The sequence below is a fragment of the Miscanthus floridulus genome, chromosome 19 (genome assembly GCF_019320115.1).
Source record: "Miscanthus floridulus cultivar M001 chromosome 19, ASM1932011v1, whole genome shotgun sequence".
Classification (NCBI taxonomy): Eukaryota; Viridiplantae; Streptophyta; class Magnoliopsida; order Poales; family Poaceae; genus Miscanthus; species Miscanthus floridulus.
In genome coordinates, this window is record NC_089598.1 from 80,732,606 (window position 1) to 80,856,937 (window position 124,332).

Below are 124,332 nucleotides of genomic sequence, written 5' to 3' on the forward strand. Positions count from 1 at the left end.
ATTCATGGGCCGCCGTGATTCTCCGGGCTGGCCCAGTAGCGGTTAGGTTTTCATTTTTGTTTTGCTTTATTATTTCATAGATTTGTGTTGATATTCAAAAATATGTATTTCCTAGTATATAGATCCAAATGTTATGGTTCTAATTTTGTTGAGTTCCTAGTATTGTCTAGTATTTAATAAAAATATTATATGAGCATATGCTTTAGAAATTCTAGATAAATTAAATAGGACTTTGAAATGTGTTTTTGGATACATGCAAACTTGTTTGAATTTTATCTTGAGTTTCTATGGTCCAAAAATTATGAAATTTTGTGGGTAATCTATTATTGCTTAGTAGAATCTCTGGTTAAAATTTCAGAGCTAGTGCATGTATAGTTTTTGAGTTATAGAATTTCTTTTTATCAATGGATGGATCTTGTGTGAATTTTCATAATTTTTCTATAGATCCAGTATAGGTAAAATTTGGTGAGTAAGGTTCTTATGCTAGAATGATGCTAGGAAAAATGAGAAATCTATTGCTTGACACTATTCATTAGGGTTTCCTAATTATGCTAAAAATGGGCATGCCACTTGTTATTTTGGATACAGCAAGTTCTGCTTGCTCAATGGCTTTGAAATTTTTATGGTAGTCTATGTGAAGCATGAGATAGCTACTGTAATTTTTGTAGATTTTTATGAATAGTTTTGCTATATATTGCTTTAATCACTTAATTAACTAAATAAATTTGAAAAGAATATTAAATAATTTATTTAGAAGTTGGCACTATACTTTCTAGTGTTTCTCTGGTATGTGCAACAAGTTGGTTAACTTGGCTTAGTCAAATTATGCTTTTGCATCATCATTAAATAATTAAGTTAGTAACCCTGTCATTTCTGGACAGATTCTATGTTTACTGGAAATTGATTTGGTTAACATAAGAATCATGCTTTGCTGTTTACCATTGATTTGTAGAAAATTTCATAAGCTTTCCAGAATGTCCTCATGCAAGTCATTTGGAATTGTAGAACTTTAGTTGTGATTGAATTAAGGGACTACTGGTATGCATATGAAACTTTAAATGTTAAATTATGTATCCCTTTACTATTCTAAGTTTGTGGTAATGTTCTTAGGTGTTAGGCCTTTAACTGAAGATGAGCATCTTTATCTTAGGTTATGCAAGTTAGGTAAGTTGATCTTGTTCTTTAAGTTAAGTTAGATACATGCTTAAAGTGATTTGAATAGAGCTAATTACTCGGTAAACGAGTGTCCAGTGATGCTTTCGTAAACACTCACTGTGATTCATTCATCATTGAGCATCATGTCATTCCTTATGCATTCATGATATTTATCTTGTGCATCAGCATGCAATAGGTGTACCAGAAGGAGTGACCCTGCTGGAATTCGAGGAACCGTGCGAGCAGCAACAGCCGACACCGGAGATTCAGGAGGAGCAGCCTTTAGGAGAAGTGCCAGACGAGGTCGCCGTTGAGTGCCCGGATCACCGTCCTTGCAACTTTGTGAAAGGCAAGCCCCAGAGCATATTAAGCCTCCTAATTTCTGAAATGCAGTTACAGTATTATTGTTACATATATATATTGTTGCATTAAGTTTAGGTGTTGGATGCAAACAGTTGCTGCATTGGTTATCCAATCCTTGTCCAGATATTGTTACCCTGAATCCTATGTAGCTCAGGCTCGTGTAGTGCTTAGCCCTGCTTTAACACGGTAGAAGTCGGGTGATTTCCTGTCACCTGCGAGATATAGGAATATACATGTGGCACGGTTGGCTATATTTGCTATCGTGGAAAAGAACCAGTCTTAATTTGAAATGAAGACCGGACGGAGGCTTGCCGGTTTGCAGTGACTCCGTCCGTGTCGCTTAAGGACTGATTCTTGGAGCCTTTCCTGTTCATGTTGAACGCATGCCTCTCTCTTAGTTGGCCGGGTCTAGAGACTGACCACGAAGCCGAGTAGCTCACCTCAGGCCGGGAGTCGATAAGTATAAAGTGTGCCTCGGAAGGGAGCCGTAGGCGTGAGTCCAAGGGTAGGTGATTTAAAACTCCTGATCATCCTGGCAGAAGGGTAATCCCTGAGAGTGCTGGCGCTGATCGAACCCACGAATTTGGTTCTTGAGTTGTCCCAAAGATGACCCACGGCTACCCTTGCTAAGTATGCCAGGGTGAGAGTTAGGAATACCCCCTCAGCTGAGTTGTAATTCGATTCGAGTCGCCGTCTCTCCCGGTTAGTGAGAACTTGACGGGCTTATCTCCAAAGTAGATACACTTAATAACCTAATGGTTCAGAAATGATGATATGATGATGACAGCCTTATGATACCTGCTATGGTTAATATTGTTTGCTCCTAATAAGTGAGTGCTCTAGTACAGGTGCTAATCTAGTGGACAGGTAAATAATGATAAGCTTGATGCTAAGTTTAAATGGGTTACTCTATTCATAAGCTCTTTTATGCAACTATGTCAAGCTGCCCACCTGAAAAGCCTTGCATGATCCTTGGGGTCTTTCATTTCTGGTTTGACGGGTAAGTCTAGCTGAGTACCTTCTCGTACTCAGGGTTTATCTCCCACCTGTTGTAGATGACCAGTTCTACTTTGGTTGCTACAAGTACTGCCTTCTCCCAGCTGGGGATGAAGACTAGACCATTGGGCATGGTCTCTACTAGTTCTCGTACCTGATAATGCTTTTGTGGGACATGACTCAGACTTGGCAATGTATTTGAAAACTATGATGTTTTGTACTAAACTATGTTGTTTCCGAACACTCAAACTTGGTTTGTAATATTCTATTTCAACTCTGATGGATGTAATTCGAATGCTACTTATGAAATGTTGTAACGGATGATGTGTTGTGTTGAATCACTACGATCTTGGTTTGTATGTCGAGAGTTGGTTGAAATCCTTCGTGATTTCCGGACTACCGGGATTATGGGAGCTTAAGTACAGGAATTTGATCGCTTCGGTGATTGTTTTTGTACTTACGTTCTTATGATTTGGTCGGTTCTATTACAGCTGGCATCAGAGCAAGATTCAACACGAAACATGTCATTTGTGTATTTAAAACAAAAGTATTTGTGATAATCCTAAATTAAACACTAAGTATTGCCAGTTGTCATATCCCTTATGCCCAAATAAGGACTCTTAGGTGGCTTATTAAAGTACTAACTTGGGGGTTCCTGCTTGTTTCTGTTTTGTCGTCCATACGGCGTGCTATTGTATGGATGCCATCCACTTGGGTGGTAATGTATGGATCAAAATACATCTATGCTCTGGTAAGTGGGAGTTGTGAGAGCATGATCGTCCAACCATCGGTCTAGGGGAGAGTAGTTGTGGTTGCTCGCATACTTACATGTTCAATCATGTATCTATGAGAGTACTTAAATGTGGGTATCTCTGACGGGTAGCTATGATACTAGAATATATACATCGGGGGATGTATGTATGAAAGTATTTAGTTTACTGCTTACTTTTTATGCATTTTGGGAAATTATTGGGCTGAAATGAAATTTTCTGCAGGTACACTAACAACGTATCGTTGTAGATCGACTAGCTACCATATACGAGAGAACGTATGTATGCCACTGTATATTTCGCTAGCCTTTAAATTTTTCTAGGTTTGTGAGGATGTACGGATCGTGCATGCATCATGTTCAAGCATACATGGCATTTCTTGCATTATTCCCTCCTTTAAAATTGATGGTCCCGACTAATTAAATTTCGTATCCCTTAAATGATTCTCCCCTTACGTTGTAACTTTTTACTATAGATGGCGTGCACAAAACACACTGCTCGCAAGTCCGCTGGAGGCAGGGCACCTCATCACCGTTTAGCTCCTCGTGAGCCCCGTCCTGAGCCTACTGAGGTGGAAAGGCTGAGGACAGAGTTGGCCCAGGTGACTGCTGAGAGGAATGCGGCTCAGCACCGTTTGGAGCAAGTAACACAGGAAAGGGACCAAGAGACCCTTGAGGTTCAGAGGTTGACAGTTGCTCACCGCAACTGTGAACGCATGTTGATTCACGTGATGAACCAATGGAATGAAGCCTGGCACGAAGAGAATGTGTTGAGAGCGCGATAGATGGAGCTAGAGCAGCAAGTGGCAGTTGCTGAGGAGTACAATGACAATCTCCATGAGGAGGTTCACCTGTTACACAATCAGCTTCACCCTCTCCTGCCCCCTGATGTTGAGAATGACAATGAGGATGAGATGGGCTCTGGTGTCATCATGGCTGAAGGTGATGATGACATGGAGGTCAATGGACCTGAGGACGTTCCACCTGATGAGGAGGAAGATGAGGAGTTAGAGCCTGCTAGTGATGAAGATGGAGGAGAGATCTTCGACACTGACTCCGAGGACGATGCGTAGTTTAGCTTACTACTTAGCTAATGCGCTAGATCTAGTCTTTTGTTGATCCTCGTGCATGAACGAGTAGCTTTGTAGCAAGTTAATCGTTGGGATATAATATCGAACCCTATGTTACCCTTGATGTAAGTTTGGAACCACTATGGCTTGGATGTAACCTATCGAACGTGTTGTGCTCCACATATGTGAGCTTTTGCTGAATTTCGTCTTTGCGGTCTATGGATCTCGTTGTTGGTTAAGTTCATCGCATTATGTGTCAATTGATGCGCTTGATGAGTTGTGTGATTGTGATGAATGATTGTGCCTCTGTTGATTATAGAAATGCATTCTCTCCAATGGAATCAGTTTGGCATAATTATATAATTCATCTACAAAAATTTCCACATCGTCAGTGCTCATTGGCTATACCTTTTGCAGATGGCTTATAACCTTCGTCGTGGTCGTAACATTGGAGATGAGGAACAACCACCTCCTCCACCGCCCACACCAGCTGAGCTAATGCAGACGGTCGTGGAAAGTCAGCGCATGCTAGCTGAGGCTATGCGCCAGATGGCTAACCATGAGGATCGGCATGTCCGCCAGGGACCCGAGCCGAACCAGTACAGCAGCTTTAAGGACTTCATGGACACAAAGCCTCCTATCTTTCATGAGGCAGAAGAACCCTTACAAGCGGATGAATGGTTGAGCATGATAGAGCAAAGGTTTGGATTGCTCCATTTGACTGAAGGAATGAAGGCTTCGTATGCAGGACACCAGCTCCAAGGCCATGCAGGCATCTGGTGGACCCATCACAGGACCACCTTCCCTGCTAACATTGAGATCATTTGGAACCAGTTCTAGGTAGCCTTCAGGGGACACTTTATCCCTCTTGGTCTCATGGCCATTAAGCATACTAAGTTTATGAAGCTCACCCAAGGCAACAAGAGTCTCAATGAGTACCTCCAGGCATTCAACAACCTGGCGAGGTATGCTCCCGAGTTCGTCGATACTGACGCCAAGAGAATAGCTAGCTTCAAGAGGGGACTTTCCCCAAAACTGATGAAGTCAATGTGCAACTGCAAGTGTGTCACCTTCAATGAGTTTATCAGTGACACTCTGACTCAGGAGAATAATGACAAGATTTATGCTGCTTCCAAGAACCGTAAAAGAAACTTTGAGGCTGGTGCTTCTCAGTCTAAGGCTCCAATGGTATCTAAGACCCCGTATCGTCCACCCAATGCTAATGTCCAGTACCGCCCACCTCAGAAGAAGAACCAAGCTAAAACCGGTTTCCGCAAGGGGTATACAATTTCCTTGCCAAAGAATACCTCTGGGCAGGGCAGCTCTAATGTTCCACCAGCAAATAGGCCGTGCTGGAACTATAACCAGCCTGGTCATTGGGCAAATAGATGTCCCCATCCTCCCAAGAATGCTCAAGGAAACGTCCGTTAGGGGCGTGTTCACTACACTACAGTGGAGGAAATTCCTACTTGTGAAGTGGTCACCGCTGGTAAGTTCCTTGTTAATGATCACCCTGCAGTTGTGCTCTTTGATGTGGGTGCTTCGCACTCCTTTATGAGTTCTACTTTTGCATCTGAGCATAATATGAATGTGATTACAATTGTCAAGGGTGGTTATTGTATTAGTGCTGCTGGAAATAATATCCTGACTAACCAAGTAGTTAAAGATGTAAAGATTGAGATTGGGGATTGAGAGTTCCTTACGGATCTTGTAGTTCTACCGGGGGTAGGAATTGATGTAATCCTAGGAATGAAGTGGATGAGCGGGAATGGAGTGCTGATCGATACATCAACCCGTGTGGTAATGTTGAGGGATCCTGTGGATAAGAAGGGTTTTCTAGTACAGTTACCTCGTGATATCTCTATCCACAATACAGCCAATGCTACCCTAGCCAAAGCCATTGAGGATCTACCGGTTGTCTGTGAGTTTCCAAATGTCTTCCCTAATGACTTGCCTGGATTACCTCCGGACCGTGATGTAGAATTCAAGATAGAACTCATTCCGGGTACGGCTCCTATTTCTCGAAGGCCCTATAGAATGCCGCCCAATGAGTTGGCTGAGCTAAAGAGTCAGTTGAATGAGCTATTGAAGAAAGGTTTGATTCAGCCTAGTTCTTCTCCTTGGGGTTGTCTGGCTATATTTGTGAAGAAGAAGGACGAATCTCTACGCATGTGCGTGGATTATAGCCCCCTTAATGCTGTTACTATCAAGAACAAATACCCTCTTCCTCGCATCGATATTCTGTTTGATCAGCTCTCCAAAGCTAAGGTATTCTCCAAGATCGATTTGAGGTCTGGCTACCATCAGATCAAAATTCGTCCTGAAGATATCCCAAAGATAGCTTTCTCTACTCGTTATGGCTTTCGAATACCTCATCATGTCATTCGGGTTGACAAATGCTCCAGCACACTTTATGTACCTAATGAATTCTGTGTTCATGCCGGAATTGGACAAATTTGTCGTCGTGTTCATTGATGATATCCTGGTATATTCTCAGAATGAAGAAGAGCATGCTGAACATCTGAGAATTGTTTTAACTCGGTTGCGTGACAACCAGCTTTATGCTAAGTTCAGCAAGTGCGAATTCTGGTTGAACAAGATACCTTTTCTAGGTCATGTATTATCTGGTGATGGAATTTCGGTTGACCCTACTAAGGTGCAAGAAGTCCTTGAGTGGAAGGCACCTACTATGGTCATAGAAGTCCGAAGTTTCCTGGGATTGGTGGGCTATTATCGTCGCTTTATCCTGGATTTCTCAAAAATCACCAAGCCCATGACTCGACTACTGCAAAAGGATGAGAAGTTTATGTGGACTCCGAAGTGTGAAGAGGCTTTCCACACTTTGCAGACCTTACTAACCTCTGCTCCTGTATTGGCACAACCTGACATCGAGAAGCATTTTGATGTCTACTATGATGCATGTGGCACCGGTTTGGGGTGTGTTCTGATGCAGGAGGGCCGAGTAATTGCTTATGCTTCGCGCCAGCTTCGAAAGCATGAAGTCAACTATCCTACCCATGACTTAGAGCTAGCCGCGGTTGTTCATGCCCTGAAGATTTGGAGACATTACTTGCTGGGTAATGTGTTCAACATCTATACTGACCATAAAAGCCTCAAGTATATCTTTACTCAACCCGAGTTGAACATGCGTCAACGCCGATGGTTAGAATTAATCAAAGACTACAACCTTCAAGTGCACTACCACCCTAGTAAGGCAAATGTGGTTGCTGATGCCTTAAGCAGAAAGGCCCATTGCAATTCCTTGGTTAGTGAAGACTTTCATCTGGCACACCTCCTTCATCCTGTGGTACTCCACAATATCACTGTGGATTGCTCTCTTAGAAGTCGAATTATCGAACTCCAGAAGACTGATGTGGGTATGTTTCACATCAAGCGGAAGATGAAAGAGAAAGAAACCAAGCACTTTAGGGTCGATGACAAGGGAATTCTCTGGTTTAATGATAGGCTTGTGGTACCTAAAGACAAAGAACTTAGAAATTAAATTATGGCTGAAGCCCATTCTTCTAAATTGTCCATCCATCCTGGTAGCAGTAAAATGTATCAAGATCTCAAGCTGTATTATTGGTGGACCAAGATGAAGAAAGAAATCACAGCTTACGTGGCAAAGTGTGATAACTGTTGCAGAGTCAAGGCTATTCACATAAGGCCCGGATTATTGCAGCCACTCTCTATTCCTGGCTAGAAGTGGGAAGAAATTAGCATGGATTTCATTGTTGGATTACCCACTACCAAAAAGGGTTGTGATTCCATCTGGGTTATCGTAGATCGTCTAACTAAATCTGCTCACTTTATTCCGGTCAAGTCTACCTATCACCCGCACAATTATGCTGAGATTTATTTTCAACAAGTGGTACGTCTCCATGGTGTACCCAAATCCATTGTTTCAGATAGAGGACCGCAATTCATGGCTCGCTTTTGGGAGTGCTTACATCAGAATCTTGGCACTCATTTAATCCGTAGTTCTGCCTATCATCCACAAACATCAGGACAGACTGAGCGTGTTAATCAAATTCTTGAAGACATGCTTAGAGCTTGTCTTATCTCTTGCAAAGGCTCTTGGGAAGACTGGTTACCTCTCGCTGAATTCTCTTATAACAATAGTTATCAAGAGAGTATCAAAATGGCTCCTTTTGAAGCTCTTTATGGCCGCAAGTGTAGAACTCCTTTGAACTGGGTAGAACCCGGAGAAAGAAGATTCTATGGTATTGATTTTGTAAAAGAAGCCGAAGAGCAAGTCCGAACTATACAGTAGAATATGACTGCCGCTCAGGCTCGACAAAAGAGCTATGCTGACAAGAGAAGAAAACCTATTGAGTTTGAAGTAGGTGATCATGTTTATTTGAAGGTATCCCCTATGAAAGGAGTCAAGCGTTTTGGAATTAAAAGGAAGCTTGAGCCTCGATATGTTGGACCCTACCGCATTATCGAGAAAAGTGGAAGAGTAGCATATAAGCTTGATCTACCACGTGAGATGGGAGCTATATTCCTGGTATTCCATGTGTCCCAGCTGAAGAAATATCTTCGTATTCTCGAGGAAAGAATAGCAACAAGGAAAGTCAACTTGAAATCTGATCTTTCTTATGAAGAAAAGCCCGTGCAAGTTCTGGATACTCAAGAAAGAGTGACTCGTACGCGAGTAGTTAAGTTATACTGTAACACCTCGGGTGTTAGCCTTGCATAACTTGACTTGCATAACACGAGCATGAGCATCAAGCATTCATAAACCATCAATTTCAACTGAAACATTTGATCGAAACATATGAAACATTACTTGTTATCTCGTGTTTCTTAGAACATATGCATATGATCATGTGCAAATGAATGCAAGTGAGTAGTGCTAGTCACTAAAACACCTTAGCTACACTTAGGTTAACAAAAGGAACCTTGTTCATGAAGGTCACATTTCATGATCAAGCACTTAAGTGATATTTCATGTGTTGACCTGAATAGCTATATGAGTGACTACTACATGAAATGCTTAAATGACCTTGCAAATTGTTTTAACATGCTTAGAGTATCATCATGAACAACTTTGGTATTTAGTGCTAGGGCTAGTTTGGTCATTTAGCCATGGTTTGTATATGTAGCATGTTTTCAAAGTGACATGTTTGACTGAAGTTGAACTAAGTGTTAGGGACCTTGCATGTAGGAGTTCACTAAAGCAATGTTGTAGTGTTTGACATAAGGAACAACTTTGATTTTTGGGCCCTTGACTGATTCAGCTCCTAACATGTGTGAATTTGGGTTTCAAAAATCAGAGAAATCACAAATTCTACACTTAGCAAATTTTTGCTAAGTCGTGAACACCGACAGCCTGACAAGCCAACTTTGAGCACGATTTTCCTCCTTAACCGTTGCGAATTAGGTCTTGATCATTTTATATGAATTACAGATGGTACTTAGAGCTACAACTTTGGTGTAGATTGTGTGCACTAATACGTCACGGATTAGAAGATCAAGCTCCACGAAAGTACGTCGTCAGGCTCGGCCATCGCGTTTCTGTCTAACTGAATCGCGACGTCAATGGCCGACCGGCTTCAGACATCGCGCGCCGTGTGTCCCCGGCGACAGCCGCGCGTCGCCAGCGCTCTGTCCGCGCAGGCCACGCCACGCCTGAGCGCGGCCTTAACGTCGCCAGCGCCCGCCCGAGCCATCCCGCGCTCCCATTTCGCTCCCGACGCCTTTTCTTCCTCGCAGCAGCAGCCGCCGAGCTCTCGGAGCCCCGCCGTCGCCATAGCCGCGCGCAGCCCGCGCCTAGCCACTCCAGCACCACCACCATAGCTCCTCCGTCTCCCCAGCGACCCACTGCTCCCTCCCGTGCTCGCTGACCAAGCTTGGTAAGCCATCGCCGCGCGTTTAAGCTCGCCGGAGCTCCACCGCAAGCCCCGTCACCGTGGCCGGAGCGCCACAGTCCACCTCTCCATGCGTTAGCTAGTGCGTCGAGTGCGTCTTAGGTAGTTTATGCTCGTCCGAGCCTTAGATCGGGCCACCGAGGTCGTCACCGGCATTTTGCCGTGGTCCAGCTCCGCCGTTCCGCCATGGCCGCCGCCGTCGTCGCGGGTGGCGACGATAGGGCCGGCCAAGTATACCAATCAACGCGCTAGGTCATGTAGGTCATATGGTGATGATGTCACCACCGGCGAACTCACCACCGGCGAACTCACCGCCGTCGAGTTCTCGCCGCGTCAGCCGAGCAGCGCCGCCAGCTCTGTTTTGGTCTCGCTGACCGGTGGGTCCATCTGACGAGTGGGTCCCTGCTGTCAGCGACTCTAGGTTTTAGGGATAGTTCAAAAATTCCAGATTCAAGTATGTTTTGTTATTTTTGTATCTTTAGTTTGATAGCTCCTAAAATTGTGAAATAAATATGATTGTGTTCCTTAGGAAGTGTAGTATTTAGTAAAAATATGTTCTTGGCTTCAACAGTAGAAATTTCTAGAGATTTAAATAGGGATTTCAAATGTGCTTTTGAATGCATTCAAATTTGTTTATTTTATATCTAGAGTTCCTGTGCTCCAAAAATTATGAAATTTTTGTGGTAGGCTATTCTTGTTATACATGAGCTTGGATAAAAATTTGAGGACCAGTGCATGTGTAGATCTATAGTTATAGATTTTTCTTTTATAAATAGTTAATCCTTGCATGAATTTTTATAAATTAATTATGAGTCCAAAATTCATGAAATTTGTTGGAGATGATACTAGTACCATATGGATGTAAGGAAAAATATGAAATCTGTTGCTTGACACTTTTCAATAGGATTTTCCATTTATGCTATTTCAAGCCTTGCTTCCTTATCATTTTTGTATAGAATGTTCTACTTAGTAAAATGACATGAAATTTTTATAGTAGTCCTTTGATAGCATTAGTAAGGCTCTGTAAATTTTTGAGAATTTATTAGGCACATCTGATATATATTTATTATTTAACCTAGATATCTAAATAAAATAATAAAGGCAATTTAATAAATAGTTTGGGCTGCACTATTATATCATCTTAACTGTATTTGGTATGCTTACACTGTTGGTAGGTTCTAGTTCGTCAAATTTTGAATGATTACATAACGTAGAAGTATTCTTACTTTATATTGCATGTTAAATAGTTTCCGGACTGATTCTAGAATGTGATGAGTTACATGTTGAAACTGATGTAGACTGTAAAAATGGTTAATAACAAGTTGTAGAGAATTTGATAAGCTTTCCAGAAAGTCCAGGATCACTGCTTTTGGATTTGTAGAACTCCAGTTATGAGTGAAACAAGTAACTACTGTATGGCGTAGTCGATGCATTGTAGAAATAGTTAAGTAGTAATCGAGAAGAGATATGCACCTACTCAAACAACGCGATGCACTTGTTAACATTATGCATTCGTAATACTCATACCATACTCATGCATCTAGGATCGGAGGAAGAGATCACGTTGCTGGAATTCGAAGAAGCAGAGGAAGGGAAACCGCAGGAGGATCTGCAAGCCGCAGCTCCTGAAGGCGTGGAGCAGAACCCTGAAGAGCTTCCGGAGTGCCCTGACCATCGCCCTACTTCCTTTCTGCGAGGCAAGCCCCGGAGCATTATAAGTCTCCCAGTAATTTACAAATGTTTACTTATGTATTTATGATTGATGCATTAGGTTATAAGAGTTGAATGAAACCACTTGATGCATGTACATTCCTTGTCCAGATATTACACCTTTAACCGATATAGATCCAGGATCGAATATATATGCTTAGCCATGCTTAGACCGGTAGAAGTCGGGTGATGTCCTGTCACCTGCGAGATATAGGTGGATACCGGAGCACGGTTGGCTATATCTGCTATCGTGGAACAGAACCATGAGGTAAAAGTAAATTGAGACCGGACGGGAGGTCGATAGGGAAGCAACAAGGCATGGAGGTCTTGGGTGTGGACTTATCCCCATCCGTGTCGATTAAGGACCGTACCGTTGTTGGCGCTTCTGACAAGATTGAACGCATGCCTCTCACTTAGCTGGCCAGATAAATCGTTCCGACCGCGAAGCCGAGTAATTCAACTCAGGCCGGGAACCGTTCTGTTGTGCGCTCCTTCCGGGGAACGATCAGACTGAGCCCAAGGGCAGGCTTGGCCTGAGCATCCTGGCATCTGGTGTTCCAGATTGTGCGGTGCGGTACGGACCCGCGAAATGTGTACCTAAGTTGTACCAAAGGTCACCTAAGACTATCATGGCTGGTAGATCTGGGTTTGTGTTAGGAATAAATTCCCAGCTGGTTGAAATCGATTCGAATCGCCGTCTCTCCCGGATAGTGAGAAACTTGGCTAGTCCCAACATCGTAGCAGCTATATTATGAAACATGATGGTTCGGCTAAATATGGAATTACAATACCTGCTATGGTTACTATTGGATGCTTCTAAATGATATACCACATGTTTGGCACAGGATAGTTGCTAATCTAGAAATGGTTAGTTATAATTAACTTGATAAAGGGATCATAATTGTAAAATGGGTGAATTGCCTTTTTCGCAAAATGCTATCAAGTTACGTCCACCTATACAGCCTTGCATGATCCTTGAAGTCATTTTATTTCTGGTTCATGACGGGTAAGTCTAGCTGAGTACCTTCTCGTACTCAGGGTTTATTTTCCCATTGTTGCAGATGGCACTGTGTATCATGGTTATTGCAAGAGTTGCTTCTATCCCGCTGTGGATGAGGAGTAAGCCTTGGGCAGGCTTCCTTAGTAATTCCTATCTTTGCTTTTGTGGACCGTGATCTGGCTTGGCACTGTATCAAACTACGTTGGAAACTTATCTTCGAACTTATTTGCTTCCGCTTTAATTATCAAACTCGGTTTGTAATAACTTTCTATTCGTACTCTGATGATGAAAAGTATCTGTGAACTTTATGTAATATGTGGCATGTATGTTGAATCCTGTACGATCTTGGTTGTTGTAATTCGTTTATCGAGACCCGTCGCGGTACTCGACGGACTACCGGGTTTATATGGGTTCAAGTATGACAGTGCGACCGCTTGCGGATTGCCATTGTACTTGTATTCTTATAAATTGGTTGGTTCTGCGACAGCTGGTATCAGAGCAAGATTCAACGTTAATTGTCACAAGTGTATTTAAAAAAAAAGTTTTTGTTTTCCAAAAACCCTTCTCTAGCAACTATTAGTTATATAATAGGTATTTGAAATCTAAAGTGTGCCAATGATCACTTTCCTTATGCCCAAATTAAGGACTATTAGGTGGCTATTTAAGTACTAACATGGGGGTTTTTACTTCGTCGTCCATACGGCGTGCTATAGTATGGATGCCATTCACTTGAGTGGTAATGTATGGATCAAACGCCTCTACGCCAAGGTAAGATGAGTGTATGACCGCAAGATGTGAGCGTGCGGTCGGGAAGAGTTAGCTTTGGTACGGCTATGTATGCATGTTTGCATGTGTATATGGTACGTATTTACTTGTGGGTTTAAATTCTTGTCGGGTAGATTGATATGGAAGTATATGTATGGGTATACATATATGGAAGTATTTACAATTACATTCTGCATATTCTTTATGGGTTTAGGGCTGAAATGAAATTTTATGCAGGTACACTAACAACGAAACGTGTAGCTCGACTAGTTACGCTATTTATGAGAGAACGTATGTATGCCACCGTGTCTACCGCTAGAAACAAATTTTTCCTAAGTTTGTGAGGACGTACGGCACGAGCATGCATCATGTTAAAACACCATTCACATAATCACATTTGTTCCTCCCCTTATAAAGGTTCTTACTCGGTTATGTAACTCTTATCCATTATGGCATTGTCTCACCATGGGTACATGTTAATGGTGCAGATGGCACGCACCAAGCAGACTGCTCGCAAGTCCACCGGAGGCAGAGCTCCTAGCCGTCAGCTGGCTCCATGTACCTGTCAACGTCACACGTTCCTTGGAGAGTTTGGGATGCCTACACTCTTGTGGAGAGTGCTCAGCTATGTAGGTTATCCTGATGGAATGGAACCCCGCTACTTCTGGGCGAATGAGCGGTTGGGAGAAGGTCTCTTAGTTACTGTGGAGGCCGTTGTTCGTCCCCGAGGTGACGATTCTGAGTGGACCGGCTGGTGTTATGAGTCAACTGGTAGGACTGCTGAAGAAGCAGCTGGCAGGGCAGCCTTTGGGATCCTGAGGGATATCATAGATCGTTTTCCTCAGGAGCTGGCAGCCGCTTTGGTTGGAGTTTTCCCGAGGGGCGATCCCTTCACTGACTCATGGCAGCAGGCAAGAGGAAGACCCTTAGAAATTGGTGCAGCAGAACGGCAGAACAGTGATAACCCTTCCATGAGCGCCATGTTCGCAGTGATGAGAGTGTTAGATGGAGTTGAAGGTAGCCTCAGACGTGTGTCTGGTGCTCTTGGTCATGCCCGCGAGGACCGACATCAGCTTCAGAGAGAGCACGACGTCGAGATTGAGAGGCTCACTGAAGAGATGACTCGGTTAACTCACCAACGGAATGCAGCCTGATCCAGGGAAGATGTCCTGAGAGCTCGATAGTTTGAGCTGGAACAGCAGCTGGCCAATGCGGAAGAATACAACGATAATCTGCATGAAGAGGTTCATCTACTGCACAATCAGCTCCACCCTTATGTACCACCTGGAGCCGCAGAAATGGATCTAGAAGGGTACGAGGAAGAGGAAGAAGTGGCACCTGAAGAAGAAGTAGAACCTGGGGAAGGAGATGATTCTGCGTCTGACCTCGATAGTGATCATGATGAGGATTAGATCGCTTAGCGCGTAGTGGGAAGACTAATGTATCACCTTTATTTATGTAATGGACCTGTAGCTCCAAGTTGGCATTAGTAACCAGACTATCATGTAATGTTAATCGCATGTTGGACGAACGTCAATGCAATTCCAGTTCTTTGTCGGTAATCACGCTTTAAAATTGCTTGCGTTATGAGCACGATAAGTGGTCAAATTGGTGATGTCATGTTGCAAGAATGAATTATTATGCCTCTGTTTTTATTGTGCTTTTGAGAATTTTCTCCAGTAATTTCAGTTTGGCATGAGTACCTAATTCATCTGCAATCTCTTGGCATCGACCAATAATCGCTTATTGTTGCAACTTCGCAGATGACGCGCACCCGTGCTGGAGCTGGTGGCAGCCAGGATGGCAACCAGGACAACTTGCCACCCCCACCGCCACCGTCTGCTCAGGAATTCTTTACCTAGTTCCTAGGGAGCCAAAGGACAATGGAGGAAGCTTTGCGCCTCATCGCGCAAAACACTGCTCGTGGCCACCCACATCAACCAGGGGCCGAGCCAAATCAGCACAGTTCATTCAAGGAGTTTCTGGACACAAAGCCTCCGATCTTCAAGGTGGCTGAGGAACCACTGCAGGCCGATGAGTGGCTGAATACCATCGAGCAGAAATTTCGTCTGCTAAGGGTCACAGAGCACCTGAAAGCAGAATATGCTTCTCATCAATTGCAAGGACCAGCAGGAATCTGGTGGACGCACTTTCTGTCGTCTCTGCCTGCTAATGCGAGAGTGACCTAGGATCAATTCAAGCTGGCTTTTAGGGGACACCATATTCCCCCGGGCCTGATGCGCATGAAAGCAGCAGAATTTATGAGGCTCACTCAGGGAACAAAGTCACTCACAGAATATATGCACGCATTCAACAACTTGTCAAGATATGCTCCCAGTTTCGTGGATACAGAAGACAAAAAGATTGAGAGTTTCAAGCGATGGTTGGGTACCAAACTAATGAAGACTATGGCAAATTCTCGATGTGCCACGTACAATGAGTTTATTAGTGATGCCTTGACCCAAGAAAACCACAACAACATGCATGCAGTTGCTAAAGGTCGCAAGAGGGCCTATGAGGCCGGTGCATCCGGATCTTTCCAGTCAAAAGCGCCTATCACAGCTAGGCCACAATTCCATCCACCTGCACCCAAATTCAGGCCTCCACCACCGAAAGCTCAGAATAACAGGCCATAGAAACCATTTCGTAAGGCGTTCACTATTGCCTTACCAAAAGGGAATGGTAATCAGGACAGCTCCGCCGGATTCAGAAGTAATCAACCTTGATTCAACTGCAACCAACTGGGTCATTGGTCCAAGGAGTGCCCCCACCCCAAGAGGAATGGCAACCCAAATCAGAACAATCAGAGGCAGGTGAATGCCAGGGCACGTCAGGGACAAGTGCATTATACTGCTGTGGAGGAAGTGCCCGCCGGAGAAGTTGTCACGGCTGGTATGTTTCTTGTCAACAAACACCCCGCTGTTGTTTTATTTGATTCGGGAGCTTCTCATTCATTTATGAGTCAAGCATTTGCATCTAGACATGATCAAGAAATAATAGAAGTAAGTAAAGGGGGTTTTAACATAAGTTCAGCAGGGGGTACTGTTACTACCAAAAAGATAGTCAAAAATGTACTCATCTTGATACAAGGGAGGGAGTACACAACAGATTTGATAATATTGCCGGGATTGTCGATAAGTGTAATCTTAGGCATGAATTGGATGAAGGATCATGGTGTTCTTATTGACACTAGCACCCGTACCATTATGTTGAGAGAACCCACGGGAGGGAATGCTTTTCTAGTTCCACTCTCCCACGATTTCGAACCCCAATATTTAGCCTGTGCTATCCAAGCCACCACCATATGTGATATTCCAGTGGTTTGTGAGTTTCCAGATGTATTTCCAGAGGAGTTACCAGGTCTACCACCGGATAGGGACGTGGAATTTAAGATCGAATTAGTGCCAGGTACCGCACCCATATCCAGAAGGCCCTATAGAATGCCACCCAATGAGTTAGCAGAACTCAAGGTTCAATTGCAAGATCTATTGGACAAAGGTCTTATCCAACCTAGCTCATCTCCATGGGGATGTCCAGCACTGTTTGTGAAAAAGAAGGATAAGTCACTAAGGATGTGTGTAGATTACAGACCACTCAATGCTGTGACCATCAAGAACAAATACCTGTTACCCCGCATCGACATCTTGTTCGATCAGCTAGCGAAGGCAAAGGTATTCTCCAAAATTGACTTAAGATCAGGTTACCATCAGATAAAGATCAGACCGGAGGATATACCCAAAACTGCTTTCTCTACTAGGTACGGCTTATACGAGTATTTGGTTATGTCTTTCGGACTAACAAATGCTCCAGCCTATTTCATGTACCTAATGAACTCGGTATTCATGCCCGAACTTGATAAGTTCGTGGTTGTGTTTATCGATGACATATTGATTTATTCAGAAAATGAGTCAGATCATGAAGAGCATCTGAGGATTGTCCTATCCAGACTGAGGGAACATAAGCTATATGCCAAGTTTAGCAAATGTGAATTTTGGATGAGCAAAGTACCTTTCTTAGGTCACATATTATCAAGAGATGGAATCTTAGTAGACCCATCCAAAGTACAAGAGGTCATGGATTGGAAAGCCCCAACTTCGGTGCATGAAGTTCGGAGTTTTCTCGGGTTAGCAGGATACTATCGCCGGTTTATTCCAGACTTCTCAAAGATAGCTAAGCCTATGACCAGACTACTTCAAAAGGATGAGAAATACAAGTGGACACCAGAATGTGAAACAGCTTTTCACACCCTCAGAACTTTGTTGACTACAGCGCCAGTGCTAGCACAACCAGACATTGAAAAGCCTTTTGATGTATTTTGTGATGCATCAGGAATAGGTTTGGGATGTGTACTTATGCAAGAAGGGAGAGTAATTGCATACGCCTCTCAGCAACTGAGAAAACATGAAGTCAACTACCCTACACATGATTTGGAACTTGCAGCCATTGTCCATGCATTAAAGATATGGAGACATTACTTGTTGGGCAATGTATGTCATATCTATACTGACCACAAAAGCCTCAAGTATATCTTTACCCAGCCAGAACTGAATATGAGACAACGTAGATGGTTGGAATTGATTAAGGACTATAATTTGGAAGTGCATTACCATCCGGGCAAAGCTAATGTAGTAGCCGATGCACTTAGTCGAAAGTCCCATTGCAACACTGTGGAAGCACTATTGGAAGATGGATTCAACTTGCTACATCCTGCTGTACTACACAATATCACAATCAGTTGTTCGCTTGAGGGCAAAATCATAGAGCTACAGCATACAGATGTTGGAATAAGTCACATCAAGAGAAAAATGCAAGAGCAAGAAACCAAACATTTTAGATTGGATGAAAGAGGTGTATTATGGTTTGAGGACCGACTAGTGGTGCCAAAAGACCATGCGCTAAGGAATCAAATCTTAGAAGAAGCTCACTCGTCCAAATTGTCTATCCACCCGGGTAGTAGTAAGATGTATCAAGATTTGAAAACCCGTTTTTGGTGGACTAAGATGAAGAAAGAGATCGCAGCCTATGTTGCAAGGTGTGATAACTGCAGTAGAGTGAAAGCCGTCCATATGAAAACCGCTGGATTACTTCAGCCACTGCCTATTCCAGGATGGAAATGGGAAGAGATCAGTATGGACTTTATTACAGGCCTTCCAACAACACCACAAGGTCACGATTCAATCTAGGTCATTGTTGATCGTCTTACCAAGTCAGCACACTTTATACCCGTGAACACGCGGTATATAGTTGGGAAATACGCTGAGATATATGTTGCCCAGATCGTGAGATTGCATGGAGTACCCAGGACCATAATCTCGGATAGAGGACCACAGTTCATAGCTCGTTTCTGGGAGCACTTACACCAAGCTTTGGGAACCAAGCTAATCAGAAGCTCAGCTTATCATCCGCAAACTTCAGGACAGACAGAGCGAGTGAACCAAATCCTAGAAGATTTACTTAGGGCTTGTGTTATATCTTCAAAAGGTTCATGGGAGAAATGGTTACCTTTAGCTGAATTCTCCTATAACAATAGTTATCAAGCGAGTATCAAGATGGCTCCATTTGAAGCCTTGTATGGCAGAAAGTGTAGAACTCCATTGAATTGGATTGAGCCCGGTGAAAGGAGATATTTTGGTATTGATTTTGTCAATGAAGCCGAAGAACAAGTACGTATCATCCAACAACACATGAAGGCAGCTCAATCAAGATAGAAGAGTTATGCCGATAGAAGAAGAAGACCACTAACTTTTGAAGTAGGTGACTATGTGTACTTAAGAGTATCACCCATGAAAGGTGTGAAGAGATTTGGGATGAAAAAGAAGCTTTCACCAAGATATGTAGGGCCATACAAAATTTTGGAACGAAAAGGAAATGTGGCATATAAGCTACAACTACCACCAGAGATGAGTGCAATCTTTGATGTGTTCCATGTTTCTCAGCTAAAGAAATGTCTTCGAGTACCGGAAGAAGCTATTGCACCCACCAACGTGCAACTTCAATCGGATTTGACCTATGAAGAAAAGCCAATTCGAGTATTAGAGAAAATGGAAAGAGTGACAAGGAGTAAGATCATTAAGTTTTATAAGGTGGTGTGGAACAATCATAGTGAACAAGATGCTACATGGGAAAGAGAAGATTATCTGCAAGAAGTTTATCCTGCCTTTTTCCAAGAATGGTAAGTCTTGCAAATCTTGGGACGAGATTTTTATAAGGGGGAGGGGCTGTAACACCTCGGGTGTTAGCCTTGCATAACTTGACTTGCATAACACGAGCATGAGCATCAAGCATTCATAAACCATCAATTTCAACTGAAACATTTGATCAAAACATATGAAACATTACTTGTTATCTCGTGTTTCTTAGAACATATGCATATGATCATGTGCAAATGAATGCAAGTGAGTAGTGCTAGTCACTAAAACACCTTAGCTACACTTAGGTTAACAAAAGGAACCTTGTTCATGAAGGTCACATTTCATGATCAAGCACTTAAGTGATATTTCATGTGTTGACCTGAATAGCTATATGAGTGACTACTACATGAAATGCTTAAATGACCTTGCAAATTGTTTTAACATGCTTAGAGTATCATCATGAACAACTTTGGTATTTAGTGCTAGGGCTAGTTTGGTCATTTAGCCATGGTTTGTATATGTAGCATGTTTTCAAAGTGACATGTTTGACTGAAGTTGAACTAAGTGTTAGGGACCTTGCATGGAGGAGTTCACTAAAGCAATGTTGTAGTGTTTGACATAAGGAACAACTTTGATTTTTGGGACCTTGACTGATTCAGCTCCTAACATGTGTAAATTTGGGTTTCAAAAATCAGAGAAAACACAAATTCTACACTTAGCAAATTTTTGCTAAGTCGTGAACACCGACAGCCTGACAAGCCAACTTTGAGCACGATTTTCCTCCTTAACCGTTGCGAATTAGGTCTTGATCGTTTTATATGAATTACAGATGGTACTTAGAGCTACAACTTTGGTGTAGATTGTGTGCACTAATACGTCACGGATTAGAAGATCAAGCTCCACGAAAGTACGTCATCAGGCTCGGCCATCGCGTTTCTGTCTAACTGAATCGCGACGTCAATGGCCGACCGGCTTCAGACATCGTGCGCCGCGTGTCCCCGGCGACGGCCGCGCGTCGCCAGCGCTCTGTCCGCGCAGGCCACGCCGCGCCCGAGCGCGGCCTTAACATCGCCAGCGCCCGCCCGAGCCATCCCGCGCTCCCATTTCGCTCCCGGCGCCTTTTCTTCCTCGCAGCAGCAGCCGTCGAGCTCTCGGAGCCCCGCCGTCGCCATAGCCGCGCGCAGCCCGCGCCTAGCCACTCCAGCACCACCACCATAGCTCCTCCGTCTCCCCAGCGACCCACTGCTCCCTCCCGTGCTCGCTGACCAAGCTTGGTAAGCCATCGCCGCGCGTTTAAGCTCGCCGTTGCTCCGCCGCAAGCCCCATCACTGTGGCCGGAGCGCCACAGTCCACCTCTCCATGCGTTAGCTAGTGCGTCGAGTGCGTCTTAGGTAGTTTATGCTCGTCCGAGCCTTAGATCGGGCCACCGAGGTCGTCACCGGCGTTTTGCCATGGTCCAGCTCCGCCGTTCCGCCATGGCCGCCGCCGTCGTCGCGGGTGGCGACGATAGGGCCGGCCAAGTATACCAATCAACGCGCTAGGTCATGTAGGTCGTATGGTGATGATGTCACCGCCGGCGAACTCACCGCCATCGAGTTCTCGCCGCGTCAGCCGCGCAGCACCGCCAGCTCTGTTTTGGTCTCGCTGACCGGTGGGTCCATCTAACGAGTGGGTCCCTGCTGTCAGCGACTCTAGGTTTTAGGGATAGTTCAAAAATTCCAGATTCAAGTATGTTTTGTTATTTTTGTATCTTTAGTTTGATAGCTCCTAAAATTGTGAAATAAATATGATTGTGTTCCTTAGGAAGTGTAGTATTTAGTAAAAATATGTTCTTGGCTTCAACAGTAGAAATTTCTGGAGATTTAAATAGGGATTTCAAATGTGCTTTTGAATGCATTCAAATTTGTTTATTTTATATCTAGAGTTCCTGTGCTCCAAAAATTATGAAATTTTTGTGGTAGGCTATTCTTGTTATACATGAGCTTAGATAAAAATTTGAGGACCAGTACCAGTGTAGATCTATAGTTATAGATTTTTCTTTTATAAATAGTTAATTCTTGCATGAATTTTTATAAATTAATTATGAGTCCAAAATTCATGAAATTTGTTGGAGGTGATACTAGTACCATATGGATGTAAGGAAAAATATGAAATCTGTTGCTTGACACTTTTCAATAGGATTTTCCATTTATGCTATTTCAAGCCTTGCTTCCTTATCATTTTTGTATAGAATGTTCTACTTAGTAAAATGACATGAAATTTTTATAGTAGTCCTTTGATAGCATTAGTAAGGCTCTGTAAATTTTTGAGAATTTATTAAGCACATCTGATATATATTTATTATTTAACCTAGATATCTAAATAAAATAATAAAGGCAATTTAATAAATAGTTTGGGCTGCACCATTATATCATCTTAACTGTATTTGGTATGCTTACACTGTTGGTAGGTTCTAGTTCATCAAATTTTGAATGATTACATAACGTAGAAGTATTCTTACTTTATATTGCATGTTAAATAGTTTCTGGACTGATTCTAGAATGTGATGAGTTACATGTTGAAACTGATGTAGACTGCAAAAATGGTTAATAACAAGTTGTAGAGAATTTGATAAGCTTTCCAGAAAGTCCAGGATCACTGCTTTTGGATTTGTAGAACTCCAGTTATGAGTGAAACAAGTAACTACTGTATGGCGTAGTCGATGCATTGTAGAAATAGTTAAGTAGTAATCGAGAAGAGATATGCACCTACTCAAACAACGCGATGCACTTGTTAACATTATGCATTCGTAATACTCATACCATACTCATGCATCTAGGATCGGAGGAAGAGATCACGTTGCTGGAATTTGAAGAAGCAGAGGAAGGGAAACCGCAGGAGGATCCGCAAGCCGCAGCTCCCGAAGGCGTGGAGCAGAACCCTGAAGAGCTTCCGGAGTGCCCTGACCATCGCCCTACTTCCTTTCTGCGAGGCAAGCCCTGGAGCATTATAAGTCTCCCAGTAATTTACAAATGTTTACTTACGTATTTATGATTGATGCATTAGGTTATAAGAGTTGAATGAAACCACTTGATGCATGTACATTCCTTGTCCAGATATTACACCTTTAACCGATATAGATCTAGGATCGAATATATATGCTTAGCCATGCTTAGACCGGTAGAAGTCGGGTGATGTCCTGTCACCTGCGAGATATAGGTGGATACCGGAGCACGGTTGGCTATATCTGCTATCGTGGAACAGAACCATGAGGTAAAAGTAAATTGAGACCGGACGGGAGGTCGATAGGGAAGCAACAAGGCATGGAGGTCTTGGGTGTGGACTTATCCCCATCCGTGTCGATTAAGGACCGTACCGTTGTTGGCGCTTCTGACAAGATTGAACGCATGCCTCTCACTTAGCTGGCCGGATAACTCATTCCGACCGCGAAGCCGAGTAATTCAACTCAGGCCGGGAACCGTTCTGTTGTGCGCTCCTTCCGGGGAATGATCAGACTGAGCCCAAGGGCAGGCTTGGCCTGAGCATCCTGGCATCTGGTGTTCCAGATTGTGCGGCGTGGTACGGACCCGCGAAATGTGTACCTGAGTTGTACCAAAGGTGACCTAAGACTATCGTGGCTGGTAGATCTGGGTTTGTGTTAGGAATAAATTCCCAGCTGGTTGAAATCGATTCGAATCACCGTCTCTCCCGGATAGTGAGAAACTTGGCTAGTCCCAACATCGTAGCAGCTATATTATGAAACATGATGGTTCGGCTGAATATGGAATTACAATACCTGCTATGGTTACTATTGGATGCTTCTAAATGATATACCACATGTTTGGCACAGGATAGTTGCTAATCTAGAAATGGTTAGTTATAATTAACTTGATAAAGGGATCATAATTGTAAAATGGGTGAATTGCCTTTTTCGCAAAATGCTGTCAAGTTACGTCCACCTATACAGCCTTGCATGATCCTTGGAGTCATTTTATTTCTGGTTCATGACGGGTAAGTCTAGCTGAGTACCTTCTCGTACTCAGGGTTTATTTTCCCATTGTTGCAGATGGCACTGTGTATCATGGTTATTGCAAGAGTTGCTTCTATCCCGCTGTGGATGAGGAGTAAGCCTTGGGTAGGCTTCCTTAGTAATTCCTATCTTTGCTTTTGTGGACCGTGATCTGGCTTGGCACTGTATCAAACTACGTTGGAAACTTATCTTCGAACTTATTTGCTTCCGCTTTAATTATCAAACTCGGTTTGTAATAACTTTCTATTCGTACTCTGATGATGAAAAGTATCTGTGAACTTTATGTAATATGTGGCATGTATGTTGAATCCTATACGATCTTGGTTGTTGTAATTCGTTTATCGAGACCCGTCGCGGTACTCGACGGACTACCGGGTTTATATGGGTTCAAGTATGACAGTGCGACCGCTTGCGGATTGCCATTGTACTTGTATTCTTATAAATTGGTTGGTTCTGCGACATATACAAGGTAGTTTGGAGTAATCATAGCGAACGGGATGCAACTTGGGAGCGGGAAGATTATTTAAAAGAAAATCATCCAACTTTCTATATTAAATGGTACGCTTTCCAAATCTCAGGACGAGATTTTTCTAAGGGGGGAGGGCTGTAACACCTGAGGTGTTTGGCTTCTACTAATTGCATTTCATTTCTTAAACATGTGCATCATCTATCTCATCATGCCTTTGTTACTGAAACATGCATATGCAACATTTTCCAATTGTGTATGTTTCATACTTGAGTGTTGTGAATAGTAATGGTGTAACATGTGAATGCAACCTTAGTTTCTCATACCTTGAAACATGGCAACATGGTAGTAATATGACAAGTCGAAAGTAACCACAAGGTCATGAAACATGTGAAACACGGAATTGAAACATATGAATGAATTGCTTGTTTTAGTTGCTTTATCACATGTGATCATCAGAAGGGGTATAACAATTTTGTAAAGTGGTTGATCATGGTCTATTACACCTTAACTACACTTAGGTTACTTGTTGGAACATTGTTCATGTAGATCAAAATTACCAAAATGCCCTCAAGTGAAGGTTTGACTAGAATTGACCCTTGGAGTGTCATGGTTTGACTGATTCAAAAGACCAACTTAGAAACCTTGCATGGCTTTACACTCTTTACAAAAGTTGTAGCCAATTTATCAAGGAACAAAAGTTGTTTTATGACCAACTCATGAAAATGTGTGGAACATGGTCAAACATGGCCCACAAGTCAGTATTTTAGGCTGATTTCACTGAAAAATTTGTCTAAGTCTTAAACTACATTTTCAGTTGGATCAGGCCAACTTGGGCTTCATATAACTTTTGATCTAGGGCGAATGAGTTGTTGATTTCTAAATCAAAGATGTAGCCCTACCATACCTCTACAAGTTTCATGTACACTATTTTTGCAATGGGACAACGAGTTAGCCATTTTATCGCATCGAAGTTGCTCGGTCAGGCTTAATAGGATCACTGAATCAGAGTTCAGACTAGCTACAGTGACTGATCGAGTTCAGAAAACGCCCAACGCGTGTTGCCACCTCCACCTCTCAGCCGGGTCGTTTGTGCCTTGGTAAGGACGAATTCGTCGTTTCCTTCCACCGCCGCCGTGGCTGTTCTTGCTGGAGATGGCGCTCCACGTGGCCAGCTTTCCTCGCGCCATTGCCATCCCTCCTCTGGCTCGTGCTAGGTCATAGGAGCACCACCTAAGCTCGTAGAGTCAACCGTTAGGGCAGTAGCGCCGTAGCCTCGCTAGAGCCGGACATGCCGCGGCCGTGCTCTGCCGTGCTCGTCGCCAACCCCTGTAGCCGTGCCAATAGCTTCCATTTAGGGTACCACTAGATGCGCACGAGTGAGACGAACATAGTAGCGCCGTTGGTCTCGCCGGAGAAGCCACCGACGGCGAGTCCCGCCGTCGTCTTCCTCCGTTCCCCTGTTTCTCTCACTAGCACGTGGGTCCACCCTGTCAGCCGCCGAGGCTCAGGCGAGAGCAAGCCTGGGCTGCGCCGTGTCTTGGGCCGCGCCAGCACGTATTCATGGGCCGCCGTGATTCTCCGGGCTGGCCCAGTAGCGGTTAGGTTTTCATTTTTGTTTTGCTTTATTATTTCACAGATTTGTGTTGATATTCAAAAATATGTATTTCCTAGTATATAGATCCAAATGTTATGGTTCTAATTTTGTTGAGTTCCTAGTATTGTCTAGTATTTAATAAAAATATTATATGAGCACATGCTTTAGAAATTCTGGATAAATTAAATAGGACTTTGAAATGTGTTTTTGGATACATGCAAACTTGTTTGAATTTTATCTTGAGTTTCTGTGGTCCAAAAATTATGAAATTTTGTGGGTAATCTATTATTGCTTAGTAGAATCTCTGGTTAAAATTTCAGAGCTAGTGCATGTATAGTTTTTGAGTTATAGAATTTCTTTTTATCAATGGATGGATCTTGTGTGAATTTTCATAATTTTTCTATAGATCCAGTATAGGTAAAATTTGGTGAGTAAGGTTCTTATGCTAGAATGATGCTAGGAAAAATGAGAAATCTATTGCTTGACACTTTTCATTAGGGTTTCCTAATTATGCTAAAAATGGACATGCCACTTGTTATTTTGGATACAGCAAGTTCTGCTAGCTCAATGGCTTTGAAATTTTTATGGTAGTCTATGTGAAGCATGAGATAGCTACTGTAATTTTTGTAGATTTTTATGAATAGTTTTGCTATATATTGCTTTAATCACTTAATTAACTAAATAAATTTGAATAGAATATTAAATAATTTATTTAGAAGTTGGCACTATACTTTCTAGTGTTTCTCTGGTATGTGCAACAAGTTGGTTAACTTGGCTTGGTCAAATTATGCTTTTGCATCATCATTAAATAATTAAGTTAGTAACCCTGTCATTTCTGGACAGATTCTAGGTTTACTGGAAATTGATTTGGTTAACATAAGAATCATGCTTTGCTGTTTACCATTGATTTGTAGAAAATTTCATAAGCTTTCTAGAATGTCCTCATGCAAGTCATTTGGAATTGTAGAACTTTAGTTGTGATTGAATTAAGGGACTACTGGTATGCATATGAAACTTTAAATGTTAAATTATGTATCCCTTTACTATTCTAAGTTTGTGGTAATGTTCTTAGGTGTTAGGCCTTTAACTGAAGATGAGCATCTTTATCTTAGGTTATGCAAGTTAGGTAAGTTGATCTTGTTCTTTAAGTTAAGTTAGATACATGCTTAAAGTGATTTGAATAGAGCTAATTACTCGGTAAACGAGTGTCCAGTGATGCATTCGTAAACACTCACTGTGATTCATTCATCATTGAGCATCATGTCATTCCTTATGCATTCATGATATTTATCTTGTGCATCGGCATGCAATAGGTGTACCGGAAGGAGTGACCCTGCTGGAATTCGAGGAACCGAGCGAGCAGCAACAGCCGACACCGGAGATTCACTAGGAGGAGCCTTCAGGAGAAGTGCTAGACGAGGTCACCATTGAGTGCCCGGATCACCGTCCTTGCAACTTTGTGAAAGGCAAGCCCCGGAGCATATTAAGCCTCCTAATTTCTGAAATGCAGTTACAGTATTATTGTTACATATATATATTGTTGCATTAAGTTTAGGTGTTAGATGCAAACAGTTGCTGCATTGGTTATCCAATCCTTGTCCAGATATTGTTACCCTGAATCCTATGTAGCTCAGGCTCGTGTAGTGCTTAGCCCTGCTTTAACACGGCAGAAGTCAGGTGATTTCCTGTCACCTGCGAGATATAGGAATATACATGTGGCACAGTTGGCTATATTTGCTATCGTGGAAAAGAACCAGTCTTAATTTGAAATGAAGACCGGACGGAGGCTTGCCGGTTTGCAGTGACTCCGTCCGTGTCGCTTAAGGACTGATTCTTGGAGCCTTTCCTGTTCATGTTGAACGCATGCCTCTCTCTTAGTTGGCCGGGTCTGGAGACCGACCACGAAGCCGAGTAGCTCACCTCAGGCCAGGAGTCGATAAGTATAAAGTGCGCCTCGGAAGGGAGCCATAGGCGTGAGTCCAAGGGCAGGTGATTTAAAAGTCCTGATCGTCCTGGCAGAAGGGTAATCCCTGAGAGTGCTGGCGCTGATCGAACCCGCAAATTTGGTTCCTGAGTTGTCCCAAAGGTGACCCATGGCTACCCTTGCTAAGTATGCCAGGGTGAGAGTTAGGAATACCCCCTCAGCTGAGTTGTAATTCGATTCGAGTCGCCGTCTCTCCCGGTTAGTGAGAACTTGATGGGCTTATCTCCAAAGTAGATACACTTAATAACCTAATGGTTCGGAAATGATGATATGATGATGACAGCCTTATGATACCTGCTATGGTTAATATTGTTTGCTCCTAATAAGTGAGTGCTCTAGTACAGGTGCTAATCTAGTGGACAGGTAAATAATGATAAGCTTGATGCTAAGTTTAAATGGGTTACTCTATTCATAAGCTCTTTTATGCAACTGTGTCAAGCTAGCCCACCTGAAAAGCCTTGCATGATCCTTGGGGTCTTTCATTTCTGGTTTGACGGGTAAGTCTAGCTGAGTACCTTCTCGTACTCAGGGTTTATCTCCCACCTGTTGCAGATGACCAGTTCTACTTTGGTTGATGCAAGTACTGCCTTCTCCCAGCTGGGGATGAAGACTAGACCATTGGGCACGGTCTCTACTAGTTCTCGTACCTGATAATGCTTTTGTGGGACATGACTCAGACTTGGCAATGTATTTGAAAACTATGATGTTTTGTACTAAACTATGTTGTTTCTGCACACTCAAACTTGGTTTGTAATATTCTATTTCAACTCTGATGGATGTAATTCGAATGCTACTTATGAAATGTTGTAACGGATGATGTGTTGTGTTGAATCACTATGATCTTGGTTTGTATGTCGAGAGTTGGTTGAAATCCTTCGTGATTTCTGGACTACCGGGATTATGGGAGCTTAAGTACAGGAATTTGATCGCTTCGGTGATTATTTTTGTACTTACGTTCTTATGATTTGGTCGGTTCTATTACATTGCCCATCCGGTATGGTCTGCAATTTTGGCCAATCTCTTGGGACCAGCACTCAAATACTCATAAGGTTGTACCGATCCAGTAATCCTAAGGCCGGTCAGCATGTATATGTCGGCCAGAGTGATGGTCATTGGGACATGACCAAAAATGAAAGCATTTAGAGCATTAGACCAGAAATAAGAAGCAGAGATCAAAAGTGAATCTTTCCTCTCCATTTCGGACAACGGAAGTGTTAAGCATTGATTCAGATCATAAAGCTCTCAGTCTCTGCCTTTTTTCGTAGATACCCTATAGAACCAATCTCTCCATCCCTTAGGTGCGTTAGACCAGTTTTTGAAGGAAGTTTTGTTCCAGGAGGATGAATCCACTACAGACTATTTAAAAGGGATCTAGTTGGTTTCTTGGCGGATAAAATCGGATGGATCAGAATCACCCATAGGCCCGAGAAAGTAAGCATTAGGGACGGCAGCTGATGGAATCAAGATCTCGTTCCTCATTTCCTAGAAATCGGATAAAATGAATTCAAGAAGAAAGAAGATATGGGGTGGCGGCCGATACTCAGAAACTAGAGAACTAGGGGACATACCTTAGGGATGTGGTCGATGGTCGCCATCGCGATCGAAAACTGGTTTGGATCTAGTGAAGATCGCTTGGATGGCGGCTCGTTGGAACAGCTGATTTGCTAGGGTTTGAGGCCTCGGCGATGATGGCGTCGGCTATTGAAGTTGGCTTAAGAAGAAGGAAGAAGGCGAGCAGGCTAAGTAAGTTACAAAATATATTGTTGGGATGTTATATAGAACTCGGGCCAGGGAGTCAGGAGTCGTGCATATATTTCGGATGGTGCAGTTGCAGCGTGGTAAACCAGTGAACCGGAATTTTTGGGATAAAATCATTTTATCCCAAAATTGGGGGGCATGTGTTTACACCAAAATTTGGGAGAAGAGTGCGGGAACTCGTAGGCTTCTAGAATTATGCCAATCAAGGAATCGATAGAGTAAAGATTGATATCTGCTGGATCGAATGCAACACGGGATCCATTCTCTTCGAATGATGTCAGCAGATAACGAAGACAGGATATGATTGGCGCCAAATAGATACATATCGGACTCTACAAAAGGGGAAAGATTAGAGTCTAGGTTATCTTAAGATAGGAATATTTCCTTCATGCCAAAGAATTGTATTAAGTCGTACTCGAGTAGGATTCATTTTTAGGCTCTGGATATAAATACCAAACCCCAGCTATTGTAAGATAACAATCAATCAAATACAAAGTCAATTACTTTTTTCGGCTTCGGCCACCCCTTAGGAGTAGGAGTAGAGTAGATCTCGGTGAGTTCTTCAGCGAGTACGTCTGCATCGATCTGGTCGACCTCCACTGCTTGTCTATAAGTACCGTCATGGTTTATACCTCTGTTTGTATGGCTGCATCGATCCGGTCGACCCCCACTGCGACTCTGGAATATGCTAGTTATCGATTCTTGTATAATTCAAGTATGGCCTGTGTGATTCTGCCTCACACCCCACTGCTTGAATTAGATCAAGGTCAAGTTATTGGCTCTACCTTAGTATGGCAGTCTTTGGTAGATTCATTAAGTTACCGATATTGCTTATTGCTTTCATTATTTATCTAATTATAGCAATATCACTCTGCCCGATTGAGATTGATCTGGATCGGCCTTATATCTTGTTTAACTCATCGTTTGCTAATCTAAAACTGATCTAATCTACATCTTAAGCGATGAGTTATGTTTTTTATCAGCTGTTTTGCGTCAATCTTAATCGTGCATAGCGTGCGGTTAAGGCATGTCCGATCTTGAGTAGATCTATTAGTTAATGAAAACCGTTCCATGACCTGTCATCACGGCCTATGGGATTCTGCCTCTCACCCCACTATTGGCACCGTGGAGTGGGGATCGTTAGTTAGTAGACCTGTTCCTGGGAAGGCATGACCTTAATTGTGCGCTATGCCTGAATCAGCTGTTTAGCCAATATCGAATGCTTTCACGAACAGTTCACATTACGAGATCATTGAAGTAGAGATAAGTTGAAAGATGTGTTAGCCCCATGATCTTGTTATGGTATTACAGCTTGCATGATTCTGCCTCATGCCCCACTAATATTAGTAATGAGTTAGGGTCGTCGAGTCTATTGTTGTTTCTATGACCTACATGATTCTATCTCATGCCCCACTGGTCATGGCGATAGATGAGATCTAACATGTTCATTAGATTTACCTTTATTAAATGGTTAAGAGGTGTTGAGTTGTTTCTTTAAATAAAAGGAGTTCGATTATTTGTAATCATTGGCTCAGTATAAACCAATCATCATTGATATCTTATTGCCATTGATTAATATTTGCTTAAATAATATTTGTCCTGAATGATAACCGATCCTTCTTATACAACCTCACGAGCTTTAATCGATTCATTCTTGTGAACATGCTGGGATCGGCTATTTAGTCGGTTTCCTCTCATATCGGCTCTCAGAGCCACACATTCGGAACTGTCTAGCAACACCAGCACGTTCCGTCCTTAATTACTAATAAGCTTTCTCTCCTTGTCAATTGCAGGGTCAAATTGACTGGCATGTCTCAAGAGGATTGAGCAAGATCGACCACCCTTACGCTGAAGCCAGGTGGATCTACTCCATCGAGCGGACCCTTCTGGCTTGCTGCGTGTGTCCTCGGCACAGAGGCAAAAATTCTATGTCGATAGCCTCCCAGTTGGTTGCCATGAAGGCCATCCCCATGAATCGCTATAGGTCCGCATCAAGGGTGGACCGGCTCTAGTCCCCGCTTCCTCTAGTGGTTCAGTGGAGTCAGGGCCGATGGCGCACCCCGGGTTGTTGTCGGCGGAGGCGGCGCCGACGTCTAGTCGTGAGAGATCGGCATTCCTACCACACTACCGTAGGCCGTCTCCTAGGCTGCCATTGCTCTCCCCGTCGCCCTCGGTGATGATGCTAACACCACCGGCACTGGTGGTTCGGTCGCCACCGCTGGCCTCGGTGCAGTCCCACTCGCCGTCGTCGGATCTGCTCCTAGTGGGAGTGGGTCTCCTCCACCATCGCAATCCCCCTCGCCGTTCGCTGAGGCCATGGGCGAGTTTGAGGGCTCTTCGAGAAACATCACAACGAACTCCGATGATGATCGTCTGTATGGCTACCCAATGCCTATCCCCATAGGCCCGAATCTGTTCATCACGCCAGCCCATTTGGTGGTCTGGTGTGCCCCGTCTGCCCCAACCGTATGCCCGTGGTTGGAACGAGGCCAACACCAGGGCACATCTCCTAGCAAAGGCACGTAGCCTCCAAGATGGCTACTACAACAAGGACAAGAACATTGCCCGCCATCGCGCCCTAGCAAGGAACCAGCGCTAGATGGACTTAGGGAATCGTCCGACCGCGCTGGTTTGCCATGGCGGAGAGGTCTAGTATGCTGCCTTAAGTGAAGTCATGTTAATCATCTGTAGTTAGAACTAGTATGTCTAGGTAATGGTTGGATGCCTTTGACTAGTGGGATGGTACTGCTCTCCTCTTATGGTCAAATGGCATTGTGCATTTGTGCAAACATTTTGGTTCACAAAGTAACGTTTACCATTATCTTCGTGCGCACTTGATGGTCCAAGCATTATCCATCTAACTGGGCCAAACACTTCTCACTCTTGCCAACCGCGCAAGGATACCTTTGTGTCTTGGTTTGGTGAACAAAAAACATATCAGTAGTGGTAGTAGTCATGAGTGGCTTTGATCTGTGGTGAACCCAACTCATGTCTTCAATAAAATTTGTTGAATTTGTAAGAACCATGCAGTGAGGAGTTCATCTAAACAAGTGTCACCTCGATCTAATGCACAATGGAGGAGGCATAGCTGTTGCATTTTTTACTACACACGCCAGAAAGTCCGCCACTGTCCATTTGATCTCTCATCGGATAATAAAAAGTGTAGCCATCTCTAGCTAGCTGTTGCATGCCTCTGCAAAACCAACCAAGAGAAATTTCTTATGAAAGCAACTCCTCTTCACTCTTTAGTCTGCCCCTCAACTGTTGTGACTGCATTTTTGAGTGAAATAACTATAGAGGCTTTCCTCCTGCATCCAATTCACAATTGGCAACCACGCAAGGGTTGCTTTGTGCCTCGGTTTGCTAAACCAGACACGTATCAGTATACAAACTTGGCATGTTTGTCGAACTGATTAATGATCTCACCATAGTGGTTGAAGCATGCTGTGTGAAAGGAATGCTTTATGTCAATGGCTTATGCAGTGTATACGAACCTATAACAAGTACAAGTTGTAGTTGAATGGAACAGTCATGTACACAATAGACAGTCCACATAGTGTAGTACTGACCCCGGCGGACAAAGCCTATGTGTTCACTGAAGCACAAGTTTATAACAACTGAGCATACCGAACATGTTTAGAATACAAAGCCAGAAATCCAAAGCAAAGTGCAGTTTTAGAATACATGTTCTCCCAAAGATTATACATGAAATCTCCTACAAGTCATCGTCATCTCCAGACATGTGATCTCTGCCGCCACAGTTACTGTCGTCACTGCAATACTAGTTTCCAGTATCATCTTCATCCTCACTGCCTTCAAGTATACCAACTGCTTCCCTCTTATCTCTTAGAAGGTCTTCTAAATTGGCTTGAATGACAGTGCCTTCTCCACCATGACTAGCTTCATGCATAACCTGATCACCATCACCCAGCAGGACTTCATGCTCGTTGTCAGAACGGTGATCATCTTGGTGCACTATAGGCTCTATTTCATTCACATCATACATATCCCTATGTTTGAACTTCTGCATGACTCATCAATCTTTGCCCAAGGAGGTGTCCTACAAATAAAAAATCTTCCTTGCCTGTGTCGCGAGAATGAAAAGGTCATCCTTGTACCAGAATGATTTAATGTTGACAGATCTGTAATGTCCATCATCGTCAATGCCTGTAGACTTCGTAGTGCCATCTAGATTATACCAGTCACAACACAGAACAACCACCGTCCTATGATTTTGTACACTAGAGTTATACATCAACTAAATAATTTCTCTAAGGACACCATAAAATTCGACTGATTGGCCTTCATTTGTGACGGCAGTCATGACACCATTGTTCTATGTATGTAGAGATTTCTCGCGATCAACAGTGCTATACCTGACTCCATTAATACTGAAAGCTGCATAGACCTAGACTCGGGTATCAGGACCACATGACAGTGCATACAAACCTTCACTGACCTCTGTTGGTTTTTCTCTATGCGGCTCCTCGATCTGCACAAAAACATGAAACCACCATCACCACTGAGTTGTCATATAATTCTGCCAATGATCGGCCTAACAAAACTAAAATATGCTAATCACGTACATGAGACTTAAACCACGCTGAAAACTCTGCTGCTAGCCTACTATCAACATCATCACTTGCCTCTTGTTCCTCTAAAATTTGTCTATATATTCTATAGCATATATAAGCATTATTATTGGTAACATTTCGTACGTAATATAGGAAACAGCAAATCAGCATATAAAAAATCATACTTACTGCACATATGGTCCAACCTCATCATAGTTATTAAGCACATACCAATCTAGCTTATTGATTTCGGCTTTATCCTTGATGTCCTTTACCGTAATCTGGCCAATGGGCTTGACACCATGCATGAAAATAGAGGTCTCACCAGGTGCTGGCCCATCATGTGTCATATTGTCATTCCAGTTATATCTTGTTTTAACATCGTCCATGAACCTCTCCCAAAATGCCAACGTCTCACTTTCTAAGTAATCCTCCACAATTGATCCTTCAGGCCTGGCCCTGTTCCTTAATAAATTCTTCAACGTGCCCAGTCACCGTTCTATTGGGTACATCCATCTGTATACATCTTTGGGAACAAAACCTCTTAAGCCTGCAGGTATGATCCTCTGGAAAAGGACATGGCAAGTATGCATTTTCAGCTTGACAACTACCTTGGTACCATCTGCACTTATGGATTTTGCTAGGTTGGTTGCATAACCATCTAGAAACTTGACACCTTTAAGGAACTTGTAAAATTTTGCTCTGTGTTTTTCTGTCATGACATAGTGAGCTTCTGAGAATTTAAGCGAGGTGGCTTACTGCACGCCATGATATTGAGGCCTTATGTTCATATCATGCAAATCTAGCCTAGCATTCGTTGTGTCCTTTGTCTTGCCCTCCACTTTCAGCAATGTCCAAAGAATGTTTTCACATATGTTCTTCTCAATGTGCATGACATCAAGATTGTGTGGCAGCAACAGGTCCTTCCAAAATGGCAGCCCCCACCAAGTAGATTTTCGATTATAAGTCACTGGCTCTTCTCCACGCTTTCATTTTCTTTTTCCACCGTGCTTACCTGGGCAGACATCTTTCACCTTCTTGAGTTCCTCAAGGACCTCCCATAAGGTGAACTTTTCTAGCGCATCTCGGTCCTTAGTTCCTCCATCAAAATCCAAGCTCTTTCTCCAAGGGTGATCCCTAGGAAGGTAAAGATGGTGTCCAAGGTAGCCTAACTTGTTTCTTAGACTCCTTGATAATGGATTTTTGTCGCAATAAATACATGCATAATAACCTTTTGTAGTTTGGCCTGACAAGGTGCTCAATGCTAGAAAATCATGTATGCACCAAAGCACGGCAGCGAGCAGAGTGAAGCATTTCTTATTATCATGATGTAGTACATCAAAAGTGTCGATACCTTCCATAGTTCTTTCAGTTGTTCTATAAGAGGCTCCAAGAATACATCAAAATCCTTTCCTAGAGAGGTTGGGCCCAGGATTAGTAGAGACACAAAGCAATTCGATGGTTTCACACATTCCCATGGTGGCAGGTTCAGAGGCGTTACAAGAATAGGCCACAAACTATATGTTGAGCTAAAGTTGCCAAATGGATTGAAACCATCTATGGCGATGACAAGCCTCAAGTTTCTTGGATCATCTACAAAATTTTTGTGCTTTCTATCAAAGTCTTGCCATGCCTCCTAGTCTACTGGATGGCTCATTTCATCGGTATTCTTCTCTCGCTTAGTCTCATGTCATTTGGCGTCCGCTGCTATTCCTCGTGCAGCAAAGATCCTCTGCAACCTCGATATTAGAGGAAAATGCATCAAAACCTTATGAGGAACCTGCCTGCTACCATCTGCATTCTCCCATCTAGACTCTTTGCATTTTGGGCACGCTTGCAATTTCTCACGATCACCGCAAAACAACACACAGTTGTTCTTGCACACATGGATACTTTCATGACCTTGTCCCAATTCTTGAATATATCTGCATGCCTCCTCACATGATTTTGGTACGTTGCTACTAGGGAATGCATCTGACAGCAACGCCAATAGTGCATCAAAATAGCTATTGCTAACTTGATAGTGGGACTTGATATAGAGCAACCTGACAAGGAAGGAGAATCTTGAGAAGGTAGATCCAGAAGAAACTAATTGCTTCAACTCATCCAACAATCTTTCAAACTTTGGGACTCTTCCAGTCTGCTCTTTAGATGTCAATAGGTTTTGAACTAAATCATCAAAATCTGGTAATATGTTATCATCCCCGTCCTCCTGCTCCTCCTCCTCCACAATCCAACCATCATGATGAGATCCATGCACATCTGATGGCTCTATAATGTTAGTACCTCCTCCCTCTTCCCCATGATGAAACCATGTGGTGTATGTGGGTGACATTCTGTGTATAAGTAAGTCGTCCTTCACCTCCTACCAAGTTTTAACCACCTGGTTAAGACAATGTGTACACGGGCAAGGGATGTTTTGCTCTAGGTATTTTTGTTTAACCATATCCATGAACTCTTCAACTCCTGCGATGAACATCGATGAGAATGGTCTCCCATTAGGAATCCAGGATCTGTCCATCTGTTGCAGCAAAAGTATGTAAAGTCCGTTAGAGTTTTGACCATTGGGTGGACAATGGCAAAACTAGCATTAGAACAAAGCATACAGTGTTCGAGAGCACTAATATGTGCATTTGTTCATATCATACTATGGGACAGTCTGATTTTCTGTTTTTGTGTGACAAAAGCATTGATTTCAATTGAAATTCATACAGAATAGCCTTTCTTTATGTGTTCTTTACTTTATCGTGTACAGAAAATGGAGTCCTATAATCACAGAAGAAGGTACTCATACATTTGTTCTACGAACTGGTATGGCTCGGTTGCAAGCTGCCTCTATCGTGGCACACACCTGATCATGCGGACACCAATGCCGCCACGCTCCACCAGGAGAGCCCCGCCACGCCACCAAAAGGATGCCTGAGCCACCATAGTAGACTAGCGTCCTCCGCCTCCTCAGTCGTTGCCGCCACAAGTCTAGCGGGCATAGATTTATTTCCACTTGTAGGGGATATATCTAATTTAGGTCAACCTATAGGGCATCCACATAGCAAATAGGATACCATAGCAACTCTAAAGAGATGTCAACACAGCCAGGCGTCTAGCGCAATGGTAAAGACACTCCAATCCTTAGTTCAGATCCCGTGTTCGACTCCTAGGTATCAGACCTTTTTTGAGAAATTAAACCCTGACGGCCCACATGGTACAAGTGACACGCAAACCGTCGAGTCCCATAGGTCGGATGGAGATGGAGAAAGGTCCCATAGGTACACATGACACGTAAGCCTTGAGTCCCACAGGTCGGATGTAGAAGGAACGAGCGGAGACTTTTATGACAAATTGCAAGCGTCAAGTGACACGCAAGCCATCGGGTCCCATAGGTCGGATGGAGATGGAGAACGGTCCCACCAGGACATGTGACACGTAAGCCGTCGGGTCCCACAAGTCAGATGTTGAAAGGTCCTGCAGGTACACGTCGGACGGAGAAAGGACCGAGCGGAGACTTTTATGACGAATTGCAAGCGTCACGGATGAGTAACTACAGGTCCCACAGGTACATGTCGGATGGAGAAGGGTCCCACAAGTACACATCGCGTGGAGATATGATCGAGCGAAGACTTTTACGACGAATTGCAAGCATCATGGATGAGTAACTACAGGTCCCACAGGTGCACATCGGATGGAGAAAGTACCATGTGGAGATCTATGACGAAGCCATTCGTTACAGATCGAATATTGTTCGTCACAGATGTGTAATTAGTTCAATGACGAAGCCCTGTTCGTCATAGTTTTAAAGGAGATCGTCACAGATGAGCCGCGCGAGTGATCTATGACGAAACCCTACGCTCTTCTATGATGTTTTTTTTATGATGCCTGATTTCATCATAGAAAATGAGGGTTGTAGGATCGTCACCACTAATCTATGATGAAACGAAAATATTCGTCATAAAAAACGTTCTTCTATAACGATTTCGGATTTGTCATTAAGATTTTCGTCATAGAAGTGGATATTTCTAGTAGTGATCCCCCGAGACCTCGTTGATTAGGAGAATCAATTAGAGGGGTTAATCATACTACATGGTGCTAATCTGTGGGCTTAGATAACCCCTTAGATAGGAACCCTCGATCCCCTTGTGGCCTCCCAAGCCATATCTAGGATGGCGACAAGGGGATCTTATCTTTTCTCAACCATTCGCCCGAGAAAGGTAGGCCCCCATATTGCGTTCGGTTGTTCGTCTAAGGACCTTAGGAGCGCCGTCATAACTTATGGGATGCATAATGTCCTCGATAAGTTCAACCTGGTCATACATGAGCGGAGACCCGGTCTATCCCTCGAAGGCTTTGAGCGTGCATGAGGCGCCCACTTACCTAGCTTGTAGTGGGTCAAACGTCTCGGCTTGGTGCCGTCACGTCGCTTGATGTCCCACCCCCTGTCAAAGGGGTTCGGTAGCAGGCGCCATTGGCTTAAGCTACACGTTGCGATGGCTAGAGCGTTCCGCATGGCCAGGCTAAAACCACTAGTGGGTCTGTCACGCCATACCCATCGCTCTCTCATTCCCTTGGTCTAGAGGCGGCCATGCGTCGTCAGCCGACTAGCCTTCGAACCTCTAGTGTCGTGGGCCAGAGGAGCCCCCGGGCCCATCACGGGCCCTTTGTTAGAGGGGTAATTTTGGAAAAAAAAATAAAAAAATGTTCAGTTTGTATGAACCTGAGTGGATCATCAGTTTCGTAAAAACCAGTTGGTTCAACCAATTTTTAGCAATCCAATTGCATGAACAATCTTTTAAATGAACCAACTGTTATTGTATTTGGTTCAGTCTTTTATCGGTAATGACCACCGGTCTAGTTGGACCCTATTGAAGCCCCTAAAGTAGGAAGACCTCAAATTACCCCCTCCGACTCTTATTCTTATGGGTTCTCCCTCGCCACAAGTGCCCCTCCCCACCGAGCCTATCCACATCGAGTGGCTCCCTGCCATGGGCACCCCTCCTTGCCAAGCTTGTCCTCGCCGAGTCTCTCCTTTTCGAGCCTATCCTCGTACAATGATGGTAGATGGGAGAAAATACAAAAAGAATACACAATCTGTGACATAACGATCCAGTTGTCATAAAAGGGTATGGGCTTTAAAATTGAGTCTATTGCTGTGCTGGAGCTAGAGCAGAAATTTGATAGTTGAAAAAAAAAGGCCTTTAAATTCTATGGCTATATTTGGTTTAACTTCTCGAAAGTGCTTCTGCTATCAAAAAGCAAATGCCAACCAACAGGTAAAACTAGAAGCTGTTTTTATAGAAACAACTATTTTCATGTTTCGCAACTCTTGGCTTTTAGTCTTTTCAAATGAGTAAGATAAAGACACATTTTACAAGTGTTTTAAGACTGACAAAGGGAGGATAAATTTTGCAGTTGTTTTAGGATCTGTTTGCATCCACTAGTTGAGATGCATGTGCGGCACACAGTGTCTACAAAAATCTTTCATAATAGAAGAATAATAATCAAAATTATAAATCCAATTATTTGCTGGATTGTGCTTGTACTGCTTGGTTCGATGAAGGTCCTGTAGCTGCTTCTTGTTCTACCTTGGGTGATGAAGCTACTGCTGTTGTCATTCCTAGTTCTAGTTCTTATATTGGTGCCACCTTGTGAGAACCTATTAGCTCTCAGTGGGCTATGGTTCACGCCCTTGTCGCATGGTGAAGGTGATGAGGTTGAATTCTTTCTTGCCTCAACTTCACTGGGAAATAAGAGCTGAATAGTGTTCTGGTACAGTGATGGTGCACGTTCTTCAGTTGCTGCAGAGTGGCAATCATTTAGTCAAAGCCTTTAGAGTTTATTGATCAAACACATGTTTTGTCGAGGTTGCACAGCTTTGAAGCGAGACTTACCTGATTAGTTGCTTGCATTTTGGACACCGTTTTCCGCACTTGGCTGCATGTCTTAGGCATTTATGCAGAAGCTGTTTAAAAGAGTAGCAGTAATATGAGTTTCAGAAAAGTTTGCAGAGCAATGATGAAACTGATTTAAAATATTCAGTAACATAATTACATCAAAGAATGTTCAATTCAAAAAAGTTACATGTAACACCAGTATAATAAGCAAAACTTTAGGTTGGTGGACAAATTAAATTAAATTGTTTTGCACATTAATATTCACTTATGATCAAATAAGCAAACTAACCAATCATGAAATAATCTGTTTTTCATTCCTTAATTCACTAATTCATAATAAAACAAGATGACTCAACATTCTGTGAAGGGGATGCGCTTTCACCTCACACTGTAATAGCGGCCTCGGTTCAGAATGTAGGGAAGGCATATACTGAACATCTACAGCACATTCAATTTTTAGTGATCAGCCAGACAAATAACATTGCATACAAATAAAATCACATTATGCAGATCTAATAGTCTGAGAAAAGAACTGTCCATGGTGTAGTCAATCTGGAAATATAATCACATTCGATAAGCACAGAGTGGTTACATACATCAAACATGTATGAGAAGAAGTTTCAGATGGCTATGTGTGGGAACTGAGAACATACCCACAGAAGGCGAAATATAAGCAAATCGCTTGCAGGTAACCGCAGAGAAAAACAAATGCAGTTCCTTATTGCCGATGTCTAAATCTATAAGCACATTTAAACTGGTTGCCCCTTTCAGCAAAAGGAAAATTACAAGAAGAAAACATCAGCTAGGTGACATATTGCCGCAATTACAAATTGTAGCTGAACTACTTCAGAAGTCCTCATTGGACCACAAAAATAAATAAATAAATAAATATTATGAGCATACTGTTTGGTTAAATTAAATGAGTATATTCAGTGCATACTGGAAGGACGAGGGAAACGGAAACAGAAACCTAATGAATGGTTGTTAGTTTTATCCCATCCCCTGCGTGCTGTGCTGTCACCATCATGCTAGAAAACCAAACAAAAAAGAGAGGGCAGGGGTGTGTGGAAGGGAAGCTACTCCATGTAGTTCCCCTTTTGAGCATTGCCCTGTATATGGTCTATCTCCTGCACCCCCAGGGGCAAAATAATTCAAATTTATCAGCACACACCCAGCTCAGACTTTGTTAAAAAAAATGCATGCCCATGTCCATCTACCTTTTTTCCTTGCAAAGGGGGAAGAATGAAGTTTGATCATGACGAACCAATCAACATTTTTACTCAAACATTAAGATCCTTATTGGAAGTGAGAAACCATATGTATTAAAATAAAACGCACTCTAGAGAAGTTTTCTCGAACAGGCATCTTGCCAGTATTTCATTAAGCAGAGGTGAAACAGAGTTTTACAGATAGTGAGCGAACTCCTGCTAGCGAGACACAAGCAGGAATAGTCGCACACTAATCACGCCCAACATACTATAAAGTACTATACAGCCAGATTATTTTGCAACCGCTGTACAAGCAAAACAGCTAAGTTAGCGTAGCCCGCTAGCAGACACTCGTCAAGCTCCTCAAGAATCAAGCTGCTAATCTGAGCCGGTGTCAGAAACTGCAAGACAAACTATGGATAAAGAATCACCTGATGACCTGGAGGTGCTTCTCCATTGATGTGACCACATGCTCAACCAAGTGCACGGAAAATCATTGCTAGAATGCACATGCACAGATGAGCATGAAAAGTGCTAATTTAATTTCAGTTAGAAATATATGTTGGCATCAATACTCATCTGTTTCCCATTGCCGGTCGGCTTGTCTCGTCCCTTTCTAAACATAAAGATATAGAGTAGTGAGTGACCACAGAGCTGTTCAGAATGATGGGTGTCTGAACTTGAGATTAAAGACCCATCCAAATTGCAATGTTAATTAGTTACGAACATGGCAGAAGTTTATTTAGGAACTGCCTCTGGCAACTACGAGAGCCATCGGAGAAACGCACATGGGTACTTGCAACTGAAGTCACATCAAATAAAAGTGTAGCAAAAGTATCCATACAGTACAAAGCCTCATCCAACATACAAGTCCAACAAAAGCGGTAGCTAATAGTGAGATATTACATGTTCAGTGTCATACATCACATTCATGCATCTATTCCCAACAGTGCACCCAACCTCCCTCCTCTTCCTCTTCCTCTTCCTCTTCCTCTTCCTCTTCCTTCTGTTCCAGCCCCTTCTGCTCCTTCTGTTCCAGGTCCTACACTTGCACTTCCTCTTCCTCTTCCTCTTCCCCTTCTCCTTCCCCTTCCCCTTCCCCTTCCCCTTGCACTTGCACTTGCACTTGCACTTGCACTTCACATGAATGGAGAAAAATGGTTCAGTAAACAAGTTGACTAAATAAGCATTTTTTTCAAACAATAATAACTTTGTAATAGAAATTCTCTACTATGAAACTTTGTAAAACACTGAAACATCAAAACAAGCACAAGTTACAAATGACACATAAACAACCTAAAGATATGACAAGGTAAACCATCAACACTTAGAGCACTGAATGATCACTTCAAAACAATCATAGGCACTGAAGGTAGCTCGGTGTGGCAATTTGACTGTCAGGCCTTGTATCAAGGCAGTCCAGCGGCAACTGAGGACCAGGGCCAGACGGGTTTGGCCCAAGCTTCTATCTTGCAGCCTGGGAAACGGTCAAGAATAGCATCATGTGCTTCATGGATGCCTTTCACAGAGAAGAAGTGCAACTGGAAAGGGTGAACAGATCATACATGGTATTGTTGCCAAAAAAGCCTGGATTGCTAGCCCTGATCATACCTGACTACAAGGCTGCAGTCACAAATCAAGAAGCTTGTTGATCTAGACCAGACTGGATTCATCCAAGGTCGATCCACACTGCTCGATCAGTTTGCAAACGCCACTGGACAGCAAATCAACTATAACAAGAGTACAGCTGTGCCCATTCACATGGATGAAGAGACTGCTGGCTCTACTGCTATGCAAACAAGGCCGACTAACCATCAACATTTAAGCTGGGCTGGTTTTAGTTGGTACTTCTATTATTGATTTAAATTCAAGAAATACTTGCAATTGAATAAAAATCTACAGCTGTAATGATCTTTTGAGTAGTCATTTAAATATGACAGGCAACAGACACTAACGAAATCCTCTTTTGAAATACAAATGAGCATGACTCACATTGTTTGTGAAGATGGTTCATTTTGAGAAGATGAGCGATTTCTCTTTTGACTAGCAGTTGGACCTCCTTGGCAATGCTTCGCTATATGGCCTAGTTCATTACATTCAGAACATGGTCTCCTTTTCTTACTGGTGGTGGCCTCATCATAGGACTTGATCCTAGAATTTCTTGGTCTTCCTGGTTTCCTTCTCAGTTTAGGCTTCTTGATTTTATAGGCCAAATCAACATGTGGCCAATTATCCTTGGATGTCATTGGATTGAAAGAACATGCATATGCCTTTTTTAACCGATCAACAGAGAAGTATTCATGCACAAAGTCATCCATTCGTACCTCTCTACTAATCTTAGAAATGAAAGCTAAAGCATGGGTGCAGGGCTGTCCAGTTACTTGCCAAGCCCTACAACTACATGTTTTTTGTCCTAAGTTGATTGCGTACCTGAATCTGTTCACAGTTACTTCAGCTGTTCCAGCCCCACATATCAATACCTCATGGCCCTTGATACTCTTGGCTTTAGCATTTAGAGCATTGGTCACAGCTGGAATGATTGTGCCTGACATTTTACTAGCAAGCTTGGCTCTCAAAACAAATTTCTCAATGATCATTTGTCTTATCTTGTCATGCATATCCACAATTTGAAAATTCTTGGTTTTGGATACCCAATTGTTAAAGCTTTCAGAGAGGTTGTTGTTGATGTAATCTACCTTGCATTCTTCCCCAAATTTGCTTCTACTCCACACAAATGGATGGTTGTCATCCAACCAGGATAGTGCACTAGGATCCTTCTCCTCTATGTTTCGCATGAAGTACTTGAACTTGTCATTTGTGAAGCTCTTGGCAGCTGCCCACATATTCTTACCATAAAGCTCACCACTGTACCCATTCTTCTTCATGTTCTTCCACAAGTGCCTCATGCATTCTCTATGTTCCACTCCTGGGTACACATCATGTACAGCCACCTCAAGTCCTTTGCCCGCATCTGTACTAATGACCAAGCCTGTAGGAGTACCAATAGCCTTCTTTAAGTTTGTCACAAACCAAGTCCAACTTTCTTTAGACTCGGTCTCAATCACACCATAAGCCACTGGAAATAAGCAGTTTTGACCATCCACTGCAACAGCTGCTGCTAACTGACCCCTTCCCCTTCCAGTCAAGTGTGTGGCATCCATGGCAATGTAAGGCCTACATCCTTGCAAGAACCCATCAATGCATGGTTTAAGAGCAACAAAGAACCTACTGAAACACAAATCACCATTGTCATCTTCTTCAGTGTCTATGTCAACTATGCTGCCAGGTACTACTTTTAGAAGCTCAGCTTGATAAGTTGGTAGCAAGTTATAGCTATCATTCCACTTCCCATATATGATGTCCATTGCCCTTAGCTTGCCTCTGAAAACTCTATCGTATGGAACTTCTATCGAGTACTTCTTCTTGAGCCTATCTTGCAACTCCTTTGGTGTCATTTCAGGGTCTTCCCGCAGTAAATCGACAACTCTTTCAGCTACCCATTTATTGGAGGCCATTGTTTCACCACAATTGTTGAATGAACCACAAGTATGCTTTGGACCACTAGTCTTAACCTGCAACAAAAAACAGCAAGAAAAGAACCATTTTATTAGTAAATTGCTACACACTAATACTTCTTACTTGATGCTGAATGTTACAAAATTTTTGAAATCACCTTGCACCCAATGTACTTTTTACTTGTAGATGCAAAAAACTTCCAGTTGCAACCCTGATTTGCTCTCTTGCATATGGCTCTAAATCTGCTCTTGTCCTTTTTCACAATATCAAAAGCATGATCATTCAAGATGGCATGATGTGTAACTGCAGATTTGCACTGATCCACGTCTGGAAACACCACATTTACATCAATACATGGATTATCAACATCGTATGAGAAGGGTGGAGGGTCATATTCATCATCATCATCAACAACTGGTTCATCGGGATTAAACTCAGGGTCAGAGCAATCATCACAAGAATCAGAGGATGCAGCCAAGTCACTATCATAGCTGCTATCACTTGCTGCCACAAGTGAATCAGTGTCAGAATATATGCCCTCCTCATCAACTCCTACACCCTCATCATGATGTGCACCTTTTGCTTTGGATTTGGTGGCTCTCTCTTTTTTGGTGGCTCTCTCTTTTTTGTTTGTGGATGTGGCTCTCTCAACAGTGTTTGTCTCATTGGTGGGCACTCTATTCCTTACAGAAGGGTGGCACCTACGTTTTGTTGGTGAAAATTGCAATGGACCCTCAAAATCATTAATTTGGGCATTAATGTACACCTTTCCCTTCTCTTTATTGAGTTCAAACCACTCAAGCAACTGCTCATCAGTTTTAATCTCAATAGAAGGTCCTCTAGAAATTTCATCCAATGCACGCCACAAACTTATGTACTGTTTTGAACCCCACATGTAGTGCTCAGCTATGAAATTAACTAGCTGCAGTAGGTCAAAGCTATGCATGTCAACAACTTGAGTAGGCAAGGTTCTACCCTGTTGCCATGATTTTGGTCCCTCATCAGGCAAACTGAAAAATGACAGAACTCTAACAACAAGACTCATATCCATGCGATTTGGCCTACAAATCACATCACCGAATACACAGTTAGCTAAATCGCTCTACAGACGGAAACTTATTCTTCCTACAGATTGATACTAATTTTCCTAAAAACCAAATCACATGAGCTCTAAATCTTACCTAGTCTCTTCACCAACGTCGCATAAATCCATTTCGCCGGGCTCGCTGCTCCTGTCCTCGCGTGGCGTATATCACTAGCTAAGCAAGCAATCAAAGCACTACTACTGCCTGTCGCAAGTAAAGAGCTATCGGAGACGACCAGCACAGTGAACTAGCAGCTGCCTACATGCACCAGCTCGTCTTCTTGATCCTCTCCCTCTTCCTCCCCGATGCAACCTTCTCCGCACCCGCCGGGTCATGCAACCGGCAACGCAGCAGCACCACGGTGCCGTACCCTCCAGATCCGAATATGAATACTAATGTTAGGGCTTGGGCGCACGGTTTCGCACAGCAGGAAGAGAAGACCAAGGGGAGGGCGTACCTGGTGATGCTCATCGCCGGCGAAGGGGCCGAAGTAGCAGCGACGGCCGGCCCAGTCGTCTGTGGATGGGGGGTTGCGCGCTCGCCGCCGCCTGCCGCCTGGCCCCCATGCCGCGTACTCGCCAAACGGCGCCCCGTGCCGCCCGCCCGCACGCGCGCTCGCGCACCCACGCGCCAGGTGCCCTGCTGCTGGCCGACGAGAGGGAGAGGGAGAGAGATGCGACGGGAGCTGAAGGCTGCTGGCCGACGGGAGGGAGAGATGGGAATGGGACGGCAGGAAGAGAAGAGTGAATAGCGAGAGAGAGAACGAAGAGATAGGGGCAATTTAGTCTTTTGCCTTTGTGTTTAGATATTTTGATTTTTTTAATTTATTTTTTTCCAAGTGCATTTAACGGTCATCCAAAACAGGGGTAAACGGAGCTTTCATTTCATCAAAGTGAGGGCAAAATCACAATGTTACAAAAAACAGGGGTAAAATTACAATTAGACTCCTGAACAAGGGTAAGAACACAATTTCCCCTTTTTTGTTATAGTAACAGTAGCTTTTTGGTAACTCATATTGGAACCAAACAGACTCAGGAAACCTTACTAATGCTCAGGCCTGTTCGCTTGAACTTATCAGTCGGCTTTATCAGCTAGAATCTACAGTATTTTTCTCTCACAACAAAACAGCTTCAGCCGGCTTATCAGCCGGCTTTAATACCAGCCGAACAGGCCCAGAGAAGCTCGGCAACAACAGAACCATTGAGGTGGCGTTTGGATGCAGGTAGGGATAGGAATAGGGAAATTGAGTAGGATATGGGGTGGGTTATGGATTTGGAAATACAAATTAAATGCTAATCCAACGTTTGGATGTAACAAGGTTTGGATTTGGTTATACTAGGCCCACATGTTTTTTGTTTAAGAAAAAATAAAAGGAGCGCCGGTCATCTCCTACCCACATCACACAGGCACCAAGCACACACGCAGTGCCGGCCCTGCAAGGGTGCACGGGGTGCCATGGCCTAGGGCCCACGGTAGGGGGGGGGCAGCCCAGGACCCACGTATATAGGCCCTCAGTACCGCAGGCGTTTTAGTCTTTAGGTATACTATGCGTAACACGTCTACGCGAACGCTCGCCCGACGCCTAGGACCCTACGCGAACGGCCGAACGCCCGTGCCGCCGAAGGGTGAATGCGAATCGCCGTCCGTGATCCGTCTCGGCGACACCGCGCGTGCGGCACAGGCACTGCGGCTCCCGTCCGGCTGTCCCATGGTTGTCCGGTACAACACCGCTAGGTAGGCCGTAGGCGGGTACGGGACGCAGACGACGGCAAGGCGACAATCTAGGTATTTTTTCCTTGATCGTTTTTTAATCTAAATTAATTACTTCGGACTTCTAGTACTCGGTACTCATATAGTCGTGTTTTTCTTCTAATTTAGGTGTTAGAAACTTAGAATGTTACCTAAGAAACATTAGTCGGGGTCTCAGAAAAGAAAACGGAGAAGAGTAGAAGATCAATTTATTGAATCTCAAAAAGGTGCTATACATAAGTTTTTTTCAGCTTCAAGCAGTGTTGTGCCTGATGATAATCCTGTAGATGCACTTAATATTGAAGAACAAGGACAGCAATAGCAACAAGTTAATGATAATTTAAGTATACAAGTTGATGACATTGATGATGCTACAGAGAATAAAATTTACAGCCTTCCTCTCAACCTGAAAATTCAATTGATGATGTGTAAGAAGCTTCTATTCATGATGTCTACACAAGAAGCTTCTATTTTTTTATGAGAAGCAATGGATATTATGGAGTTCTATTCTTCCTTAAGGTAATCATATTAGTTTTAGTCTACATTATTCATCGATGATTATCAAACATGTTAAATTTAAAATATATCACTAGATTTGTTTTCGCTTTGCAAAAAAAAAATTAGCGCTTATATATATTATAAGATTTATATATAGTCTAGAGGGGCCGTCGCGACGAGTTTGCCAGAGGGCCTCAAAATCTTAGGACCGACACTGCACACACGAGAGCACCGCCAGACGCCAGCGAGTAACAAGCATCGCCCCCTCACGGCCAGCGAGTAGCAGCAGAGAGATGGGCATCAGGCGCCTGACGACGAGCTTCAGGCTGCACGAGCAAGCCTCCGTCGCAACCGGTGGGGACCACCTTCATATGCGTGCACGGACAGGTTCCATGGATGACCATGGGAGGACGGAGGCGAACCAACGAGGCGGGAGCTTGCCTACTCACGGCCGTCGATTTCAATGAAGATGGCCAACTTGAGCCCGGATCGAGCTGTAAGTCGCCGGATCGATCTCCACCCCGTCGTAATCGAGCTGCTCGTCTGTGGGTCTGGGCTCCCATCGCTGCTCCAATCTAGATGCTACAGTGATATCCCTTTCGTAACCCACCCTCCCCACTGGATAGATTTGGTGGGACGAGAGGCCATCACGTCCAAAACCAAATCCCAATCCGATGAACAGTTGTACAGCTATCGGGTTATGGAATCCCTGTCCCACCCCTGTATTTATCATTTGGCCTTTAGCAACTTGACAGGCGACACGCGCAGACCAGAGCCCCTTAAACCCCTCTCGCTGCACACTGCCACGCAGCGCTCCGCTCCCATCCCATCCCCTCTCTTCCCCGATGGACGCGCCGATGAAGCGGTGGAACCAGCCCGGCGGCGCGCACCCGACACACCGTAAGGTCGTGGAGGAGCCCTTCCACCCCGCACTCCCTACACCTGCCGCGCCATCATTGAGAAGGGCTTCTCTACCGCCGCGTCTTCCTCCGCGCCCCGCCCCTCCATCCTCCCCTTCCCCGTCACCCGCCACCGCTTCCACGGCCCCGTAAGCCACCACCGCCCTCCCAAACCCTAGGCCCCTAACCTCGATGTGCTTCGTTGCTTTTAGATTGTATACTCCCCGCTGACCAACTACTACTTCCCCGTTTCGCAGCACTGGGGTCCCGTGGCAAAGAACGCCCCCAAGGACGGGGCTGTAGACGACGAAGACGAGATGGACATGGACGAGACAGACTACCATCATGTGGCTGCTGATGCAATTGGTCCTGTGAGAAGGAAGGAGAAGAAGGGCATGGATTTTAGCCGGTGGTGTGAGTTTGTTGGCGATATGTCACGATGCCGCCGGTGTCGGAAACTGAAGGAGGCACTGACGATGGGGAAGCAGCTGCTGGTGGAGAAATGACCCAGGAGGCAATACAACCGACAAGGCCCAAGAGGAAGGTCCAGCCCAATAGAAGGTACTTCGGCCCAAGTTGGACGAAGTCATAGGGAGAGACGTTATATGTGAAAAGGGGGAGTAGAGGAGAGGGGGGAGGAGGAACACGGAACGAACTGGCTGGCTGCGTTCGAATCGATGGCGAGCACCGCTCTATGTATCCCTAAACAATGTTCAAAAGGCGCTACTAGGCGCTCGCCTAGGCGCGCTTACGCGCTAGGCGGAGGGGTGCCGCCTCGCCTAAGGGGGTAGGCGGAAGAAAGGCGGCCTGACCGCAGATCCAGAGTGGCAGAGGTGGCGAGCGCAGCTTGGAGGAGGCTAACGGTGGGTATGGCCGGGAGGCAGGACCTTTAGTTCATGGCAGAGGAGTCGGGGACGTTGCGCAGTAGTGGTAGCCGTGGCAGAGGAGGTGGAGAAGCAGGGACAGGGGCGGCGGCGGGTGCGAGTGGCACGGAGGAGGCAGGGACGGGGGTAGCAAGCAGCGCATGGGACGGGAGAGGCAGGGATGGAGGCGGCGGGCACCACGGCCAGTCGTGCGGTGGATGATACGAAGGGGTACGAAGGGATAGGGTGGGGGATGAGGTTAGAGATAAGGCTTGCTGCTCAGATATGGGCTTAGGCTGCTTTATGGGCCTTTCTATACAACTCTTGGCCCACAGGTGTCCTGTTTTTTTTTTCTTTTCTTATAGAATTTTACAGGTAAAATATGAATGGATATAGAACGCCTAGAAAAATGCCTTGAAGCGCCTAGGCTAGCCTTGGCTCGACTAGGCTCTATGCTATGGGTCAGCGCCTAGAAACCGCCTAGCGCCTTCTTGAACTTTGTCCCTAAACCCACTCACTTTCCGTGTTGATCCATTCTAAACTAGTGAAATTGCTAGTAGTGTCATAACAATTGGTATCAGAGGTCACTCGACCCCGTGGGCGTCCGGCGGCGGCGATCTCGTTCTCGCTTCCAGGTGCGTCTCCGTTCTCGGTTCGTTTGCCTCGATCTAGACTCGTGATCCCCGACGGCAGGCTCTCCTCTGTGATTCGCTTTCGTAGCGTTGATCGCGAGGATCCATAGGTTCATGCCAAGGTTGAGTTGGTCGGCAATCGTTCCTCGAATGAGCACACTAATTTCATTGTGTTCGCCCTGTTCGAGCGTTTCCTGCTTCTGGATCCATTCTGGCGGCAGTCCCAGATTACTTGTTTCACCCTCAGTATCAAACTCGAGAACAAAAGCGCATCACCTAGATGGAATCCCAACTCAGTGACCTGACCCAGATGCTGAAGGAGTTGCAAGTTCAGAACACCTCGATTCAGCGCACGCTCAACGATAATCTCGCGGTACTTCAGGATGTGGGCGTGTGGCGTCCACAGATCGATGCCAAGGTTGACGAGCTTCATCACTCGGTCGTCAATCTGTAGCAGAAGGTGGACCAGCTCACGGCACAACCTCCACCAACCATGGTAGCTTCTCATGTCTACGACATGGAGACCATCGACCTCACGAAGTCCGCGGCTCATCGCCAGCATACGGCTTCTTCTGGGGCCACACAACAGCCTATTGGCACCGACATCGAAACCAGTAACCGAGGCATTGGCAACGGGGTGGTCACCACCTTTGTGCCTACCCCGGTCGAAGGTGCGCATAATTTCCCTCATCCATATGTTGGTTCATTGGAGTCTCAGTTACACTTTGACATGACCAAAGCTATACCTCAGATTGAGTTTCCTAAGTTTGATGGAAAAACCCCAAAGCTCTAGCAAAAACAATGTGAATCCTATTTTGATGTTTATGCCATTCATCCTAACATGTGGGTCAAGCTGGCCATCATGAATTTTGTGGGTTATGCGGCCTTTTGGTCCCAATCTGTAGAAACAATTCTTCAGCGTGCTACTTGGCCTGAACTTTGTGCCACCATTTGTCAATGCTTTGAGCGAGATCAGCAAAGTCACTTAAATCATCAATTCTTTAGGCTCAAACAAACCTCCATAGTTTCTTTATATATTGAGCAATTTGATGATCTTATCCACCAAATACTTGCCCATGACCCCAATTTCAGCCCTCATGTCATCATTAGTTGTTTTATTGATGGGTTGCAAGATAATATTCGCTCTGTAGTACTTGTACATCATCCTGCCAGTTTGGATGCTGCTTGTTCCCTTGCTCTGTTACAGGAAGAGGTGTTGCTGGATATTCCTTGCAAGGATGGCAAACGACAAGATGGGGGATCATCTACTCGAAGTTCTTATGCAAGAGTGTCTTATTCACCAATGTCTCCTCCAAGAGCTCTGGCTGGAACACATTCACCTGGCGCTCAAAAACCTGTTGAGCCATCTAAACCATCAGGGTTGGAAGATAAACTTTAGAACATCAAATCCTATAGAAGGGCCAAAGGATTGTGTTTCAAATGTGGTGATAAGTGGAATCTAGCACATAAATGTGCTACTACTGTAGCTCTGAATCTTGTGGAAGAGTTATGGCAGCTCTTACCTGAAGAAGATGCCATTTCACAGAGTGAGCTTGACAAGCATAGTTCTGACTCAGGTGAAGATTTGATGGAATTGTCTTTGTCTGCTGTGCAAGGTACTGATTGTCATCAAACTATCAGGTTAGCAAGCACCCTGAATCAACTCTCTGTGGTATTATTAGTGGATTCTGGCAGTACTAGTAGCTTCATCAGTTACACTTTGGCTAGTTGTCTTCCTAATTGGACTCCATTGCTTGATCCTATTCAAATCAGAGTGGCCAATGGTACCTTATTACAGTGCACTTATGAGTTGCTTAATTGTCCAGTGATCATCCAGGGTCATATTTTTTTGGTCAATACAAAGATATTACCCTTGTAGTGTTATGACATCATATTTGGTATGGATTGGTTGAGCCAACACAGTCCCATGGAAATTCATTGGAGAAACAAGTGGCTTTGTTTCAATCATGCTGGTCAGAAGATTCAGTTGACTGGATTGTAGCCCAATCTGCAACAATGCCCCACTATTACTGCATCTGAAGTTCTAGAGCTATGTTCAACTGATCAACTCTGGTGTATTTTGGAAATGTTTCAATTAGAGCCCCAACCTATATCTAGCAGTTGGCCTGCTGACCTTCATGCCTTAATAGCTCAGTATGAAGAGTTGTTTGATAAACCTATTGGCTTGCCACCAAAATGACATATCAGTCACACCATTCCATTAGTTCCTGGAGCTCAACCTTTTCGGTTAAGGCCCTATCGTTATAATCTAGCACAGAAGGATGAAATAGAAAAAGCAAGTCCAAGAACTGTTGCAGAATGGTTTAATTCGGGAGAGTAATAGTCCTTTTGCTTCTCCAGTGCTGCTAGTTAAGAAGAAAACTAGAGATTGTCGAATGTGTGTGGACTACAGAAAACTAAATGCCTTGACGGTCAAAAACAAGTTTCCTTTACCTGTAATTGATGAAATTCTGGATGAATTGACTAGAGCCAAGTGGTTCACTAGTCTGGATATGACGGTTGGGTATCATCAGATACTGATGGAAGAATTTGATCAATATAAGACAGCTTTTTAGACACACCATGGCCATTACGAGTATACAGTCATGCCATATGGAGTCACAGGTGGGCCAGCCACATTTCAACAGACCATGAATTATATCTTGGCACCTTTACTCAGGAAGGGTGTAGTTGTTTTTATTGATGACATGTTGGTCTATGCATCTACTTGGGATAGTCATCTTCAAATCCTTCACCAAGTGTTTCAGCTCTTGCAGCAGCATGGCATTAGAATTAAACTGTCTAAATGCTCATTTGCCCAGCAACAGCTCAAGTATTTGGGACACATTATTAGTGGTGATGGTGTTGCTACGGATCCCAAGAAAATCTAGGATGTTCAGCAATGGCATGTCCCTACAAATGTGAAAGATGTCAGAGGTTTTATGGGGTTGGCTGGGTATTACAGGAATTTTGTGCAACATTTTGGTGCTATTGCTAAGCCATTGACTGAACTATTAAAAAAGGGCATTGTTTTTGTGTGGACTTCTATCCATCAAACTGCCTTTGATCAGCTCAAGCAAGCCTTAACTACTGCTCCTGTTCTTCAATTGCCAGACTTCTCTAAAGTGTTTATTATAGAGACTGATGCTTCAGCTAAAGGCATTGGAGCTGTCTTACAGCAAGAGGGTCACCCTATAGCATATATCAGTAAAGCTCTAGGACCTAAGAATCAAGGTTTATCAACATATGAGAAGGAATGTTTGGCTATCTTGATGGCTGTAGATCATTGGAGATCTTATCTTCAACATGCCTAATTTCATATCAAAACTTATCAGAAGAGTCTTGAGAATCTCACTGATCAAAGATTAACCACACCATGGCAGTTGAAGGCTTATACTAAATTGCTGGGACTGAATTATAAAATCATTTATAAGAAAGGTTCAGAGAATTCTGCAGCTGATGCTCTTTCTAGATTACCATCAGCCACTCACCATGTGCCCCAAGACTTCTATGCTCTATCCACCTCTCAACATGTCTGGGTTCAACAGTTAACTAAAACTTATGGTACTCACCCTGCCACTTCTAAGCTGTTGACCTCACTAGTTATTTCTTCTCCTTAAGGTCATTTTTCTTTGGACAGTGGCATTATTAAGTACAAATCTAAGATATGGGTTGTTAGCAGTCCGCAGTTGCAACAACACATTATTTCAGCTTTACATTCTTCAGCTATTGGGGGTCACTCAGGGTTTCTGGTTACATACATGAAGATCAAGAAGATGTTTGCTTGGCCTGGCCTCAAATCAATGGTGAAGGCTTTTGTATCTCAGTGTTTAGTCTGCCAACAGGCTAAATCTGAAAGAGTCAAATACCATGGACTTCTTCAGCCTCTTCCTATGCCTTCACATGCTTGGCAAGTGGTGAGTTTAGATTTTGTGAAAGGTTTACCTCTATCTAAAGGTTGCAACTGCATTCTTGTAGTGGTGGACAAGTTTTCCAAATATGCCCACTTTATTGCCTTGACTCATCCTTTCACTGCCCTGCAAATAGCTAAGGTCTATTTAGATCATATCTATAGATTACATGGATTGCCAACTGCTCTAATCTCGGATAGGGACAAAATCTTTACTAGTGCTATCTGGAAGGAACTTTTTTGTCTATCTCAAACTGAGTTGCAGATGAGCACTGCTTATCATCCGCAAACGGATGGGCAAACTGAGCGTGTCAATCAATGCTTAGAAGGCTATTTGAGATGTGTTGTTCATGCTTGTCCCACTAAATGGAAGGATTGGTTACCCTTGGCTGAATTTAGGTACAGCACAAGCTATCATTCATCTTTGAATCGTACCTGTTTTGAAGTATTGTATGGACATGAGCCTAAGCATTTTGGTATAGATCATATTCAGGACTATGCTATTCCTGATTTGGAGAAATGGTTGTCTGATCATCGGTTGATGGAGCAAGTATTGCAGCAGCACCTGATTAGAGTCCAACAACGCCAGAAACATCAAGCTAACAAAAACCGTACTGAAAGGAGCTATGCTGTTGGTCAGTCAGTGTTCGTTAAGCTATAGCCTTACATTCAAACTTCTTTGGCTCATCGTTGCAATCAGAAATTATCCTTCAGATATTTTGGTCCCTTCAAGATTATTCTAAAAATTGGAAATGTGGCTTATAAGTTGGACTTACCAGCAACATCAAGTGTGCATCCTGTCTTTCATGTATCTAAGCTCAAGGTCGCCGTCACTGCTCCTGATCAGCTTTGAAGCTGATCTTTCCAGCGGCACCGGCTTGGGGACAAGCCGGTTCTCAAGGAGGGAGGAATGTCACGATGCCACTGGTGTCGGAACCTAAAACTGAAGGTGGCACTGATGATGGGGAAGTAGTTGCTGGTGGAGAAATGACCTAGGAGGCAATACAACCAACAAGGCCCAAGAGGAAGGTCCAACCCAATAGTAGGTACTTTGGCCCAAGTTGGACGAAGTCGTAGGGAGAGACGTTATCTGTGAAAAGGGGGAGCAGAGGAGAGGGGGGAGGAGGAACACGGAACGAACTGGCCGGCTGCGTTCGGATCGATGGCGAGCACCGCTCGATGTATCCCTAAACCCACTTTCCATGTTGATCCATTCTAAACCAGTGAAATTGCTAGTAGTGTCGTAACACGATGCTCCCCCCAAACAGAGGCAGGGGAAGCCAGTGCAGGCCAAGAAACAGAGCGATCAGAGAATTGATGCTGGGGCTATGGCTTCTAAGGTATGTGGTGTGGCAGCTACGTGGAGAGGATTGGAGGGAGGTGCTATGCGGCTTGACACTGGAGAATTGGAGGGAGGTGCTATGCGGCTTGACAGTGGGAATACTAAGGAAGGACCAGGTGTCGTGCTTTCGGTTTCTGATGTGGTGTCCAAGAAGCCGATGAGTCAGGCTGAATTGAGAGATGAGTTGGTGAAGGCAGGTGAGGTTAGGAATTCGGCATCACAAGCAGAGAGTATGGACCTGGACAGCAGGGAGTCATCGATGGAAGCAGAGATCAATGCAGAGAACATGGCTAGGTTGGCTAGGATGTCTGCAGGGGAGATTGCAGAGGCCCAAGCAGATATTGTAAATAAGCTGAACCCTACATTGGTGGAGATGCTGAGGCGGCGGGGAAAGGAGAAATCTGGAGGTGCCAAAGATGTGGGTAAGGACAAGGGTCTGGAAAACTCAGGACCGCAGAAGACCAAAAGGGCTACACCAGGGGATTGGTTGACTGCTGGTGAACATAGTGGGCACTCTTAGAAGGCATGGAGTGAGAGAGTGGAGCGGATCAGGTCTTGTAGGTTCACATTAGATGGAGACATATTGGGGTTCCAATTTTCTCACGAGCAACAAGATGGTATATCACATGGTTTTGCTCATCTGAGCCACATTTGCTTCTGTTGATGACTTGATGTGGTATCCTTTAGATGACAACCTATATCTCCCACTTTCAGGCAAGAAGATGCATTCAGAAAGTGTTGCTGAGCGTGATTTCCTTAGAATAGAAGGAGATCCTACAGCTGTTGGGTACACATTCAAGGAGGCAGTGGCACTTACCAGGAGCATGGTTTATTTTTTATACACCCTCTATTTCTAATATTATTTGTCCATTTACTTGGGAGGTTTTTTTCTGTCGAATATGAAGGAGAGCTGCCTATCATTGCATTAAGAAGAAAACCCAGAATACAATGCGCACACAACACATGCCACACCCACACACCAGTCACTCTTAGTTAGAATCATTTCAGTTACATAAAAACATGAGCCGACCTAAACACTATCTAGCCAACTACCTGGCGACTACCTCCAGATGTGATAACCCCTTAGTGCCAGCAAGGTGCCAAAGATGGGCCTCAAGGATATTTCTAATCACAAGCTGAATTCTGAGATTGGCTCCATTAAACACAAAGACACAGTCATTATGATGTTTCCAGAGCATCCAAGCACTTTGGACAATTAGTGAGTTCAAATCTTTCTTGACTTTCTCCACTGCATCCAACTGATGGGATAAGTCTCATGTGTGGGTCTTTGTGGGGCTGTACTGGTCACATGGTCCTTGTGGTTGCATGGTCTATTTTTAGGACAGCATCTTACACTAGAGGACAGCATCTTAGAGGACAGCATCTTAGCATCTTAGACTAGCATCTTGACATATGCTTGGCTGGCTAGCAGCCTATAAATATGTACCCCCAACCCCTCAGGTTGGCATGGCATTTGGAAATAAACCAGAAAATTGCCTCAACTCCTAGTGTCATCCTCTCTCGATGAGAGTAAGAATTCTGCTACTACCAAGAGTAAGAATTCAGCGACTAACAACTGGTATCGGAGCCGTACTATCCTATAGCCTGAGCATCTCCTGCTCATCTCCTTTCCCAGCCGCACAACAACCCCAGCTAGGAGCAGCAGCAGCTCCAGTCGCTCCTACTCACTCCTCTCCCTCTACGCAGATGAGCAGCAGCTCATCTGAAGCAGCCCTCTCCCCATGCAGCAGCCCCCCGGTAGCGCATCATGTCCATAGGGTAGTCTCAACGCTCAATCGCCTCAAGCACACGGCGTCGGCAAGAGGCCGAACTTGCCGCGGCAGAGGAACATGAGCGAGCGGTGGTAGAGACCGCTGCGGCGGCGGCAAGGGCATCGAGGCTGGCAGTGGTGGAGCTGGCAGTAGCCAGAGCGGAGGCGGAAGTAGCGGCGGCGGTGGATGCAGCGCGTGTGGCGGCAGCAGAGGTCGAGGCCCTGCACGGCAGCATCAGCAGCTCCGTTTCTGCTGACGACAGCGCCGACGCGGACCTCGAGTTGCTGGGGAGGGAGGCAGGACGAGCGCGGGCGGCGCAGTGGGCAGCCGCGCACGCCCACAAGTGCGGCGGTAGCCCCGACAGGCACGGACGCGCTGGTGGCGGTGGCGGATGGGTCGATGGAGAGCGCGGCCTTCATAGGCAGCGTGACTCTCTCCCTGGATCTGTACCGTAGTTACCACAGGCTCTAGGCTGTCGTCAGGGACGTTGGCCCCGGCGGTGGGTGGCCTACCCTCACCAAGACCAACTACGTCGAGTGGGATGCGGTGATGAGGGTAAAGCTCCAGGTGCGGCACATGTGAGAGGTAGTCCGGTACGGCGACGTCGACTACGACCTAGATTGATGGGCGCTGGATGCCCTCATCACTGTAGTTCCGCCCGAGATGCAGTTCTCGCTTATCAACAAGAGGACTGTCAAGGAGGCTTGGGATGCTATCGCTGCGGCACGCATCGACACTGACCGCACCCGCAAGTCCACACTGTAGGCACTTCGTAAGGAGTGGGAGAACCTGGCCTTCAAGCCAGGTGAGGACGTTGATGACTTCGCTCTCCATCTCAACACTCTGTTGCAGAAGATGGTGCAGTTCGGCGATGACACCTACAGCGAGGAGAGAGCTATCGAAAAGCCCTTCCGCTGCGTCCCCGAGAAGTACAAGCAGATGGCTTGCTCGATCGAGTAACTGCTGGATCTCTCCACGATGTCAATCGAGGAGGTGATAGGTCGCCTCAAGGTCATCGACAGCAATGAGCCAAAGTCCCTCTCGAGGCCCATCACCACTGGCGGGAAGCTCCTTCTCACTCGGGAGCAGTGGCTTGCCAGCCAGGGTGATCGGAAGAAGGGGGAGCCTTCTTCCGCGATAGGCGGCCGCAAGCGTGGCAAGCCGCGCAAGGCGCACAGAGATGCCTAGGCCGGGGTGTGAGGACGTGCCGACGGTGATGCCCGCAGAGGCGCCTAGGGCGGCGCCGCCGGCAGGCACAAGCAGGCACGAGACGACGCCTGCCGCAACTGCGGCTAGCTTGGCCATTGGGCCAAGGACTGTCGATAGCCATGACATGGCCAGGCCCACGTCGCACAGGCGGAGGAGGAGGAGCTGGCTCTGTTCATGGCACTTGCAAGCATCGAGCTACCTCCAGCGGCACTAGCCGCAGCGGCTCTCCTCCACCTTGATGAGCCAAAAGCACACGCCCTCCTCGGTGATGGCTCCGGCAATGACAAGACTGACGAGTGGTGCCTCAACACCGGCGCCACCCATCACATGACCGGTCGACGAGAGTTCTTCACTGAGCTTGACTCTAGCGTCCGAGGCTCCATCAAGTTTGGGGATGCCTCCAGCGTTGAGATCAAGGGCGTCGGCTCTGTCATCTTCACCGCCGTGTCTGGTGAGCACAGGCTACTCACTAGAGTCTACTAGATCCCTGCATTGAGGAACTCCAACATCAGCTTGGGATAGCTGGATGAGAACAGTTCACGCGTGGTGGTTGAGAATGGAGTCATGAGGATTTGGGATCGCCGTTGTCGCCTTCTTACCAAGGTATCTAGAAGCGCAAATCGACTCTACATCCTTAACATGCAGGTGGCACAACCCCTCTATCTCGCTGCTCGTCGGGATGACAAGGCGTGGCAGTGGCACGAGCGCTTCGGGCACCTTCACTTCGAAGCCCTAAAGCGGCTCAGTGCCATGGAGATGGTGTGAGGCCTGCCGTGCCTCGACCATGTGGAGCAGCTCTGCGACGTCTATGTGTTGATGAAGCAGAGGTGACTCCCCTTTCCCCAGTGGGTGAGCTTTCGAGCTAAAGAGAGGCTCGAGTTTGTGCACGGGGACTTGTGTGGCCCGGTGACACTGGCCACACCGGGAGGACGACGCTACTTCCTGCTGCTCGTCGACGACCTCTCTCGCTACATGTGGGCGATAGTCCTCGGCAGCAAGGGAGAGGCTGCGGACACCATCAGGCGCTCGTAGGCTGCTGCGGAGGCAGAGTGCGGTCGCAAGCTGCGCGTGCTACGCACTGACAATGGCGGCAAATTCACGGTGGCTGAATTCGTGTCATACTGCGCTGATGAGGGCATTCAGCTCCACTACTCCATACTGTATAGCTCGTAGCAGAACGGCGTCGTCGAGCGGCGCAACCAGACGTTTGTGGCGATGGCTCGGGCCCTTCTCAAGCAGAGGGGGATGCCGGCTGTCTTCTGGGGAGAGGCGGTGGTGGTAGCCATCTACATCCTCAACCGCTCGCCTACCAAGGCGCTCGACGGCAGGACACCGTATGAGGCTTGGCATGGGCGCAAGCCGGCGGTCTCCCACTTGAGGGTCTTCGGCTGCCTCACGTTTGCCAAGGAGCTTGGCCACATCAGCAAGCTCGATGACAGGAGCACTCCGGGAGTGTTCATCGGCTACGCGGAGGGCTCGAAGGCCTACCGCATCCTCAACCTGAAGACACAGCGTGTGTGCATGGCGTGCGACGTTGTGTTCGACGAAGGGCGAGGATGGGTGTGGGACAAGGCGGTGGATGACGGCTCAGCTCTGACGTACGACGACTTCACTGTCGAGTACGTCCACTTCGAGGGAGCTGGGGGAGTAGGTAGCTCTTCTTCGGTGAGCGCGTCTACCCCAGTCCCCGAGCCTCCACCGACCCCGGCGCCTGCTACCCCGACAGCACCACGCTCTCTAGCAAGGACCTCGGCTGCAATGAGTCCTTCGCCGGCTCCACCACAGCCGGCACCGCCACGTACTCCAGCACCGACAGGCACCTCTCCGGGCACATCTACTCCAACACCAGCTCGTGTCGAGCACAGCCCGGTTGAGCTCGCTACTCCGCTCTCTCACGACGAGGAGCGCATCGACGCGTACCACGACGGCGAGCCGTTGCGGTACTATACGATGGAGAACCTTCTCGACGACCAGCCGGTGCCGAGACCGGTGCCTCACGACCTGGAGGCGCAATTGCACCTTACGTGTGACGACGGCGAGCCTCGGTCGTTTGTAGAGGCCGAGAGACACGCGGCATGGCACGCCGCGATGTAGTTGGAGATGGATGCAGTCGAGAAGAACCGCACCTGGCAGCTTACTGACCTTCCTCGTGGTCACCGCGCAATCACCCTTAAGTGGGTGTACAAGCTAAAGAGGGATGAAGCCGGCGCCATCATCAAGCATAAGGCTCGCTTGGTGGCATGAGGTTTCATGCAGCAGGAGGAGGTCGACTTCGACGACGCCTTTGCTCCCATGGCACGGATGGAGTCCGTGCGACTCCTCCTTGCGCTAGTTGCCCAGGAGGGCTGGCTTGTTCATCACATGGATGTCAAGTCGGCGTTCCTTAATGGCGACTTGAAGGAGGAGGTCTACGTGCACCAGCCACTGAGATTTGCGATCCCCGGCAAGGAGGGCAAGATGCTCCACCTGCGCAAGGCCCTCTATGGCTTGTGGTAGGCACCGAGGACGTGGAATGCCAAGTTGGATTCCACGCTAAAGGGGATGGGCTTCGAGCAAAGCCCGCACGAGGCGGCCATCTACCGATGGGGCAGTGGAGGAAATGCTCTGTTGGTGGGTGTCTACGTCGACGACTTGGTGATCACCGGCACCAAGGATGCGGAGGTGGCGGCATTCAAGGAAGAGATGAAGGCCACCTTCCAGATGAGTGACCTAGGGCCTCTCTCCTTCTACCTGGGAATCGAGGTGCACCAGGATGACTCCGGGATCACGCTTCGACAGACCGCCTACGCCAAGCGCGTCGTTGAGCTAGCTGGGCTCACCGACTGCAACCCAGCTCTCACTCCGATGGAGGAGAGGCTGAAGCTGAGCCGCGATAGCACGACGGAGGAGGTGGACACTACGCAGTACCAGCGTCTTGTGGGGAGCCTTCGCTACCTCGCCCACACACGGCCGGACTTGGTATTCTCCGTCGACTATGTTAGTCGGTTCATGCAGCGACCGACGACGGAGCACCAGCAGGCTGTGAAGAGGATCATCCGCTACGTTGCGGGGACTCTCGATCACGGCCTCTACTACCCTAGGTGCCCTGGGGCGGCACACTTCATCGGGTACAGCGACAGCGACCACGCCGGCGACATCGACACCAGCAAGAGCATGAGCGGGATCCTCTTCTTCCTCGGTAAGTGCCTCGTTAGCTGGCAGTCGGTCAAGCAGCAGGTGGTGGCCCTGTCCAGCTGCGAGGCCGAGTACATAGCGGTCTCCACCGCTTCGACTCAGGCGCTTTGGCTCGCTCGACTGCTCGATGATCTCCTCGGCAGAGACACTAGAGCGATGGAGCTCAGGGTGGACAGCAAGTTCGCTCTGGCCCTGGCAAAGAACCCCGTGTTCCATGAACGCAGCAAGCACATCCGGGTGAGGTACCACTTCATCCGAGTCTGTTTGGAGAAAGGGAGCATCAAGGCGAGCTACATCAACACCAAGGACCAGCTTGCGGACCTGCTCACCAAGCCCCTTGGGAGGATCAAGTTTCTTGAGCTCTGCTCTAGGACCGGGATGGTTCAACTTTTCCACATAACGACGCACAAGATTTAGGGGGAGAATGATGGGATAAGTCTCATGTGTGGGTCTTTGTGGGGCTGTGCTGGTCACATGGTCCTTGTGACTGCATGGTCTGTTTTTAGGACATCATCTTAGACTAGAGTTCAGCATCTTAGAGGACAGCATCTTAGCATCTTAGACTAGCATCTTAGACTAGCATCTTGGCATATGCTTGGCTGGCTAGCAGCCTATAAATATATACCCCCAACCCCTCAGGTTGGCATGGCATTTGGAAATAAACCAGAAAATTGCCCCAACTTATAGTGTCATCCTCTCTCGATGAGAGTAAGAATTCTGCTACTACCAAGAGTAAGAATTCAGCGACTAACACCAACCATTTACTTGGGAAGGGTTATTCCAAAAATGTCTTCTTAATAAGAAAATTAAAAGTGTGATTGCTACGATAATTTCCACTCTCTATCCTAGTGATGTGAAATGTCTTCCAAAAAGGTGTGTTAGCCGGAAGGGTAATTTCCAAAAATGTCTTGGGAAATCACTCCCTCTCTCCCTCTCTCCATTTACTTGGGAAGGGTAATTTTCAAAAATGTCTTCATATGAACAGTGTTCTCCGGCAGAACAATATTTTTATCTCACAACCATCAGCCGGAACAGTATTTTGACTTATTTTTCAGTCATGTCGAACACTCCGTAAAGGTGTGTTAGCCTGTGTGTCCATGCATGTGTCCAGGTTCATTGTGTCTAGCAGATTTTCAGATAGTAGTCAAGGAGAATAAGACAATCATAGGAGTTATGACTGCAGTAATTAGGAGGATATCATGGGCAGGTGTACGAGCTATATATATGAAAAAAATGGTGAGAGAGAAAGAGGGAGTGATTTTCCTGTATATATGATAAAATGGTGAGAGAGAGAGGGAGTGATTTCCTAGTGTGTGTTTGTGATAAAACACTGAGATAGGAGTGATTTCCTAGTGTCTGTGATAAACATTGAAGATAGAGGGAGTGACTTCCTAGTGTGTGTTTGTAATGAACACTGAGAAAGGAGGGAGTGATTTCTGTCAAGTTGTTAGGCGAGGTAATGAGTTTTTTTCACAAATTTGGTTTGTGTAGAGCATTAGCTATTGAACTGGTTATCTGTCAAGTTCAATGTTCTAGTCTATTTTATACTTCTGTGTCAACATAGGAGTGCCACGGCGAGCGTAGTAAATAGTAACCGTCATTGCCTCAGGTTTCAAAGAATGCATTTTGGCAAAATTGGCTCCTGGACACTCTTGGAACCTGGCTTTTGCCACAGACCACTAAAAAAAGATGGCTTTGCTAGAAGCCATTACAAATATGATGTAATTTGCTACAAGACACTACAACCCTTACAATGATATTTCACAACCAAACATGTCATATAACACATAATATATGGACAAGTTTGCCCCTGCCCTTCCATTCACCAATAGAAGTGTACGTTTCAGCTACATAATTTACTGTGCACGTCATGCTTCAGCAAAATAATACAAAAGGCACAATAAACAGGTTTAGCCACAACAGGCTATCAAGTACACTACTAAATCACACATTACAAGGTCATTATTTCTTCTTGGACCTGACGACCTTCGACTTCTTCGCTTTTCCCTTCTCATGGACAACTGGAGATAATGCTGGAGATGCAACAGACTCTATAGTGTCTTCAAGTTCCAATTCCAATATCCTATCCTTGACCCATTGATTTGTTGCCATTTTGGTCTTCTCGACTTTTCCGGTGCTTTGACAAGTGTGTTCGTGAGGTATCTTTTTTATCTGCGTCAAATGGAAACAAAATCAGAATTGCTTCGGCATTAGTGTCCCCCTGCAACACACAAGGCATGCACTGCTGCCGACCAACATCATCCATGAAATCAGATTTGTAATTTCTTCATAGCACGTACTTGCACTGAGAGCCTTCTTATGTCCCAGTACATATCAATTGCATGAAGCGGTTCATGGTCAGATGTAATTTCTTCATAGCTATGACTCAGAATCTCAGATTGTCCCAAATAGGTGACACACAACTTGCGCATAGCGCCTAGCTTAATTTCTGTACTAATACCACCTAGCAAATCATTCCATCGGGAAAATAGCAGAAGACTTACCAATCGGGAACCCATGAAAAATCAGCATGGTCCTGCGAGAAAATCTCGCTGAAGAATCGTGGAGTCTCCACCTGTGGGATTCCCCCGCCGGGAGGAACCGCAGCCCCGCTTGGATGTGCCATCGGGGGGAACCTCTGCAGCCAGCACCGGCCTTTGCCGCCGATGCCGCTGGGAGGAAGCGCCGCGCCACCAGGAAGTAAGATCGCTGCCGTGGGAGGGGCCTCCGACGCCCCTGCCGGGAGGGGACCGGCCGCCGCCGCAGCCGCCGCCTGGAACAGACCTCCCGTGCGGCCGTGCGGGGAAAGAACGATAGCCGATCTGTTCTCTCGTGAGGGATTAAAGGGGCAAGGGCAAAATTGTCAATTCCCATGGCTATGGATTAAAACTGAATATAAAGACATAGTGTCTCCCAGCAAATTTGCATCTATTTACAGTGTCTTGTGGCAAAGCCAAATATTTTTGGTGGTCTACAGCAAAAGACACATTCCAAGAGTATCTCTGAGCAAATTTTGCCATGCATTTTTTACATCATTTGTTAAAATATAGTTTTTTATTTTTAAAAGTTGCAACATCAAGACATGTGATATAATTCAGCTTCCTCAAATTGTAGGTTCCGGGGCAGCGTGTGCTTGCACTGCAACTTCTTGCTTCTATTCTGAATAGGGCATTGCAGAATCTTCATAAGATTGATCTAATGGATAATGTTAAAGGAATGAATTCTAATGAAAAATTCGATGACTGGTAAGCAATTTGGTCCTATGCCCTTGGGCCTGAACCAGAGTTGGTACTCTCCCTAAGGTAAAAATACCTTTCTTAAATACCCCCTTTGTTATCAATGCAGACCCATTTTCTTGGGAGTTAGCTTCACAATTTTATCTTCTGAGGAAAAGAGTGGAGCTATTGCATGGCTTCTACTCTTTACCCCTATCTATTGCTGGCACTGGCATGCTATCTACTGAGTGTTTGTGCTATGTGACCTTGCGATCTAAACGTTGTTCCTTATTTATTGGATTCAGTGCTTCCTTGTTACATGCACGGAGTAATGTTATGCATTCAGATTTACGATGCGTATAAATGAAGAGAACCATAAATGGAATATTTGAATAGTTTGATCAGTAGTAAACATGTAAAAACAATCATGGACCTCTCATATTTGTGTTGCCCCTTAGCTTTGTATTTTAAAGGTGGCATGTGTGTTGGTGTTTGCGTGTGCATCCCACCTTGTTATCTAAAATACATGGTTGCATTCTTTTTGTTTGACCCAAAGGTAACTATTTGGATTTGGGACCTAGGGATGCCAGTTTCTTTTCTTTCCTATTTTCTACTTTGCTCTTTCTGTTACTAACTGAAGCATTTGCAGGATGGCTTTGAATGATAACCATGATTCTGTAGTTCTGAGTTGTGCTAAAGTAGTTAATGTCATGCTGAGCTGTGAGTTCAATGAATCCTATTTTGAATTTTCAGAGGTAACTTTGTCTTTTATGGGAGGTTCTACTCTATTTTTTGTTGCTAGTTTGAGCCTCATTTTGTCATTGTTATACTTGCAGAAAGTAGGTAATGGAAAAGATATCTGCACAGCTCCTGTGTTTCGTAGCAAACCTGACCTAGATGGAGGCTTTCTTGAAGGTGGGTTTTGGAAATACAACACAAACCATCAAATATACTCCCACATTATGGTGCCAATGATGAGGACGAAGCTGATGACAAGCAATACAATTCAGGATGATGTTGTTGTGTCTGGCCAAGATGTTGCTGCTGGTTTTGTTAGGATGGGGATACTTCCACGAATCTGTTTTCTGTTGGAGGTCAGTTTTTGTCCTTTTATTCTTATTTGATTTGTTGTCGTTTCTTTGAAAATACCACCCCACCAACGTGGCACTGACAAGTAAGGATCAATTCAGGTTTATTGAATGATATCAGAGGCTGTTTGAAAGTTCGACTGATTTATCATGTTCAATGTTGCTATTGGACCACCTGGTCCTCACCAGCAAATACCATTTGCTTTGGTCACACCATGTCAATATCTGTTGCTAGTGAAAGTGTAATAAGATAATTATGATTAGCTTCTGAATTTTTAGCACTAACCTTGGAAATTGGGATTCCTTGGAACATATTGTGGTGCTAGGTGTCCTATAATTATGACTCACTATCAATTACTCACTCAAGTAGAGCTTTTGTGTTGTTGCTTGCCTCATCCTGTGGGGCTAGTATCTAGGACATTTCTATTCCTCTTAATTTATGCTTGGAGTTCCTGCCATTTTTTCTTAATAATTGCCATAAAATTTTAATTGGACGTACCTATTAGTTTATCATATCTTTTATCCAACATCTGCCTATAATTTTGAATGTATCCCCTGGCTTCTGTGCTGTTCCTTTGAACTCGGTCATGATATTTGTTCCACCAGGTATAGTGCATTTGCATTGCACTTGTACATTTTTAGTGAGCCCTGTATCAGCTAATGCCTAGTTGACTCATTTATTTTTTTTGCTAATAATTTTGTTCTTTTCTTTCAAAGAGTGATTGTAATCATTAAGGGTGTTAAACTGAACCTTTTCTTTTCCATTGATTCAGATGGACCCATCTCCTGCTTTAGAAGATTATCTTGTATCGGTTCTTGTAGCACTAGCCAGGCACTCCCCACATTCTGCTGATGCAATCTTGAATTGCCCAAGACTTATTCAAAGTGTTACTAAACTGATGATAAATCAAGGATCAATGGAAATTCGCTCCTCACAAATCAAAGGGGTTACTCTCTTGAAGGTAATTTTTTGGTTCTTTTGACACCCCTGTGTTATAGAGTTATCGTGATAGATAGTTGGCATCATTGATTGACATATTGCACGAATGCTGATGCTGAATAATTCCTGTAGGTGCAGATTATTATTAGACAGGTGCTTCTCTTGGTCATCCTTGCGTACTTTACTGACCGGGAGATGTGTTATAATATTCATGGTTTTAAAGGCGTCGCCTAGGCGACGCCTAGGCGTCCAGGCGTACTCAGCTCGCCTTGGGAAATAGTGGCGCCTTGTCGCCTAGGCGCCGTCTAGGCGTCCAGGCTTACCAAGCACTCGCCTGGACGCCTAGCCGCCTTTAAAACATGGATAATATTCCCAGTAATGTGTGGCACTCGTCTGAATTATTAGTTGAGCTCAAATGATTTTCTTTGTATGCAAGTGCATTAATAGTTCACATCGATTGCCATATGGTATAGATGTTTCATGAATTGTTTCCTTTCTAGTTCATGATGCGTTCCTTGTCTCCCTCAATCACACTGCCCTCCACATTTTATGTACCCACACATACTAATTTATGTGTTTTGATATTTTATAGCGTGCATTTTTTTTTGACGGTCAACGGGGGGGAGGCGTTCCCCACCTGATTTATTTGATTATAATGGCTCTAAACGGCCTCGTAATGTACATATATTGTTTATAGAAGCACCTCGGTGGTTACAATTTGTCGAAGCGATTAGAGCAGCCTAAGGTCCAACGTTTCAGCCCTGGCCTGTTCTAGCCATTTCTAAGATATGACACCATACGTCGGCGACTTGCTTTTTCTTTCTCGGAAGTCTGAACCTCCATTGTTCTGCAGCAATCTTGTAGTTTATTAGCACCTGATCAACCGAAGTGGATTCTTGTCTGAAGACTTTTCCGTTCCTGGCCTTCCACAGGTGCCAGCAACCCAGCGCTATGAAGGCAGAGAACTCATCAGTGGGTATGCCTGCAGTCGTTGAGATGGTATGTAAGGATTGAGTTGTGAGTTGCAGCATTTCTGGTAGATGAAGCCTCTGCCAGAACATAGTCGCAATGGGGCAGCCGTTGATGATGTGCTCCGGTGTTTCGTCGGCCTCGTTACATACCTCACAGGTTCTATCATCCAGTAATCTCTTGTTTTGTAGCACCGATCGTGCATGGATTCTTCCTTGAACTAGAAGCCACATGAAAAGCTGCACTCTAGGCGGTGCATGGTTGTCCCAGACGAAACTAGCCCTGGGGTCATCCGGTTGGCCCTTGGCCTTCAGTAGTTTATAAATAGCACCACTGTCGAGCCCTGAATCTCCCTTGCTAAATAAAGATGTCCGTTGGTCCGGTGTTTGCGAAAGTGTGGTTGACTGGATGATCTGTAGTAGGTGATGTAGGTCCAAGCATGCCCTTTGAGACAGGCGCGGTACCAGAGTCCGCTGCAGGCCGGTGTGTAACATCTGGGATACCGTGCATATTCACTTCTATGTTCCAGTAATATTATACTTTGAAAATACAGCATCTTGAAAGCTAGTGCAATCGACTCATATTCTAGAAAACATGCGCGGCTTCCCTTGTTTTTCTGCCAAACAGGACTTCTTTTCAGCATCTAAAGCCACATATTCTGTTTTGATCAGGTTTTGTCCAAATACAACAGGCAAACTTGCTAGAATTTTGTGAACCATGGAGTTTTTCAGCAGGCATTGTGGCACTGGTACAGAAAAGCTGGTACTATTGAGGACTGGGTAAGATCTGGAAAGGAAAAATGCAAGCTTAGTTCAGCAATGATGGTTGAGCAGCTGTGGTTTTGGAGAACCTGCATCTCTTATGGGTTTTGTATAGCTCACTTTGCTGATTTCTTTCCTGTTTTGTGTCTGTGGCTCAGTCCTCCTGAGTTTGAGAAACTAAGTGAACACAATGTTCTTGTTGAGTTTAGTTCTGTTGCTAGAGAGTCATATCTTGTCTTAGCAGCTCTGGCACAAAGGTTACCGCTCCTTCATTCAGTGGAGCAGCTTGCCAATCAAGATATGGGAGTTTCTGCCAGTTATATTGAGACATGTTCTTGGAGCCATGTTGTCCCGATGGTAGACTTAGCATTATCTTGGTTACATCTTAATGATATTCCCTATGTAAGTTCACTAATCAGCGGGCAGAATAGGAATACAAAGCACATGGTAGAGGCAAGCTATTTGATTTTGGTGATTGCTTCTGTGCTAGGCATGCTTAATTCAATTTTGGAAAGAATATCACCAGATGTCACTCCTGAGGATAAAAGTTACAGCTTGCCCTGGATACCTGATTTTGTCCCCAAAATTGGCCTGGGCATAATAAGTAATGGATTTTTCAGCTGCTCGAGCACTGTTGCTGTTAGAAATGCAGAGCATCAGTCTTTTTGTTGCGCGTCTTTGGTGCAGGGACTATGTTATAGGAGATGCCATGGTAATGTTGATGTATCATTGTCTTCCATAAGCTGCCTTCAAAGATTAGTGCAGCTATCCTGGTCTGTTGACAGAGTGATCCAGGGAGCCAAAAAAAGTTGTTCTGAGTGTTTCAATGAGTCCGGAACAGGTGTAGCTGGCAAGCTACTAGGAGAAGGTATCTCCAGTTTATGGCATAATGATTTGCTACACTTGCTGACTTCGCTATTGCCAATGATTTCATCACAATGGTCCATATCACAGAACATAGAGATGTTTGGTAGAGGAGGACCACAGCTCCTGGTGTTGGGTTTGGCTGGGGGGCATGTTGTGGAGGGTTTTGGTCTCTTAAATGCCTACTTGCACAATTGGATTCGCAATTGGTTGTAGAATTGATCAAATGTTTCTCTTCAGTTCAAGGAAGTCCTGTCATCCTCGATGAAGGTGTGAAGTCAGATAATGTGACTAACACAGTTGTGACAGCTTCAAATTGGATCAGTTCTTCCCTAGGGTTGTCTTTGATTGCCGAACCTGGACAAATCTATATGTTGGAGAAAGCTTTTGATATGATTTTTGAACCTTCCATTCTGAAGTATCTCAAATCATCTATACACAAATTTGCCTCTGACATGGAATTACTGAAACCTTTTGAATGGGACATAAATGAAGATGGATATCTGCTCTTCAGCAGTGTTCTCAAAACACATTTCAGATCCAGATGGTTAGCCGTCAAGAAGAAGCATTCAGATAAATACGCAGGAAATAATAGCAGCACTAAGATTTCAAAAACACCAGAGACATTGGAGACAATTCAAGAAGAAACAGAATTGACAGAAGCTGTAAATCAACCTTGCAACACATTAGTGGTAGAGTGGGCGCATCAGAGACTGCCTCTTCCTATCCAATGGATTCTAAGCGCAGTTTGCTGCATTGATGATCCAAAAGGCACGCTCTCAACATCAGCCAACTATATTCTTGATATCTCAAGGGCTGGTCTTATCTTCCTTTTAGGTCTGGAGGCCATTTCAGCTACCCTGTGCCTTCATGCTCCTTTGATCTGGAAAATTCATGCACTTTCGGTCTCTATCCGCTCTAGCATGTATTTGCTACAAGAAGACAGAAGTAGGGATATTTTCTGTGCTTTACAGGAATTGTATGGACAGCATCTGAACAGGTTATGCCAGAAATTCTGTAAATCTAACTCTGTCGAGGAAGTTAAGGGTGTTGCAGTGACCACTTCAGAGGAAGCAATGGAGATCAGTAGCCTCGAAATTCTCAGGTTCCAGGAGAAAAATTCATGGAAGCTACACTACTTTTGTTGAGAACCTAGTTGATCAATTTGCAGTTGTCTCATATGGAGATTTTGTTTTTGGTCGGCAAGTGGACATTTATCTGCATAGAAAGGTTGAGCCAGCAGTACGGCTTGCAGCATGGAATGCACTGTCTAATGCGTATGTGCTTGACCTGTTACCCCCGCTAAGACAAATGCATTGGCAATGCCCAAGGATACTTGGAGCCTCTTGAGGTACATTTTCTTTAATTTATTTTGCATTTCTGTTCCAGAGAACCTTTTTCATGGAGTAAGAGTAACTATGTGAATGATTTATTTTGGAACTTGACCTTTGTACTCTGTTTGTCTTTGTCTATTGCACAGCCTACAATATGCAGTAGACAGTGCAAGATTTATACTATTTTGCTGACATTTATTTTGGTTTTTATATGTATGATTTCCATACCATCATTTAGTATGATTAACTTCTGTAGTTGGCTGCCTCTCCATGTTCAAAGAACATAGTCTCACTCAGTTTTTTACAATACTTGTGCAGGATGATGAAAAAGTTTTGGAATCTTATGCTAAATCATGGACGTCTGGTGTCTTTGACAAAGCTTTACAGCGTGATTCCATGGCCTTCACATTGGCAAAGCATCACCTTTCAGGCTTTGTCTTCCAGTCCAGCGATTCTGGCAAAACGCTGCGAAACAAGCTGGTCAAATCGCTTATCCGGTGCTATGCACAGAAGCGGCATCATGAGGTAATTGCTCGCTCATGTTTCTTTGAATGCTTGGGACTCTGCAATTCCTTCGACGTATAAGCTTGACCTGTCCTGAGTATCTGTTGAATTCTGTACAACAGGCTATGCTGAAGAGCTTCGTTCTGCAAGGCATCACACAGGATTCCAATAGCAGTGGTAATGAGCTTGATCGGCGATTTGAAATCTTGAAGGATGCCTGTGAGATGAACTCCTCCCTCTTAGGTGAAGTCCAGAGACTGAAGGCATGTCTTGGCCAATGAAGACCAGAAACTTAAGTGTGCCATTGACTAGTGATTACTTTCAATTTTGATGAGGGGGACGCCGAGTAGGCAGCAACCCTGAGTTATGCTTCCTTGACTCCCCTTCCACCTCTCATACTCGGTATCGTGGTTTTACATCTGGATGCTCGTTACTCGTTAGTCGTGAGATGGCACTATTCCCGCAGTTCAAGTCAGAACGAAGGCATCACGTATAGTCAATAACAAAAAGCCATCATTCAGTTCTACTTGCTGCTTTGGAGATAGGTTTCAGTTCCAAGACGTCTAAGAGCAGGTACAATAGGAGAGAGAAGCAGCTTGTCGCAACTTCCACCGCCGAGCGCTTGCGCGATTCCCCATGGTTTGTGGGGCCCGCCACCACCAGGCTCTCGTGACTCGTCCAACCGCGTCGAAGCGATGCGCTCGTACCTCGCCGCCGGCTTCGCAGGTCGTCTACGCCGCGCCCGCCGCTGTCCTCACGCCCGCCGCCATCGTCCTCGCCGCGTCCACCGCCGTCGCGCAAGGTCGTGCTCGCGGTGTTCGCCGTCGTCCGCACCCCGGCCGCTGTCGTCCGCGCCGCAGCCGCAGCCGCACACCCTTCATCAGCTCCGTGCAAGCACGCACGCAGGCGACCGCGGACGCAGCCGCGCGCTCTTCAGCTAAGTGCATGCACGCAGGCGACCCCGGCCGCCGGAGTCACGCGGCAGTGGCGGTACACACAGGAGTCACTCTTGGAGGCGATACTGGGCGTCGGCCCCCACTTGGTTTGAAAAATTTGCTAAACACGACGGTCTTGTTCGCTTGGCTGATAAATATGGCTGAAAATACTGTTGATTAATTTTTTATTAAAAAATATATTATTTATTAGCTGAAAAAATACATCTTATATACCGAGCGAACAGGGTGCACATGTTTGCCACCTGGTGAACTTGAGAGGAGTGCTAGGCAGAATACTGCAGCTAGTGTTTTGTCCATTCTGATTTGACTTTCCATCTTAGACGCACGGTTGGAATAGAATGAGATGTCTTACTCTCATATTTTGTCAATTCATAAATTGAGTAAGCTTTGCTAGACACTACTATGATACTAGCTGGCATTGTTGGCGCCACCGAACTTGCCCGGCCGTTGCTCCCTACAGGCGAGGAGTTTCTCATCACATATTGGCTCCTTGGCTCTGTGTACGCCGGTGGCTGCGATCCTGCTCCGCCGTGCTGACGGCCATGTGCCCTCCAGCCCTGCGCATGAGGCGATGAGAAGGCTCCGTCGAGCGCCTCTGCTTCTTCCCCTCGGATGAAGAAGACGGAGGAGAGTACGAGAGATTGGGGAAAGGTGAAGATAAGGTGAACCCCGTACAATTAAAAAAATATGTTTTACACATTTCCTATTGTACAGTCGCCTGAAATCTGTCTCTGTTTCAGGCGATACCTCCTCCGTTGGATGGAGTTTGCGATCTGTGCACTTTGGGTACGATCTTTCTTATCGGGTCCGGGCACCGGAGGCCGCATCCGCTACTACCCAACGGACCGAGAACCCAATTCGGAGACTGTTCGTATTCCTCGATCCCCGCGCATAAAAAGGTATCGTGCTTTCTGGAGCTCGTCACGGTGGCGATTGTTCTGCCCCTCTCCGTGGTTCTCCCCGTCGAGGCTCGTCGGCGTCCCCTCCTCGACGATTCGGAGGCTCGCTGCTCCGCCATAGCGTCGAGGCTCGTCGGCGTCTCCTCCTCGGCGATTCAGAGGCTCGCTGCTCCGCCATAGCTTGATGTCAGCAGGTACCTTCTTACGCTGCGCTCTCTTTCCCTAATTCGAGCTCTGTTTTTTTGGGTCATCTGTGTTTATGGTTCAGTAGATCTACGATTTGATTGCATCTTTGATGTATTTGTGGTTCGATTTCATGGAGGATGAGTCTGCTTGCTTTCGCCTCACCTGGACGGGCGTTGTCTTGCCGAGGATGAGTCTGCTTGTGTCGTCGCTTCAGCGGCAGCCGACGAGCGACCGGGCGGGAGCAAGGTGGGGTGGGGATGATGTCAGGCGAGGTGGATGAGGGGTGATTTGCGCTTATTTAGCCCCTTGATTTTGCGCTTGTTTGATTTTGTTGTGGGTTATTAGAAGTCCCCCTGCTCGAGGGGTAGTAGGATAGGCGCCAGGGCAGCTGCAGCTTGCCTCCATGCTGGGTCTGGTTCGATTTGCGGCTGGGATCGAGGGGGAGCTAGGATTTGTTTGATTTTTAATTTTTTTTAGTCGCCCTGAAGGAGCCTGACAATTGTGAAGAGGCTTGCATTGCTGGTAGAAGATTGGATCCAGGTGAAGTATAGGGGATCCAGCAGATCTGGAGGAGCATTGTAATATGGTGTCGATTTGCATATGCTGGTACATGATGTGGTGTCGATTTGCTTGATTGGTAAAATCTTCTAGCGTCAGGAGGTCATAGGGTTAGAGATTGGTGGTGTTTATGGTTGTTGTGTTGGGTTGAGCGAGCTAGCTACGGCCCGTGTTGTGCGCCATGGTGTAGCAGCCTGAGCATTAGGGCGATTTGTTATTGTTCTTTGTGTGCAATGGTTTTTATGGTCAGCAATGGTGCTTGCTTTTTTTTGCTTGGTATGGTTGTTCAATGGTTTATTTGATCTATAGTTGAAGAGAGGACTATACCACAACATATTGAAAAATCGAAAAGGGCTATTCTCTACCTGAATGTGCTGCTTACTGGTCTATTATTGGTTTTATCCTTAACAAAATGCTCTGCAATATAGATTATCATCGTATAAGTAGTAAATTGCACACTTAAATTACTGCAATTATGGTGTTTAACATGTGTAATATCCAGTCTTTTAACTGTGTGTTCCATTCTTTTTTGTTCATTTTAGATTCAGATACTAGTTCTGATTTACAGTGAGTTGTTTGATAACTTGATTAGTTTTAATTTTTTTTGTATGGTACTGAGCTTCCATCAGAGTACGGTTCTCTGTTAAATATATGCTATTGCTATTGATAATGCTATGATATGATTTCAGATTCAGATACAATGTATGCTATATATGCTATTGCTAATGCTATGATAGGATTTCGATCCTCCATGCATGTGCAGATGTGCTCGCTGATTCACATGATTAAATAGGACTGCCATTTAGTAGTTTTTGTTTATTTGGTTCTGTCAGATACGTTAGATAGGACTGAATTGATTTGTGTTTGTGTCTGCATGAGCTCACATGCATGGTTTATTTTAGAAATTTGTTTAAGCTCCCACAACTTACTGCATGTTTTGGAGTTTTATGGGTCCTGGTATTTCAGTCAGTCGTTGTGGACCCTCTTGACATAGGTGATACACATGTGGCACCTGATTTTGTGTGCCTTTGTTATGTAATTTTGATAACTGAATTATGTGTTGTACTATACTATTGTACTATCTGCATATTAATAACAAACCATGAGAGTGCTATGCATTCCGCATTTCAGGACTGAATTTCCTTTGCACAATATATGAAAATTGTATAGGGTGAGCAATACTGTCCACAAGCAGTATGTCAAGCATCTAGGTGTTCTGGTCAAAATCATGCTCCTGTTCTAGTAATTTTCTTCTTTATATAGAAGTCCTTGTACTAGTAATTTTAGCTTCTTATGCACTTGACATGCTAGGCCCTGACCCCTCATCTGTAGAGAGCTTTGCTAAATTTCAATTTGATTGGTTTTTTACTGCAGCTAGCAATGAGATCATTAACCATTTTTTTGTTATGTAGCCATGGATGATGATGAGTTTCTTTTTGATGGTGAGTCTACAAATGGTGAGAGTGAGGATGATCTTCCTAACAACTCAGAAGAGGAAACCTCTGATCCTTTCAATGATGGCGAGGTACTAAGTTCATTTTGAATTTGTTTTTGTGTGTGCACTTGTGTATTATAATAATTTGATATATGATATATCTTGTTGCCTTTTTTAGATCCAAATCCTGAAGATGATAATATTGATACTAGTGAAATGCTGAAAACTTTGAAGCATGTTCAAAAAGCCGTTTGTGGAGTATGTTGTGAAACCTTTGTCTGTTAATATCTGATATATTGTGTTGTGGTTGTTTTAGTTTTGTATTACTCCTGTAGTAGTAGTAGTTTAGGGTCCATGCTAGTTTTATTGTTCCTGTATATACTGCATGATTATTATACTGTAGATGATTGAGTGATACTGGTGGCATTGGTCCTTGTCTATTTTTCTTTTCTGTTCTTGAATGCTTGATGTCATCATGCACTTTTGTTCTTGTATAGTGCTATTTGCATTTGAACTGTACCTGATATTTTTGTTTCTATTATGTATTCTCAGTTTGCTAAGTTTGTTGAGAAGAAAGGGAAAGCAAGGGGTTCAGGTGTCCAGACTAGAAAGGTAAATTCAGTAGCATTACGATTGAGCGGATGCATGATGAGCATGATATTTCAGGGAATAGGTTTTGTTCAAAAAACATAGCCAACTAATGAAGTTTTTTGCTAAATTTGTCACCATGTTTAGTGATTCTAGTATCCTAACCAGATTTTCTTTTTTGTTGCATTGTTTTACAGAGTATCAGAACAGTTAGAGGTAGAGGTAAAGGGAAATTGAGTGGCGCTATAGGTACATCAGAGAGACCAGGAAGTAGGTTTAATAGCAAGTACTTTGGAGAAAAGATAATAGCAAAGTTGGATGAGCGCAAAAAGAAAATTATCAGGCATCATGGCTTTGGAATTTTACTGGAGTACGATGGTTGCTCAACACCCAGAGGATTTGTGCAATGGATAGCAGATCAAGTAGATGTGAGTTGTAGTGACATAGTAGTTGGAGGGAAAGTGATTCCATTGGATCCATTGTCAGTCCATCTCTTTTTAGGGCTTCCAAATGATGGTGAAGATATTAAGGAGAATTATACTGAGTCTACGAAGAGCAATTTCCTTTCAGCAATCAAAGAGCCCTCTTTGCCCACGATCAAGACATTTGGGGACAAGTTGGTAGGAGGCACGTTATCTGATGATGACGTGCTTCGATACTTCATGGTTGTAGCCTTGTCTACATTTCTTTGTGCTAATTCTAGTACTTATCCGAGCCCACAGTATCTAGGTTCATTGATTGATGTATCTAAGGTGAAAGAATGGAATTGGTCAAAGTTCATCTATGATTGGATGTTTTCTTCCATTACAAACTATAGAAAGAAGCATCGGAGTACAATTGGTGGTTGCAGATACTTTCTAGCTGTAAGTGTGCCTATATTTGTATTTTTTTTTCCTTTATTCAGTTGTCCGTTTTTTGGTTATGCAGCATGTTTTAGTGATGCCTTTGAAATCATATGTAGGGTTATTATCTTGATTATATCAACTTTGGAGTACGTAATCAGCTGCCCCTAGATCTGCCAAGAATCCATTGTTGGAAGGGCTCGATGATCAAGACCTTTGCTTCATATGATCGTGTGTTTGGTGAGATTTATGGAAAGCGACCGGTGAGTAGTGAACCTAAAAATTCATATTTGTAGTTGTGATGTTGTGTATCCATGAGCTTTATTGATGTATCATGTATCCTTGCTGCATGAGTTTAGATCTTTCTGGAGTTGTATAAATATTTCTTAGTCTTAGTGCCCTAAGGCTCTTCTGATTCTTACTGTCAGCAAAATGTTGACCTTGTGCTTTCTTAGAAAAAATTCTCTTCTGATTCTGCTAACACAACTTTTCATCTATTTATTGTGGTTTTGCTTGCCCAATATACATTGGTGTTGTATTGTCTAGTATGAAAAAAATCTACCAAAAATCTTGAGTGTTGATCTTAGGTTGCTTACTTGATCAAAGGCATTTATTGCAATCACCAATAATATAAATTACAAGTTACGACCATTGCAATTTTAGTTATAAGCATATGCAATATGCATGTTAAATCTGTGCAAGTGTCATTCTTGTATTAAGTTCATAGCTCAAGATTGTGATTTCTGTAGCGATGTTGTTGGTCTGACTGTGATTAATTTCAGAGGCTGTCTGTTTAGTTTTTAGAACCAGTGGCTATCTATTTAGTTGCAGGCAGTGTTTCATTTTGTCCTGTGCAGTATTTATTAAGTTTTAGAAGTGATTTATCTGCTGTGTGATATCTCAAAACTTTCTACATCTAATAGCCCCTAGTTCTCTATGAAGTTTGTGTGGCTGCCCATGCCTTGTTAACATTCTGTTATTGGGTTTTTGTTGACTTCTAATGCACATCTAGAGTTGTATTAGCTGTATGGGTTTTTTGATATCACTGGTTGAGTTGATTTTATGTAGGTGAAATCCATCGATGACACATGCTATGCTGAAGAGTATCTACCGGAAGAGGCTTGTGCTCTTTTTAGGAGAACTTTGGATAGACGTTGTGATTTCATCAGGACAAATGTATGTGTCTTTGTGCAATCCTTTGATTTGATCATTTCATTACTCTTGTATAATGAAATTTACATGATTCATATGTTACTATTAACTTGGCATTACAGGACATGGATAACATGTGCAATATTTTTGAAAACCACCATACAAGACTAGGCTTTAGGAGCCCGGGCACACTTGTTGCTAAGATGTTTATGTATATGCATAGGACTCATGTAATTAATCATGGTGGTGATGCTTCTGATGAGGCTGAGGGTTCTGCTGCTAGAGTGCCCCCTCCAAGACATGATGATGGTGATGATGGAGTTGTTGATGGTATCCGTGCTGAATATGAAGCTCCTCTTCCTTCTCCAGCACATCATAATGGTGATGATGATGCTGTCCGTGCTAAATATGAAGCCCCACTGCCTTCTCCAGGACATTTTGTTGTGCAAGATGATGTCTTTGATGCGGGAATGGCTGGTGATACAAGTAAAACAGTTGTGAAAGAAGTGGATGGTGCTGCTACTGCTGCAAATAATACCATTATTGAAGATGTGCATCCTACAGTTGCTGCTCCTACTGAAACAAATGAAGAAGAATGCTCTGTGACTGATAAAATTGAATCTGATGGATTATACGATGGATCTGGTGGTGAGAATTGTCGTGCTTCTCAGTCAACTGAAATTATTCCTTCCAAAGACTCATCAGCTGAAGGTACATGGAATGTTGTGTAACATTTATTTCTGCATTTAGTTGATTTGTTTGTATGTGTGTTCATAATCTTATGATTATTTTCAGGTTCAGCTATAAGTAAAAGGAAGAGGAAAAGATGCGCATCACAATATTCGAGCGCCAATAGTGTAGCGTCTAGGACTCGACTCTCTCAACGTCTTGGCAAGTCCCCTCTGAGTCACATAAAAGATCATAATGCTGAGGTGAATGTTCATATTTCTCATTTTATTTGTCTTCAGTTGTTTATTTTCTAAATTGTTGGGTCACTTTTGTCTTTTTAGGCAACTGTGCCGGATCAAACTGGAAATGGATGTAACAAGGATAATACTGTAGTTATTGAGGAAGACCAAGTGTTAACTACTAATGTTGCAACTAAACATCAAAAGCTCCATCTAAAAGTGAGTTTTGCATTATTTGGTTCTTGTTTTTATATGCTTTTGTAGCTGTTCTGCTATTCCATGATCAGATAGGCATAGGTTCTAGCATATTTTTGCTGTTAGTAATATACACTACTAGATATTGATGTAGTAAATGAAATACCCTACTGAATAGACTTGTTTCATTCTGTTCTCTATTGTTTAGAAAGGCAAAGCAACTAGTGCATATACTGCTTCCCCCTTGGTTCCTACTGTTCATGAAGGCGAGACAACTAATGCGGCCGCTGCTATGCCCTTGGTTGGTACAGTTGAGAGGGCCCCAGGTTTGTCCCACTGATGAAAAAAAATGCTTTACGAAATCTAAGATATATGAATTGGGTTCATGTTTGAGCATGGTCTCTATGTAGGACAAACAGGAGAAGCACCGAGTCTAAGGAATGCTATTGGTTCTCTGAGTGGTCTTGGTCCTTTTGGAGTGGAGAATGCTCAAGCTGGTTCTAGAGCTGACTTGGATGAAAATGCAGTTTCTGCTCAAGATCTTAATGGTTAGTCCCTATTTTTTATGTTGCATTCTCTTTATCAGTAAATTGCACCTTTGTAATTCTGCAATTGTAGTATTTGAATTGTGCAATATGACTTTTTTTATTTCATTTAAGTTTCAGCCTTCTTTATTGTCTTATATTTTTTTTTGCTGGAAAAGCACCTGTCAAGGAACCTTGTCTGAAGACAAAGATTCCATTCTTTCGTAGCCCTAGTGTACCTTCGTTCAGAATGTTTGAAGAACTAGATGACTTAGGAAATTATGTTGTAGATCCTAACTTGAGGCGCCCTGTTGGTACTACTTGTGATACATCTTGTCCTCTTGATAGAGCGTTGTCTATGGTACATGTCCTCTTCCATCTTGTTTATTCTTCCCATGCTAAGTCATTATATATTATGTATATGAAATTTTATTTATTCTTTGTTGCTGCAGTTGAGTAGAGTTTCTACTTCAGGTCAGAATGTTGGTGCTAATATGTCCCTGGAAATGTATGTTGTTTTGTTTCTATAGATGCCAAGTAGTTTTTGATGTACAAGGAATGTTTTCCCACCTGATTTAGTTTCATTTTTTCATAGGTTGAAACCAAAAGCAACTTGAACTTGAAATCTATGTCTGCATCTAAAGAATGAGTTTTTGTTGATAAGCCGACGTCTCCTAGAGGTGGTAATGTGAGCAATGAGGAGACCATTGGCACTGGAAATGCTGGGACTAAGATAAATGGGCATGTTGAAAATGTAATCCTCCCTATTGCATTATATCGATTTTGTATTGTGATGTAACTTTTGATCTCTCTGGTCTTATTTCTGTATTTATTGTTGTTTTAGGACGTTATCCGTATGGAGTCTTTACCTTTAACTGAATATTCTGAGATCGAAGAAGATCCAAGTCAACCTGTTTCTCTTGCTGCAGTCAGTCCTTATGGAGATCCTATAAAAATTGTAATTAGGCGTACCTAATCTTATCATTCTGGAAAGTTTGTGGTGGGAGATAATGTGATGGTGCCTGCTTCCTTCTGCTTTATCTTTTTTGGAGACATTGTAGTAGAAGGGGAAGTAGTTAGTACAATGCTACATGGTAGCAGTTGGGGCTGCTTTCGGATCATGTAATAGCTTATATATATTTGGAGTAAATGCCCCCTTCTTTTTTCTTTGATAGTGTATCGTATTGTGTTTGTGTGATTTTTTGTGATGCATTTTTAGGATATATTGAAATTATTAGATCCTTGCTCTAACACTATTAGTTTTTCCATTTTTTTGAACAATTTTATGTGTTCCTTGTTGTATGTTTTGTAGACACCTATTCAATCACGTCTTCCATCCCATCGTGAAAAGTCTGTGGTTGGTGTGCCTTGCTTGTCTGCAAAGTCTATTGGCAGCTATGGATTTGTATTGAACTCTGAGTCGTCCAGTGAAGTTGTTTGACCGTCTTCGAGTTCAAAGGTTGCTATTCATCGTCCTAGACGGCTTGCGAAGCCCAGCATGTACAAGATCAGCCCTTTTATCATCCCTCAATCCAAGATTGGTGTGTCCAAACTTGAATCTGATGTGTATGAAGCTGTTTTGAAGATGGGAGAAAGCAGCGAACACTTGAAGTAAGTTTGAAATTTACATAATTTTTCCATTCTTAGCCTTCTGCAGCACCGTGTGTTAATACTTGTACCAATTCACTGTGAATTGTTTTGTTTTTGTGTTTGTAGTCTAAAAGTGGTGGATTATGGGTTTGTTGTTGTCTTGTTGAGTGCACTTTCATCTTCTCTTCGGCCTGGCGGAAAGGTCAACCATTTTGTAGTGAACGCATTTTGCAAGCTGCTGTTCCTTAGAAAACACCCCAGGGATTCTAGAAAGCATTACTTCTTCTCTAAAGTTGGGGTTAGTAGTCGTTGATGTATTCTTTGTAAACTATATGTTTGCACTATATGGAAATAATATCGGTCAATTTGTTATTGTAGGATTATCTTATTGGAAATCATGGTCGTGATGATGAGAAGGAGAAGGAGCTATTTGAGACTGCTGTGAGATGCTTTAAGGGTGCTCATCGTGCCAGGCCTTTAACATCCAGCGACTATGTGCGTAACATATCTTCTCTATTGTTTGAAAAAGAGTACTAGCATAAATGTTGTGTTCTAGTCCTACTATGTGATGTTACTAATAATCACAATGTTTGTTATTTTGTCAGCTCTATTTTCCAATACTCTTCCATGATCGGTGGTATGTTGTTGTACTGTATTTTAGCCTGAGATGGTGTATAATCTTGGATTCATGCACAGTGTGCTTTGGAGTAGACTCAGCTTTCCACAAAGCTGTGAAAGATGAATTTGTAAGTATCAGTTTGTATTTGTATATGCACCATTTGTCTATTTTCAGTATTGCAGTGGCAGTTTTTTCCCATTATTTTCAGTTCTACAGTAGTTTACTATATCCTTCATCGAAACAAATATTATTTTGCATGGTGTAGTCATTTTCTTTTTGCCTAATTTGTAGCTAGAAAACTTGGCCACCGTCTGGAAACAAGTTGTTAATATCGACTATGGCTTACATGCATTCCATGTCTTCTTTGGAACTATACCCCAGCAATCTGATAAGTATGTGATTGAAATGTAGTCCTTTGATTTATATAGATCATGTGGATTTTGTTTGTGCTTATAGTCCCATTGTTTCCTATTTTTTCCTTTTTCCCTTTTTCTTTTTCTTTTTTTAGCATAATCAATGATAGTGGTGTGTATGCTATAAAGAATCTAGAGCATTTTGAAGTCCATCTGAATATGTTGGAGAAGTACACCGAAGATGATATTAGTCAACTTCGCATCAAACTTGTTAATGACATGGTTTTCAATGAATACAATAGTGCATATGATGGTACATGTAAAGTGAAGGAGGTAATATTAGTTCCAACGTCACTTTGTTTATTATAACTTCACGTTTTTGAATCTGATTGTTTGTTTCTATTTTTTCTTTCTCAGGTCTCTGGCAATTTGAATCAGGGAGCATTATTTGAGGCTTGTCTCTAGATCTTGCGTTTAGGTCAATATAGGGTGTAGGTTCTTGCTATGAGTGCATGCCACTTTGTAAAGAAGTAGCTAGTTTGGTGAGAGCATTTGATGCTAAAATGGTTGTAAATTTTAATATACATTGAAGAGGCTAAAGTAAACAAGATGATAATATTCTGTTGGATTGCTGATGTTAACTCTTTTGTACCCATTATTCTAGTTTTATGGTTTTGTCTATAAGTGTTTTTTGTTGTGTACTACTAACCTTTTATAGGGAAGACAAGGAGAAATTTGAGGGTTGTGCATGTTCCTCTTGTCTTCTTGTTTATAGATAGTTCAATTGGGTCTTGTGTTATATTATTATGAATTTGATTTTATTCTTACAGACCAAGATGTTGAAGTATGACTTTTGTGCATGGATACTAGAAGCACCATGAGGGTACGCGGTCAGTTAAAGTCCAACCAGCATCTTATTGAGATCATTTGTCCTCAGTACCATGGCAACAGGTGAGTTTTGCATTTTTTAAATTTAGTCTGTGTAGCACTTGCTTTTTAACTCATTGATAGTTGTTGAATTGATCATATGATGACAATATGAGTCGCCTTGTTATATGCTTCTTGTGATTTCTTTGTTATTTGTGATAGTGCTTACCCTCACCTAGTTTGTATCCTTGTCCTTCCATAGAAAGAAATTGTCCTTTGTGATTTGTGCTAACACACCTTGTCTTATGTTTGTTGTGTTATGTGTCAGCCCACACCAAGTTTTTATCCTTGTCCTTCCATAGAAATAAATTGTCTTTTGTGCTCTGTCCTATGTGATCTGTGTTTTTGTTAGATGAAGGTTTGTGGAGGTAGGCCAAGATGTGGGGGCTGTTCCATCTTTGTTTTTCTTGAATGATTTCACAGGAGGTTCGATGGCCTCATCAATAATTGTTTTGTGTTTTTCTTGATCTAGAATGAATTCATCATTTAGTTGTCTGTCCTGTTTTGTATATTCTGTGCAACCATTTCTTGCATATTGATTATGTATTGTGATTTGACTACATTGTCTTATTTGTTGGGTTTGTCTGTACAGGAAGATGGGAAGGCCACCTAGCTCCAATTCTGCCGATATCAGGAGTGGGAGGCCACCTGAGCAAGTTAGATCAGAACATGCCATTGCTCAAGCAGAGGGTCGCCTTTCTTGATATTGCTAGGATTTGTGAACTCTTTGTGTGAGTGATTGAAATATTTATGTGTTGATAATTTTAGTTGTGAAGCGTGATGGTAATTTTCATAACAAGGATGACTCAAAAGTTGTTATTTTTTTGCAGCTTGCAACAAAAAAGAAAAATGACAATCCAATTGAAACCATGGATGAATCATATGGCAGGTATGTATGTCTGCACCAAGTTCTCTTAGCAGTAGCAGTAGCTGTAGGACACTGCATATGTAAACCAAACAACTTAAATATTCAGTTATGTAATTGCAGTTTGATGTAATATAAATTGCCAGTGTAGGGCACTGCAATTTTAGTTATGAGCATGTGCAATCCATGTTTTATCAAGTTGCGGCCCAGTAGTCTCTTCCAGTAGACTATTTATTGGTGTTGTCAACATCTCCTGCATGATAATATCAACACCATTAGATGAATATACATATGAAGAAGTGACATATGTTGTTGTAGTGCTAACATTTACTTTTTGCCTATGTTTCTCTGTGTTACCTGATTTCCTTTTCTTTATTTTTTAGGCACAGGAGGAAGATGCTTTTTTTGGCATGTCTTGATGTTATGCCCTCCTTCACGACAGTGTGTACAGGTAAAGTTGCTTTTTGCTTTGCTTCTGATGTCCTCAACTATTCCTATTTGCATGGTCACTTTCTTGGGCCTTCATCTTTTCTGAGCATTATTAGGGTCTTGCAAAAGCATTGTATCACTTTCTTGAGCTGATTCTGTTTGAGGTAGTCTGACTGCATCATTAGCATCTTGCAAAACATTAGTACCACTTTGTTGAACAGATTGTGATTGATGCAGTCTGACTTCATCTGCTGGTTCATTGAGTTTTCTTTGCATTCGCTCGGCTTCTTCTAGAACATAGTTGAATGTTTCCATTGTTCTTGATCCATCTGAAGCAATATTGCTCAACTTGTTTGACAATATGTTGTGCCTCAATGGCCTGCTCTTCTCAATCTCTATTTCTGGTACAGTATTCTGCCTTGTCAACTGTTTCCTCTCTTTAGCCCTCCATCTTTCAATGAAATAACTGTCATCTAGCTGAGATATATTTAGGTTTGTGAGCACCTTGATGATATGGCAGCATATTATACCATCTTTTTCAAATTTGCAACACAGACATCTGTAGTTTTTCTGTGTCAAGTCTACTGTCACAATGTATCTCCTTGTTCTGAACTCAAACTACCTATGGTACTCTGATTTTAACACTGCATAAACTTGATCTTTCTGGAGTTCTTGAGCCTCATATTTTGTTGCCAATATGAGCTCCTTTTGAAACTTGAAGAATATCTTTCTGTTGTACAGCCTTGCAGCCTGCCTTTCGAACTCATATGCCGTACTCAACCAAGGCATTGATCTGGTTTCAAAGTCCTGTTCTGCTTGATTCTTTTCTGTTGTATCTAAAATTCTTTGGAACTCATTCATAAATCTCATAATATTATACCTTGGTGTGACATCCAGTTTGAATAATGCATTTGTGCCTTCACTTCTCGCTGTAGAGTTGATGAAAGGGAAGAAATGCTTCTTGAAGTAACATGGAACAAAATTTTCCCTATTAAACCACATGTCATCAAGGTATCTGAAGCCACCGACATCATATGTTTGTGGTAACTTCTTGTACAAGTACTCAAACTCTGTTTCAGTCAATGAGTTCCTAAGAATGTCAAAGAGATCGTCATGCAGGTTCTTGTTCCTTTCCAATGAAAATATCCTGCCACCTTTCTCCTGAGCTTTCTTCACAATGTGGAAGAAGCAGTTCTGATGAATAGTGTCCGGTAGAACATTTCTGATAGCAGCCTTCATTGCTAGGTCATGGTCAGTGATTATAGTTTTAGGGTACTTTCCTCCCATACAAGTCAGCATTGTCTGAAACAACCACTCAAAAGTTTCTGTAGTTTCATCCATTATGAAAGCGCAGCCAAACAGGCAATTGTCCCCATGACCTGTAATACCAACAATTGGTGCAAACTTGAGGGAGTACTTGTTCGTGTTGTAGGTTGTATCAAAACTGATGCAATCTCCAAATTCCTCATAGTACCTTCTGCTTGTACCATTGGACCAGAAAATGTTTTTCACTTTGTTGTTTTCATCTATGGAAAACTTGTAGAAGAACATTGGGTCCTCAGCCTGTTTCTTAGAGAACCAGTCATACACTTGCTGCATGTCATTATCCGATGTTGCCTTATTTATCTTTGTCTTCTCGTTGCTGATATGTTTCTTGTTGTATGGAGTGACATCGCCTCTTATATAAGATAGGACTGCCATAATCTTCCTATCTGGTAGGTTCACTTTGTTGAATGTTGCAATAAGTTCCTTCTCCATTTCAGTCATCCTAATCTATGAAAATAGTTTATTTTTCTGATCCTTGCTTGCAAACGCATGATTATGCTCAAGATTCAACCTGGTTATTGTCCATTCTCCATTCTGTAGTGTGACAACAAGTTCAGCGGGGCACTCGGTTGGTACAAGCGTACTTGTTTTTCTTTTGTTTGGCACAGGATTAGGTGTTGGCGGTGTAGCAGAAATCTTCTTTTTGTTATTTCTTGCGCTTTGGACTCCAGAAACAGAAATCTTCCTTTTGTTGTTTCTTGTGCTTCGTACTCCTGAAACATCAGTGCTATCATCCTCCTTTCTCTTACTAGACAAGTTACACTTGTATGTGACCCTTGTTACCTGGCCATAGTTGTGATCTTTCTTGTCTTGGCACTTGTATGTGTGCCATTTGACCAATGAAAACCCGACTATAAATGCATAGTCATTGTAGAAACTGTACGCATCTTCTGTTGTTTTGAATTTCATGCCTAGCTGTGGAACATGCCTGCTAGCATGTTCGTGAGACAAACACTCAGCTGCCATAATACTTTGGCTTTCAATCTGAATTGCCCTGAGCTCTTCTTCATCTTGTTCTTCACTTGCTACTAGATGTTGTTTTGTCATGTTGCCCTCTATATCTTGCTCCCCTTCACTGCCTTGTCCATCTTGTCTTTCCTCATGTACCATGTTTTCTTCATTTGCAAACTCTGGTACTGCTTCTGATTCTTCATTTCGCAGGCTGTCTCCATCATCTTGTGGTGGCTCATAGATTATGTTGGTAGTGATGAACATCCGGTTCTGTTTTCACCGGTAAGGAAAAAGGTGTACTGTTAGATATTTCATCTTGTATTGTAGCAAACAAAGTAATTTAGCTGTATATGTAGAGAACAAGTAAATACCTCTAGTGGAAATGGCTCATTGAGTATGTCCATGAAACTTCCTGTCATTTCAGATGACAAAAATTCTTCATAATTCTGATTTGAAGATTTAGCCTGAGCTATGACTTGGTTCATAAGGCTTGTATAGCTTGATCCGCCCTGTGATAGTACATAACTTGTTCCTCCTGGTGACATGATCTCCTGCAAATTTTGGGGTTCACCATTACAATAAAATCTTAGTTCTTTTGTTAGTACCCATTTTTTTCAAAAAAATTGTGAAATGCGAGTTTTAGGAATCTCACTTCTTGTCTCTGCATTTCTTGTTCTTGTCCATAGCTGCTGTAGTTCATTGGTGGTATTGAGCTCTGCTGTTACAGCATGAGGCCAGTCAAATGCCAAGGAGATAGAGAGGAAGATAAAGTAGTGGAATAACACATTGAAGCAAGACAAAGTAAGTTAAACTTGTAGTGACTGCTGCATTATTATTATTATATTTTTTGCACAGGGTTTGATGAACTTGTATATGTCACACTGACAATATGTGTTATAAGTTGAATTCCTTTTTACCTCATGAGTATTGTTGGCATTTTCAATGTTTGTATGAAACATGTAGCTCTCAGGATTGAATTCCACTTCTCTTTCGGACGCACCCTGCATATGAAGAAGACTATCCTGTCCATAACTGTTGTATTCCAGTAGTGCTGATGAACTATCCTGTTCATTACAAACAAACAAAAAGAAACTCAAATATCAGTAGTTGCAATTAGGAATAGTCTAAAGTATAAGTTTGTAGCATTGAAAATGTAGCTTAATATGTAATAACTGCAATTTTTATTTACCTGATTAGTATAATTGGGGTTTACAATGTTTGAATCAAAATTGTAGTAACTTTGAATATTGGCTTCTAAATCTCTTGCTAAAGCACTCTGCATATATTAAGATAAACCGATTAGTGAAAGCAACACTGCCAAAGCACTCTGCATATAATAAGATAAATAAAATTTTCAAACCTGTTCACAATGTATGTTAGCTGTTATCTCTGATAATTGTGTAAGTTCCAGTCCAGTGTCATCACATCCAATACCCATTTCCCTTAAGAAGTCTTCATCTCCTATTTGATGCAGTCGTTCGTTGTGAACCTGCATAAACATGCAACAAACTGTTATTTTTAGGTGTAAGAAGATCTTTTGCATTGCAGTCAGCCAGTGGGCAGTGACATTTGTGGTGGTCATCTAAACTTACAACCAAAACAAACAAGCAAAAAAGAAGGGTGTCTGCCTCTATTGCAATTCTGTCATGTGCAAGGAATTCCACAAGCTAATCAATTTGTGATCAAGTTGCCTCTGAGTTCTTTACAAGTTTCCCCAAAATCCTATACAAGTTACCTGTAAATCATATACTAGTTGTCTCTGAATTCTATACAAGTTGCCCCTAAATTCTATACAAATTGCCTAGGTTCATAACACATTGTTCTTTTAGTCATCAACCACCATGTAGGCATGGATCCCACTAGATTTGTAAAATCTAAATCGGGTTAACAAGTGTACTTTACTTTGGATAACTATAGACCTATAGCAACAGCAACAAAGAAGACAGAAGCAAGATGGTTACGGTTCAGGTGTTTCAGTGAACTGATGCAATGAGAAAAAGGAGATGAAGGCAAGAAATAGAATAATCTTGCTGGTTAGTACCTTTTTCCTAGGCAGATCATATCCTTTGCCCTTGTTCATCTTCTTGTGTTTTACCTGTGCATTTATTCTCTAATTTTCGCTCCTCTCCACTGTAATTCCTCTTCTAGATCCAGATTGATCGGGGTTTTTCTTTCTTGCTGGAGGGTGTAGTGGCAGAGCTGTAATTTGTGAACTGTTCAATTGGGCCGAATAGCTGTTTTGTGGGCCGAATGAGTAGTTATTTGATATAGCGGGTATCGGATCTTGCACCCGTTAAGGTTTGACGGACCCGGTAGCTGCTTTGGTGGTTCATTTGCGGGCCCGTTTTGTTGCCTGCTACAGAGAAACAACAGAGAACAGATCTGACCCTTGGATGAAGATCCAAGGGCCCTGGACGTCGCCTGAAATGGTTGATATATTTCAGGCGACTGAAATATAGCAACTCCCTATGTTTTATACAAGAGACTAGTCTCCGTTAGATTTGCTTGTTGTTTACCTGGCTTGGCTTAAAGCCAAGCTTATTGGCCTTGCTCTAACGGGCACGGAGAGCACAATTGGCAGCAAAGCACAAACTGCAATTGTGGCTGATCCACTAGCCATGCAATCGATCGACGACCGTCGACTGATGGCTTTGACGCTTACTTGCATACTACTATTATTAGTGGAGGACTCCTACTTTATAAGCAGATCAGAAAAGGACATGGCATTCTCGCATGCTCATGGCTCGTTGCCGAAATAGCCAAATAGGGAGTTTGATGCTGCGCGCAACGCGCGCCATGAAGCATCGCTCGTCAGCAATGAATAAATTGCTGCTGCTGTTTGTCGCCTCCGCCGCCGGCTGCAGCTTCTTCCTCGTCGCCCGTGCAAGTGCACCGCACCACCGACCCAACCAGACAAACAACAGCCTCGCTGCCGCGAGCTGCATACCGAGCGTGAGGAACGCGCTGCTGGCGTTCAAGCGAGCCGTCACAGGCGACCCCATGGCCTGTGACGGCTCGCTTGAACGAGAGGAACGCGACTGCTGCCGCTGGGGGAACGTTCCTCTCGCCTGGTGTCGTGGCGGGAACAAGATCGTGACTGCTGCCGCTGGGGAGGGGTCCGGTGCAGCAACGTCACCGGCCATGTGGTCGGGCTCTATCTCGGAGCCCCGACTGCCCCCTGCGATTTGGGCGGAATCTGATGATGACATCCTTGGTACTGGCTCGGCCTCCTACGATGACCCAATATTCCAGTGCTCGGGTGGAGCATTTCTTGAAGGCCAGGTACCAGCTCCTCTGTTCTCTCTGCGACACCTGGAGCATCTCGATCTCAGCTGGAATGCGCTCAACGGTATGGTGCCTCCTCAGCTCGGTAATCTTTCCAACCTTCAGTATCTCGACCTCTCCAACACTGGCATGCACACCTCAGATATATCATGGATAGCACATCTGCCTCGGTTACGGTACCTTGACTTGGGTCCGTAAACCTCAGCACAGCATATCACTGGGCTCATGCCGTGAACATGCTCCCTCACCCAGGGTCCTTGCTCTTTCTGAATGCGAGCTTGCAAGTGCAAACCAGTCGCTCCCGCACCTTAACCTCACCAAACTTGAGAGGCTCGATCTCTCTCTCAACCTGTTTAATCATACGGTGGCATCTTGTTGGTTTTGGGGTTTGATGACAAGCCTCAAGTACCTGAGCGTTAGTGCTATTTTATCCGGTCGAATCCCTGATGTTCTAGCAGCCATGACATCCCTCCAAGTCCTAGATTTTTCAGGGTTTAGAAATTCCGTCACGGTGCCACCGTACTTGCTGAGAAACCTGTGCAGTTTAGAAATCCTGAACCTAGAGCTATCCCTTGCGTCTGGGAACATGACAGAGTTCCTTGAGCTTGCAGCAGAATTGTTCATCACACAAGAAAATATAGCAACTCAACCTGGCAGATAACTTTATCAACGGAACCCTACCAACTGGGATGAGCCTATTTATCAACTTAGTTACCCTCCAACTCCAAAACAACAAAATAACCGGACTCCTTCCTCTTGAGATCAGTATGCTGACAAACTTGACCGTGATGGAACTTGGCTCCAATAACTTGCATGGTGCCATCACAGAGGAACATTTTGCTGGACTGCACGACTTAAGAATGATAGACTTATCTGATAATCAATTGGAAATTGCAGTAGGTCCTGAGTGGTTACCTCCCTTCATTAGACTACAAGAGGCGTATCTTGCATATTGTCACATGGGTCCTCAATTTCCTCCATGGATGCAACGGCTGCCTGATATTGACAAGATTGACATTTCGAGCACAGGAATAGCTGGTCAGTTTCCCTATTGGTTTTCTACAGCATGTTCAAAGGTGACATATCTGGACATCTCTAATAATTCCATCAGTGGTGGATTGCCAGCAAACATGGAGATCATGTCGCTGAAAAGACTCCGTTTAGGTTCAAACCAACTGACCGGTCCAAGACCTCGGTTGCCAATAAACCTCACGCTCCTGGACCTCTCACATAACTCACTGTCAGGACCTCTGCCATCAAACTTTGGTGCTCCAAGTCTCCGCTGGGTGCACCTTTCTTCCAACAACTTCTCTCGTCATATCCCAGGTTCTATTTGCGATTCGCCCTGTTCGTTTAGGCTTGTTTGGCTTGTTTTTGGTCAACGAACGGTATTTTTCTCTCACACCAAATCGGCCAACAGTACTTTCAGCCATGGCTTATAAGCCAAACACGACCAAGCGAACAGGCTGAATCATCTTAGATCTAGCCAACAACCGTTTGCAAGGAGAATTTCTTCGATGCCCTGGGACGATCTCACAGTTTTCATTCCTCAACAGGCTGTCAGAAATGACTGCTCTTATTTTAGCTAACAACAGTCTCTCTGGCACGTTCCCATCTTTTCTGCAAGGCTGCACACAGCTGGGGCTCCTAGATCTATCAGGGAACAAATTCACTGGGAGATTACCTATCTGGATTGGGTACTTGATGGAGTTGCGATATCTCAGGCTAAGCAATAATTTGTTCTATGGGAACATTATGTTAGGTGCTTAGGATCATCTAGATGTAGATTAGAGGGTGAAACTGTTACTGGTTGATTCAAATTCGATCTAGAACATGCTTCGGGAGAGGGAGATAGAGAGAGAGGGGAATGTAGATGTATCTGACCGTCAGTTTTGGAGGATGACGAGCCGTCCATGGCGTAGTCGTCACGGAGGGTGTCGGGTAGTCGAAGCAGTGGCATCCGGCGTGGAGTAGACGTCGGGCGTGGTGCAGAGACGGCGGTGAAGGCGGTGGTGCATCCCGTCGCTTACAACTCCCCCTTCTAGATTGGATTGGGGTTAGGACATCACGGTGGGGCGCTGGCGGCTACCGGTGAACTTCGTGTCGTGTGCCTCAGCCCCCACCGTCCTTTTAATAGTGCTGCGCGACGGGGACCCATCAGCCACTTAGAACTGGCTGAGCGCCCCCGATTAGGACGCGGATCAAGGGCCCAATTGGCCGTTGGACCAACTAGTGAAGATCATCCTAACATTCCCCCCCTTGATCTCACCTTATGACTTAAACTCAACTTTCTTTATCTTTTTTCCATTCCATCACAAATTAGTGCATAGAGCGTGTCTCATCGTCATGGTCAATTGTCATTAGATTTAACAGCTACAATGCAGCTCTCTGTTTTAAAACAGATACTCAAGTAGGCCCTTAGTATCCAGAAATCATAGGCTTTCCCGTAAACCCATGTCGACTGTGTGTTCTCTGAACGCACTGGGTGGTAACCCTTTGGTAAGCAGATCCGCAAGTACTTACTCGATACTTATGTGCTCAATACTTTCAAAATGATTCTGAATTTTCTCCTTTACAACATATAACTTAGTATCAATGTGTTTGGCAGCACACTTGACCTTGTTGTCTTAGGAGTTAACTAACTTTAAATGGTTATTGATGTTGTCTACCATTGTTAAATCCGGGTACAAATTCTCTTAACTTTCTTTGCCTGTTCCTTAAGCCTCATGTCAAGCTATACTATGGTATGTATCATTAATGACACCACAACTGTTTCTTTGGAGCTTTTCCACAATAATACTCCAACTGCGAGTGTTAGCAACTGCCGTGGATTTCACTACACATCTCGCCAAGACTTAACATTTGTACCCTCAACTATTTGAGAGTACTTGTTCTTTCTTACTCAGCATGAGGCCTATGATACTTTGCAAAATTGCAAGACATTCTCAACTCTATTCCAGTGATCTATATCTAGATTGGACTTCTGCCAAAATATTCCGGATACTTAAACTACGCTAGGGTAAGTTCTTACTTATACTTGTACACTCATCAAACTTCCAACAGCTGAAGCATATGGAACCATGTTCATTCGATCGATCCCATATCGGTTCCTAGAACACTTAAAGTTCTCAAATCTATTACCCTTGACTATAGGAGCAAGCGTAGGTTTACTCGTATGCATACTTTATTTCTTTAAAATCTTTTCTAAGAATGCCTTTGCGATAGTCCTAATACCCCATTTTCTTCAAACTCGGTGAATTTCGATTCCTAAAACCAATGACGCTTCACCAAGATCATTCACATTGAAACTTAAGGACAAGAACTTCTTCTTCTCCAATGGCAGATTAACATCACTACTAGTGAGTAGGATGTCATCTATACACAGGATGTGGAAAAGAATTTTTCATTCTTGAACTTCGCATAAACGCTATGACCTTGTCATTTTCTTTAAAAACCCAAACTTTCTTATTGTTTTCATCAACTTCAAATACTACTGTCTAGAGACTTACTTTTAACCCATAAATGGATTTCTACAGGCGGCATCCCATATGTTCTTTTCTTCCACGACAAAACCTTTTGGGTTGTGCCATGTAATCGTTTTCATATAAATCCCCGATGAGGAATGTCATCTTTACATCCATCTGATGTAACTCTAAATCGTAATATATCATTAACACCATTATGATTCTAAAAGAATTCTTACATAAGACTGGAGAGAAAACTCTCATTGTAATCTATTCATTCTCTTTGCGTAAAGCATATTGCCACAAGTCGATAGCTTCTTGCCATTCAAACGAGTAAACGCTTCTCATGACTTCTTCAAATGAGGTGGGATCACCCTCCATTTGAATTTCTTTACTAACATAGACTTCATAGTCATCAGAAAAACTGGTTTACTAATTCTTTGAGACCTTCTGGGGCCTCATCTACTGGCACTTTCATATGGGGCTGTTGTTGCTCTTCATTGCCAAGAGGCAATTGATTCTACAGGCTCATGTATTACAAGATTCTTGTTTACATTATTCATCTTCTTTGAAAAGCCAACAACAGGTGTTGTATAAGTCATACAACATTAACAGGTATTGAGAAATTCGTTGTTTTGAATCACTGAAGTGGGCACGCAGTTCCGCTTCTCTTCAAGTCATAGGTCTCTACATACCTCTACATACCATGCTCCCCAAGATCTTTCCATCTTTTCTAAAGATAGTGTATCTTCAAATATCTTATTTTAGGTTTAATCCGTTAAAAACTTCATGTCGCTTTAAGCACTACCTTAACATCTTTGAGGCTGACTGCGCTATCTTCATGTCGGAACTTAGCTATTTCTCTGATTAGGGGTATCATTGTTGTGACTGTTGTACTCCTCCAACGATTTTATCTTAATTAATCTTTATCTCACTCTTAATGAAGAGTATTTTTCTTAATTGATCTTAATATTATCCTCCTCGAAATATGGCATGAACTTTACTGCCATAATTTTGAGAACTATTCAGAAAGCCTATGAACGAGGACACACTTATAACTTACTTCATTCACATGATTATGTTATGTAAACAAAGTTATTTCTTGATTCGTTTATGAGTACACTTTCCTTATTTCACTTCAAGAACTCAACGAGGTCTTTCATTAGCTGTACTTTTGTAAGTTATGCTTGCATCTTTTCTTATCCTTTGATTAGTATTGACCATGACGATGTATTTCTATTATGCCAAGGTCAATACTAGGACAGCATAAGAGCTAGCTAAACTTCTCTCGCTATGTGGGATACAAAACATGTGAATCATCACAAAATTTCTCCCGCCATGCAGGATTGACTAGCATAAGTACTATGCCAAAACTTCTCCCCATGCGGGATACATCTATATGAAAACTTAGTCATGACGACTAAAACATTCACTTATACTTCATTTTCTATTTAAATCTTTCCGTTGGTTCCAATTTAATCAGAAAATAGTAAACTAAAAAAAACTATCCTGAACTGGTATGACTCAAGCCTTTTCATTCACATACCCCAGCATTGCAACCCGTTGGCATGCAGCCAAGTGAACTCGTCGGTTAAATAAACAAGGTGCTTCTGCATCAATTCTACATCACCGTTGGGTAGAAAATAGAATTAATGCATAAAACTCATAAATCAACTTGAAATACATATAACTACTCTTCAAAATTAAATTCTCCCATTGGTTCAAATTTAATTAGAAGATAATGAACACTTCATCGCAGCAGAAGCATGTTAATAAAATACATTCTTTTAGTTCAGGAGCATTTCTTGGTCCTTATCTACTCTCTGGAAAATTGACCACATTGGTGTAAAATCTATCAGGGATTTAAACTTCAAACTTAAATTTATTATAATATTATCATCATCAACGTGGGTCAGAAAATGACAATACCATAATCTTACTTAAACAAAAAACGGACTACTCCTCTAATTAAATTTTCTCGTTGGTTCTAATTTAATTGGAGGATAAACATAATCATAATTTACCAAATATAACTGCTCTTCAAATTAAATTCTCTCGTTGGTTCGAATTTAATTAGAAAATTAATCAACATTAAACTTTGCAGCGGAAACTCAAACATAATTGATGAATTTTATCAACAGAAAAATTCTCTTTGCTAATTTTCATTGAGCCATTAATCATTTTTTAGGAAATAAACATTTACTGGAAAAAGAAAAACAAAAATGGACTCAAACTCAATACCGTACTTCAGCCCAACCGGCAAACCGGCCCGGCCCAACCGGCAAGCTAGGCCTGGGCCGGCAAAGCCGCCCGCTGCGCACTCCCGCCTGGGCTCCATCTCAGCACGGTCGCTCACCACCGTTGGATGAAGATCGATGGCGGGGTGATGATCTCGGCGGAACAAAACACGACGTGGCGCCGGCACCCAAACCCTAGCTCACTTCTCCTCTCCCCTTTCTCTCTCTCAGCCCCGCGAGCGATAGAGCGTAGCCACCGAGTGAGAGCCCGAGGGCGGAGGGATGGTGGCGCCGGCGCTGGCCCCCTCGCCGGCGCGCGCTCCCCAACGGGTGAGCGCGCCGCCGTTGAGTGGCCTGGCGTCGGTGCCCTAGCGCGTATACCGAGCCCACTGGCTCAGCTTTCTTCTCGCTTTCCAGCGAGGCGGCAACACGGTGATCTTCCCGCGCGACGGCGGTTGTGGCAGTGGCGAGGTAAGCCACCTCCTAAGCCCTTCCCCTTTCCCCTTCTTCTTGGATCTTCTTTCTATGCTTCTCGGAACAGGTCCGATCTAGGGTTAGGGTTAGGGTTAGGATTCGGGTTACTGTTTATCTTCCCCAATGGATTAGGGTTAGGGTTCGAGTACTTTTCGAAAACCGAGACCCCTACTCTCCTTTTCTTCACCCCGATTCGAGTTTAGGGTTCATGTTCTTCCATTCTTCTTAGATCCGAACCGGATCTAGTCACTTCCTTCTTATCTACTACTACCCCTACCATATCTACGCCTAGCACTGGCTTTGATACCAATATTAGGTGCTTAGGATCATCTAGGTGTAGATTAGAGGGTGAAACTATTACTGGTTGATTCAAATTCGACCTAGAACATGCTTCGGGAGAGGGAGACAGAGAGAGAGAGGGGAATGTAGATGTATTTGACCGTCAGCTTTGGAGGATGACGAGCCGTCCATGGCGTAGTCGTCACGGAGGGTGTCGGGTAGTCGAAGCAGTGGCGTCCGGCGTGGAGTAGACGTCGGGCGTGGTGCAGAGACGGCAGTGAAGGCGGTGGTGCATCCCGCCGTTTACAGCTCACCCTTCTAGATCGGATTAGGGTTAGGACATCACGGTGGGGTGCTGGCGGCTACCGGTGAACTTCATGTCGTGTGCCCCAGCCCCCACCGTCCTTTTAATAGTGCTGCGCGACGGGGGCCCATCAGCCACTTATAACCGGCTGAGCGCCCCCGATCAGAGCGAGGATCAAGGGCCCAATTAGCCATTGGGCCTACCGGTGGAGATCATCCTAACACATTTTATTCACCATTACCAACCTTGGAAAACTTTACAGTTTGAATCTAGCAGGCAGTGGTTTATTAGGAGCTATACCTTGTCATTTGTCAAATTTGATGGCGATGGCAGGAAATGGTAAGAACGATGACTCTGGTGATCAAGATTGGTACTTTGATTGATCCCTAAGTTTTTACCTGTGACCACAGAGGACCAAGAACTTTATTATGGTCTTACTTGCATTTTCCAGCATGGTGAGCATTGACCTGTCATCGAACTACTTAACTGGTGGAATTCCAGAGGAAATAACTTCTCTTGAACTTTCGAAGAATCTAAATTTGTCAAGGAATTGCTTGAATGGGAGAATTCCACATGAGATTGGGTTCATGCAATCGTTGGAATCGCTGGACCTCTCAAGTGACAAGTTCTCGGGAGAGATACCGCCTAGCCTGTCGAACATATCATATCTGAGCTACTTGAACCTGTCACACAACAATCTATCGGGAAGAATACCCTCAGGATCGCAACTTGACACCCTCTACCTAGAACATCCAGATATGTATAGTGGCAACAATGGTCTTTGTGGGCCTCCTCTTCGAAGAAATTGCTCGAGGAGTACTGTGAAAGGTCACGGCTATGGCAGTCACAGCAGGACTGCACATATACCAGAGCCAGTGTTCTTCTACCTCTGCTGTGCAAAGCAGAAGCAAATCTTTAGAGAGTAAGGATGCCAAAGAAATGTAAAAGAGTCATAGAAGAGTGGACCAAAGTTCTTGACATTTCGGTGAACTTGGATCCAATGTAATCTATGTTTCTACTCTAGTGAAAACCTCATGTACAAATCTCCTGTAATCATGTAAGATGAGGTACAAATCAATAAAATCAGGTGGGGATTAATTCCCCCCGTTGAAGCTTTCAAAAAAAAGTGTTCTTCTACCTTGGGCTCGGGTCAGGATCAATTGTTGGTCTCTGGGTGGTGTTTTGCATCCTGCTTTTCAAGAAAACATGGAGGGTTGCATATTTCTTCTTTTTTAGACAAGGTATATGACACAATATATGTGTTCATAGTTGTTACTTGTGCAATCTTGGCCCGAAAGACAACCACACAGTAAGCTAATCAATCGATCAGAAAGCTTGGCTAGAAGGATGTGTGCGAATCCAGGCGTATATTACACAGCAGTTGGCTTCTTTGTTACTCTAATTTTGTTTTGTGTTACTATTACATTGGCCACGTTTGATTAGCTGTGCTAGCAGTATGCTGTTCATTTAGAAGTTGAAGATTACGTTTTCTTTTACTTTGTCTACACTACCTGTCTGTACTATATATATGCAGAGAGGCCAAGGAACGGCACTATCAAGTTGTTCTCAAGCTAACTGTTGCTTAGCGCTTGTAATGAAAGCAATTTCACTCTCCTGTTTTTTTTTCCAGTCAACTGTCGTGGAAGGCAAGGAATATGAATGTTGACGGTCATAATCAAAGGTCTCACAGCAAGAGGAACAACAGACAGACAAACTCAGGCCATGTTTAAATTCCACCTAAAATCCAAAATTTTTCAAGATTTCCCGTCACATCAAATCTTGCGGCACATGCATGGAGCATTAAATGTAGGTAAAAAGAATAACTAATTGCACAGCTTGCCCGTAATTGGCGAGACGAATCTTTTAAGCCTAAATAGTCCATAATTGGACAATTTTTGCCAAATACAAACGAAAGTGCTACAGTAGCCAAAAAGCCAAAAAATTTCGCATCTAAACGGGGAGCAGTAATGTTCACCCAGAGACAAACTTCTAGGAGTGACCGACCTAGACAAATTCGGCAGAGCTCTGCGCGTGCGATGACTTTGGCAAGAATGGTCTGATGATCATAAGCCATGGTCTGGTACAGTCGTCCCATGCAATGAAGTGGACAGATTTTTCTTTAATGCCTCCACTACTGTTTCCATTGGCAATGGAAAGAAGACGAAGTTCTGGCATCATAGCTAGCTTGATGGCAAGGCCCCACGAAACCTTGCACCCCATCTCTTTGATTTGGTCAAAAGAAAAAATAAGACGAGCAAGAATTGAATAATAGCGCCTGGATCAAAACACTTCACTGCAAAATAACAACCGCCACACATGTGGAGCAATTTATCTCTCTATGGATCAGGATTCAACTTGTGCATCTACAACATGAGAGGGAGGACCAAATCAAGTGGAAATGGACGGCTGATGGAAAGTACTCTGCTCGATCAGCCTATCGAGCTCAATTTATTAGGACATACAATCAGCATCAAACCAAACTAATATGGCGAGCACATACCGAGAACAAATGCAAATTGTTTGCTTGGATACTAATACAGAACAAGATCCTTACCTCAGACAACCTAGCACTCAGAGGATGGCCACACCAGAACTCGTGTGCAATCTGCAGCGGGCCATTGGAAACCGGCTTACACCTTTGCCTAACCTACCCATATGCTCAAGTAGTGTGGAACCAAATCTCAACTTGGAAGAATTTCAATATTCTTCAAGCTGCTCACCCGGTGCAATTTGATAATATTGGTGAATGGTGGGAGAAGGCGGCAAGATCCGTACCAAAGGATAAAAGACGACACTTCAATGGATTGATTATCTACACCATGTGGAATATTTGGAAGGAACGAAATCGAAGAATTTTGGATCAAAAGTTCTTAACAGCTCAAAAAGTAGCAACCCACGTTAAAGAAAATCTAGAGGAGTATAGAATGGCTTTTCGGGTGATCACCTAAGGTAGTGTAATTGCAATCATGGTGTAAGGGCTGTCGGGTGGCAGAGCCAATCCTTGATTACATTGCGGGTTCACGGTTTAGGAGCCGTTGTATCTTAAAATTATCTTTTCTTTCTTAATTGAAAGGTAGAGCTCCTGTCATTTATGTTAAAAAAAGTAATGTTCACCCATCTCTATCTAACCGTGGTAATTCTCGTGGGATATCATATCAAAGCGCGAGGTGTGAACTGATTAATTAATATAAAGCATCAAGCGTTGAATCAGAAACCCAAACTAGACGCCCTGGCGGCACCTCCACGGCGCAGGACCAAATTAAGCAGACGCCAGTGGCCGCGTGTGTCGTGCCGGACCGGTCGGTGGTTGCCGCGTGTCACGGCCGGAGCGGCGCCTCCACGGCTGGCTGTGGTGGATCCACCCTAGGGTCGTGCCTGCGTAAGAATGCCGGGCATCAAATTAAGAAGAATTTTATTGGCTACAGTGACTTCTAAATGGCTACTCTATGATCTCTCAAAAACAACTATTTTATAGCTCATATAACTCTCCACTATAATATTTACTTCTTATTATTTCTATGCCTCATCTATTTACAAATTGACATTGCCGACGCCATAAGATCTCGGATCGCAAGACAAGCGAGGCCGTCGTCGTGTGTCACGCTATGGCCGCTCTGTTGACCATTGTTTACTGTTCCCTGGAATATGCTCTCGGTAACCGTGTAGGCCCTCTGGTCGTCTCCTGCAACCGGTTGACGAGGCATTCACTACCCACTCGTCCTCATATGCTGCTGGGATCGTACGCTTCCTTGATAGCCGTCGTTGTTTCTAGCTGGCAGGCAGGAACGGAGCAGCTACCTCGCCTCGCGCCTGTCCTGGAGTCCTGTTGCCCAGTACTCCTACATGTGTGTAGCACCTAATTTTAAAAACAAAATCAGATACATATCATATGTGAACCCAAAAAATTAATTTTCACATATAGTTACAAATAAGGATAATATCAATAGACAATGTTCAATATATAATGTACCTAGTATAAAGAATATAACCTTAGATAGCAAACAGCGAAAACACAACTCCGATCTTCAGGTGAAGACTCCAATTCCACAAGTACAACTGACTGGTTGATCGTAAGCCTAATTCTTCCAAACTCTAGCAATCTGATACCCATCCAAGATTTTTATCCAAATATTTAAAAAAATAAAGCAAGCGTAAATACATGTCATACTCAACAAATATAACATATGGTTCATGAGGCTCAAAAGGTTGACACTGGTTTAACTGCGATTAGCTTTTAATGAGTCATCTTTTAGCAATTGGGTGGCAATAAGTTTATTCACAAGCCCACATAAACACATGATCAGGTAAACATGAATAATGAATAGCATAAACAGTAATCATTAATGATCATCTTCATCATCCGTATTATTAGTGTTCATCATCTATTTCGTAAGGGTCCAAGGCCGCTCGTGACCGAGAGCACGGCTAATATACCAGTTTTACACTCTGCAGAGGTTGTACACTTTCACTGTGAGTCGTGATTTACCCTTTCGTCCGAGTTAGCTAATCTCTTGACCCACTTCCAAGGAAGGTCAACAGAGTTCATTATGAAGCCTTTTAAATGTTCGTCTAACAAGTTAGGGTTATTAGATTCACTCGGCAAATAGATATAGAAACTCCCTTCCCGATGACACAATGACACGCAGCCTATACACAAGGGGACAGAGGCTATCCAATACCCGATTCGGCAAGTGTCAATAGAATATCATCGGCAGTCCTCCGAGAGGTATCCCACAAAAGTAGATTGATCGGCAGAGATGCGTGTAATCAAAAACAAAAAGGCAATAGAGACACACAAGTTAGACAGGTTCAGGCCGTCAGTATGATGTAATACCCTACTCATGTGGTCTGTTGGTTTGTATTGGCTATCGTATGATATTGCGTGAGTTTGGAGGGGGTCTCTGCCCGCCTTATATAGTCCAGGGGGCAGGGTTACAAGTCGGTTAGATCTGAGAGATAATCGGAAAGTAATAACATATTACAGGAATCATAGGATCATACGTATCCTAACAGATCTCGTAGTATCTTTAGGATATCTTCCCGGTGTCTTGCGGGAGGCGCCGAGTAAAGTCGTGCCCCGCAAGGCTTCGTCTTGTGGGCTGGGCCGCCCCTGGGGGCGCAACCCATGTGGTCTGTCATGGGTATCCGGGGTCATACCCCCCACAGCTAGTCCCCGAGCGCCTCGTACCCATTGTGCAACACCGTCTTAAGCTTGTCCGAGCAAGTGCGAACAAAGCCGAGCAGTCAAACTCATGGTCTGACCACTGTGATGAGTTGCCGGGCAGTTATGAGCAGTTGCTGAGCAGCGTGAACCGTCGCCGAGCAGCGCGAACCGTCGCCGAGCAGCGTGAACCGTCGCCGAGCAGTGTGGACCGTCGCCGAGCAGCGTGAGCTGTCGTCAAGCAGTGTAACCTAAGTACGGCTTGCCATAAGAGTGTAAGGAGCTCAAGTGCAAAATCAAAAATTTCTTCGCGGTGGAAGGGAGATCTCAAGTGCCCACTTAGAGTCCGACCACGAGAAAGGGAGATAGTCTTCTTCAGCTTCAAGAGGCACGGAGTCTTCCAGATTAAAGCAAACACACTCACCGCAAGGTGAAGTGTGCCCACTTAGTCCCTGAGCCTGACAGTAGATGACGTAGTCATGTAGTGCCAGGGTCCAAAGTAGAAGAATAGTAAAAGACCAGCTGAGCAGGTAGCCAGTCCCCGGGTGTAGCCCCGAGGTGAGAAAAAGCACATTCATCGCAAGGTGAAGTGTGCCCACTTAGTCCCCGAGCCTGACAGTAGGTGACATGGTCACGTGGTGCCAGGGTCAGAAACAACAGTCAATTGAAGAAAAATCCCCAATGCGGTGAGGAACCGAGATGTAATGCTGACGCAGTCCCCGAGCCACAAGAGGAAATCTTGGAGAAAACAAATTGCGGAGAAAATACCGGAGTAATGGCTGTACAGTAGTAATTACTGAGCCATAACGGTTGGTGGAGAAAATAGCGAATATTCGGCGAGCTAGAACAAATTGCGGAGATAAATCGGCGATACGGGCCGCGGTTGCGCGAAAGCCCAGGTAATGGCCCACCTTGCTGTTGCGGAGAATTCGAAGAAGCACAAATCGTGGGAGCGGTTTCCCAAAAAACCCTCGAATGCGAAAAGGTGGGGGTAGTGCTTTATATCTGCGCCGCCGCACCCCGTGCTCCCACCTTTGCCACTTTGCCATTTTATCTTCCTTCTCAGCCTTCGCATTTCTAGATTCACATCCACACGCGCTTCCGCCGCCAGCCTCCATCCGGATCTGAGAGATGGCGCCCAAGAGGGGAGCTGCGAACCCAAAGAAGGCGAGCCCAAAGAAGGCGAGCGTTAGAGCCAGCTGTGACGAAGAGTGGGTGCCGTCGCGCACGGGAGAGGCGGAGCTCAACAGATTGGTGGAGGTGAGCGTTCTTCCTGACTACGTCACCGCTGGATGGCGGCCAGCCAACGGTGAGCCCTTCCCAATGCCTCATATTGATGAAGTAGTGGTGTTTGAGGATTATTTATGGCGTCGGTTGGGATTTCCTGTTCATCCTATTTTGAGAGATCTGTTGGACTTCTAGGCACTTAGTCTGTGCAATCTCCACCCAAACACCATCTTGCACATCTCGATCTTTATCCACTTCTATGAAGCGTATCTGGGGATTCTTCCACACTTCAACCTCTTCAGCACCTGTTCTGTTTGAAGAAGAAAGGCGGCGGCGGTTCCAAGGTGGTCGGTGGCGTATATCTGCAACTCTGGGACGGGATGGCGAGCGAGTACATCACTGTACTGCTGAATACTTCACTGAAGGGGTGGAACGCCAAGTGGTTCTACATGAAGCAGAGCCACATTGCAATCCATTGCGACGTCGACCACATTCCGGAGAGCCAAAAGAGCTGGTCGGAAAAACCAAGCAGTGCTGACATGGAGCAAGTGAAGGAGCTCCTTGGCTTAATAAAGGGCATGAAGACCAATGGTGGACTGGTGGCGGCGAGCTTCACAGTGCGCCGCGTCCAGCCCTACAAGGAGAGGGCCCACGTAGCCTTTGATTTCAAAGGGGAGACCGACAGTACCCAGGAGAGGACGGAGATGCTGTCGAGGGACGTTGTGCAGGAGCGGGCCATAGAGCTGTTCGCTCTGCTTGCCTCGTTCAACTTGCCAGGGCAGACGAGTCCCTTTCACTGCTAGAATGTACCTCCTCAGGTAAATATCTCAATTGTGTTCCTGATGCTTTTTATCTTTTGTCGTTGCCGAGCAGTGGATTGATTCACTTATGCGAAGATCCATTCACAGAAAAGAGTGGTGTACTTCTCGAGCGTGCCGAGGGGCGACTGGCCGCAGGCAGTAGATGCCCGGCCACCGACATAGCCTGAGGAGGGAGCCATCAGCATCTCATCGGAGAGTCCATCCTCGGTGTCAGAGAAAGTCTGGGAGAAGAGGGCAGCGGCAGACGAGCTAGCCCAGAAGAAGAGAAAGACGGTGGTGCCGCTCCCCTCAAGCCGAGCTACATCTCGCTTGGCGGTGACCAGACCACTTGGACACGGAGTACCGCGATGTCCGAGTGGTCGGATGATGATGAAGTTCTAGTGGCTCCTCCACCGAGCATGAAGGCGCCTCTACGCAACACGCGTGTGGAGGAACAATTGAAGGAAAAGGAGGGAGTCCCCCAACAGCAGGCGTCGGGAGTCCTCGAGCTGCAAGCAAAGGGAGTCCCCGAGCAGCAAGCAAGGGGAGTTCTGGAGCGGCAGGCGGAGGTGAAGGGTCGAGATGGCGGACTAGAGGGGGGGTGAATAGTCTTTTCTAAAACTTAATCGCATCGGCTAACCGATACAAATGCGGAATTAAAACTATCGGTCTAGCCAAGACTATACCCCACTATATATGTTCACTAGCACCTTGCAAAAATGACAATTATGCAACAAAGGTGCCGGGCTAGTTAGAGCTCTCCTAACCAATTCTAGGAGCAAGGTCACACAAACCTATGCCACTAGTACTTTAAGCAACAAGGGAGCTCCTATACATGCTAGTAAGCAAAAGCACAAAGCTAACAAAGCTCACTAGCAATGCTCAATAACAAGGCAACCAATGCCTAATTAGAGAGCGCAAATACTTAGCTACACAAACTAAGTAATGTGACTAACAAGGTTACTAAAACCAAATTAGCCACTCAAGGGAGCTACTTCTATGCTACACAAGCAAGAAGGTAATTAGCAAGCTACACAAGCTATCTAATTAAACGAGCAACTATACAAGCTTAATATGTATAAAAGTAATTGCAAGCTTGTGTAATGGGGATGCAAACCAACGGGAAGAACAAGGTTGACACGATGATTTTTCTCCCAAGGTTCACGTGTTTGCCAACACGCTAGTCCCCGTTGTGTCAACCGCTCACTTGGTGGTTCGGTGGCTAATTAGCATCACCCGCTAAGCCCGCACGTCGGGCGCTGCAAGAACCTACCCCTTGAGTGAGGGTAGCTCAATGACACGCTTTACTAGAGTTGCTCTTCGTGGCTCCCACGGGGCGAGCACAATGCCCCTCACAAGCACTTCTCCGGAGCACCGCACAAGCTTCTTGCGGGCTTCAACGGAGACCACCACCAAGCCGTCTAGGAGGTGGCAACCTCCAAGAGTAACAAGCACCACCGGCTTGTAACTCGATCACCTAGTGCCACTTGATGCAACCTCACGATGCAATCACACTAGAATCGCTCACTCACACAATCGAATGATCGCTATCAAGTATGTGTGTGATGAAGGGCTCCCAAGCACTCACAAGCATGGACACTAAGTCCCTTGAGGTGCTCCACACCAGCCATGGCCGAAGGCCACTTCTATTTATAGCCCCAAGGGCTAAACTAGTCGTTACCCCTTCACTAGGCAACGGTCGGGCCGACCGGACGCTCCGGTCGTGTTGACCGGACGCTAGACCTCAGCGTCCGGTCGCCCGTAGACGACCACGTGTCCCGGTTCCAACGGTCACTTGACTTGACCGGACGCAGCAGCTTTCAACTGACCGGACGCTGAACCCTTAGCGTCCGGTCGTTTCCAGTAAGCTCCCGAGCTCGACCAGACGCGTCCGGTCACACTTGATCGGACGCAGCCAGCGTCCGGTCACACTCCAACTTCTGCGTCATCGTACGTCAGCCTGACCGAACGCAGCCTGCCAGTGTCCGGTGCATTCAGATCCAGCGTCCGGTCAGTTGACCAACGCCAGCATCATCGCGACCAACTCGTTTTCACTTCTAACTTCTTCACCCTTGCTCCAATGTGCTAACCACCAAGAATTTGCATCCGGCACAATAGAAAATAGGCATTCCATTTTCCCGAAAGCACCGAATCACCAAGTGTACACCATCATGTGTATGTATGTTAGCATTTTCACAATCATTTCCCAAAGTAGATCCTAGCGACAATGCAAAGTTAGATCACTCGAGTGGCACTAGATGACCGATATGCAAACAAGTTTGCCCCTCTTGATAGTATGGCCATCTATCCTAAATCCGGTCATAAACTTCTCTACACACCTATGACCGGTGAAATGAAATGCCCTAGGTTATACCTTTGCCTTGCGCATTCCATTCCATCTCCTCCAATGTCGATGCAACACATGCACCAACACAATCAACAATGATATGATCCACTTCATATCATCACATGATCATATTGGTTCATCGATCTTGACTCTACTTGCTCTTCACCGTTGCCATCGTCCATCGGCGCCAAGTCTTGCTCAAGCTTCACCGCCATGCGGTCCATCACTCCAAAGCCTTCGACTTGCCCTTCACGCTTGCAACCGGTCCATCAAGCCAAGTCTTGTCTTGATCTTCTCCACCTTGATCACATGACTCAATGTCATGTCTCATGTGCAATAAGCTCCTTCATCATCACATGTGTGAGCTTTGCAACATCTCCAAGCCATTTTCACCTGCATGGCATATGTTGCTCACACACATGTACCTGTGGACTAATCACCTATGTATCTCACATAAACATAATTAGTCCACCTAGGTTGTCACTCAATTACCAAAACCAAACAAGGACCTTTCAGGAGGGAGTCCCAGAGCAGCAGGCGAGGGGAGTCCCAGAGCAATGGGCGGAGGGAGTCCCCGACCAGCAGGCGAGGGGAGTCCCAGAGCAATGGGCGGAGGAGAGGCGAACGGTGGAGACCGCGAGACCTCCACCCCAAGATGCAGGCATCGACCCCAAGGCCATGGCTGGAGGCTCAGGTAGGCAGCGCCGGTTCAAAAAAATCTACCTGAAAGCCGCTACGTAAGTACCATTGTCTTGGAGTTATTTGGTTGTCATATCCTTATCCCTTTTTTCGGTGATTGACGAGCTGATCTGATGCAGAGCGAGGCGTGCGGAGGATCTGACCCCGCTCGTCCAGACTGACGAGCAACCGAAGGCTGGTCCTAGGTGGAGGAGATGCCGGTGGACCCTATCCCGGAATCCCCGGGTGCTCGGCGACCTGCGGAGGAGTCAACCGCCACTGCTGGCGGACTCGGTGGCGACGAACAGTTGGCGCCGATGGTAGATGGGTCGGCGACGATGCCTGGGGCAACGGCGGAAACCGCTGGGTCTTCAGCGGCGAATGCAGGAGATGCCGGTGCCGCGCCGGATGCCGGAGTGGAGAAACTGGTGGCGCCTGAGGAGCAAACAACGCTCCCTAAGGTGTTGCAGGGTGTGGTCGGACCCGCTGTCTAGCCACAGAGCCCCCTGGTGGTGTCTCCAGCCACGGTGGTGGAGGACGAGATGGAAGAGATCGAACATGAGGAATCTCGACCCCAAGCTGTCCGAATCCTCCACAAACACGGCGGCGAGGTGGTGGTTGTTGAGGAGGAGGACACCACCAGGGACCTGAGGAGACTGGAGTTCACCCTTGCTGGAGTGATGAAGAAAATCAAGGTCAGTACTGCATCTGTAATGTTCATCTTTGACGTTGGAGATTGTTCTTCTTCATAATCTTGGCATTTTTGTAGGGGATAACTCAGACTGCCGAGCAGCGACGCCGGCTGATAAAGAGGATGGAGCCCCTCACTGATGAGAATGAAAAACTCAAGGAGGCAATGAACCTTATAGAGAGAAACATCTAGAGGGCCCAGCATGAGCGAGACTTTGCTGAGTCCAACGCGCGGGACCTAGAATACCAGAAAGGCGTCCTATCCGAGCAGCTGGCGACCGTGTCTAAGCAGCTGCGTGGCTAGTCTGAGCAGCTGGCCATTGTCTCCGAGCAGCTATCAAGTGCTTCCAAATAGCTAGAGCGGAAGTCTGAGCAGCTCAGGAACGTATCCGAGCAGAAAGCAGGTATGGCGTATCGGTGAATGTGCTTTGTATTATTGAGCAGCCATATTTTTTGTGACGACTGTTGTGCTTGTAGAGCAAGATGTGGAGCTCGTCCAGCTGCGCCAAGCCATCGAGCAACTCTAAGAGGAGAAGGAGAAGGAGTCAGGGTGAGCAGACAAATTGGCCGAGGATCTGAAAGGTGAGTACTTCCTGGTCAAAGTTACTATTGATGTAGTTTCCTTGCTTGATGGAACCTTGTAATGCTTGCAGACTACCGTCAGAGGGTCAAGGGACAGTTTGATGTGTTGGTGCAAGAGGCCAGGACCCAAAGGGACAAGTTCAACGCCGTAGTCGCTGGAGTCAAACCGGTGCTCGACTGCGTCGACCTGGAGGCAGCTCCTTAGCCCGACGATAGGCTGTCGTGTTCGGACACCATCATCGAGAGATGCAAGGCAGCATGGGAGAACTTCAAGAGCTTCAACCATGACACCATTGTTACCGTTGTTACTCACGCCCTTGCGGTGGTCTGGTCCCACTACCTAGCCGTTGACCTTTAGGAGATAGGGGCCGGATTCGCCAAAGGGATGGGCGAGGTGGAGCCCCAGCAGCTGGAGGAAGAGGTGGAGGATGCGGCGAAGAAGCTGGCCGGCGACATCGACCAGTTCGGCGAGATGGATGGCAATGGCAAAGCTCGGTGATCTGCTCGGAGAGTATGCTGTAATAACTGAATAGAGTAGTTAAAAATGCGCAAGGGCGCAGATAGACATTTATGTGTATGTATAAATGTTGACATGTGCATGTTTATGCAGTTTGCTGGTATTGCTGTGAAAAAATCATTGCAGTATTAACCTTAACACAATTATACATAGTATAAGTAGCATCCGAGTAGTTAGTCTGTTACTGAACTCTTTCGCCTTAGCTAGCCCATAGTCCATAACATCGAGCGCGGAGCCCGTGCACATGTAGGAGGAATAGGCGTGACCAAGGAACCGCAGCCGACCACCCATAACACAGAGCGCGGAGCCCGTAGCACATGTAGGGAGAGATCGGAGACTATGTCTTCTCCATAGAGAATAGAGCGGAACGTGTGCTGCTCGGTGGTTGGCAAAATAACTTGGAGATAAATGTAGTATAAGTGGCGTCTAAGCAGTTAGTTCTTCACTGAGCTCTCGGCCTTGGCTAGCCCATAGTCCGTAACGTCGAGTGCGGAGCCCATGCACGTGTACGAGGAACAGGCATGACTAAGGAACCGCAGCCCACCACCCATAATGTAGAGCGCGAAGCCCATAGCATGTGTAGGGAGAGATCGGAGACTGGGTCTTCTCCATAGAGAATAGAACAGAACGTATGCTACTTGGTGGTCGGCAAAACATTTTGGAGATATGGAGAAATGCGGCGGAGTATTTATGGCGATCACATGTTGGAGATATGGAGAAACGTTGCGGAGTAGTTATGGCGATTTCGTATTGGAGTTCATTATGGAGTAGCTTAGAGCTTGGCGACCATAAGTGGAGATTAAATCGTAATGGAGAAATAATGGAGACAATTATGGTGACCAAAACTTTATTCATCATGGAGTGGAGAATACATATCTGTAGCGTTTCAAGGATAGAAATGTATAAGGTGCTCGATGTGCCATGAGTTGGAGATATTGATTCTATCCAAGTCACATAGCCGATAAGACCCTGGTCGGGTAACCTCTTTGATGACATAAGGCCCTTTCCAGGGGGAGGAGAGCTTGTGCATCCCATCGGTTTTTGCTTTCTACGGAGAACGAGGTCGCCGACAGCAAATGAACGACCATTGATGTTGAGGTTGTTGTATCTCCGCAAGCCTTCTAGGTATTTGGCTATGCGGATGTAGGTGATTAGGCATTCTTCCTTAGCCCTGTCGACGTCCTCTGTCTAAATAGCTATGGCTTGCTCTTTATAATAATTTTCCACCCTAGGTGCTCTGAAGGCAACGTCCGCTAGTAGTACGACTCCTGAGCCATAGATCAAGAAATATGGAGACACACCGGTGTTGCGACTAGCTTGAGTACGTAGTCCCTAGACCACAGCTGGTAGCTCTTTGAGCCATCTGCTCGGATGCTTTTCTTCTTTCTGAGGGCATCAAGGATCATGTCATTAGCCCTTTTGACCTAGCCGTTGGCTCTGGGATGGGCAACAGAGACGTATTTGATGGAGATCCACTGGTCTTTGCAGAAGTCCCAAAAATGATGACTAGTGAATGTGGTTCCGAGGTCGGTGATAATGTTGTTTGGGAGACCAAATCTGTGGATGATATCCTCGAAGAGCTCGACTGCTTTCTTTGTAGTAGCTGAGACAAGCGGTTTGTACTCAATCTACTTGGAGAACTTGTTGATGGCAACGTACACGTACCAGAAACCACCTGGCGCTGGCTTGAAAGGCCCGATCATGTCCAGTCCCTAGCATGCGAAAGGCTAGGAAGCTGGGATGGTTTGCAGTTCTTGTGCCGGACATGTATTTGCTTGGCGAAAAATTGACATCCTTCACAACGTCGGACGAGGTCTTCTGCATTGGAGATGGCCGTGGGCCAGTAAAAACCAGCGTGGAAAGCTTTGCCAACCAGGTTTCTTGAGGCCGCGTGGTTGCCGTAGGAACCAGAGTGAATTTTGAGAAGTAGCTTCACTCCCTCTTCTTGGGTGATGCATTTCTACAGTATCCCTTCCTTGGCACTTTTCCTCATCAAGTTGCCATCCACCAGCACGTAATGCTTGCTTCGATGAATTAGGCGTTCGGTTTTAGTCTTGTCGGCGGGTACTTCAGCGCTAGTGAGGTACTTGATGAACTATTCCCTCCAATCGGAGGCCGGCGAAGGTACCATAAGTACCAGCTGCTCGGCGGGGGGAATTTCTTAAACTTCCTTTTCTTCCTTAATGGATGGAGCCAAAAGATCTTGAACGAAGATCCTCGACGGAATCACGGCGTGAGAGGAGCCTAACTTTGATAGGTGGCCGACGAGCTAATTTTAATCTCATACCATGTGGTGATACTCGATACCGTAGAATTTCCCTTCAAGCTTCCTGATTTCGGCGCAATATGCATGTATCTTTTCACTGGAGTAGGACCAGTCTTTGTTGAGCTGGTTGATGACCAGCGCAGAGTCCCCATATACCATGAGGCGTTTGACACCGAGCTCAATGGCTATACGGAGTCTGTGTAGACATGCTTCATATTCAGCGGCGTTGTTGGAGGCCAAAAAATGTATGTGAAGAACATATCGGAGCTTATCCTTGGTCGGTGTAATGAACAGAATGCCCGCACCGGCACCGTTGATGTTGAGGGCACCATCGAAGTACATCACCCAGTGCTCGGGACAAGTAGCGGCGATGGGCTCTTGGATCTTGGTCCACTCAGCGATGAAATCAGCGAGCGCCTAAGACTTGATGGTAGGCCTGCTTCTGAATTTGATGGAGTAAGTGCCAAGCTCGACATCCCACTTGATGATGCGGCTGTTGGCCTCTTTGTTGCGGAGAATGTCCCTAGAGGGAACTTGGTGACCACGGCGATCTTGTAATACTCGAAGTAGTGGCGGAGCTTGCGCTCCATAATCAGAATGGCGTATAGCAGTTTTTTGGAACTGAGGATAATGAGTTTTGGGCTCATTAAGGACCTCGCTAATAAAGTAGACCGGACGTTGCACCTTATAGGCATGCCCGACCTCCTTGCGTTCGACGACAATAGCTGTGCTAACTACACGAGAAGTGGCGGCGATGTAGATCAGGAGAGTTTCGTCTGGCCATGGCACCGTCATGATCGGAGGCTTTGTTAGGAACAACTTGAGCTACTCGAAAGCTGTGTCTGCCTCCTCTGACCAGGAAAAGCGCTCAGAGGCTTTGAGGAGTTTGAAGAACGGTAGTCCCTTTTCATCGAGGCGCGATATGAAGCGGCTTAAAGCAGCCATGCAGCCTGTAAGCTTCTATATATCCTTGACGCATGTTGGCCGTTTCATGTTGGTGATGGCGGAGACCTTGTTGGGGTTGGGTTTGATGCCACATGCGCTGACGATGTAGCCCAGGAGTATACCGGATGGAACTCTAAAGATGCACTTTGAAGGGTTCAGCTTCCATCGGTACCTTTTTAGGTTGGCGAACGTTTCCTTGAGGTCGGCGATAAGATTGTCGGTGGTCTTAGATTTGACGACCACATCATCGATGTAAGCTTCGATGTTGTGGCTGATCTGTTGATCGAGGCACATTTGGATGGCCCTTTTATAGGTCACCCCAACATTCTTGAGTCCGAAGGATATGGTGGTGTAGCAGTACGCACTGAAGGGCGTGATGAACGACGTCTTGATCTGGTCTTCTTCCTTGAGGGAGATCTGGTGATAGTCGAAGTAAGAGTCGAGGAAGGAGAGCAGTTCACAGCCAGCGGTGAAGTCTACAACCTCATATATCTAAGGCAGATCGAAGGGGTCTTTAGGGCGGTGTTTGTTAAGATCAGTGTAATCAACACACATTCTCCATTCTTTATTCTTTTTTTGAACGAGAACAGGGTTTGCTAACCACTCAGGATGATACACTTCTTTTATGAATCCGGTAGCTAGGAGCTGTTTTATTTCTACCCTAATAGCCTCCTTCTTGTCTGGCGTGAATCGTCGGAGTTTTTGCTTGATTGGTTTGGCGGTCGGCAAGACATTCAAGGAGTGCTCGATCTTCTCCCGTGGTACCCCTGACATGTCTGTAGGTTTCCAAGCAAACACATCGGCGTTGGCACATAGGAAGGAGATGAGCGCGCTTTCCTATTTGGGGTCGAGGTGAGCACCAATCTTTAAGGTCTTGGAGGGGTCATCGAGGTCGAGGCCGACCTCCTTGGTTTCCTTGGACTTGGTGGAGGCATGAGGAGGCTCCAGCAATGGGATCTCTAGGTCATTGGCAGGCACCGTCTTAGCGTCGGTGACCACACTAGCCATCTGGATGGAGAGGTTGGTGGCTTTAGTGAGGGCGAGACTCTCTGTCTCATAGGCATAGGCGATGGAGAGGTTGGCCCGCAAGGCTAGGACTCCTGTAGGCGAAGGCATCTTCAGCACCAGATAAGCATAGTGCGGTACAGCCATGAACTCAGCCAGAGCTGGCCGACCAAGTATGGTGTGATAGGCGGTGTTGAAGTCGGCGACGTAGAAGTTGATGTGCTCAACGCGGTAGTTGCTTGTCATGTCGAACTGTACTGGTAGGGTGATCTCTCCAAGTGGCTTGGATGCCCTGCCAGGTACCACACCCTAGAAGGAGGAGTCTAAGGGTGTGAGATCTGTTATCTCGAGGCCCAACTCCTTTAGGGCTCCAGTGAAGAGGAGATTCAGAGCGCTCTCACCATTGATGAGCACTTTTCTGAAAAGCACTTTCTAGATGGTTGCGTCGAGGACGAGGGGGAAACGCCCTGTGTAGGGGATGTCCGCCCACTGATCGACCCTACTAAAGGTGATAGGGACCTTAGACCAAGGGCGATAGCTGGGGTTGGCGGCAGCGTCTTCTGTAGTGACGGCGAGCACCCACCGGGCGGTGAGCTTCCATGCTCTTCTGCTCTCAGTGGAGGCGAGGCCCTCGAAGATGGTGGCGACCACCTTGCCGTGATCCTAGAAGGCATTGTTATTGCCCCTAGGTGGTCGGCGCCCTCCGACTCCATCATTGGTGTCGTCGTCCGGCTTTTTGTCCTAGAACTCCTTAGCGAAGCCGAGGTAGTCCTTTATCTTATGCTTGGCGTTCTTGTGGAGAGGGCACGGGCCGTCGAGGATCTTCTTGTACTGCTTGTCGTAGTTGCGCTTGGCGTGAGGTTCATTAACGGCAGTGACGATGTGGTCTGGCCGGTAGCGGCGATTTTGACTAGACTTGGATCCTTCTGGCCGATCACGGCCGCTGTCTCGATGGTAATTGCGGTCGTCGTAGCGGCGGTCGTTGTGGCATCGGTCGTTGGGGCGGTCGTCACTACGACGAGTTGGGCTATGAGTGCCTGCATCCTCGTTGAAGCGCACCTTGACTTCCTCGGCGTCAGCGTACTGGTTGGTGGTCGTGATCATCTCGCCAATCCCTATGGGTGGCTTATGGTTGAACTTGGAGCGAAGCTTGCGGTGATGGAGTCCTCGGATGAAGGCGGTGATGACCTCAGCTTCCGTGATGTTGGGAATAGAATTCCTCATCTAAGAAAAGCATCTGGTGTAGCTTTGGAGGAGCTCGGATGGCTTCTGGTAGATGCGGTTTAGATCATGCTTGGTGCTCGACCAAGTGCACGTAGCCATGTAGTTGTCGGTGAAGACCTTCTTTAGCTCTTCCCAGGATCTGATGGAATCTGGGGCGAGGCTTGTGAACCAGTTCATGGCAGTTGACGTTAGCATGATGGGAAGATAGTTCGCCATGACACTGGTGTCTCCTCCGGTGGCGTGGACAGTAGTGGTGTAAGCCTGTAGCCACTGTGTCGGGTTCATCCTTCCCTCGTAGGGCTCGACCCCGGTGATTTTGAAACCATGGGGCCACTAGAGTGTTTGGAGTGTCCTCATGAAAGCTGGGGGCCCTTCGGGGTTGTTGGCGCCATCGTCTACAGCGTTGTCGATGTTGAGTGGCTCGAGAGCTAAGTCTAGGTTACCGTACTCTTGCTCGTACTCCTGGCGGCGGTGTACTTCTTCATGGTGACCGAAGCGGCATTCGTTGATACATTGTTGCGCATCTCGTAGATTGTTGAGGTGCACTCGGATGTCCTGGTCGACCTCCTAGTCATGTTGGTAGTGATGTTCAATGCGGTTGCCCCTAGCTCCGCCCTAGAGGGGTTGCCTGTCGTCGCGGTGCTAGTCGTTTAAGCGACTTAGGCAGCGATCGGATCTTGACGTGGCTGATCGGCGAATCGAGCTTGTGGAGTATGAAGGTCTCTGATCTTGGCAGATCTCATTAACCTAGGAGTGCGCTGCTTTAAGCATGGCGGCGACCTTGGCGGCCAAGGCCAGGTTGGCGCTTGGGATCTTGTAGACGTCGTGGCCATCAACACGAACAAACTCGTCGTCGAGGTTGCATTGGAGTTGGCGTGGCCTTCCTTACGAGTCAAGCTGCTGCTCGGCCATCGCAAGGGCAGCCTCATTTGCTCGGCACTGCGCATAGTTGATGTTCCTATTCTCATGAGCAGCGCGTTCCTCCTTGGTTTCAATGTTCTGAGGGGGGATGTCGATGCTGACGTTGAAGATTGTGCCGCCACGGAAAGGAGGGAGAGGAAGTAGTTCGGTGGTGGTTTCGGTGATGGATTCCGTAGAGCCCTAGGACTCAGAGTTCGGATTCTCCTCCAGGATGGTTTGGAGGGATGCTCCAGCGGACAACCGGCAGAGTCTGGATTCTCCTCCAGGATGGTTTCGGCGACGGGCGACGTGTAGCATGTTGACAGCTGGTGGAGGCTGGTCCATGATCTGGTCAGCGAGAGGATGGGCATCTCCAACTTGGTCAGCAAATTTGCCCCTTAGGGCATCTTGGTAAGTGGCGACGACATTGGCGAACCCGAAGGGTAGGGCCATAATCCCTGGAGTTTCCCGAGCAGCCCTCGATAGATCTAGATCGAAGGGTGGTCAGCGCTGAACTAGAGTGTCCAGAGCCAATTCGGCGATGGAGAGACAATCGGTGAGCTTCAGACCAACCTGATCGATGGATGCGATCAGATCATCATTGTTGATCTGCCTCCTCTGGTAGCGAGGAAGCGGGCGACGAATTGTCGATGAAGGCGACCTCGGAGGCGGTTCCAAGATCAGATCTGCAGTCGCAGGTGTTGGGGTGATCGATGCAGAATCGATCTACACCGGCTCGATGAGCTCTACGACTCCGTCAGCGTTGATGATCCATGAGATCGATCCGACTGTGAAGATCTGGCCGGGCTACAGGAGGGACAAAGAGCTTGTGGAACGTACCATCTTGTTTGATATAGAAATAACATGCACCCCCTACCTAGCGCGCCAACTGTCGATAGAATATCATTGGCAGTCCTCCGAGGGGTATCCCACGAATGTAGATTGATCGGCAGAGAGGCGTGTAATCAAGAACAAGAAGGCAATAGAGACACACGAGTTAGACAGGTTCAGGTTGTTAGTATAACATAATACCTGACTCCTGTGGTCTGTTAATTTGTATTGGCTATTGTATGATATTGCGTGAGTTTGGAGGGGGTCCCTGCCCGCCTTATACAGTCTGAGGGGTAGGGTTACAAGTCGGTTAGATCTAAGAGATAACCAGAAAGTAAAAACAGATTACAGGAATCATAGGATCATACATATCCTAACAGATCTCGTAGTATCTTCAGGATATCTTTCTAGTGTCTTGCGAGAGGCGCCGAGCAGAGTCATGCTCCGTAAGGCTTCGTCTTGTGGGCTGGGCTTCCCCTGGGGGCGTAGCCCATGTGGTCTGCCGTGGGTATTCGGGGTCATACCCCCCACAGCAAGTCATTCTTACGCCAATAAAGGTAACCACTAACATGCTAGAAAAAGGTCCTCATACTGAGCTAAAGCCAGAGCCATGTAGCCCTCATAGCTGTACTGTAAGTTCCAAATGATCACTTACAGATAAGTCCATAGGGAGAGAAATCTATAGCACCATAAAATAGTCCAATGCTCTAGCCTCCTTGTTCCATGTTGCTAAAAACATCTTTTAATGTTTATTGCATATACCATTAGTCAAGTTATAAGATCATGGCTTTAGTTGAGCACTAGCATCATATTACCCAATACAATACTCCATAGGTAACAAGACACAAGGTAACAAAGCACTAGGAAATCCTTAGTGATAGTCAAGGTAGACACATGCAGTATGAATTAAATGATTAAAGGTGTATAGAACAACAAGGAAGATCCCATACTATACTTGCCTTAAACTCAAATCCTTCTTCTATTGAATTGTAACCTCCAATGGACTTCTTCTGGATCACCAACTTCTTTTATATCACCAACGCAAAGCTCACCTAATGGACATGATCATAAAGCACCACACAAGAATCCATGCAATCATACACGAAGCAAACAATAGATCTACATTAGAACAGTACACCAAACATAAAAATAAGATGAAAATTTTGTAAAATGAATCTACGTCTCGCTACGAACATATAGAAGTGAAAAGCACTCTAATCGGAGTTATAACGAAAAAGTTATGAATTAAACAAGATTTTCTTTAATAAAATAATAGATTAAATCTAACCTCAAATTTCAAAAGTTGAAAATATATTTAACAGTAGGATGAACATGTAGATTACTCAATTATGAATCTAACGCAACTTGAATGGATCAAAACGGAGTTAAAACGAAGTTTTCATGGCCTAAATAAGACTAGAGGCAAAACTATAAATAGATGAAAGCGTATTTTGGATCTAATCGAAGAAACTACGTTTTCAAAAGAAGAAAACGTATTCTGAATCTAACAGAGGAATTTTATACTTTTTGAAAAAGAAAACGTATTATGAAACTACTAGAAAGAGACTACACTTTTGAAATAGGAAAACATATTCTAGAAGTGCGCCATGGACTGCGGGCTATATTACGCGAACTGCAGGGGCCCTTTTGCAAATAAACCCGACGAAGCGTTATGGGCGATCTTGGACCGTTGGATTGAATCTGGACGGCTCAGATTAGAAAGAAGGGGGAGAGAGAGTCACCGGCCGGAGAAGAAAACCGGCGCGGCGGAGCTTCATTACCGGCGGTGAGAAGCTCCCTGGAGCGCTTGGTTTGGGCCCTAGAGGCCACGGTTTGACGAGCCGAGAGCACAGGGAATAAGAGGAGAAGACGACGAACTCACCTAGGGCCTTCTTGCGATCGACGGTGGGTCTACAACGTCGGGCAGCGCGGTGGCGACGGTGACGGCGACGGCAAGAGGAGGAGAAAAATCTAATTTACTATACGAGGGATTTTTCAAACTATGGGCTCTCCTTACGGTAGTTTTGGTGTTCTTTGACTAAGGGGTTGGTACATATTTATAGGGAGAAAAACTCTCCACATCTACATCAACTAACAATATGATATTAATTGAGCTTGCACCCTCCACATTTACTAATGGACCTAAATAACCATTAAAGCTCATTAGTAAATAAACGCATGGGCCTTTGAGATTTATTATGATTATTGCACATGGGCTTTGAGAGTTAGTTGGAAAATGAGATATATTAAATAATTGTAGAAAAGTCCAGAATTGATATTTAAATCATGAAAAATATTCCGAGACCTTCGAAAATTTAGAGAAAATTCCCAGAGACACTTTGGAACATGATGAACCCAAATAAAGTATTTAGAGCTCATGAAAAGATTGTTGGGAACTTGGAACATAAAGATTAAGGTGAAGGAGGTTGGAATTAAATTCCAAAAAGAAGCTGAAAATTTTCTAGAGATAGATATTCGTCTCCTAAACGTATTTAAAAAAACACATTTTGCACATAGAAACACAAGGTGCGACCGACATGAATGCAACAAACATGTTTCTACCTTAAGATAAATTTTAATCTAATGAAAATTTATTATTTTCCCATGTTTTCATGAGCATAAAAATACAAAATTAAATCATTTTAGCTCTATTTCAAGAGAAGCAAATTTTAGGGTGTTACAATTCTACCCCTTAAGATAAATCTTGTCCTCAAGATTTGGAAGATGATGATAAAAGAGATACAGATTCTTCGCCTTTGGATTCTTCTCTACTTCCTCGTGTAGTTTCATCGTCTTGATAAGGATCTAACTTTACTTTGCATACCTATTAACCTGACTCTAAGTATCTTGCCAAACTGATTCCAAGATTCTGACAGATACTCCAAACAATACTCAGGTAACTCCAATCACTAGCCACCTTTCCTTTTTAGTCCATACTTCTTAGCATAACTCCTCTCTTGCTAAAGACATTGACAATGACTTTTGCTTCTCCAAATGATAGCACTTTTTCAAGTCATAATCTTGATCAATACCAAACCAACGATGATGTCATATGCTCAAAATCAACTTTGTGAAGATGTTCCTTAGATTCTTATGGTCCTCATAGATGTCACTTATCATGCCCAAGTAGATAGTACCTCCATGTTCCACAATGGATAACTCCAGATCATACGTCAGATGTTCCATCTCATGTTTTCTTGCTTAAACTGGTCGTTTTAAGAGCGGCGCCTCCACGGCTGGCTGTGGTGGATCCACGCTGGGGTCGTGCCTGCATAAGAATGTCGGGCATCAAATTATGAAGAATTTTATTGGCTATCAAGAAGAGAGATTAAATAGACAGCGACTCCTAAATAGCTAGTCTAGCACGATCTCTCAAAAACACATCTCTTAGATTGACTCCAACGGAGCCAACCCAAACACGAGAGGCATTCTCCGATTTGCGTTGTCTACAGTAAAAGGGTCCGTGACCCATAACCTCCCTTCTCCAACAGCGGACGCAACAGAGCATCCTCTTCCCTTCCTCCTCTCGCGAGCCCGCCGCCTCTTCCCTTCCTCCTCTCATGAGCGCTGTCCGAAGGTCCGCGGCGCATCCTGCACCGCCGGTGCCGACGCCCTCCCCTCCCCCACCCTCCTCCTCCTCCCCTCCCCTCCCCTCCTCAATCGCGCTCGGATGAGCACGGGAGCACGGCACGGCCTCCAGCGCCAGCGGCGGGTTCCTTCGCCGGCGTGCCCCTGGCACCGGGAGCGGGCTCTGTTGCCGCGGGCTCCCTGCTGCAGCGCGTGAGTGCCGGATCTAGGGCCCCGCGGCCGCCTACACCACAGCCACGCACGGATGCCGGAGTTGGGGAAGGTGTGGCTCCGCCGCCGTTGTCGCCGTCCGAGGGTCCACGGCGCATCCTGGAGGCTCCACCGCCCCCTCCGCGGGGGGTAGATGCGGCCTCCACTACGACGTGCGAGGGGGCCAGTTCTGGAGACCCGCCTGCGTCGGACGTCGATCTGTTGCCGCCGGCGCCGCGGTCCTGCCTCGCCGTCGTCATCCGCGGGTTGCTCCGACCTCCTCCCTCCACTCCGGCAGGCCTCCTCGACTCGCTCCTCCTCTCCTCCCTCCGCTCCGACCACTTCACCCAGATTTGCGTTGCGGAGAGAGGTGACACGTTTTTGCGTTCCGGTTCATCCGCTCCCCAAAATGGGCGTCCTGTATGCGTCTTCCGTTGGAGCGTGTTTCATCCAGCTAAAACACTGTAGAGAACGTATTTTGCGTTTACGTCGCTGTTTGCCAACTCCGTTGGAGACAATCTTATAGCTCACATAACTCTCCACTATAATATTTATTTTTTATTATTTCTAGCTATTTATAAATTGACATTGCGGACGCCCTGGGATCTCGGATCGCAAGACAAGCGAGGCCGTCGTCGTGTGTCACGCTATGTCCGCTCTGTTGACCATTGTTTATTGTTCCCTGGAATATGCTCTCGGTAACCGTGTAGGCCCTCTGGTCGTCTCCTGCAACCGGTTGACGAGGCATTGACTACCCACTCGTCCTCATATGCTGCTGGGATCGTACGCTTCCTTGATAGCCGTCGTTGTTTCTAGCTGGCAGGCAGGAACGGAGCAGCTAACTCGCCTCGCTCCTGTCCTGGAGTCCTGTTGCCCAGTACTCCTATATGCCATATGGTATCCATTTCGCGGCTGGTCATGCGGTGCGTAGGGCTGGAACACCCTGGCGTTTTGCGCGGAAAATGCTAGGAAACAGATGGTTCCGCGATCCACGGCGGCGACTGCCGGGAGACTGACGAGGAGGACGTGCTGCTGACTTGCTGAGTGAGGCTCTCAGCGCGTCCGTGCTACTTTCAGGCATCTCAGGCCTTGTTTAGATGCCAAAAAATTTGGCAAAATGCTACTGTAGCGGTTTTCGTTGTTATTTGACAATTAGTGTTCAATCATAGTCTAATTAGGCTTAAAAGATTCGTCTCGTGGATTTCAACTAAACTGTGTAATTAGTTTTATTTTTTATTTATATTTAATGCTTCATGCATGTGTCTAAAGATTCGATGTGACGGGAAATCTTGAAAAATTTGGCAAAATTTTGGGGAACTAAACTGGCCCTCATTCTCATCATCGCCTTCAGAAACCTGCTATACTGAGTGTTGCCAAAAGCACGTACTTAGGAGTATATATAGTAATCACGTTGTCCTAAGCATTTGCATCCATGAGCATCCATAGTGATGCTGTCATGTGTTTGTCTTTGAGAGCAATTATGGTTTATTTGCCCCTGCAATGCCAACAAGATCCATCCATCGCTCTTCGATAGACTTTTTTTTTTTGGATTCAAACAAGCAAAGGTGTACCGATGAGCCAACATGGCATATCCGAATACTCTGTTACCTCCGCCCTAGATATAATTCTAGCGTCATTTTAAGCTAAACTATCTCGAGTTTAAATGAATTTATACATACAAATACAAAATATTTATTACTCTCTCCATCCAAAAAAGAATGCAACTACGTGTTGCGTGCCAGTAGAAGTAGTTCACGTTTGACCAAGTTAGTAGTGAATAGTATTCATATTTGTGGCTTCGAATCAATTTATTATGAAAATACATTTTATAATTAATCCAATGATATTTATTTGGTATTATAAATATTGATATTTTTATTTATAATTGGTCCAACTTAAGATACTAAAACGTAATACTGTGCTAAAATTGTATTCTTTCTTAGAAAGAGAGTATATCAAACATATATAGTGGCGGAGCCAAGGGGGGCTAGTGGGGCCAATGCCCCCCTAACAATACACATTTATTTATATAAGGGAGCCGTGGCTGCGCATTGGATAAGGCGGTAATTTTTGCTTGGGCAGGCAAAGAAGGTTCGCGAAGCAAGCGATGATTTTTTTTGGTAGGTAAAGAAGGTTCGTGAAGCAACATTACTGGCTAACTAACAGGCAGGTGTGAACAGTGTAACAGTATGTGCGCATCCGTACATCTACAAATATATTAATCTTTATAGATATATATAGTTAATAGTCTATGTTTGTATTAAAAATACAATAAAGAAAATCTTGTTATATATGATTATTGATATCGTTTAGACAACAAATCACACAAAATATTATTAGAATAAAAAATTTTAGTTTATCTAAATTTGTTTGCCTACCATATTAGAACATATCTATTAATTTTTTGGTTTTACTAAAATACCTATGTTTCATTATACTTTATATTTTATTGAACGTGTATTTAACTAGCAATAACAATTCGGTGACCATCTTTTTTTAGTGTGAATCGCAGTATAGATATAGGTGCCCACATATATGCACATACAAACACTCCTATGAACAACACACACATCCTACTCCACTGAGCAATTTCGAAATACTAAGCTAGTAGATTTTAAGATTTATGAGTCATCACATGCGACTCATTGTTGATAAACACGGTCACCTAACACGGTATACGCACTTCCGAAATAAATTCCAATATTCATGAGTCATCACATGTGACCCACCGTTGATAGACACGGTCGTCTACTACGTGAAGAATAAATACAGAAAAATAGGAGCATAACTCGGGGACAAGAATCTAAACAAGTAAGCTAAAGTCAATTATCATATTTCAAAATTCTTCAAAAAACCCCATGCACATTCAATTCTCATATTCTGAAATTTTTCAACTAGCCCCCTATGCACAGTCAATTCTCATATTTTAAAATTCTTTAACCGGCCTCTTTATATATAATTTCTGGCTCCGTCACCGGACATATACATTAAACTCAGCATTAAAATATAATATCATAATATAACCGATTGAACTTCGAATGCCACGGTCTGCACAGACATTATGGCGATGGCAACGACTGGATTTCAGCGGGGTACTCCGACCTCACGACGCTGCTTTAGCTCCCACGGGCACTAGGCCTTGGTCACGAACATCTTCAACAATGTAGCGCCACACTTGGATCCTTGCCGCTGAAGCGTAGCCGGCGCAGCCCTGCGTCCACCGCCTCTCGCGCTTGGAACAGGGAGCGTCGTGTGCTTGTACTGTGAACTTTTATCCTCTTAATGAAACATGTCAAACGCTCTGAAAAAAAGTTGTAAATGTTAAATCTTTTTTGTACTCCTATAAATTATTAGTTAAATATGAAATGGATCGACTAAAATCACACTAGTACACACCTAAAGTTGCATCGTCTGTTTTATATTACTGCTTCTAAGGTTTGGCGCGGTTTTGACGTCAAGTCTACAGCTAGAATCAGCTATACTTTTCAGTCATGGAATAATATTTTTCTCTTACAATAAATCAGCCATACAAATTAGCCGCAGCCATAATAACTCCTGCTGAACAGCCCGCTAGTCCTTTTCACCATAGCTTGGCATGACTGGAGATCGCGACTGTTATTATATTAGCATGTGCTACACGGGTGCCAATCGATCGGTTCTTGGAAGAAGAAATACAATGAGTACGCATCCGTGCAAATAAACAGTGCCATTGCTTCTTGCTTACCTTTTTGCCTACGGCTGTTTAGAGAGAACTAGCCTCGCTGCCGTCAAATTCTTTCTTAAATTTTCGATTTTCTATGTGTAATTGATGCCGCGGAGATGTACAGTACTAAGTGTCAGGTCCTGTTCGGCTAGTCAGAAAAATTGGCTGATACTGATTCGTTATGAGAGAAAAATGCTGTTACTTCGCTGAAAAGGTACGGCTGATAAATTCAAACGAACAAGGCCTTAAATAGGAGACGTTGTACTCGACCTCTTGGACGTCAAGGTCAATGTGACCATACGAGGTCATGAATAGTCCGAACATTCTTTTTCAGTTTATTTTGGTCATGTTCGCTTCTCTTATAATCCGTACTTTTCAGCTTGTTTTTTTTTTCAACCGGAACAACGTTTTTCTCTCACACCAAATCAGCCGGAACGATGTTTCGGCTTGTTTTTTCAGCGAAGCGAACGGGCGCCCTTTGAGTATAGTTTCTTATCTCGATTCCGTGAAGTCATCAAAAGATTTTTTTTCTAAAAAATCTGAATCCAATAAACTAAAAACCCTTAGGATGCATTCGGTTGTCAGGGAATGGTGACCATGAACTATTCGTACCAGAATTGCTGGTGTAATTTATATAGCTAAACCCTCGTTAGAAACTATTCTCACCAGGAACAACCCTAGCCGAACAAGCCCTCA

General features: G+C 44.6%; 8 protein-coding genes, 2 long non-coding RNA genes and 2 pseudogenes across 16 annotated transcripts; 6 read left to right on the top strand and 6 right to left on the bottom strand.

Annotated features, from left to right (window-relative positions):
- Positions 1-39,535: 39,535 nt before the first annotated feature.
- Positions 39,536-42,117, bottom strand: LOC136528610 (uncharacterized). Its single transcript, XR_010777111.1, has 3 exons — positions 40,488-42,117; positions 40,103-40,173; positions 39,536-40,009 (listed from the first exon to the last, which is right to left on the bottom strand). It is a non-coding gene; the product is annotated as an uncharacterized lncRNA (long non-coding RNA).
- Positions 42,118-42,242: 125 nt separating this feature from the next.
- LOC136526236 (uncharacterized) lies at positions 42,243-45,997 on the bottom strand. The gene is made up of 3 exons (XM_066518973.1): positions 44,987-45,997; positions 43,744-44,885; positions 42,243-42,450 (listed from the first exon to the last, which is right to left on the bottom strand). Exons 1-3 carry the CDS (start codon positions 45,878-45,880, stop codon positions 42,243-42,245), a joined length of 2,244 nt encoding a protein of 747 aa, XP_066375070.1. The 5' UTR covers positions 45,881-45,997.
- A 2,376-nt stretch (positions 45,998-48,373) lies between these two features.
- Positions 48,374-72,112, top strand: LOC136525244 (transcriptional elongation regulator MINIYO-like). 7 transcript variants are annotated; one of them, XM_066518240.1, is made up of 9 exons: positions 55,675-56,424; positions 56,522-56,634; positions 65,077-65,264; positions 65,827-65,932; positions 66,014-66,271; positions 67,039-67,227; positions 68,846-71,150; positions 71,452-71,658; positions 71,760-72,112. In XM_066518240.1, exon 7 carries the CDS (start codon positions 68,993-68,995, stop codon positions 70,013-70,015), a length of 1,023 nt encoding a protein of 340 aa, XP_066374337.1. In that variant the 5' UTR covers positions 55,675-56,424; positions 56,522-56,634; positions 65,077-65,264; positions 65,827-65,932; positions 66,014-66,271; positions 67,039-67,227; positions 68,846-68,992; the 3' UTR covers positions 70,016-71,150; positions 71,452-71,658; positions 71,760-72,112. The 7 variants fall into 4 exon arrangements, with proteins under 7 accessions (XP_066374339.1, XP_066374337.1, XP_066374342.1 ...); XM_066518241.1 differs by having other exon boundaries at positions 67,039-67,212; XM_066518242.1 differs by lacking the exons at positions 55,675-56,424; positions 56,522-56,634 and adding an exon at positions 48,374-48,657.
- Positions 63,722-64,802, bottom strand: LOC136529441 (uncharacterized). Its single transcript, XR_010777289.1, has 2 exons — positions 64,467-64,802; positions 63,722-64,134 (listed from the first exon to the last, which is right to left on the bottom strand). It is a non-coding gene; the product is annotated as an uncharacterized lncRNA (long non-coding RNA).
- A 3,641-nt stretch (positions 72,113-75,753) lies between the features above and the next one.
- LOC136526237 (uncharacterized) lies at positions 75,754-81,321 on the top strand. Its single transcript, XM_066518974.1, has 16 exons — positions 75,754-75,761; positions 75,988-75,991; positions 76,224-76,283; positions 76,457-77,122; positions 77,221-77,364; positions 78,170-78,277; positions 78,376-78,964; positions 79,049-79,185; positions 79,264-79,380; positions 79,565-79,682; positions 79,767-79,904; positions 80,171-80,241; positions 80,333-80,388; positions 80,559-80,634; positions 80,725-80,838; positions 81,193-81,321. Exons 1-16 carry the CDS (start codon positions 75,754-75,756, stop codon positions 81,319-81,321), a joined length of 2,535 nt encoding a protein of 844 aa, XP_066375071.1.
- A 57-nt stretch (positions 81,322-81,378) lies between these two features.
- LOC136526238 (uncharacterized) lies at positions 81,379-82,680 on the top strand. Its single transcript, XM_066518975.1, has 5 exons — positions 81,379-81,491; positions 81,597-81,768; positions 81,849-81,965; positions 82,076-82,216; positions 82,598-82,680. The coding sequence occupies exons 1-5, from the start codon at positions 81,379-81,381 to the stop codon at positions 82,607-82,609; spliced, it is 555 nt and encodes a 184-aa protein (XP_066375072.1). The 3' UTR covers positions 82,610-82,680.
- Positions 82,681-83,309: 629 nt separating this feature from the next.
- LOC136526239 (uncharacterized) lies at positions 83,310-84,836 on the top strand. The gene is made up of 5 exons (XM_066518976.1): positions 83,310-83,393; positions 83,962-84,100; positions 84,200-84,258; positions 84,618-84,685; positions 84,780-84,836. The coding sequence occupies exons 1-5, from the start codon at positions 83,384-83,386 to the stop codon at positions 84,834-84,836; spliced, it is 333 nt and encodes a 110-aa protein (XP_066375073.1). The 5' UTR covers positions 83,310-83,383.
- Positions 84,837-85,281: 445 nt separating this feature from the next.
- On the bottom strand, positions 85,282-86,421 carry LOC136526240 (protein FAR1-RELATED SEQUENCE 5-like). Its single transcript, XM_066518977.1, has one exon. It carries the CDS (start codon positions 86,419-86,421, stop codon positions 85,282-85,284), a length of 1,140 nt encoding a protein of 379 aa, XP_066375074.1.
- On the bottom strand, positions 86,422-87,623 carry LOC136529768 (uncharacterized). The gene is made up of 3 exons (XM_066522838.1): positions 87,593-87,623; positions 87,312-87,491; positions 86,422-87,210 (listed from the first exon to the last, which is right to left on the bottom strand). Exons 1-3 carry the CDS (start codon positions 87,605-87,607, stop codon positions 86,437-86,439), a joined length of 969 nt encoding a protein of 322 aa, XP_066378935.1. The 5' UTR covers positions 87,608-87,623; the 3' UTR covers positions 86,422-86,436.
- A 123-nt stretch (positions 87,624-87,746) lies between these two features.
- Positions 87,747-89,133, bottom strand: LOC136526241 (uncharacterized). The gene is made up of 5 exons (XM_066518978.1): positions 88,982-89,133; positions 88,301-88,429; positions 88,130-88,216; positions 87,858-88,004; positions 87,747-87,764 (listed from the first exon to the last, which is right to left on the bottom strand). The coding sequence occupies exons 1-5, from the start codon at positions 89,018-89,020 to the stop codon at positions 87,747-87,749; spliced, it is 420 nt and encodes a 139-aa protein (XP_066375075.1). The 5' UTR covers positions 89,021-89,133.
- Positions 89,134-89,736: 603 nt separating this feature from the next.
- LOC136526243 (receptor-like protein EIX1) lies at positions 89,737-91,995 on the top strand (annotated as a pseudogene).
- A 5,314-nt stretch (positions 91,996-97,309) lies between these two features.
- LOC136526244 (receptor-like protein EIX2) lies at positions 97,310-98,569 on the top strand (annotated as a pseudogene).
- The last annotated feature ends 25,763 nt before the right edge of the window (positions 98,570-124,332 follow it).

What these genes read in the sequence shown, in the direction of transcription:
- LOC136526236 (XM_066518973.1), bottom strand. Translation starts at nt 45,880, where the DNA reads ATGGATATGAGTCTTGTTGTTAGAGTTCTGTCATTTTTCAGTTTGCCT. An exon ending in AAAAGTACATTGGGTGCAAG is followed by an intron (nt 44,886 to 44,986) that starts GTGATTTCAAAA and finishes TTTTTGTTGCAG; the next exon opens with GTTAAGACTAGTGGTCCAAA. An exon ending in GTAACTGTGAACAGATTCAG is followed by an intron (nt 42,451 to 43,743) that starts GTACGCAATCAA and finishes ATTCATGTGAAG; the next exon opens with TGCAAGTGCAAGTGCAAGTG.
- LOC136525244 (XM_066518242.1), top strand. Translation starts at nt 68,993, where the DNA reads ATGATGGTTGAGCAGCTGTGGTTTTGGAGAACCTGCATCTCTTATGGG.
- LOC136526237 (XM_066518974.1), top strand. An exon ending in ATCAAAAGCTCCATCTAAAA is followed by an intron (nt 79,381 to 79,564) that starts GTGAGTTTTGCA and finishes TCTATTGTTTAG; the next exon opens with AAAGGCAAAGCAACTAGTGC. An exon ending in TTGATAGAGCGTTGTCTATG is followed by an intron (nt 80,242 to 80,332) that starts GTACATGTCCTC and finishes TTGTTGCTGCAG; the next exon opens with TTGAGTAGAGTTTCTACTTC.
- LOC136526238 (XM_066518975.1), top strand. Translation starts at nt 81,379, where the DNA reads ATGTACAAGATCAGCCCTTTTATCATCCCTCAATCCAAGATTGGTGTG. An exon ending in GAAAGCAGCGAACACTTGAA is followed by an intron (nt 81,492 to 81,596) that starts GTAAGTTTGAAA and finishes TTGTGTTTGTAG; the next exon opens with TCTAAAAGTGGTGGATTATG. An exon ending in CTTTAACATCCAGCGACTAT is followed by an intron (nt 81,966 to 82,075) that starts GTGCGTAACATA and finishes TTATTTTGTCAG; the next exon opens with CTCTATTTTCCAATACTCTT.
- LOC136526239 (XM_066518976.1), top strand. An exon ending in AGGATTTGTGAACTCTTTGT is followed by an intron (nt 84,101 to 84,199) that starts GTGAGTGATTGA and finishes ATTTTTTTGCAG; the next exon opens with CTTGCAACAAAAAAGAAAAA. An exon ending in CTTCACGACAGTGTGTACAG is followed by an intron (nt 84,686 to 84,779) that starts GTAAAGTTGCTT and finishes GAGCATTATTAG; the next exon opens with GGTCTTGCAAAAGCATTGTA.
- LOC136526240 (XM_066518977.1), bottom strand. Translation starts at nt 86,421, where the DNA reads ATGGAGAAGGAACTTATTGCAACATTCAACAAAGTGAACCTACCAGAT.
- LOC136529768 (XM_066522838.1), bottom strand. An exon ending in ATGAGCCATTTCCACTAGAG is followed by an intron (nt 87,211 to 87,311) that starts GTATTTACTTGT and finishes CGGTGAAAACAG; the next exon opens with AACCGGATGTTCATCACTAC.
- LOC136526241 (XM_066518978.1), bottom strand. Translation starts at nt 89,020, where the DNA reads ATGAACAAGGGCAAAGGATATGATCTGCCTAGGAAAAAG. An exon ending in ATGATCTGCCTAGGAAAAAG is followed by an intron (nt 88,430 to 88,981) that starts GTACTAACCAGC and finishes ATGTTTATGCAG; the next exon opens with GTTCACAACGAACGACTGCA. An exon ending in CTAACATACATTGTGAACAG is followed by an intron (nt 88,217 to 88,300) that starts GTTTGAAAATTT and finishes TAATATATGCAG; the next exon opens with AGTGCTTTAGCAAGAGATTT.